General features: G+C 41.6%; 1 pseudogene; it reads right to left on the reverse strand.

Annotated features, from left to right (window-relative positions):
• Positions 1-14697: 14697 nt before the first annotated feature.
• On the reverse strand, positions 14698-92166 carry LOC117504433 (annotated as a pseudogene).
• Positions 92167-144179: the final 52013 nt, after the last annotated feature.

The following is a 144179-nucleotide window of genomic DNA, read 5'->3' on the forward strand; positions in this document are numbered from 1 at the left end:
TATATATATATATATATATATATATATATATATATATATAAGGCAAACAGAATTAAAGGAGAAATGCCGCTTTTAATAACCTGGACCTCATTTCTGGCATAAAATACAGTCGTTTACTCACTAATATAACTTTTGTGTCATTATTAGTCCATAGTTCAAATGAAGTGTTCAGGTGTGGTACACAGCACCAACTACTGGACAGGAGGAACGTAGCAGTCAATATGACTCCCTGATTTCAAAATGCAGCTCTTTTCAACCAGATGTGCAGTGCCGTGACATGTCAATCATTTGTGTCCAATCAGATTTCAGGGAGTGCGGTGCAACCCTGGCCTCCACTCTAGCTCCACCCATGCCAGGAAGTGTTCAACATTTTTGACATTTCTTGTTTCACTGTGGACACAAAATTTGGCACTTCCTGCTTCACTGTGAACTTGCCAATGACTTCCCGCAAGATTCCATGAGAACTCACCTGTCAATCCAGAAAGTGTTTGACATTTCTTGTTTCACTGTGGACTCAAAATTTGGCACTTCCTATTTGGGAATCCCTGTACCATAGAGTGAGCTTTGCTTTTAATATGTATAAGTCGTGGACATGACGAGCAAAGCTCTTCAGCATGTCATTTAGGTCCTTCAGATATTTTTTTGAGTAAATGCTTCAGTGGAGCATGAGCATGGCTAAAATCATGTACAGTACAGTAAACGTTGGTTTGTGGCTTTTTACGACAACGGTTTGTGGCTTTTTCCCCACTGCGGAGATTTTTGTGCCATTTCCAGTTTGGGCCTCCGTCTACCATAGAGCGAGCCTCGTGGCGCTCCGCTTGTATTGTTTTAGATCTTATAGCTAAAAACACAGACTGTACACTAAAATGAATGAAATACTATTATATTCTGTACACAGGTGCAGTGTTACTATTACTTCTTTTTAGCAACTTTTTATAATAACTGTAATAATAATAATAATAATGTGATTCTCCTGACATTCAATACAAACTGTGAGCCTTAAAATCTCAGGCACTCACACCAAATGAATAAATATTAGCCACAGCACTGGCTTGGCAAAGTGAAAATGTCCTTGCAGCTCATCTATAAAAGACCTGAACACTTAGACATTTTATGTGCAGCTGACATCTTCTGACAACACCACACCAATGTTTGATTTCCCAATCTTGTCACCTAGCAACAGGCCCTTTGGTTTTTTGACAACAAAACAATCACAGCGAGCTGACAGCCAAGGCGTAAATGATGTGGAGTGGAAAACACATCTGAAAATTACATACTGCTCTCAAAAGCTTCAAGCATGTAAGACTGAATGTCGACAAAAAGGTGGAAGTTGAACTGAACAATCCAGTGAGATGAGACATAAGTGGTTCTTCTGTTGGCCACTGTGATGCTGATTTTTTTTCCACTTTTGTGGAACATGTCAAACCCAAATCCATGACTGACTGCAAACATAAGACCGTGATTTTACTGCCCTTTCTGTCAGTTTTTAAATCATGTTCGCATGTGTAATGGAGGCCAGTAGAAGTTGCTGTGCATGTGGTACTCAATAGGCCTCACTCCCCGACGGTTAAACGATTCTCTGGCCCGGGTTTTAGCTGACTGGCAGAGAGACCACCTCCCATGCCGGAGTTCATGAGGGGAGTGAGTGGGAGGAGTCAAAAACACAAGGAAAAGCAAGCAGCTATACATGCGTGTGAGAAATTAAATTAAGATGAATATATGTTCTCAGAAAATCCCTCTATGCAATTTTTTACAATGTCATTTCCGCACAATATTTTTATTTAAAGTGAAGGTGATAAAAAATTATCCACGAATGTTTCAAAAGAATTTGGTTACAAATGAACCTCCGTTAAGTCCACAAGCAACAATCTCATTCTGAGTCACCAATGGTTAGATTTTCTTTCCATATCGACATAGAGTTAATAATTGGATATTGGGATGTACTGTATTTCATATATTCCCATTTCTTTTATGGGAGGAGAGAAGCCCATCAGGCTGGTGCTTATCCCCAGATACTGAATCAGAATAGCATTTACTGGGCAAGTATCTACAAGAATATAAGGAGTCAAATTCCTTGTATTCTTGTAGATACTGTAGCATGAAGCGGGCAAGGACAGAAGAAATGTGTGGAAAAAAAATGTGAGAAAAACATCAGACGTTCAGAGACTAAAGTCACAAATTTCAAAGAAGAACTTGGAAACATTGGGTTTTATCATCAGTGAATAACCACATCACTTCATTTTGCAAGTTTGGATCAACCTCAGCTCACCGCAGACACCACCAGTAAACAAGAGATGCCCCAGGCACACGGTACTGAGGAGGTAAATGAGTATTTTATGAATATGCTGAGAAACTGACCCAAGGTCACTCTGACTTATGGTTAGCTACAGGTTTTTTTCCCACACAAAAACATAATACATATAAAACTTATGAGGCCAAACATGCAGCATAATTTAATTTTCACCCTAAAGCCGGTATGATTCAAAAGCCACATTTGATCAAAATATGCTGAAACATTTTGTTTAAAACTAGCATAGTCAGCTAATGACTTCTGCTGCTCTGGAAGGTTCACTAGTCCCAAGATTCAGTAGTCCAAAGGTTCACTAGTCCCAAGATTCAGTAGTCCAAAGGTTCACTAGTCCCAAGATTCAGTAGACCAAAGGTTCACTAGTCCCAAGATTCAGTAGTCTGTGTATTTACTCCAAATTAAGCCAAACGACACAATTCACAGACTCACCCATGAAGGTTGGATAATTGGAACTTGAATTAAATTCCAAAGTCTTAATTACGTAATACTGTATGACATTTACACTGTATGGTGCATCTTTATAACCAGCGACGTTTCAAACAAAGCAATGTGATTTTTTTTTTCATTCATCACAGATGAATGAAAAGTCTTTTTAACAGAAACGAAAATCAGATTTAAGTACACAGCTAGTAGTGCAGCCTACTGAAACTTGGCATCAAAATACATTCATTTACTGACCTGAAACTTTTCCAAGCTGCTCGTATGGTTAGCTGCTAATGTTAGTGTAATAGTGTTCCATGATGCATAACACAAAAATGGCTGACGCACATCCAAAATGTCCTTGTAACTATCTGATCTTAACCTAACTGCTTTTCAAAATGGCTGATGCGCAAAATGTCCTTGTATTTGGTCAAACTATCTCATCTTTTTACAACTGTCTAATTGATAAAACCATCTGGTCTTTTTATAGATGTTTAATTGATAAAACCAATCAGGATGACGGAACACTGTTTTATTGCGTGACACTACATTATAAACATTTCATTTCATTCATTTTATTTCATTCAGTTCCAACCACACAACCAAAAATCATTCCAAAAGAAAACATAACAAACGTAACAATACACCTGAATAAAAGGGGGTAGAAAGAAGCAAACTTATATTATCTACCCCTTTTTACAGAAGATTAACTTCCAAATTAAATAATAATCACATTATTAACATTACAATCAGAATATCTAAAAAAGGAAAAGAAAAATAAACAGTAAAAATATACATGTGGTTTCATTATTACATCAGGTCATATTTCTGAATCATATTAATTTTAACTGCCTTTTTAAATATATTGCTTGATTTAGCTTCTTTAATTTCCTTGTTCAGATTATTCCATAAACTGACTCCTTTGATAGAAATGCAACATTCCTTCAATTTAGTTCTGAATCTTGGTTTGTTAAATATCTCTGTTCCTTTTAAGTTGTACTGGCTTTCTCTTTTTTCAAATTTGTTCTGGATGTTAGTTGGTAGTATTTTTTTGTGAGCCTTAAACATTGTCTGAAGAATAGTGTAATCAACCAGGTCATGGAATTTCAACAAATGTAACTGCAGGAATATTGGACTCGTGTGTTCTCTCTAATGCCTCCGACTAATTATCCATATTGCTCTTTTCTGTAAAATGAAAAGTGAATGTGTGAATGTTTTGCAGGCATTTCCCCATATTTCAATACAGTAGGACAGATGTGGAACAATCATAGAACAGTATAATATATATAGTCCTTTCTCATCTAACATCTCTTTTACTTTGTGTAGTAGAGCAATCATTTTTAATAATTTATTCTTTGTATAGTTAATATGTGATTTCCAACTCAGGTTCTCATCAATCATGACACCCAGAAATTTTGTTTCCATCACTCTTTTAATTTCTACACCATCTATAATAATTGGGGTATTCATACTTGTATCTCTATTACTAAATATCATAAAATTAGTTTTGTCAAAGTTAAGCGATAATTTATTAATGTCAAGCCAAGTTTTTATTCCCATGAATTCTTTTTTGACTACTCTCAACACGTAAATTTTTACCAGAATAGAAAAATGTGGTATCATCAGCAAACATAACAGATACATTAACAATATCATTGACATACAGTGTAAAAAGTTTTGGTACAAGGACTGATCCCTGAGGTACCCCACAGGTAACACTTAATAATCCAGATCTTACCTCGTTTACCTGTACAAACTGTTTTCTGTTGACTAGATAGCTTGATACCCATTTGTGAGCAACCCCTCTGATTCAATCAATCAATCAATCAACTTTTTTCTTGTATAGCGCCAAATCACAACAACAGTTGCCCCAAGGCGCTCCACATTGCAAGGCAAGGCCATACAATAATTATGAAACACAGTCTACGTCTAAAGCAACATAACCAAGGGATGGTCCAGGGTCACCCGATCCAGCCCTAACTATAAGCCTTAGCGAAAAGGAAAGTTTTAAGCCTAATCTTAAAAGTAGAGAGGGTATCTGTCTCCCTGATCTGAATTGGGAGCTGGTTCCACAGGAGAGGAGCCTGAAAGCTGAAGGCTCTGCCTCCCATTCTACTCTTACAAACCCTAGGAACTACAAGTAAGCCCGCAGTCTGAGAGCGAAGCGCTCTAATGGGGTAATATGGTACTACGAGGTCCCTAAGATAAGATGGATAGTCCAGCCTAGAGGAAATAAATGCATGAATTAGTTTTTCAGCATCACTCTGAGAGACCTTTCTAATTTTAGAGAAATTGCACAAATGCAAAAAAGCAGTCCTACATATTTGTTTAATATGCGCTTTGAATGACATACCCTGATCAAAAATGACTCCAAGATTTCACAGTATTACTAGAGGTCAGGTAATGCCATCCAGAGTAAGGATCTGGTTAGACACCATGTTTCTAAGATTTGTGGGGCCAAGTACAATAACTTCAGTTTTATCTGAGTTTAAAAGCAGGAAATTAGAGGTCATCCATGTCTTTATGTCTGTAAGACAATCCTGCAGTTTAGCTAATTGGTGTGTGTCCTCTGGCTTCATGGATAGATAAAGCTGGGTATCATCTGCGTAACAGTGACAATTTAAGCAATGCCGTCTAATAATACTGCCTAAGGGAAGCATGTATAAAGTGAATAAAATTGTTCCTAGCACAGAACCTTGTGGAACTCCATAATTAACTTTAGTCTGTGAAGAAGATTCCCCATTTACATGAACAAATTGTAATCTATTAGACAAATGATTCAAACCACCGCAACGCAGTGCCTTTAATACCTATGGCATGCTCTAATCTCTGTAATAAAATTTTATGGTCAACAGTATCAAAGCAGCACTGAGGTCTAACAGAACAAGCACAGAGATGAGTCCACTGTCCGAGGCCATAAGAAGATCATTTGTAACCTTCACTAATGCTGTTTCTGTACTATGATGAATTCTAAAACCTGACTGAAACTCTTCAAATAGACCATTCCTCTGCAGATGATCAGTTAGCTGTTTTACAACACCCTTCAAGAATTTTTGAGAGAAAATGAAGGTTGGAGATTGGCCTATAATTAGCTAAGATAGCTGGGTCAAGTGATGGCTTTTTAAGTAATGGTTTAATTACTGCCACCTTAAAAGCATGTGGTACATAGCCAACTAATAAAGACAACTGATCATATTGAAGATTGAAGCATTAAATAATGGTAGGGCTTCCTTGAGCAGCCTGGTAGGAATGGGGTCTAATAGACATGTTGATGGTTTGGATGAAGTAACTAATGAAAATAACTCAGACAACAATCTGAGAGAAAGAGTCAAATACCGGCATCACTGAAAGCAGCCAAATAACGATACGTCTTTGGGATGGTTATGAGTAATTTTTTCTCTAATAGTTAAAATTTTATTAGCAAAGAAAGTCATGAAGTCATTACTAGTTAAAGTTAAAGGAATACTCGGCTCAATAGAGCTCTGACTCTTTGTCAGCCTGGCTACAGTGCTGAAAAGAAACCTGGGGTTGTTCTTACTTTCTTCAATTAGTGATGAGTAGAAAGAGTCCTAGCTTTACGGAGGGCGTTTTTATAGAGCAACAGACTCTTTTTCCAGGCTAAGTGAAGATCTTCTAAATTAGTGAGACGCCATTTCCTCTCCAACTTACGGGTTATCTGCTTTAAGCTGCGAGTTGTGAGTTATACCACGGAGTCAGGCACTTCTGATTTAAAGCTCTCTTTTTCAGAGGAGCTACAGCATCCAAAGTTGTCTTCAATGAGGATGTAAAACTACTGACGAGATACTCTATCTCACTTACAGAGTTTAGGTAGCTACTCTGCACTGTGTTGGTATATGGCATTAGAGAACATAAAGAAGGAATCATATCCTTAAACCTAGTTACAGTGCTTTCTGAAAGACTTCTAGTGTAATGAAACTTATTCCCCACTGCTGGGTAGTCCATCAGAGTAAATGTAAATGTCTTCAATTTCCATACCATAAGTCAGAACAAGATCTAAGATATGATTAAAGTGGTGGGTGCTCATTTACATTTTGAGCAAAGCCAATTGAGTCTAATAATAGATTAAATGCAGTGTTGAGGCTGTCATTCTCAGCATCTGTGTGGATGTTAAAGTCGCCCACTATAATTATCTTATCTGAGCTAAGCACTAAGTCAGACAAAAGGTCTGAAAATTCACAGAGAAACTCACAGTAACGACCAGGTGGACGATAGATAATAACAAATAAAACTGTTTTTTGGGACTTCCAATTTGGATGGACAAGACTAAGAGTCAAGCTTTCAAATGATTTAAAGCTCTGTCTGGGTTTTTGATTAATTAATAAGGTGGAATGGAAGATTGCTGCTAATCCTCCGCCTCGGCCCGTGCTACGAGCATTCTGGCAGTTAGTGTGACTCGGGGGTGTTGACTCATTTAAACTAACATATTCATCCTGCTGTAACCAGGTTTCTGTAAGGCAGAATAAATCAATATGTTGATCAATTATTATATCATTTACTAACAAGGACTTAGAAGAGAGAGACCTAATGTTTAATAGACCACATTTAACTGTTTTAGTCTGTGGTGCAGTTGAAGGTGCTATATTATTTTTTTTTTTGAATTTTTATGCTTAAATAGATTTTTGCTGGTTATTGGTGGTCTGGGAGCAGGCACCGTCTCTACGGGGATGGGGTAATGAGGGGATGGCAGGGGAGAGAAGCTGCAGAGAGGTGTGTAAGACTACAACTCTGCTTCCTGGTCCCAACCCTGGATAGTCTGGTAGAGGATAAGAAAATTGGCCAGATTTCTAGAAATGAGAGCTGCTCCATCCAAAGTGGGATGGATGCCGTCTCTCCTAACAACCAGGTTTTCCCCAGAAGCTTTGCCAATTATCTATGAAGCCCACCTCATTTTTTGGACACCACTCAGACAGCCAGCAATTCAAGGGGAACATGCGGCTAAACATGTCACTCCCGGTCTGATTGGGGAGGGGCCCAGAGAAAACTACAGAGTCCGACATTGTTTTTGCAAAGTTATACACGATTTAATGATAATTTTAGTGACCTCCGATTGGCGTAACCGGGTGTCATTACTGCCGACGTGAATTACAATCTTACCAAATTTACGCTTAGCCTTAGCCAGCAGTTTCAAATTTCCTTCAATGTCGCCTGCTCTGGCCCCTGGAAGACAATTGACTATGGTTGCTGGTGTCGCTAACTTCACATTTCTCAAAACAGAGTCGCCAATAACCAGAGTTTGATCCTCGGCGGGTGTGTCGCAGAGTGGGGAAAAACAGTTAGAGATGTGAATGGGTTGGGGGTGTACACGGGGCTTCTGTTTAGAACTATGCTTCCTCCTCACAGTCACCCAGTCGGCCTGCTTTCCTGGCTGATCGGGATCTGCCAGAGGGAAACTAACGGCGGCTAAGCTACCTTGGTCCGCACCGACTACAGGGGCCTGGCTAGCTGTAGAATTTTCCACGGTGAGGAGCCGAGTCTCCAATTTGCCCAGCCTGGCCTCCAAAGCTACGAATAAGCTACACTTATTACAAGTACCATTACTGCTAAAGGAGGCCGAGGAATAACTAAACATTTCACACCCAGAGCAGAAAAGTGCAGGAGAGACAGGAGAAGCCGCCATGCTAAACCGACTAGTAGAGCTAGTAGCTGCGCTAAGCTAGCGGATTCCTAAAAACACACAAAGTGAATAATGTGTAAATAATTTAGAGGTGATTCAGCAGAAGGAGTGCTTTAGTTAAGGCACGTGAAGATTACACTGTGAAACAAATCGTTATCTAGTTAACTAGATCAATCTAACTGCACAGATTAAACAGCTAACAGATACAGAAAAACACCCTGTGCTCCGGAACAGGAAGTGATACAATACCGCAGTGAGAGCCAACCACCAGTAGAGGCAAGCAAGAGCTGATCCCAAGGTCAGAGCTGATCAGTATTTCCTGTTTAAGTGCCAACTGTGCTCTGAATTTACACAAGATCTCTTTCTCCTTTTAATTTTTTTTTCAAATAGAGACAACACAAAGTTACACAAAAAATCTCACAGAAGATAAATATAGCAGAGCACAAAACGACATAATGAAAAACAGGTAAATATCTCTGCTGTAGCTCCAGGAAGTGTTCAACATTTGACATTTCCTGTTTCACTGTGGACTCAAAATTTGGTACTTCCTGCTTGGGGCTCCCTGTACCATGAGCGAGCTTTGCGTCGCTTATGCATTGCCATCCGTGTTTTAAAAATGTAATGATGGATTACTGTACATTTCAAGTATGGACAAATCATTTTTAATTTAAGTGCAACTTCAATTGGACTAAGAGCTTAAAGAAGATGGAACTGAAACAACAACTGTAAATGCATTTTAGACAAATGAGACATTCTTTGTTGAGTGAAGACACGCTGGCTGATTTATTTTTCCTCCACTGTGGAATTAGAATTCTGAATAAATGGTTTCACAGAGTATGTGCAGCGACTGCTGAACTCACCGATCATAATCCATCACGATAACAGAGAGACTGACTTGCTCCACGTTCTCCGGTGGGATGTCAAATGATGGCCTCGTTATAAACTGGATTAAGAGTGCTTTTTTTGGTGGTGGTTTTTCGCTTCTTTAATCTCCGTCCATCACATATCAAGTACACCTTCACATATGGGTCTGTGAAATACAGATTCACTGTCATTTTAGATTCTGTTTATTTGTAGAAATCTCTGAATATACACACAAAATGATGATATTAAGTGTGCAGAACACTAACATTTCATCCACTATTTCACCTTTACAGGTGAAAAGGTCATTCTTGATTTAAAACTACAGTCTGTAGGATTTAGCATCATCTAGTGGTGAGGTTTCAGATTGCACTGTGACATTACCAGTCACGGTTTTGTTTCATGCTCTCTTCCATTTCACAAAAATTAGTGTTCTCAAATTTGCTAGCCTGCATTAGCACCCAACAGAGACTATGTAGGGAAGCAACCACTGAACCTTCTTTTGCTTTTTTTCAGTCTTCCAGAAGTGCTGCAAAATGAGAAAAGTGGAGTAAGTATGTGCCTTTTGGGCTGCTGTGTCAACATGGCACCCTCCATGAAGGCGCCCGCTCCAATGTAGGAATGAACGCTGATTCTAAACTTATGGAAATAAAATAATTTATTGTTGCAGGTAATTATAGACTAATGAACAGATGGTTAAGAATGCTGTATTCCATTGATACTAATTAATACTCCTAAATCCTGCACACTGTACATCACCGCATCCTGGCACAGGAGTGGTTCTGGATAACTGAGGTGAGTTATCTTCAAAGTGACTAATCTTCAAAGTGACTACACCAGTCCATTTGTAGATTTAGAAATCACAGGATGTCTGGAGACTTTCAGTTAACCAAGCTAATGTTTAATTTCTAAGTGTCCAATATCAACGTCAAGTCAAGGGTCAGACCATGCACTGCTGCAGCACATCAATGCAACCAATACACTTTGGAATCACCTTGGGTGTGCTACAGCATCACCACCTCTCAAAACTAGAATTCTTCAAACTATATTTGGATTAACCATGGAACTGATCAGCTGGTCTCTGAATGCTACAATGAAATCAGGGCTGGGGGACCCTGCGTGCCCAGATGGAACCTACCCTGCGGGCTATGTTCTCGACGCCTGGGAGAAGTGGCGCGTTGCGTGCTTGGTACCACTCTCTGTGGAGGATGTTGAAGACTTATTTATTTGGTTTTATAGTGGGAGAGCTGGTGCTTACTGGTTTATGTGCTGCTCTGACCTACCAGAGAATTCGCAAGACAGCTGCTACCAGAACCATGACCCCTCACCTGTCCATCATGATTAATGAGTTGGGCAAGGCGATACAGTCTCAGACTGCGTTAACCCTTGAACTCAGACATAAGTTGGAAAACATCGAAGAGCAAATGTACGCCTTGCAAAGGAAGATGTCGGAGACCAGGAAATACTATAAATTGGATTTGGTCAGTCAGAGGAGCTGTAAATGTTATTTCTCTGCTTAACCCTAAACATGGCAGGGCTTATCAGCCTCTGGAGGTCAAAATGCCCCACTGTTTCCTTCAGGAAGAATCTCTAACGGCCTTGGTGAACCATTCAGCTGCCCCTCTTATCTTTCTGCCCTCCGCTACAGGTCTGATGTTGTCAAGGCAAACTCCAGACATTATGCACACACTGACAGAAAACTGATACAAACTCATCTCATCTGCTCACATGATGCACATCCCCTTCCCCCCACCCCTACCACCCCCCCACCTCCACCGTGCCACTCCTCCCCCCCTCCGGAGGCTGCATGGCTCTGAGCTGCAGCAGCCTTCACCTCCCCCAAGCGGTATGCTGCTGCGGCCACCTATACCCTCATTGCCTCAATTCGGACGACGGACTGTTTCAAAGTTTCGCATACACAAACAATCAAATGTATATGTGGGGTTGTTTTAACCTTTTAAATCCTAGAGTCCCCAAATTTGGGGTACTTACCCTGTTTTGGAATATTTGAACACTCATAACTAACCAATGCTGACACCAACATACACTTATTATACATCAAATGTCAAGTGGAAGTGTCCTCTACAAAAGTATCCACTTCAATCAAATATCAACTAACCACAGCTGAAACGCCAAGCAAATAAGACATAACTCGGAATTCATTTTGGGTGGAAAAAAAACTCTCATTTACTCCTACCAAGTATTATTTACTTTCATTTTTTGCATCTACAACATCACCTAGGACCTGTCTTTTAGCTGATCCAAACGTTTGCATTTTTGACCTTGTACAAGCTGAGAAATAAATCATAATGTAGGGTATGTGATTTTGGTGAAATAGGCTCTAGGACTTAAGGGGTTAATTCTGATGTGTGCCATTATTACGTTCAACTAGTATCTTGAATCTATCTGCCGCAGCCAGGTGATACATGGCACCCCTTGACATTTACCAATTGCATGGGGGCCCTCAACACTGAAGCAACTGCAACCTGCATTGCTATCTGCTTCCTTTAATATACGGCACAATTTCTTACATCCACCAACAAGGTTGAGGGATCTCTCACATCTGTTTGTGGTTTGATTATCAAGAGTTCACAAAAACTAATGTACTAGATAGAATGAGGCTTATTGGAAGGGGTGCAACCTGAGGATACTGACTTTGATCTATATTTAAGTGATGGACCATGAAGGATTAAAGTTCAGCTCCACACTATCAAAATTACTAAGGTCAAAATTACTCTTAAAAGTAAGCATTAAGGATCAAGATAAACCACCATTGTCAAAGGCCAAGATTAAGATCAAAGATCATCATAAGATCAAAGTTCAATCACTATCAAAGGTCAGGATTAGGATTAAATACCAGCACTAAGGATCAAAGATCAGTGAGTCACTTTCAGAGGTCATGATTATTGTCAAAGGTTACCATTAGGGTCAAGGTTTAGCAGCCACTCTTTAAGAGTCCAGGATTAGGCAGTGGTGGGCACAGCTAACCAAAAAGGTCACTTCGATAACAGCTCATCATCTTACTGAAAAGTTATCTTTTATACAAGATATCCAATAAACCACCCAAAATTATCGGAGGCTACAGCTAACCAATAACAATAACTTTCAGTATTGCTTCCGGTACACTTGCAACTACTAACAAGCTTTGAGTTTTAACAACACAATCGCTTCTGGTAGTATCAAAGGTGACCACAGACTCAAACAATGAGTCAGCAGTTCTGTCTTTGTGTGCCCTGCCCGCTGCTGGAAGCTCCTGTTTACTACATATTTTACAGCACGTGAAGCCATTGAGAGGAGGCCAAACTCTCTCACACACACACACACACACACACACACACACACCACACCCACACACACACACACCACACACACACACACACACACACACACACACACACACACACACACAAAGTCAATATTGCCTTAACAGAATACAGCCATGCCACCGTGAGGCCAGAGGTCTTGGAGAATAAAGCAGTTTTGACTACTGGTTTTGATATAAAATCATCAAATTAATCTTGATAGAATAACTCCATAATGTCAATTCTGTCATTTGTTAAAGTTCAAATATAATACATCTTTTAATTTTAAATAAATGGACTAATTCTGAAGTTTTGTAACAAACACAGACAGATGCCAAAGGGATTATGGGTAAATGAGCCTCCGCTAACACTGATTGGTTGACTCATTCATTCTATGTAAAAACCAACATGTTAATGTGAGGTGTTTGTTGGTCTTAACATATAATATGCTTTTGTAAAATATGCCTTTTTTATTTGTAAAAAAAAAAAAAGCCATTTGCAAAAGCCAAAAAATCAAGTTGTGATTACACAACCGTCTGATATACCGGGGTCAACCGGGGGCAGTAGAGACATGAACACTTGCCAAACAAATATTCCAGATAATCTGTGTCTGCTACGTTTAAGATGCATGGAATTTAATAAACACAAACTGAATTTCAGACATCTTATACATATTACTCTGGAACAAAGGCGACAGACAGTGTTTGACATAAGCAGGACCTTAAAGAGCAAACACGAAGCGACTGCAGCTCACAATGATTCCAATTGAAAATAATGGAGAAGCAACCTGGGCTTCTTCTGGCATTTTTACATAAAACAAACACAATAACAACGTCTATAAACCCAGAGAATCTATTCACGAGAGTTTTAGGCCCAATATACAAAGGGTTTAATGCTGTTGTCCGTGTGGAGCCTGACCAGAGCGTCTCAAATGCATTTCTCCTGTCGTAAATGTACTGAGATTACCCATAATGCCCTGGACACAGCATGTCCACATTAAACCTTCAAAATTAGTGCATTAGTTTAAAACTAAAACATATATCTGATATTTTCACTTTATAAAACTTCACATGTGACGTTTAATTTAAATAACTTGTCCAAAATTAGTTTGGCTAAAATTTTAACCATAAGTTAAAAATGTATGCCTCTGGATGACTTGGGTGATATTGCCAGTGCATCAGTATGGGTCAAAAGAAATGATCTTTTTTCTTGTGGTTTTTGTTTCTTTTCTTTTCTTTTTCTTTTTCTTTTTGTTTCTGTGGACCAGTCCTCCTTTGCTTGCAGAGGATAGAGTGATTTGTCCTGGAACAACTCTCCTCTGTTTGCAGAGGATAGAACTGTACATCTACTACAAAACATTTGACAGGTAGGTATTCAAATCTTTGATTTCAGACTTCAAAAATGTTTGTAAGTGTTAAGCTTTGTTCACCATGCTGCAAAAATATGTTAGCAGTCTAAAATTTATCGGACAAAAAAATTTATCGGAAGATAATTAGTCCGCTGATGGTTTTCAAAGTTATCTGTAAAGCTAATCTGATAATGAAAACATTAGCGCTGATAATTAGCGGTTAGCGGATTAGCGGAACTGTGCCCTCCACTGGGATTAGGTTCAATGGTTAGCATTAAGGATCAAAGTTCAGATACCGCTATCAGTTGTCGGGACTGGAATTAAAGGTTATCCTTATGGGTCAAAGATCAGTGATCACTATCAAAGGTCAGGATTAGGATCAAAGGATAACCATTAAGGTTCAACATTCAGCAACCAGCTTTCAAACAGCAGTCAGCATCAAAACAGCAAATAGCATCAAAGTGTATGTTCAGGATACCACAATTGTCCATCCATAGATGCATTTTGGTCCAGATCTGTATAATGATCCAGATCTGATGTACAGAAACATATTATTGGAGATGGTGTGTTTCACTCAAGTGAATAAAAGACTGGAATTTGTTCTGGTGCTCAGCTGACATTAAAGGGGACTGTGAGGCCTTGGCGGAGTTGTGCACTCTAAGAATGCCCTCCTCTATCTTTTTTTTAATGTGCCATGTGATGTTTTGTGCTTGCCTGAGGAGCCTGTGATGTCCATGGCTTTCAGATTTCTGCATTTGATGACGGTTTAATGTCATTCTACCCGCTGTGGGCAGTAGCACAAGGAGTACATGATTTCTCCCAGTCAACGCTCCTCCTGTAGACAGAAAAACAGCAGAATACTACAAGTTGTATAGCAGAACATCAAAGAAGAAGAAAAAGGATGGTTCTATTACACGATCATCAAAGGCCATTTACTTGCAGTTTGATCTCAAAATCTGGGACTGAGTAAAATATAGGGGGCAGATATGTGCTTGATATCAGTGGATAGGGGTACTGTTATTGTTTGTTCAGTCATCTCCCACCTAGTTAAAAGGGCTATTTTGATCAGGAGTGTGTCACAGATGTTCAGTATCTTGGAGGTTTTTTCACTGCTAGAAAAGAGAACAGCATGTACTCACCAAGTTTTGTCCATGTTTCACACAAAAACAAACTTTTTAGGTTCTTACCTTTAAAATACAAAATAATACATTAGGGGTGCTAATTGGAATTTTGGGAAATTATTAGGTGCTCGAGTAGGACTATTGTAATGTGCTGTTTATTATTATTATTATTAATTATTGATTATTTATTATTATTCCACCTTTTCAAGCCATAATTCGGCCTTTTCCCATGCTCAAAAACTCACCAAACTTTGCAAAGTCATCTGGCCGGATCCGAAATGTGATATTTAGGGTTTGCGCACATAAATGGTGCCCCATACAAATTTTCAAAAAACTCTCCCCATTGTTTTTTTGTTTGTTTGTTTGTTTGTTTGTTTGTTTTGTCAGAGCCTCACAAAATTCGGTACACATATTTACCATGCTGGGCATGCACAAAAAAGTCTCTTACCGTCATGGTGAATGTCGACAGGAGTCGGCCATTTTGATTTTAAGTTTAGATTTTGAGGTAATTTTTTTGCCATTTTAGCCATTTCCAGTACTTACATTTGACAAACTCGTCCTAGGGATTCATCCAGTGTCTTCAAATTTGTCCACATCATCATGACCCCAATGCTAATCAAAGTATCAAAAGAATTCTGGAGGTTAAAAGGCGTGGCTGCTAGGGTTTGTCAAACTTTGGTGAGCGCTTCAGAGCAACGCCATTTCACTTCAAATGGCTGTCACACCCACATACTTCATTATAGATCCTTCAACTTGCTGGACATGATGAGGGCTCCGCCCTGAAGATCACCATATATTGACTTCCCACCTAAGTCATTACGCCCCCCGGTGGTAAAAGGAAATGTCCTATTCATACTTTAACAGGTCCTGATGTCAAATAGTTAACCAATCAACTTCATTCTACTTCTAAAACATGCAGAACAAGTTGGTGAATGTAGGCGACGATCGCCATGAAACTACGAGTAATGGCGTCCATGTGGTGGTGTGCCAAATACTGACCCTCACCATGAAATTACATTCTTCCATTTGATGGCTTTAATTTTGTCATATCATCATGAAAATTAATACACAGGTCAAGCATGACAACTTCTTACAGGTCAGAGTCTCTTGCACCATTGGCCATTTTGAATTTTCTTGTCATATTGGCGTGATTTCCACATGTATTTGAGTGAACTTTTCCTAGGGATTTTGTCCAAAGCACTTCAAATGTTCTTTCACTTCACCCAGAGACTATACTCTGCCGCCATGTTTGACCTTTCGCCAATGGAACATCAAGTCATGATAACTCCTTCATTCTTTGTCTGATTGACTTCACATGTGTGATGAGGGTCAGCCCCTGAGCACACATGGCCCCTCTGTTTGTGCTCTCAGCGCCTCCAAAAGGATGAACCGCCAGCTTGTGATAACTCCTTCATGCTTTGTCTGATTGACTTGAAACTTCACATGTGTGATGAGGGTCGGCCCCTGAACACACTTGACCCCTCAGTTTGTGCTCTGAGCACCCCCAAAGGATGAACCACCAACTTGTGATAACTCCATGCATTGTCTGATTTGCTTTGAAACTTGAACTGTGTGATGACTGTCTGTCCCTGTACGCCCCTGCCCACATCTGGTCACAAGGGGATGCACTGGCCCAGGGAGGTGGTGGCACGGACACGAGGACCAGTATATGATTGCTTGCAGTCCTAGTTTATAATTAGTTTCCATCATCCCTATCCTGAACCCTAACCCCAACCCCTCGTGGCTTCTCACTCGGTCTCTGACCTTACAGCTTGGGACCAAACCCAAGGAGATGGTAACTGAGCCCTTTCCAATTCTAAAGATCAGCTGCTGATTAGCTGACAGTTCTGACATCATCAGTGCAATAGAGTTGCTGCAAAGAATAGCAGCAAGAATTCATCATCATACAGTGCCTCTCCGGGAATCATCACTTATTGTGGGTAGAGAGGTTTGTGTGCTGCTATGAACCTGAGAGCTGTGTTGTCTGGAGCCTTTGTGTCCCTGGTAGGGACTCCCATGGCAAATTGGTCTCAGGCAAGAAGCCAGACTAAGAGTGGTTCACAAGACACCCATGACAAAATGAGGCAGAGGAAATGTGACCCGGCCCAGAGGAATCCCAGGGCCCCCATCTGGAGCCAGGCCTGAATGTAGGGCCCATCAGTGAGCACCTGGTGGCTGGGCTTTTCACAGAGCCCAGTCGGACACAGCATGAAAAGGCAACATGGACCTTCCATCTCCACCCTGTGGGCTCACTACCCACAGGGGGAACCGCTGGTGTTGGCTGCACGGTCGCATGGGTGGCAGTGAAAGTCAAGGGCCTCAGTAAACCAGATCCAGGCAGCAGGGGCTAGCTCTGGGGGTGTGGAACATCACCTTGCTGTGGGAGAAGGAGCCAGAGCTTGTGCTGGAGGTGGAGCGATACCAGTTAGATCTGGTGGGCCTTGCCTCCATGCACAGCCTCAGCTCCAGAACCACTCTCCTTGATAGGGGTTGGACCTTATTCTTCTCTGGAGTTGCCCAGGGTGTGAGGCACCGGGGAGGGAGTGTGGGGATACTCATGAGTCCCTGGCTGAGCGCCGCTATGTTGGAGTTTACCCCGGTAGATGAGAGTCCCTGAATGGACTCCTGTATGGGGCTCCAGTAGGGAATGCCATTGTTCTGCTGGGGGACTTCAATGCACATATGGGCAATGACAGAGACACATGGAGAGGCGTAATTGGGAGGAACGTCTCCACAATCTAAACCTGAATGGTTGTTGCTATTGGACTTCTGTGCTAGTCGCGGACTGTTCATAAGTGTACATGGTACCAGAGCACCCTAGGCCAAAGATCGATCATCAATTTTGTGATCATACCATCTGATCTGAGGGCCGCATGTTCTGGACACTCGGGTGAAGGAGGGCTAGAGCTGTTAACTGATCACCATCTGGTGGTGAGTTGGATCAGAGGGTGGGGGGGGACTATGGACAGACCTGGTAAGCCCAAATGGATACTTGCAACACATTTCAAAAAAGTTGGGACGGGGCAACAAAACACTGGGAAGTTGATGAATGTTCAGAACACCTAATTGGAAACAGGTGAGTGTCATGATTGGGTGTAAAGGACCATCCCCAAAGGCTCAGCCATTCACAAGCAAAGATGGGGTGAGGATCACCACTTTGTGAACAACTGCAATGAAAAATAGTCCAACAGTTTAAGAACAATGTTTCTCAACGTTCAATTGCAAGGAATTTAGGATTCCATCATCTACAGTCCATAATATAATCAGAAGATTCAGACAATCTGGAGAACTTTCTACACATAAGTGGCAAAGCCAAAAACCAACACTGGATGCCTGTGACCTTCGATCCCTCAGGTGGCACTGCATTAAAAACTGACATCATTGTGTAAAGGATCTTACCACGTGGGCTCAGGAACACTCAGAAAACCATTGTCAGTTAACACAGTTCGTCGCTACATCTACAAGTGCAAGTTAAAACTCTACCATGTAAAGCGAAAGCCATACATCAACAACATCCAGAAACGCCACCGCCTTCTCTGGGCCCGAGCTCATTTGAAATGGACAGACGCAAAGTAGAAAGTGTGCTGTGGTCTGATGAGTCCACATTTCAAATTGTTTTTGGAAATCATGGATGTCGTGTCCTCTGGACGCAAGAGGAAAAAGACCATCCAGATTGTTACCAGCGCAAAGTCAAAAGCCAGCATCTGTGATGGTTATGGGGGTGTGTTAGTGCCCATGGCATGGACAACTTACACATCTGTGATGCCACCATCAATGCTGAAAGGTACATCCAGGTTTTGGAGCAACACATGCTGCCATCCAAGCAACGTCTTTTTCAGGGATGTCCCAGCTTATTTCAGCAAGACAATGCCAAGCCACATTCTGCACGTGTTACAACATCTGGCTTCGTAGTAAAAGAGTGCGGGTACTAGACTGGCCTGCCTGCAGTCCAGACCTGCGCCCATTGAAAATGTGTGGCACATTATGAAGCACAAAATACAAAAACGGAGACCCCGGACTGTTGAACAACTGAAGTCGTACATCAAGCAAGAATGGGAAAGAATTCCACCTACAAAGCTTCAACAATTAGTGTCCTCAGTTCCCAAACGCTTATTGAGTGTTGTTAGAAGGAAAGGTGATGTAACACAGTGGTAAACATACCACTGTCCCAGCTTTTTGGAAACGTGTTGCAGGCATCCATTTCAAAATGAGCAATATGTACACAAAAACAAAACAATAAAGTTATCAGTTTGAACATTAAATATCTTGTCTTTGTGGTGTATTCAATTGAATATAGGTTGAAGAGGGTTTGAAAATCATTGTATTCTGGTTTTATTTACATTTTTCACAAGATCCTAACTTCACTGGAATTGGGGTTGTACATAGGGAGACAGCTAGGTGCCATCCTCATCAGATGCCCAAACCATCTCAGGTGGCTCCTTCTGATGTGAAGAAGCAGTGGCTCTACTCAGAATCACTCTCAAATTTTCAAGCTTTCACTGTGTCCCTGAGTGGAAGCCCAGATACCCAACGGAGGAACCTCATTTCAGCTGCTTGTATCCGTAACCATGTTTCATTCAAAGTTCATGACCATCGGTGAGGATAGAAGCATAAATCAACTGGTAAATTGAGATTCTCGCCTTCCGACTCAACTCCTTCCTCACCATGATACCGTACTGTTTCTTGATATTGTTCAGGTATCCATCTGCTGACTCATCTAAAGAAAACTGCCTGCAAAAGTGATAATTTGTATTCAAAATAATACCTAAAGTTTGTCCCACATACAGTACATGAAGATTTAGCTGTGACTGACTCACTCACCGTAGTTGCTGTGTTAATGTCCTTCCACACCACCACTTCTCTGGAAAGGTCAGATAGCTCAAAGAGGTTATCCACCACCACCTCGCCAATCATATCATGACTGGTGAAGCGGTCAAAGTCGTTAGACACTGAAGTGCAGTTTGCGGGTTGCAGAGCTCATCGTAGGCTACAGGGAAACAGAAGGTCTCATCAAACATAGGGTTCAAATTCTTGCGCTGCACTCGTGTCTGGAACTTCTTCTTCCTCTCTGGTAGCAGGTAGATCTTCACGTATGGGTCAGATGTGCCCCGTGAAGTCTTTGGCAGGAAGGTCCAAGGCCTTGAGGATTCTCACCACCAAGGCGTGATCCTCATAGTTGTAACACAGAGAGAAGCTGAGCTTTCCACAAGTCTCTACGAGCTGGCCAGCCTCATCTGCCATGTCCACAGACTTCTGCTTGTAGAGTTCAGGTTTTATTCTTCCAATGCTTGCTGTAGAAGACTGGCGAAGAGGTACTGCATCCATGCTGAAGTCAACGCTGGTGAATTCATCTGACGAGGCAGGTGGCGTCGGAATGAATTATGCCTGTTGAGTACACAGACCATCTTTTGTCAAGTGTGTTCCTTCAGTGACTTTCTTACAGTCGACTCACACCCAACAGGCCAACAGGCATAATACTGTGATGCTCAGGGAACATATTTGTTTTTTGTTTTCTTTTTCCCCTGTCTGCATATATAGTAATGGTAAATGCCAACTGGCAGGAACATTTATATACATAAATACACATACATGCAATTTGTTCTTGCAAGACAGATAGTATTTGGTGCATGAGTGAATGTGGTGTGCGTGTGTGACTTTCATCTTCCTTTCCTGATCAGACGATAACATTTTATTTAAAGCTAACAGATAACTTCTATCAGGAAGGGCCGACCACCAAAGTAACATGAAAACAGACAAAAATGAAAGACAAGTGGTGACAGGAATATCTGTGAAGTGATGAAAAGTGAGACTCCAAGGAGATGGGACCCCAACAATACAACATAGCAGGACAAACAACCACACATGAACAAGCAGTGACAGCAACAGTCTGTTGTCTAGTTAGTGAGCATCCATTCTCTAATCTAGGACCCCAGAGTCTTGATCCCCTTGGGAACACCCAAAATGGAATCGTGGTGACGGCCACAAAACACTTAACCATCCCACCCAGAGAGACCCAGATCACAGCTAAATATCCGATCACTACTGTGGCTGGTGTGCTGGGCAAAAGACAAAAGCACAGAACCTTACTGTATGATGTGCACCACTCCAGCATGCCAGGAGCCATAAGGGTGATTGCATGCAATAATGGAAAGGGGTTTAGGATGAATAGGGCTGGGTATCAATCAAAATTTTCAATACCAGTACCAATTTTGATACCGGTCCCTGAACAATATTTTTTTTTTCCAATTTTATAAGAGCACTTCTAACAAAAAGAAAATTACATTACACATAGTACAAATCTTGAGTTTTATTTTTCAGCACTGGTAATTTTCCAATCCAAGCAGTTTTCTTACAGAAAAAATAAGCAACAAATAATTTTCCAGTGCAAAAGAACACTTGAAAACACTCTGTGCAGTTTTTGTCAAAAGCATTTCCTTCAGACATTTTGGCATGAATATCTCTCCATAGAATCTGAGCTGAGCTCAGCTGCTGCATGTCAGTGCAGAACATGTCATTTTGGGAGGAAAAACTTTTGATCAATTGCAATTTATTTTTTATATACAACATTTGGAAAGAGGTGTCATTTGATTTAAATGGCAATTCGCTTTGAAGTTATTAATTCCAACCAGACTTTATCTTTCTAACGTGGCTTGCTCGGCAGAGAGCTGCGCAGCGTTTTGAGCCGTTTGAATGGAATGTGTCTTTTTCACAACAAGACAGGAGTCCCAGTTAGTGACTTTACTCTGCACAAAGTGACTCACAATTGACATATTTTAATGCCTCTGAGAAGGGTTAAGAAGTGGATTTGACACTTCTGAAATGCAGCAAAGCAAAGAACTGAAGCAGTGAGTTGGAACAGTGCTTCGTTGCTTCAAAACAACGCACGTATTAAGTTGCAGTTGAAGCACAGTCTAGTGGTGGACATTTTGAATCGGGCTGCTCATGTTCTATAATGGCCAGTCACACGGCACATGACGATTCCTGAACGAAGGAAAAAAGTAAAAAAACATTACAATTCATGAGAAAGGTGGACAAAAGAGCTTTTATCACCGAACAGTCTGCGAAGCAAGAGTGCAAAAGGGAACTTTACAAAACCGAAGCTCACGATCTCAACGAAACGCACCTGGAGCCACTGCACTTGGCGCTGGAACGGAGCTCATAGCGCCTGAGTCCTGGAGCAGAGCGTGTCTGCTCCAGGACTCGGCGCTGGAACGGAGCTCATAGCGCCTGCGTCCTGGAGAAACTGCAAAACAGAATCTGTGGAGGTGTCGATGGACCACCTGCTCTGGTTCCTTGTCCAGAACAAAAGAGGGATAATCTCCATCATCATTAGAATCCACACCGTTCTGTCGACACGATGCGTGCTCCATCGTGCTCCAATTAAAAAAAAAAAAAAAGTGTTCTGTGGTCACTGCTGTATCACTGTATTATGTTCTAAGCCATATATATTGCTGCAACCTGAATCTGCAGCAGAAGAGAGAAGAGTTAGTAGATCAACAATAAAAGAAAACAAGTCATAATCTAATATTAATACGGTACATTAACAGGTGCAAGAGAGGCATTCCCTAACAGGCAGAAATAAGACCTCCAATCCAATTCAATTTAATGAGTTGATAAATAAGGATGGTCATTAAATTGTGGTAACTGGTTTCTTAATGAAGCGGATATTTTTTCCATTGATATATATTCGAAAAGGAGTTTTGACTAGTGGTTGATATTGGTCAAACATATACATATTCTTTGGTCTCAAATCACTCCTGGCACCTTTCTCCACCCACTCTACTTTCACCACTTCTACTCCTTGTAACCTCACTATTCCAACTGGGCTCCCTCTCATTCACACACATGGACTCAGTCTTGCTCCTAACAACTTTCATTCCCCTTCTCTCCAGAGCATATCTCCTCATCTCAACCTAGACTCAACCTGCTCTCTACTCTACTCGGGGAGGTGAAGGTCTAGTGGTTAAAGCGTTGGGCTTGAGACCACAGGATCCTCGGTTCAAATCCCAGCCTGACTGGAAAATCACTAAGAACCCTTGAGCAAGGTCCTGAAACCCCTAGTTGCTAACGGTGTGTAGTGAGTACCTTGTCTGGCAGCACCCTGACATTAGGGTGAATGTGAGGCATTATTGGAAAGCGCTTTGAGCATCTGATGCAGATGGGAAAGCGCTATATAAATGCAGTCCATTACCATTTACTCTCACCACAGCTCATAATGTCATTTGCAAACATGATAGTCCATGGAGGACTCCAATCTGATCTAATCAGTCAACCTGTCATCACCATTGGGAATAAGAAAGGACTCAGTGCTGATGCTTGGTGTAATCCCACTTACACCCTGAATGAGTTTGAACAATTGTAACAAATGCAACAATTGCATAGATTTTTTTTAAAGTTATTTCAAGTTAAACTAAAGTTATTTCAACTTAACTAGAGGACCTATTGTGGCATTAACTCAGTTGAAAGTTGAAATAACCAAGCTGAATAACTTCAAAAAATCTATGCAATTGTGACATCAATTTTGAGAACAGCAGTTGCTTTTTAGAGTATACTGCACATCTATGTACTTCTCCTGCTCTACCCTCACATACATTTCTGCCACTCCAGACTTCCTCATACAATACCACAACTCTTCTCTTGGCACACTGTTATAACTTTTCCCAAATTCCACAAATATACAGTGCAACTCCTTCTGGCCTTTTCTATTACTTCTCCATCAGTATTCTCAGAGCAAACATTTGCATCTGAGGTGCTCTTTCTTGGCATGAAACCATATTGCTGCTCACACATATTCACCTGTTTCTAAGCCTAGCTTCTACTACTCTTTCTCATAACTTCATGCTATGGCTGATTAACTTTATGCCTCTGTAGTTACTGCAGCTCTGCACATCACCTTCTTAAAAATAGGGAACCAGCACATTTAGTCTCCACTCCTCAGGCATCCTCTCACTTTCCAAGATTTTATTGAACAATTGGCCTAAAACTCCACTGCCATCTCTTCTAGACTTTCCTTCCACTTGATCTCTGCACACACAATAGTTTTTCTAGTTTTCTCCTCTCCATCATGTCAGCCAGCTCTCTACCCTTATCAGTCATACTGCCAACATTCAAAGTCCCGACTCTCACCTTCTACCATTCTAGTTTTTCTTTTCTCCCGCTGTTTGTTGGGACACATTTTCTCCTTTTCTTCTTCTTCTTCTTCACCCAGAAGTAGTCCAATTGTGGGCCAGCACCCTGTTGGGCAAGAGCACAGGTGGCGGATGTTGTTAACTTGGGTCTCGACCGATCTGGTATGTAAATTTGATTTTTAGTCTGCATGGTTGGGGTTGGCTTGTTTTACGCTGGATGCCCTTCCTGACGCAATCCTACTCATATATCCGGGCTTGGGGATGGCACTCAGAATGTACTGGCTGCACACATTTTATTATTATTAATATGTATATGTCGCAGACATGAACGAGCGAAGCTCTTTAGCATCTCACCATGGTCATTTAGGTCCTTCAGACTGTTTTTTTGAGTAAATGCTTCAGTTGAGTATTAGCATGGCTAAAACCGTTCACCTCTGGGGGGGGGGGGGGGGGGCTCCGCCCCTCCCAAACCCCCTGCTTTTTAAACATTTTTCTTTTTTGCCTTTAAGATTCTGTGGGGGCTCCGCTCACCCCCAGACACCCCTAATTACAGCCCTCTTAACCTCCTGCCACTAAGTATTTTTTAAATGTAGATGTACAACCCAGTTCCAATGAAGTTGGAACGTTGTGTAAATGTAAATAAAAACAGAATACAATGATTTGCAAATCCTCTTCAACCTATATTCAATTGAATACACCACAAAGACAAGTATTTAATGAACTGATAACTTATTGTTTTTGTGCAAATATTTGCTCATTTGAAATGGATGCCTGCAACATGTTTCAAAAAGCTGGGACAGTGGTATGTTTACCACTGTGTACATCACATTTTCAATGGGCGACAGGTCTGGACTGCAGGCAGGCCAGTCTAGTACCCGCACACTTTTACTACGAAGCCACGCTGTTATAACACGTGCAGACTGTGGCTTGGCATTGTCTTGCTGAAATAAGCAGGGACTGTTATGTGGGCGCTGAAGAGGAGGTACTGCTGGCCCACCACCACCAGAGGGCGCCCTGCTTGGAGTGCGGGCTCCAGCACGAGAGGGCGCCAGACCCAGAGGAAGTGACAGCTGTCACTCATACACAGCTGCACTCTTCTACACCACTATTAAGCCGGACTGCAACTCCACCTCCCCGCCGAGAAATCGACTACCATTACAAAGGTAATTTCTCTGCTGAATGACGCTTGTGTGTTTAACCTGAACTTCTGTTACAGCCGTTTTTCCTGGAGTGTTTCCTTGTCGAGGGATTGGCGTTTGGTGTGACAGCGACGGCTTCGCTACATCCAACCCAGATAAGTGGTTTGAACCAGGAGCTGTACGAGTGTGTGATGGAGGTGGAGGTGCTCACTCCTAACTGTGTATGGACTGTGAATTACTGAGTGTGCGGACTCACACTCATACATCTATCTCTGCTTTCTGCCAGCAGTACCAGGGTCGACAGCCGAAGACAGAGGCCACTGGGGACTCGGGACTTGGCGGCTCCGGTGTCTTCAGACCGTTAGTGGTGGAAAGCCGTGTGGGACGCAGCTTCTCTCTCGTCAGGGGTCTTCTATCTTCGAGCCTGCCCACACGTCACCTGGTGTTTATTGACTGTGCAAATTTCTGTACATTTAGTTGTGTATTATCACAACATTAAATTGTTACTTTGTGGCTTACTCATTGTCCGTTCATTTGCGCCCCCTGTTGTGGGTCCGTGCTACGACACCTTCCCAGCAGGGACGTCCCTGAAAAAGACATTGCTTGGATGGCAGCATGTGTTGCTCCAACACCTGGATGTACCTTTCAGCATTGATGGTGCCATCACAGATGTGTAAGTTGTCCATGCCATGCACGCTAACACACCCCCATACCATCACAGATGCTGGCTTTTGAACTTGCACTGGTAACAATCTGGATGGTCTTTTTCCTCTTTTGTCCGGAGGACACGACGTCCATGATTTCCAAAAACAATTTGAAATGTGGACTTATCAGACCACAGCACACTTTTCCACTTTGTGTCTGTCCATTTCAAATGAGCTCGGGCCAGAGAAGGCGGCGGCATTTCTGGATGTTGTTGATGTTTGGCTTTCACTTTGCATGGTAGAGTTTTAACTTGCACTTGTAGATGCAGCGATGAACTGTGTTAACTGACAATGGTTTTCTGAATTGTTCCTGAGCCCACGTGGTAAGATCCTTTACACCAGGGGTGGCCAAGTTCGGTCCTCAAGAGCCACCTTCCTGGACACTCTTAGTTGTCTCCCTGCTCCAACACACCTGAATCCAATGAAAGACTCCTTAGCAGACTTTTAATGAGCCTTTCATTGGATTCAGGTGTGTTGGAGCAGGGAGACAACTAAGAGTGTCAGGAAGGTGGCTCTCGAGGACCGAACTTGGCCACCCCTGCTTTACACAATGATGTAGGTTTTAATGCAGTGCCGCCTGAGGGATCGAAGGTCACGGGCATTCAATGTTGGTTTTTGGCCTTGTCACTTACATGTAGAAAGTTCTTCAGATCCTCTGAATCTTCTGATTATACGAGGTCTGTTAGAAAAGTAACGGACCCTTTTTATTTTTTTCAAAAACTATATGGATTTGATTCATATGTTTTTACGTCAGCCAAGCTTGAACCTTTGTGCGCATGCGTGAGTTTTTCCACGCCTGTCAGCTGCGTCATTCGCCTGTGGGCAGGTTTTGAGTGAGCACTGCTCCACCCCTCTCGTCATTGTTTCATTGCGAGGAAATGGCGGAATGATTTGGGCTTTTTTTTCCATCAGAATTTTTTCAGAAACTGTTAGAGACAGGCAGCTGGAAACCATTCGAAAAATTTATCTGGCTTTCAGTGAAAATTTTACGGGCTTCACAGAGAATAAGGACTTTTACTACAGCTTTAAGGACACCCCACAATGGCGCATGGCGCGCCGCGCTCAGAGGCGCCATCGAGAGGCAGAAACCACTACATCATTTCTAAATGGATGGCTGTGTGGAGCCGGGACCATCGTGTGAAATTTCTCTGGTTATCACAAGAGCTGGACATCAGCCATTTTCTGGCAGATTTTACTTTTAACAAGAGATTTTGTCATGGAAAGCCGCGCGGAGGCTTCGCCCGTCACGACGATTCGCTGATGAAGCGAGACAAAGGAACACCTCCGTTTCGGAGTGCCAGAGGACAAGCCCAGCTCTCCACAATTTCTCTTATACTCACTCGATGGTAAGCACTGAAAGCCGAGATAGGCATGTCCCAACTTGTCCTCTGTTTTGTTTTGTTACTTTTTACTTTGGCCTTTCACTCGTTCTAGTTTTCAGTCATTGTTTAGTTATCTCGTTCTTCTTGGTTATAATATTTGTTGTACTGTTATGTCAGGATTTGTTTGGTTATTGTTTGTTCACTGCTTCTTCTTATGGTTGGTATTACTGCCTAGTTTTCTTTAGTCAGTTTTTTGTTTAATGTCATTTTAGTATTTTTGCTCCGTCTTGTATTCTAGTCCATGTTGCCAGTTCTTGTTTAGTTAGTCCATGTTCCTGTTTGACTCTTATTCAGTTTGTAGCTCTGTTTTGTTTTTGCCTCTTGTTCCTACTTCACATCCTGCACCTGCTTTCATGTCCTTGTCTCACGCCCAGTTATTTATGTTCACTTCACATCCTGCACCTGTCCTGTTTTTTCTCTCACTTTAACTGTCTGCTTTGTCTTCTTTCACTCACGCTCTGTGTACCTGTTCACATATCTTTGTCTTTTCTTCACTCCACCTTAAGTTGTCCTCCCTCACTGTATTGCACAATGAAGTATCTTCGTTCACTAGCCACGCCTCCTTCTTGATTGTTCCTCACGTGCACCTAGTTAACTCCTGTCCTATTTAGTCTCCACCCAGCCACCACACCCTTGCTCGTTTGTTGTCTTTGTACACTCACCAGCGCTTTGTCTAGTCCTGTTTTTGCCGTGTATCCAGATCCTGCCTTGTGTTTTTTGACTGCGCCTTTTGCCTTGCCCATGATGTCTGTGTCTGCTCGTGCCTTTGAACCCTGCTTGCCCATGACTGCGTTTTTGCCTGACCCTGTTTGTGCTTCTGCCTTGCCAACTGATCACCTGTGTACCGAACCAGAGCCTGAATTAAAGACCATGAGTACTTCTACATCCAGTAGTCTGAGAGTTTGCATTTGGGTCCAAACACTTCAGGTGCCTGGCACCTGCCGGGCATGACAATATAGTTTTTGAAAAAAATAAAAGGTCCGTTACTTTTCTAACAGACCTCATATTATAGACTGTAGATGATGAAATCCCTGAATTCCTTCCAACTGAACATGAGAAACATTGTTCTTAAACTGTTGGACTATTTTTTTTTCATGCAGTCGTTCACAAAGTGGTGATCCTCACCCCATCTTTGCTTGTGAACGGCTGAGCCTTTTGAGGATGCTCCTTTTGTACCCAATCATGACACTCGCCTGTTTCCAGTTAGGTGTCCTTTGACCATTCATCAACTTTCCCAGTCTTTTGTTGCCCTGTCCCAACTTTTTTTGTAACGTTGTTGCAGGCATCCATTTTCAAAATGAGCAAATATTTGCACAAAAACAATAAAGTTTATCAGTTTGAACATTAAATATCTTGTCTTTGTGGTGTAATGAAACTGAATATAGGATGAAGAGGATTTGCAAATCCTTGTATTCTGTTTTTATTTACATTTCACACACGCAACACTTTGGTTTTGCTTCCCATTTTGTATGAGATGAACTCAAAGATCTAAAACTTTTTCCACATACACAATATCACCATTTCCCTCAAATATTGTTCACAAACCAGTCTAAATCTGTGATAGTGAGCACTTCTCCTTTGCTGAGATAATCCATCCCACCTCACAGGTGTGCCATATCAAGATGCTGATTAGACACCATGATTAGTGCACAGGTGTGCCTTAGACTGCCCACAATAAAAGGCCACTCTGAAAGGTGCAGTTTTATCACACAGCATAATGCCACAGATGTTGCAAGATTTGAGGGAGCGTGCAATTGGCATGCTGACAGCAGGAATGTCAACCAGAGCTGTTGCTCGTGTATTGAATGTTCATTCTCTACCATAAGCCGTCTCCAAAGGCGTTTCAGAGAATTTGGCAGTACATCCAACCAGCCTCACAACCGCAGACCACGTGTAACCACACCAGCCCAGGACCTCCACATCCAGCATGTTCACCTCCAAGATCGTCTGAGACCAGCCACTCGAACAGCTGCTGAAACAATTGGTTTGCATAACCAAAGAATTTCTGCACAAACTGTCAGAAACCGTCTCAGGGAAGCTCATCTGCATGCTCGTCGTCCTCGTCGGGGTCTCGACCTGACTCCAGTTCATTGTCGTAACCGACTTGAGTGGGCAAATGCTCACATTCGCTGGCGTTTGGCACGTTGGAGAGGTGTTCTTTTCACGGATGAATCCCGGTTCACACTGTCCAGGGCAGATGGCAGATAGCGTGTGTGGCGTCGTGTGGGTGAGCGAGCGGTTTTCTGATGTCAATGTTGTGGATCGAGTGGCCCATGGTGACGGTGGGGTTATGGTATGGGCAGGCGTCTGTTATGGACGAAGAACACAGGTGCATTTTATTGATGGCATTTGAATGCACAGAGATACTGTGACGAGATCCTGAGGCCCATTGTTGTGCCATACATCCAAGAACATCACCTCATGTTGCAGCAGGATAATGCACGGCCCCATGTTGCAAAGATCTGTACACAATTCTTGGAAGCTGAAAATGTCCCAGTTCTTGCATGGCCGGCATACTCACCGGACATGTCACCCATTGAGCATGTTTGGGATGCTCTGGGACCGGCGTATACGACAGCGTGTACCAGTTCCTGCCAATGTCCAGCAACTTCGCAAAGCCATTGAAGAGGAGTGGACCAACATTCCACAGGCCACAATTGACAACCTGATCAACTCTATGCAAAGGAGATGTGTTGCACTGCATGAGGCAAATGGTGGTCACACCAGATACTGACTGGTATCCCCCCCAATAAAACAAAACTGCACTTTTCAGAGTGGCCTTTTATTGTGGGCAGTCTAAGCACACCTGTGCACTAATCATGGTGTCTAATCAGCATCTTGATATGGCACACCTGTGAGGTGGGATGGATTATCTCAGCAAAGGAGAAGTGCTCACTATCACAGATTTAGACTGGTTTGTGAACAATATTTGAGGGAAATGGTGATATTGTGTATGTGGAAAAGTTTTAGATCTTTAAGTTCATCTCATACAAAATGGGAGCAAAACCAAAAGTGTTGCGTTTATATTTTTGTTGAGTGTAATATTTAAAGTTATCAGCTAATTGACAGTAGGGCTGTACAATATGGCCAAATTATCTTATCTCAATATTGTCACATCAATATGATATACGATATGACTATGATTTCACACAAAGTGCAGCAACAGAGAAATTAAAGTTCTGAAACAAATCTCATCCTAAGGTTAGGATTCAGTGTCCTCCAAAAGTATTTGAACACTTGGTATATCAAACATTTTCATTTGTTTATGCCATTTAAAATACAAGAAATAGAAAAAATAGAAAGAATAAAAATTTCTAAAATTATCTTCTTCAAACTCAGACTGAAGCAAAGCTTGTAAACTTGATAATACCTGTAAATAATAATCAGTTTATTGCCAGTTAGTTTTCTTCAGACAAGTCAGGGGTTGGAAACAGGAACATTTCCAAGTCACTAAATAGTCTTGGACTTTATTTACATCAGTTATGAAGAAATACAAAAGTTTCTTTCACCAAAACATCAAATCTCGGCTTTCATCTCAAATGTACTTTCTGGCAAATTGTAGCTGAACTACAGGTCTTCATTCATTCATCTTCAACTGCTTATCTGGGTTCAGGTCACGGAGGCAACAGCTCCAGCAGGGGACCCCAGACTTCCCTTTCCCAGGCCACATTGACCACCTCTGACTGGGGGATATGAGGCAATTCACAGACCACCTCTGACTGGGGATTATGAGGCATTCACAGACCAACCTAATCCTGGGTCTTCCCCGGGGTCTTCTCCCAGATGGACATGCCTGGAACACCTCCCTAGGGAGGCGCCCAGGGGGCATCCTTACCAGATGCCCGAACCACCTCAGCTGGCTCCTCTCAATGCGAAGGAGCAGCAGCTCTGCTCCGAGCTCCCCACGGATGGCCGAGCTTCTCACCTTATCTCTAAGGGAGACACCAGCCACCCTCCTGAGGAAGCCCATTTCGGCCACTTGTACTCGCGATGTAGTTCTTTCGGTCATGACCCAACCCTCATGACCATAGGTGAGAGTAAGAACGAAGATTGACCAGTAGATCGAGAGCTTTGCCTTTTGGCTGAGCTCCCTTTTCATCACAACAGTACGGTGGAGAGAATGCAACACCGCCCCTGCTGCACTGATTCTATGGCCCATCTCAACACCAAACTGGAAAGCCTTCTCTCATCAACTATGCCTTGATATCCTGTTCATAAATATCACAAACATGAATGGTGACAAGGCACAGCACTGGCGGAGGCCAACCCCCACGGAAACGAGTCTGACTTACTGCCGAGCACCCGAACACAGCTCTCACTTTGTGACCACAGAGACTGGTTGGCCCTGAGAAGGGACCCCCTCACTCCATACTCCCGCAGCACCCCCCACAGTATCTCCTGGGGTACCCGATCATATGCGTTCTCCAAGTCCACAAAACACATGTAGACTGGATGGGCATACTCCCAGGCACTCTCCAGGATCCTTGTGAGAGTGAAGAGCTGGTCGGTTGTTCCACGACCAGGACGGAACCCGCGTTGTTCCTCTTCAATAAGAGGTTTGACTATCGGCCGAACCCTCCTTTCCAGCACCCTGGAGTAGACTTTACCAGGGAAGCTGAGTAGTGTGATGCTCCTATAATTCACACACCCTCTGTGGTTCCCTCTACACCACTTCGTCAGGAAGCTGGATTTTATATTTTTAATTAATTTATATCAAGTTGTAGAGATTTGCTTTCAGTTTGATTTTAAGGAAGATAACTTCTGATTTAGTAGAGAGGCTTGAGTCTTCAACTGGACTGGGTTGCTTGACGCAAGGACGTTTCGCTTCAGATCGCAGAAGCTTCCTCAGCTAAATTCTTGCTCTGGTGGTCTGACTTCTGTCTTGACTCTTGTAGAGAAGACAAGTCTTTAGATTTATATATCTAAATTAGTGTAACTGGTGTCACTCAGACAGCAAAATTAAGAGGTTATTTAATCAACAGCTGCCTGCTCATTTAAAAAAAAAATAAAAAAATCACTGGAGACACACGTATTTTATATATATATATATATATATATATATATATATATATATATATATATATATATATATATATAAGGCAAACAGAATTAAAGGAGAAATGCCGCTTTTAATAACCTGGACCTCATTTCTGGCATAAAATACAGTCGTTTACTCACTAATATAACTTTTGTGTCATTATTAGTCCATAGTTCAAATGAAGTGTTCAGGTGTGGTACACAGCACCAACTACTGGACAGGAGGAACGTAGCAGTCAATATGACTCCCTGATTTCAAAATGCAGCTCTTTTCAACCAGATGTGCAGTGCCGTGACATGTCAATCATTTGTGTCCAATCAGATTTCAGGGAGTGCGGTGCAACCCTGGCCTCCACTCTAGCTCCACCCATGCCAGGAAGTGTTCAACATTTTTGACATTTCTTGTTTCACTGTGGACACAAAATTTGGCACTTCCTGCTTCACTGTGAACTTGCCAATGACTTCCCGCAAGATTCCATGAGAACTCACCTGTCAATCCAGAAAGTGTTTGACATTTCTTGTTTCACTGTGGACTCAAAATTTGGCACTTCCTATTTGGGAATCCCTGTACCATAGAGTGAGCTTTGCTTTTAATATGTATAAGTCGTGGACATGACGAGCAAAGCTCTTCAGCATGTCATTTAGGTCCTTCAGATATTTTTTTGAGTAAATGCTTCAGTGGAGCATGAGCATGGCTAAAATCATGTACAGTACAGTAAACGTTGGTTTGTGGCTTTTTACGACAACGGTTTGTGGCTTTTTCCCCACTGCGGAGATTTTTTGTGCCATTTCCAGTTTGGGCCTCCGTCTACCATAGAGCGAGCCTCGTGGCGCTCCGCTTGTATTGTTTTAGATCTTATAGCTAAAAACACAGACTGTACACTAAAATGAATGAAATACTATTATATTCTGTACACAGGTGCAGTGTTACTATTACTTCTTTTTAGCAACTTTTTATAATAACTGTAATAATAATAATAATAATGTGATTCTCCTGACATTCAATACAAACTGTGAGCCTTAAAATCTCAGGCACTCACACCAAATGAATAAATATTAGCCACAGCACTGGCTTGGCAAAGTGAAAATGTCCTTGCAGCTCATCTATAAAAGACCTGAACACTTAGACATTTTATGTGCAGCTGACATCTTCTGACAACACCACACCAATGTTTGATTTCCCAATCTTGTCACCTAGCAACAGGCCCTTTGGTTTTTTGACAACAAAACAATCACAGCGAGCTGACAGCCAAGGCGTAAATGATGTGGAGTGGAAAACACATCTGAAAATTACATACTGCTCTCAAAAGCTTCAAGCATGTAAGACTGAATGTCGACAAAAAGGTGGAAGTTGAACTGAACAATCCAGTGAGATGAGACATAAGTGGTTCTTCTGTTGGCCACTGTGATGCTGATTTTTTTTCCACTTTTGTGGAACATGTCAAACCCAAATCCATGACTGACTGCAAACATAAGACCGTGATTTTACTGCCCTTTCTGTCAGTTTTTAAATCATGTTCGCATGTGTAATGGAGGCCAGTAGAAGTTGCTGTGCATGTGGTACTCAATAGGCCTCACTCCCCGACGGTTAAACGATTCTCTGGCCCGGGTTTTAGCTGACTGGCAGAGAGACCGCCTCCCATGCCGGAGTTCATGAGGGGAGTGAGTGGGAGGAGTCAAAAACACAAGGAAAAGCAAGCAGCTATACATGCGTGTGAGAAATTAAATTAAGATGAATATATGTTCTCAGAAAATCCCTCTATGCAATTTTTTACAATGTCATTTCCGCACAATATTTTTATTTAAAGTGAAGGTGATAAAAAATTATCCACGAATGTTTCAAAAGAATTTGGTTACAAATGAACCTCCGTTAAGTCCACAAGCAACAATCTCATTCTGAGTCACCAAATGGTTAGATTTTCTTTCCATATCGACATAGAGTTAATAATTGGATATTGGGATGTACTGTATTTCATATATTCCCATTTCTTTTATGGGGAGGAGAGAAGCCCATCAGGCTGGTGCTTATCCCCAGATACTGAATCAGAATAGCATTTACTGGGCAAGTATCTACAAGAATATAAGGAGTCAAATTCCTTGTATTCTTGTAGATACTGTAGCATGAAGCGGGCAAGGACAGAAGAAATGTGTGGAAAAAAAATGTGAGAAAAACATCAGACGTTCAGAGACTAAAGTCACAAATTTCAAAGAAGAACTTGGAAACATTGGGTTTTATCATCAGTGAATAACCACATCACTTCATTTTGCAAGTTTGGATCAACCTCAGCTCACCGCAGACACCACCAGTAAACAAGAGATGCCCCAGGCACACGGTACTGAGGAGGTAAATGAGTATTTTTATGAATATGCTGAGAAACTGACCCAAGGTCACTCTGACTTATGGTTAGCTACAGGTTTTTTTTCCACACAAAAACATAATACATATAAAACTTATGAGGCCAAACATGCAGCATAATTTAATTTTCACCCTAAAGCCGGTATGATTCAAAAGCCACATTTGATCAAAATATGCTGAAACATTTTGTTTAAAACTAGCATAGTCAGCTAATGACTTCTGCTGCTCTGGAAGGTTCACTAGTCCCAAGATTCAGTAGTCCAAAGGTTCACTAGTCCCAAGATTCAGTAGTCCAAAGGTTCACTAGTCCCAAGATTCAGTAGACCAAAGGTTCACTAGTCCCAAGATTCAGTAGTCTGTGTATTTACTCCAAATTAAGCCAAACGACACAATTCACAGACTCACCCATGAAGGTTGGATAATTGGAACTTGAATTAAATTCCAAAGTCTTAATTACGTAATACTGTATGACATTTACACTGTATGGTGCATCTTTATAACCAGCGACGTTTCAAACAAAGCAATGTGATTTTTTTTTTCATTCATCACAGATGAATGAAAAGTCTTTTTAACAGAAACGAAAATCAGATTTAAGTACACAGCTAGTAGTGCAGCCTACTGAAACTTGGCATCAAAATACATTCATTTACTGACCTGAAACTTTTCCAAGCTGCTCGTATGGTTAGCTGCTAATGTTAGTGTAATAGTGTTCCATGATGCATAACACAAAAATGGCTGACGCACATCCAAAATGTCCTTGTAACTATCTGATCTTAACCTAACTGCTTTTCAAAATGGCTGATGCGCAAAATGTCCTTGTATTTGGTCAAACTATCTCATCTTTTTACAACTGTCTAATTGATAAAACCATCTGGTCTTTTTTATAGATGTTTAATTGATAAAACCAATCAGGATGACGGAACACTGTTTTATTGCGTGACACTACATTATAAACATTTCATTTCATTCATTTTATTTCATTCAGTTCCAACCACACAACCAAAAATCATTCCAAAAGAAAACATAACAAACGTAACAATACACCTGAATAAAAGGGGGTAGAAAGAAGCAAACTTATATTATCTACCCCTTTTTACAGAAGATTAACTTCCAAATTAAATAATAATCACATTATTAACATTACAATCAGAATATCTAAAAAAGGAAAAGAAAAATAAACAGTAAAAATATACATGTGGTTTCATTATTACATCAGGTCATATTTCTGAATCATATTAATTTTAACTGCCTTTTTAAATATATTGCTTGATTTAGCTTCTTTAATTTCCTTGTTCAGATTATTCCATAAACTGACTCCTTTGATAGAAATGCAACATTCCTTCAATTTAGTTCTGAATCTTGGTTTGTTAAATATCTCTGTTCCTTTTAAGTTGTACTGGCTTTCTCTTTTTTCAAATTTGTTCTGGATGTTAGTTGGTAGTATTTTTTTGTGAGCCTTAAACATTGTCTGAAGAATAGTGTAATCAACCAGGTCATGGAATTTCAACAAATGTAACTGCAGGAATATTGGACTCGTGTGTTCTCTCTAATGCCTCCGACTAATTATCCATATTGCTCTTTTCTGTAAAATGAAAAGTGAATGTGTGAATGTTTTGCAGGCATTTCCCCATATTTCAATACAGTAGGACAGATGTGGAACAATCATAGAACAGTATAATATATATAGTCCTTTCTCATCTAACATCTCTTTTACTTTGTGTAGTAGAGCAATCATTTTTAATAATTTATTCTTTGTATAGTTAATATGTGATTTCCAACTCAGGTTCTCATCAATCATGACACCCAGAAATTTTGTTTCCATCACTCTTTTAATTTCTACACCATCTATAATAATTGGGGTATTCATACTTGTATCTCTATTACTAAATATCATAAAATTAGTTTTGTCAAAGTTAAGCGATAATTTATTAATGTCAAGCCAAGTTTTTATTCCCATGAATTCTTTTTGACTACTCTCAACACGTAAATTTTTACCAGAATAGAAAAATGTGGTATCATCAGCAAACATAACAGATACATTAACAATATCATTGACATACAGTGTAAAAAGTTTGGTACAAGGACTGATCCCTGAGGTACCCCACAGGTAACACTTAATAATCCAGATCTTACCTCGTTTACCTGTACAAACTGTTTTCTGTTGACTAGATAGCTTGATACCCATTTGTGAGCAACCCCTCTGATTCAATCAATCAATCAATCAACTTTTTTCTTGTATAGCGCCAAATCACAACAAACAGTTGCCCCAAGGCGCTCCACATTGCAAGGCAAGGCCATACAATAATTATGAAACACAGTCTACGTCTAAAGCAACATAACCAAGGGATGGTCCAGGGTCACCCGATCCAGCCCTAACTATAAGCCTTAGCGAAAAGGAAAGTTTTAAGCCTAATCTTAAAAGTAGAGAGGGTATCTGTCTCCCTGATCTGAATTGGGAGCTGGTTCCACAGGAGAGGAGCCTGAAAGCTGAAGGCTCTGCCTCCCATTCTACTCTTACAAACCCTAGGAACTACAAGTAAGCCCGCAGTCTGAGAGCGAAGCGCTCTAATGGGGTAATATGGTACTACGAGGTCCCTAAGATAAGATGGGACCTGATTATTCAAAACCTTATAAGTAAGAAGAAGAATTTTAAATTCTATTCTAGCATTAACAGGAAGCCAATGAAGGGAGGCCAACACGGGTGAGATATGCTCTCTCCTGCTAGTCCCCGTCAGTACTCTAGCTGCAGCATTCTGAACCAACTGAAGGCTTTTTAGGGAACTTTAGGACAACCTGATAATAATGAATTACAATAGTCCAGCCTAGAGGAAACAAATGCATGAATTAGTTTTTCAGCATCACTCTGAGACAAGACCTTTCTGATTTTAGAGATATTGCGTAAATGCAAAAAGGCAGTCCTACATATTTGTTTAATATGTGCTTTGAATGACATATCCTGATCAAAATAACTCCAAGATTTCTCACAGTATTACTAGAGATCAGGGTAATGCCATCCAGAGTAACGATCTGGTTAGACACCATGCTTCTAAGATTTGTGGGGCCAAGTACAATAACTTCAGTTTTATCTGAGTTTAAAAGCAGGAAATTAGAGGTCATCCATGTCTTTATGTCTGTAAGACAATCCTGCAGTTTAGCTAATTGGTGCGTATCCTCTGGCTTCATGGATAGATAAAGCTGGGTATCATCTGCGTAACAATGAAAATTTAAGCAATACCGTCTAATAATACTGCCCAAGGGAAGCATGTATAAAGTGAATAAAATTGGTCCTAGCACAGAACCTTGTGGAACTCCATAATTAACTTTAGTCTGTGAAGAAGATTCCCCATTTACATGAACAAACTGTAATCTATTAGACAAATATGATTCAAACCACCGCAGCGCAATGCCTTTAATACCTATGACATGCTCTAATCTCTGTAATAAAATTTTATGGTCAACAGTATCAAAAGCAGCACTGAGGTCCAACAGAACAAGCACAGAGATAAGTCCACTGTCCGAAGCCATAAGAAGATCATTTGTAACCTTCACTAATGCTGTTTCTGTACTATGATGAATTCTAAAACCTGACTGAAACTCTTCAAATAGACCATTCCTCTGCAGGTGATCAGTTAGCTGTTTTACAACTACCCTTTCAAGAATTTTTGAGAGAAAAGGAAGGTTGGAGATTGGCCTATAATTAGCTAAGATAGCTGGGTCAAGTGATGGCTTTTTAAGTAATGGTTTAATTACTGCCACCTTAAAGGCCTGTGGTACATAACCAACTAACAAAGATAGATTGATCATATTTAAGATTGAAGCATTAAATAATGGTAGGACTTCCTTGAGCAGCCTGGCAGGAATGGGGTCTAATAAGCATGTTGATGGTTTGGATGAAGTAACTAATGAAAATAACTCAGACAGAACAATCGGAGAGAAAGAGTCTAACCAAATACCGGCATCACTGAAAGCAGCCAAAGATAACGATACATCTTTGGGATGGTTATGAGTAATTTTTTCTCTAATAGTCAAAATTTTGTTAGCAAAGAAAGTCATGAAGTCATTACTAGTTAAAGTTAATGGAATACTCAGCTCAATAGAGCTCTGACTCTTTGTCAGCCTGGCTACAGTGCTGAAAAGAAACCTGGGGTTGTTCTTATTTTCTTCAATTAGTGATGAGTAGAAAGATGTCCTAGCTTCACGAAGGGCTTTCTTATAGAGCAACAAACTCTTTTTCCAGGCTAAGTGAAGATCTTCTAAATTAGTGAGACGCCATTTCCTCTCCAACTTACGGGTTATCTGCTTTAAGCTACGAGTTTGTGAGTTATACCACGGAGTCAGACACTTCTGATTTAAAGCTCTCTTTTTCAGAGGAGCTACAGCATCCAAAGTTGTCTTCAATGAGGATGTAAAACTATGACAAGATACTCTAACTCCCTTACAGAGTTTAGGTAGCTACTCTGCTCTGTGTTGGTATATGACATTAGAGAACATAAAGAAGGAATCATATCCTAAACCTAGTTACAGCGCTTTCTGAAAGACTTCTAGTGTAATGAACTTATTCCCCACTGCAGGGTAGTCCATCAGGGTAAATGTAAATGTTATTAAAAAATGATCAGACAAAAGGGAGTTTTCAGGGAATACTGTTAAGTCTTCTATTTCCATACCATAAGTCAGAACAAGATCTAAAATATGATTAAAGTGGTGGGTGGACTCATTTACTTTTTGAGCAAAGCCGATAGAGTCTAATAATAGATTAAATGCAGTGTTGAGGCTGTCATTCTCAGCATCTGTGTGGATGTTAAAATCGCCCACTATAATTATCTTATCTGAGCTAAGCACTAAGTCAGACAAAAGGTCTGAAAATTCACAGAGAAACTCACAGTAACGACCAGGTGGACGATAGATAATAACAAATAAAACTGGTTTTTGGGACTTCCAATTTGGATGGACAAGACTAAGAGACAAGCTTTCAAATGAATTAAAGCTCTGTCTAGGTTTTTGATTAATTAATAAGCTGGAATGGAAGATTGCTGCTAATCCTCCGCCCCGGCCCGTGCTACGAGCATTCTGACAGTTAGTGTGACTCGGGGGTGTTGACTCATTTAAACTAACATATTCATCCTGCTGTAACCAAGTTTCTGTTAGGCAGAATAAATCAATACGTTGATCAATTATTATATCATTTACCAACAGGGACTTAGAAGAAAGAGACCTAATGTTTAATAGACCACATTTAACTGTTTTAGTCTGTGGTGCAATTGAAGGTGCTATATTATTTTTTCTTTTTGAATTTTTATGCTTAAATAGATTTTTGCTAGTTATTGGTGGTCTGGGAGCAGGCACCGTCTCTACGGGGATGGGGTAATAGGGGGATGGCAGGGGGAGAGAAGCTGCAGAGAGGTGTATAAGACCACAGCTCTGCCTCCTGGTCCCAACGCTAGACAGTCACAGTTTGGAGGATCCCAAAAAATTGGCCAGATTTCTAGAAATGAGAGCTGCTCCCTCTAAAGTGGGATGGATGCCGTCTCTCCTAACAAGACCAGGTTTTCCCCAGAAGCTTTGCCAATTATCAATGAAGCCCACCTCATTTTTTGGACACCACTCAGACAGCCAGCAATTCAAGGAGAACATGCGGCTAAACATGTCACTCCCGGTCTGATTGGGGAGGGGCCCAGAGAAAACAACAGAGTCCGACATTGTTTTTGCAAAGTTACACACCGATTCAATGTTAATTTTAGTGACCTCCGATTGGCGTAACCGAGTGTCATTACTGCCGACGTGAATTACAATCTTACCAAATTTACGCTTAGCCTTAGCCAGCAATTTCAAATGTCCTTCGATGTCGCCTGCTCTGGCCCCCGGAAGACAATTGACAATGGTTGCTGGTGTCGCTAACTTCACATTTCTCAAAACAGAGTCGCCAATAACCAGAGTTTGATCCTCGGCGAGTGTATCGTCGAGTGGGGAAAAACGGTTAGAGATGTGAACGGGTTGACGGTGTACACGGGGCTTCTGTTTAGGGCTACGCTTCCTCCTCACAGTCACCCAGTCAGCCTGCCTTCCCGACTGCACGGGGTCTGCCAGGGGGGAACTAACGGCGGCTAAGCTACCTTGGTCCGCACCGACTACAGGGGCCTGGCTAGCTGTAGAATTTTCCACGGTGCGGAGCCGAGCCTCCAATTCGCCCAGCCTGGCCTCCAAAGCTACGAATAAGCTGCACTTATTACATGTACCGTTACTGCTAAAAGAGGCCGAGGAATAACTAAACATTTCACACCCAGAGCAGAAAAGTACGGGAGAGACAGGAGAAGCCGCCATGCTAAAACGGCTAAGAGCTAGTAGCTACGCTAAGCTAGCGGATTCCCAAACAGGGAATCCGACACTAGACAGGCTGTGGAGCAGCACAGGTAACGCACGACAACAGCGCTAAATAAAAATCCACTGGACAGGCTGTGGAGCAGCACAGGTAACGCACGACAACAGTGCTAAAAAATAAAATAAAAATCCACTGGACAGGCTGTGGAGCAGCACAGGTAACGCACGACAACAGCGCTAAAAAAATAAAAATAAATAAATAAATGAAATAAAATAATAAAATAAAAATCCACTGGACAGGCTGCGGAGCAGCACAGGTAACACACGACAACAGTGGTAAAAAATAAATAAAAATCCACTAGACAGGCTGTGGAGCAGCACAGGTAACGCACAACAACAGTGCTAAAAAATAAAATAAAATAAAAATAAAAATTCTCTGGACAGGCTGTGGAGCAGCACAGGTAACGCACAACAACAGTGCTAAAACAAAATAAAAATCCACTAGACAGGCTGTGGAGCAGCACAGGTAACGCACAACAACAGTGCTAAAACAAAATAAAAATCCACTAGACAGGCTGTGGAGCAGCACAGGTAACGCACAACAACAGTGCTAAAAAATAAAATAAAATAAAAATAAAAATCCACTGGACAGGCTGTGGAGCAGCACAGGTAACGCACAACAACAGTGCTAAAACAAAATAAAAATCCACTGGACAGGCTGTGGAGCAGCACAGGTAACGCACAACAACAGTGCTAAAAAATAAAATAAAATAAAAATAAAAATCCACTGGACAGGCTGTGGAGCAGCACAGGTAACGCACGACAACAGTGCTAAAAAAAAAAAATAATAATAATAATAAAATAAAAATCCACTGGACAGGCTGCGGAGCAGCACAGGCAACGCACGACAACAGCGCCAAAAAATACAATAAAAATCCACTGAACAGGCTGTGGAGCAGCACGACAACAGTGCTAAAAAATAAAATAAAAATAAAAACGAAAGCGTTAGCAAGCTAGTTAGCTTGCCAACGCTGATGAAGGTTAGCTGATAAAAGAGCTCCGTCGCGATGCTTCGACCGTTAGAGGTCTTCTTTAGGCGTTGGAGCACGGTGAAAAAGTAAAAAAAGTAAAAAAGTCTTGAAAAAGACTGTTAATTCAAAGAACTCAAACAGCTCAGTTCAAACAGCTAACAGATACAGCAGAACACCGCTGTGCTCCGGAACCAGAAAAAAGTCCACCCTCCACCACAATAAGGTGGAGGGTGATCAATAATTGATCAACATATTGATTTATTCTGCCATACAGAAACCTGGTTACAGCAGGATGAATATGTTAGTTTAAATGAGTCAACACCCCCGAGTCACACTAACTGCCAGAACGCTCGTAGCACGAGCCGAGGGGAGGGGGGGATTAGCAGCAATCTTCCACTCCAGCTTATTAATTAATCAAAAACCCAGACGGAGCTTTAATTCATTTGAAAGCTTGACTCTTAGTCTTGTCCATCCAAATTGGAAGTCCCAAAAACCAGTTTTATTTGTTATTATCTATCGTCCACCTGGTCGTTACTGTGAGTTTCTTTGTGATTTTTATGACCTTTTGTCTAACTTAGTGCTTAGCTCAGTTAAGATAATTATAGTGGGTGATTTTAACATCCACATAGATGCTGAGAATGACAGCCTCAACACTGCATTTAATCTATTATTAGACTCAGTTGGCTTCGCTCAAAATGTAAATGAGCCCACCCACCACCTTAGCCACACTTTAGATCTTGTTCTGACATATGGCATAGAAACTGAAGACTTAACAGTATTCCCTGAAAACCCCCTTCTGTCTGATCATTTCTTAATAACATTTACATTTACTTTAATGGACTACCCAGCAGTGGGGAATAAGTTTCATTACAGTATAAGTCTTTCTGAAAGCGCTGTAAATAGGTTTAAGGATATGATTCCTTCTTTATGTTCTTCAATGCCATGTATCAACACAGTGCAGAGTAGCTACCTAAACTCTGTGAGTGAGATAGATTATCTCGTCAATAGCTTTACATCCTCATTGAGCACAACTTTGGATGCTGTAGCTCCTCTGAAAAAGAGAGCCTTAAATCAGAAGTGCCTGACTCCGTGGTATAACACAAACTCGCAGCTTAAAGCAGATATCCAGTAAGTTGGAGAGGAAATGGCATCTCACTAATTTAGAAGATCTTCATTTAGCCTGGAAAAAGAGTCTGTTGCTCTATAAAAAAGTCCTCCGTAAAGCTAGGACATCTTACTATTCATCACTAATTGAAGAAAATAAGAACAACTCCAGGTTTCTTTTCAGCACTGTAGCCAGGCTGACAAAGAGTCACAGCTCTATTGAGCCGAGTTGTTATGTGGGCCGCTGAAGAGGAGGTACTGCTGGCCCACCACCACCAGAGTGCGCCCTGCTTGGAGTGCGGGCTCCAAGCACGAGAGGGCGCCAGACCCAGAAGAAGTGACAGCTGTCATTCATCCCCTGCACCAGCTGTCACTCGTTCATCATCATCACCATCATAAAAGCCGGACTGCAACTCCACCTCCTCGCCGAGAAATCGACTACCATTAAAAAGGTAATTTCTCTGCTGACAGACACTTTGTGTGTTTAACCTGAACTTCTGTTACAGCCGTTTTCCTGGAGTGTTTCCTTATCTGAGGGATTGGCGTTTGGTGTGACAGCGACGGCTTCGCCTCACATCCCAACCCAGATAAGTGGTTAAACCAGGAGCTGTACGAGTGTGTGATTGGAGGTGGAGGAGCTCCCTCCTAACTGTGTATGGACTGTGAATTACTGAGTGTGCGGACTCACACTCATACATCATATCTCTGCTTTCTGCCAGCAGTACCAGGGTCGACAGCCAAAGACAGAGGCCACCTGGGGACTCAGGACTTGGTGGCTCCGGTGTTCTTCAGACCATTGGTGGTGGAAGCCGTGTGGGACGCGGCTTCTCTCTCGTCAGGGGTCTTCTATCTTCGAGCCTGCCCACACGTCACCTGGTGTTTATTGACTGTGCAAATTTCTGTACATTTGGTTGTGTATTATCACAACATTAAATTGTTACCTTTTGGCTTACTCATTGTCCGTTCATTTGCGCCCCCTGTTGTGGGTCCTTGCTACGACACCTTCCCAACAGGATTTCTCGGCCATCATCATGGATTCCGAGGGGCGTCAACCCGAGCTTGAACGGCCAATGGAAGAGCCAGGAGCGCAGGCGTAAGCGGGAAGCGTGTTGAGTGAGCTGCAGCAGATCTTAACCGCCTTCACGGCTCGGTTAGATTTAGTGACCGAGCAGAATGTCCTCCTTAATCGAAGGGTGGAGGCTCCCACCGCCAGGGTGGAAGCACACGATCAGGGCGCTGCTGCAGCCACTCCTCTGGCTGGTCCTGGGCCTGTATCAGACGTTCCACTGGTCGTTCAACGAACCCCCCCACCGTCCCCTGAAGCATACATAAGCCCTCCGGAACCGTACGGGGGCTGTGTTGAGACGTGCGCAGACTTCCTCATGCAGTGTTCGCTCGTCTTTTCACAGCGCCCTGTCATGTACGCGTCAGACGCCAGCCGGGTGGCTTATGTTATTAATCTGCTTCGAGGAGAGGCACGCGCCTGGGCTATGGCGCTTTGGGAGCAGAATTCACGGCTCCTAACGTCTTATACTGGGTTTGTACGGGAGTTCAAACAAGTGATTGACCATCCCAACAGAGGCGAGACCGCTTCGAACGTGCTGCTGTCTATGAGACAGGGGCGCCGTAGCGCAGCCGAGTATGCAGTCGACTTCCGCATTGCGGCAGTGAGGTCCGGCTGGAATAACGTTGCGCTCTGCGCCGCCTTTGTAAATGGACTGTCCCCGGTCCTTAAGGAGCACCTACTGGCTAAGGAGGAACCGCGGGATTTTGACGGGCTTGTCGATTTAGTTATACGCTTAGACAACCGTTTAAACGAGCATCGTCGGGAGCAGGCCGGGGGGCGTGACCGGGCACGAGCCATCCCTCCCCCTTCCGGTTCCGAAAAGGTGACGTCGTCCCCACGCTTCACTGCCAGAGAGCTCCGTGTGGCTACAGCTCCCCCTGCTGAGGAGGCTATGGACACGAGCAGGGCCAAAGTGAAAACAAACATTAGACAAAGGAGGCTGGCCCGCGGGGAGTGTTTTATCTGCGGCTCTTGTGAGCACCGGCAGAAGGACTGCCCCAAACGGTCAAACTACAACGCCCGTCCTTAGAAACTGGGCTAAGGGTGGGCCATAACACGCACGCGGGGAAACCCCGCAAATCTGCATGAATCCCAGTAACAATCCTTTGTGGGGATTTAACCCTTCACGCCCCAGCACTGGTAGACACGGGGTCGGAAGGGAATCTGCTGGATAGCAGATGGGCAAAGGAAGTAGGGCTCCCCCTGGTGGCTCTGCCGGCACCATTGCAGGTGCGAGCACTAGATGGCACCCTGCTTCCATTAATCACACATCAGACACAACCAGTGACTTTGGTTGTGTCTGAGAATCACAGGGAGGAGATCGTGTTCCATGTAACACCATCTACCTCCCGAGTGATTTTGGGCTTTCCATGGATGGTGAAGCACAATCCCCGGATTGATTGGCCGTCCGGGGTTGTGACGCAGTGGAGTGAAACCTGCCACCGGGAGTGTTTAGGATCCTCGGTTCCTCCCGGCACTACGGCTAATGAGGAGGTCAAAGTCCCACCCAATCTATCGGCGGTGCCAAAGGAGTACCATGATCTTGCTGACGTTTTCAGCAAAGATCTGGCGCTCACTCTTCCCCCGCACCGACCGTACGATTGTGCCATCGATTTGGTCCCGGGCGCTGAGTACCCGTCCAGTAGGTTGTACAACCTCTCACGTCCGGAACGCGAATCAATGGAGACCTACATCCGGGAGTCCTTAGCTGCCGGGCTGATCCGGAACTCCACCTCCCCGATGGGTGCTGGTTTCTTTTTTGTGTGTAAAAAAGACGGCGGACTCCGTCCATGCATTGATTACAGAGGGCTGAACGAGATCACGGTTCGCAACCGATACCCGTTACCTCTGTTGGATTCAGTGTTCACGCCCCTGCATGCAGCCCAAATTTTCACGAAATTGGATCTTAGAAACGCGTACCACCTGGTTCGGATCCGGAAGGGAGACGAATGGAAGACGGCATTCAACACCCCGTTAGGTCATTTTGAGTACCTGGTCATGCCGTTCGGCCTCACTAACGCCCCCGCGTCGTTCCAAGCTTTGGTAAATGACGTCTTGCGGGACTTCCCGCATCGGTTCGTCTTTGTATATCAATCAATCAATCAATCAATTTTTTTTATATAGCGCCAAATCACAACAAACAGTTGCCCCAAGGCGCTTTATATTGTAAGGCAAGGCCATACAATAATTATGTAAAACCCCAACGGTCAAAACGACCCCCTGTGAGCAAGCACTTGGCTACAGTGGGAAGGAAAAACTCCCTTTTAACAGGAAGAAACCTCCAGCAGAACCAGACAGAGGCCACCTGGGGACTCGGGACGTGGCGGCTCCGGTGTTCTTCAGACCGTTGGTGGTGGAAGCCGTGTGGGACGCGGCTTCTCTCTCGTCAGGGGTCTTCTATCTTCGAGCCTGCCCACACGTCACCTGGTGTTTATTGACTGTGCAAATTTCTGTACATTTGGTTGTGTATTATCACAACATTAAATTGTTACCTTTTGGCTTACTCATTGTCCATTCATTTGCGCCCCGTTGTGGGTCCGTGCTACGGCACCTTCCCAACACGAGTATTCCTTTAACTTTAACTAGTAATGACTTCATGACTTTCTTTGCTAATAAAATTTTAACTATTAGAGAAAAAATTACTCATAACCATCCCAAAGACATATCGTTATCTTTGGCTGCTTTCAGTGATGCCGGTATTTGGTTAGACTCTTTCTCTCCGATTGTTCTGTCTGAGTTATTTTCATTAGTTCCTTCCTCCAAACCATCAACATGTCTATTAGACCCCATTCCTACCAGGCTGCTCAAGGAAGCCCTACCATTAATTAATGCTTCGATCTTAAATATGATCAATCTATCTTTATTAGTTGGCTATGTACCACAGGCTTTTAAAGTGGCAGTAATTAAACCATTACTTAAAAAGCCATCACTTGACCCAGCTATCTTAGCTAATTATAGGCCAATCTCCAACCTTCTTTTTCTCTCAGACAGTGGACTCATCTCTGTGCTTGTTCTGTTAGACCTCAGTGCTGCTTTTGATACTGTTGACCATAAAATTTTATTACAGAGATTAGAGCATGCCATAGGTATTAAAGGCACTGCGCTGCAGTGGTTTGAATCATATTTATCTAATAGATTACAATTTGTTCATGTAAATGGGGAGTCTTCTTCACGGACTAAGGTTAATTATGGAGTTCCACAAGGTTCTGTGCTAGGACCAATTTTATTCACTTTATACATCCTTCCCTTAGGCAGTATTATTAGACAGCATTGCTTAAATTTTCATTGTTACGCAGATGATACCCAGCTTTATCTATCCATGAAGCCAGAGGACACACACCAATTAGTTAAACTGCAGGAATGTCTTACAGACATAAAGACATGGATGACCTCTAATTTCCTGTTTTAAAATTCAGATAAAACTGAAGTTATTGTACTTGGCCCCACAAATCTTAGAAACATGGTGTCTAACCAGGTCCTTACTCTGGATGGCATTACCCTGACCTCTAGTAATACTGTGAGAAATCTTGGAGTCATTTTTGATTAGGATATGTCCTTCAATGCTCATATTAAGCAAATATGTAGGACTGCTTTTTTACATTTGCGCAATATCTCTAAAATTAGAAAGGTCTTGTCTTAGATTGATGCTGAAAAACTAATTCATGCATTTATTTCCTCTAGGCTGGACTATTGTAATTCATTATTATCAGGTTGTCCTAAAAGTTCCCTGAAAAGCCTTCAGTTAATTCAAAATGCTGCAGCTAGAGTACTGACAGGGACTAGAAAGAGAGCATATTTCACCCATATTGGCCTCTCTTCATTGGCTTCCTGTTAATTCTAGAATAGAATTTAAAATTCTTCTTCTTACTTATAAGGTTTTGAATAATCAGGTCCCATCTGAGGAACATGGCTGCCATGGGTGCTATCCTGCCACCAGAGGATACAAGAAGGGATAAAACAAGATGTTTAAATTTAGAAGAACAGATTCGGAGACTCACACAGGAACTCAAACGAAAGGATGAATTACTTTCCCAACTGTTTGATGTAAAAAATCACCAAATAGCAACTCTCAACAACACTCTGCTGGACACAGTTGTTTGGGACTCACAAACCTGTCCCTTAAGTCCTGCCTCCTGTTCAACCCCTCACCAGGTATCAAAAACAGTGACTCTTTCAAACCGCTTTTCTGTTTTGTCATTGAACTCACCCGCTCCAGATGCCCTGGTTCAGCGTTCATCTCCACCCGTTCCTTTGGAACCACTGAACCTCCGCTCCGAACATGTTACAACCAATTCACTGACTGTTCCTCTTTGTTCCGTTCCGACTCTGTTTTCCGAGTCCACTGGTAAACTTCAAACGGATACCGGGCACTCCACAAAATCTTCCACCAGGCGAAAAATTTTGAGAGAGGCTGTCAGACGAAGGTCCAGCGGGGATCCGGGCCTGTCTCCTCCTCAGCCACCGGTCTCATCGCTGCTTGTGCCTCCTCCCCCGCCAGCCGCATGGCGGCTAAACACCGCGGCGCGGCCTGCGGTCCTGTGGCTTTCGGGTGCGCGGCGGCTTGTTCGGGCCGCAGGCGGTGGCACAGCCACAACGGGTGAGACGCTTGATAAGGTTTTCTCCTCAGTGAAGCCCACCACATGTGATTTAGATCCGATCCCGACAAAGTTTTTAAAATTATTTTATGGACCTTTTAGAGATGAGCTTTTAAGCATCATGAATTGCTGTCTTCAAACGGGAGTCTTTCCTGCTGCATTTAAAGGGGCGGTGGTGAGGCCCCTGCTGAAGAAGAGCAATTTAGACTCCAGTGATTTTAACAATTTTAGACCGGTGTCCAATTTACCATTTTTAAGTAAAATTTTAGAAAAACTAGTGTTTATTCAGCTTAGTGATTTTATTAATTCCCACAATGTCCTAGAGCAATTTCAGTCAGGATTTAGGGTGAACCACAGCACTGAGACAGCCCTTTTAAAGGTATTCTCTTTCTTTCTTTTCTTTAATATTTATTTCATTCATTTAAAAGAAAAAAAAACAAAACAGAAAAGCAGAAATAAAGCATCACAAATCACCTGAATGAAAAGGAGCAGAGAGAAGAACAAGTCATGTTTTCTGCCCCTTTTTACAATACAATCTTTCAATATCCAGCGTCATTATTCGACATTATTTAACAAATTGCATTTCTTTGACTTTCCTTGACATACCACTGACTTATTTCAGAATTATGACCATTATTTAGTAGATTACATCTCTGACAGGTTACATTTTAAACTTAAAACATTTTAAACATTAATAACAGATTAAATGTTTTGGCTTTCTCACAGCCCACTGACTTATTTCATAGTTTCATACTTACTTAATGCATCTAGTTTAATACGTTTTTTAAATAACTTAAGCAACCTTAATTCTTTGATTTCTTTGTTGAGATTGTTCCATAATTTTACACCATTTACTGCAATACTCCGTTCCTTTACTTTGGTTCTGTATCTTGGTTTTTTAAAGACTTCTATTCCTTTCAATTTATAACTACTTACTCTTTTTTCAAACATATTTTTAATGTTTGTTGGTATTTTTATTAGCTTGGTGCATTGTTTGTAATATTTTCAAATTGACTAAATCATGAAATTTAAGTACCCTATACTTAATGAACAATGGATTAGATGGATCTCTAAAACCACTGTTGCTAATCACTTTTAAAGCTCTTTTCTGCAGAATAAATAAAGGTTGTATATAAGTTGTATATGTTGATCCCCAGATTTCTGCACAGTAAGTTAAATATGGAACAATCAATGAATTGTACAATGTTAATAAACCATAACTATTTAATGAATATTTTACTTTATGCAAAACAGCAATGGCTTTCGCTATTTTCCCTTTTATGTAATTTATGTGTGACTTCCATGTAAGATCTTCATCAGTCATGACTCCTAAAAATTTCGTTTCTTTTACCCCTTGTATATCCATTCCATCTATTTGTAATGACACATTATTTTTTTTCACTCTGTCATTAAACAATATGAAATTTGTCTTATTAATATTTAGTGACAATCTGTTTATATCAAACCAATATTTAACTTTTTTCAACTCTGTATTTATCACTTGTGCTACTTCCTGTATATCTGATCCAGAGTAAAACAGCGTTGTATCATCAGCAAATAAAATGCTGCCAAGCACATTAGATACATTCACAAAATCATTAATATACAAAATAAACAGTTTGGGTCCAAGTACCGATCCTTGTGGTACGCCATAAATAATGTTACACAATTCTGATTTGGTATTATTTATCTAAACAAACTGTTTTCTATTTTCTAAGTAGCTTTTTACCCACTGTGCAATCCCTCTTATTCCATATTGTTGTAACTTGTAAAGCAATCTTGAGTGGTCGATAACATCAAAAGCCTTTTTCAGCTCGATAAAAATACTTACAAGATAATCCTTATTTTCTATTGTTGTTGATATTTTCTCTATTAGTTCCATAATTGCCATAGCTGTCGAATGTTTTGTTCTGAATCCATACTGAGCATTATTTAAAATATGATGTTATCAATGAATTTATCCAACCTTGTCACAAAAAATTTTTCCATAATTTTAGAAAACTGTGGAAGCAATGATACTGGCCTGTAATTAGAAAAATTATGTTTGTCTCCATTTTTATACAATGGGACTACCTTGGCAATTTTCATTTCGTCTGGAAAAATCCCTGTTGACAGAGACAGATTACAAATATAAGTAAATGGTTCAATAACAGTTTCTATTATACTTTTTACAGTCATCATGTCTAAATCTTCATGGTCAGTTGATCTTTTGCTTACACAGTTTTTTTAAATATTTCTTATTTCATCTTTTTCCACACTGTCCAGGAAAATACTATTGACCGTATTTACAAGTGTATGTAATTTATCTTCTACTATTGGTTTATTTCCCACCAGACTTGATCCTACATTTGAAAAATAATCATTAAACCCATTTGCAACTTCTTTTATGTCATATATTTCTTTATTTCCTTGACAAAGTAATTTGGAAAAGTTGCTTTCGCTCCATCACTTTCAATCACACTTTTTATAATTCCCCATGTTGCCCTCATATTATCTTTACTCTTATTTAATTGTTCACTATAATAATCTTTTTTTTTGTGTCCTAATTATTGTCAATAGTTTAATTTTATATTTTTTGTATCTGTTCTGTTTCCTTTGTTTGCATTTTTAAAAAGCACCTGTATAAATAGTTTTTCTTTGCACAAGCATTATTTACAAAAGAGTAAATAAACCATGGCTGACAAAGGGAATAAAAATCCCTTTGTCAGCCATGGTTTATTTACTCTTTTCTTACTAATTTCTATTAATTTACAATTTTTATTACATTATTTCATCAATATTTTCATAAATGAATTATATGCTACATTAACATCACTGACATAAACGTCTTCCCAATTTTGATTTTTAAGGTCATATTTTAATGCCTCTAAGGCTTTTACTGACTTATCTCTTTTAAAGTTTATAACAGTTTTTTTCTTGTACCTATTTTTATATTTAAATATTGAAAAGACTGGTAAATGATCACTAACATCTGTCATCAAGATCCCATTCTTGATCATTTCATCTGTTCTATTTGTAAATATATTGTCGATTACAGTTGCACTTTGCGATGTAATTCTGGTTGGTTTTGTTATCAAGGGGAATTGTTATGTGTCGATGCGGGTTGAGGAGCGGACCTGCGTCAGACGGAACACAGCGCTACAAATAACCAGAAAAGCGGTTCCAAAAACAATATATTTATTTCACCCGCTGTGCTTAAAAGGTGTAAAAACAAAAATAGCGTCCTTCTGGTGGAGTGACTGTTGGCACGCTCTCCAGCACCCGCAAGGATCAAAGCCCGGCGCTCCTGGACCCACTACCACCGCCAAACACCCCCCAGGTGGACACGACAAACTGACTCTCTGTGAAGCAAAGAAGAGGTGAGGTAAGTCAGCAGTTACAACAATAACTTTCAAAAGACACACGCTATCAGCAACACATTCAGGTCTGTATCTTTTTAACTTTATGCAAATGAGCAGCTTCTCACAACAGGTGGAGGATCACTTATCCGCATGCCACAGCAGTGAGAAGCAAGCTGCACAATTCTCATCACAATTCTATACTGTGTAACAAAACACCAAGTTACTATCAACAATTAGTCAAACACTTAATCACCTTTAATGTGTGCTGACAGCATGTGTCCTCACCCTTCCTTGCTTCACGGGCTCGATGTGTCAAACCCAGGCGCGGTCCTCAGTGTCTCACAAACGAACATCACAAGGTCGAGTTCCCGGCAGTTCTGCTTGAATCACACATGCCTTAAATGCAGAACGCCATCCAATTATCTGCTTCAGCTGAAAGTCTTTAAGGTTGCATGTGAGCACCAGTCACAGGTGCTACACATGATGTTGATGAGGGTGAGGATTCTTCAGCCAGCACCTTCTCCACAGAAGAATCAGTTTCCATGCCACCTGAAGAGCAAAGAAAAGAAAAGAACACCAAAACATCCAGCCACACCCCCCAACACACAACAGTACCCCCCCATCAACGGGAAGCCTCCCGGCGACCGAACAGACCAGGCCCGAGAACAGCACCTCCCTCCGGGGTCCACGTCAGGAAGCAGACAGCACCACGCTCCTAAGGTCCACCACAGACAGCAGGACAGGCACCGCAGCTGGAAGGCCGGCTGGCATCAACAAAAGCCCCAAAACATTCCCCAGTACAATTCAACACACAGAAAAACATAAAACCCACCCAAAACCTCCCCAGGGGACCGTCCCATCAAACCCCGGGAAGAAAAGAAAAACTCCCAAACGCAAAAACCCAACACAGCCCCACAAACACAATACAAACGTAAATGCATAAAAGAAAAATAACAAACAACCCCCCCAGAATGACCTGCAGAGCCCAAACCCCCCCCCCCCCCCCCCAGAAGGCCTTCATCGCCAGTTCCAGGAGGAACAGCCAGAACCATAATCCCACAAAGGTCCCCAGGTGTACATGGAGCAAACGGCGCCCCCCAGAGGACCGTACCATCAACCCCAGGAGGTACCCTCCCCACAACCCTGGAACCCCAGACCCGGTCACACTTGGCTAGTTGGCCCCAAGCCAATTCCCCCCCAGAGGACCGTCCCATCAACCCTGGAGGTGGAACCCGGAAGGAAACAGAACAAAATCAAAAATCAACCCCCGGAGGACTACCAAAAACAACCCCGGAGGGATATAAAACGACCATAAACCCTGTTACTCTCCCCGGCACCCCGAAAGACCCCAGGTCCCTCCCAGAGCCCTTCGGCGGCTCAATTTTGGCGAACGGCTCAAAATATTAAGCCGGAGAAGGGAACAGGAAAAAACTAACCCAGCTCCAACCCCAAGGCGCAGCAGAGAACCGGAAATGCGTCTGGTGCCCCAACTCGACCATACCGCAGCCTCTCGGGAGGGGTGGAACTACCGAAATGGCGAACGGCAACAGATCGGCCCACCCCTCCGACCGAGGTAAGTCTCCGCTGCACCACACCCCGGCAACACCAATGACGAACGGTACAAAGGCTCACCGAGGCTGGAGTGGAACCGGGCCCTAACCAAACCAAAAAAAACGCCTCTAACACCCCCCCCAGGTGCAGAGGTCTTCTGAGAATGCTCAGCGTGACCAACCTGCACCACCCCACAACCCACAAGACAAACGGTCTTGGAGCAAGTGAGGTTGGGGTTAGGGATGTAGAGAAATAAAAAACAACAAAATAAAACGACCCAACAACCCAAACAGAAAATACCTAAAAACACATAAAAAATTAACGATTAAGTGAGCCCAGGCGGACTTCTAACCGCATAACAATCACTCCACCAGATACGCCTCTGACTCCCCATACAATTATAACCCCTATTTAAAGAAAACAAAACATTTACTCGTGCTAGATTTTTTTTTTTTTTTTTATGTGTGTTATTTTGCCTGTCCCAGAACACCTGGAGATACGTCACCATTATTTCTCTTGACGCTTACGTGTCGGGGCAATACAGGAATCTCTGCTCGTCCGAGCTGCATGGGCTCGTCAACAGGAGGAGCCAGAGGTCCCGTCGGAGGAGCCTCAGTGGGGCGAAGAAGAGGCGGCCCAGATTTGTGTCGGGGAAAGCCCCGAGACGAAAAAACCCGCTCTGATGGGCTCCTCTCTCGCGTCCACGCTCCTTCATCCGATCATCTAGATGAATCACCAACGATATTAGCTCATCTAAATCGTTTGGCTCGTCACGGACTGCCGGCTCGTCTTTTAATGACTCATTTAACCCATCTACAAACATTCCTCGTAAAGCTGCGGCACTCCAACCTGACTGAGCAGAAACCAGAGAACATTGCATCACCGCACAAGGCTCCGGACGACAAACAATCGGTTCGGACGCCGTATCTCTGGGTGACGGAGTTATCTGCACTAGTATCGATGATGCCGCAGCTGGAGCAGCAGGAAGCAGAACGGCTTGCGCTGCAAGCTCCGTAACACGGGCGTCTGTTTGTTTAATTTGGTTTGCGAGATGCTGTAATTGCTCCCATATTTTCTCCAAGTGTTCTTGAACTTTTTCGGCAAAAGGAACCGCCTCTGCCGCTGGGTCCATTATGGAATGGCCGGGAACTACTGTTATGTGTCGACGCGGGTTGAGGAGCGGACCTGCGTCAGACGGAACCCAGCGCTAAAAATAACCAGAAAAGCGGTTCCAAAAAACAATATATTTATTTCACCCGCTGTGCTTAAAAGGTGTAAAAACAAAAATAGCATCCTTCTGGTGGAGTGACTGTTGGTACGCTCTCCAGCGCCCGCAAGGATCAAAGCCCGGCGCTCCTGGACCCACTACCACCGCCAAACACCCCCCAGGTGGACACGACAAACTGACTCTCTGTGAAGCAAAGAAGAGGTGAGGTAAGTCAGCAGTTACAACAATAACTTTCAAAAGACACACGCTATCAGCAACACATTCAGGTCTGTATCTTTTTAACTTTATGCAAATGAGCAGCTTCTCACAACAGGTGGAGGATCACTTATCCGCATGCCACAGCAGTGAGAAGCAAGCTGCACAATTCTCATCACAATTCAAGTATACTGTGTAACAAAACACCAAGTTACTATCAACAATTAGTCAAACACTTAATCACCTTTGATGTGTGCTGACAGCATGTGTCCTCACCCTTCCTTGCTTCACGGGCTCGATGTGTCAAACCCAGGCGCGGTCCTCAGCGTCTCACAAACGAACATCACAAGGTCGAGTTCCCGGCAGTTCTGCTTGAATCACACATGCCTTAAATGCAGAACGCCATCCAATTATCTGCTTCAGCTGAAAGTCTTTAAGGTTGCATGTGAGCACCAGTCACAGGTGCTTCACATGATGTTGATGAGGGTGAGGATTCTTCAGCCAGCACCTTCTCCACTGACAAATCAGTTTCCATGCCACCTGAAGAGCAAAGAAAAGAAAAGACCACCAAAACATCCAGCCACACCCCCCAACACACAACAGGAATAAACCCAAACTATACATGAGTTCACAAAATCACTTATTCTTTGGCAGCTGGAGCTTTCTATGTTAATGTTAAAGTCTCCACACATATAAAGCATTTTGTTTTTAATTTGATGGAATAACTATTATTTTATCTGTAAATTTCACAACACATGAGTCAGGTGCTCTGTATACACAACTAATTAGAATATTCTTAGATGTTTCATGTATAAGTTCCACTGTTACAATTTCTATGACATCATCCATACTTGTCATTTCTTCTACAATTGTACATATCAGATCTGTTTTTATGTACAGAGCAATACCTACGCCTTTTTTATCTCTTCTGTTTACAAAATACAGCTCATATCCCTCCATTTGAACATCAGCCATGAGATCATCATTAAGCCAAGACTCAGTGATTGCAACAATACTAAATTTATTTTTAAACTGATTTAAATAATCTTTTATTTGTGACATTTTACAATACAAGCTTCGACTGTTTATATGTAAGAGTGACAGGGTATCTTCTGCAATTTTTTCCACTATTTAGCTGTTCTTCCGTATAATACTCGCAACCAATCGTTTTTAAGTCATATATACTTTCATCAATATTAGTGTCTATGTCATATATTTTATCATCTGTTTCCATGTTTAATCTGATTTTTTGTTGGTCAAATTACCAACAGATGTCATATTTGATTGTCTATTCAGGTCTGTATTTTGTAAGGTCCTCCATGTTTTTGATTTGTATACCATTTTTTCCTTCTTTCACTCTAATCCACACCCTACAATTCCAGACCCATGTAGCAACAAAGTGTTTCTGTTTTTTTAGTAGTCTTGCTTCCCTGGCAATATCTGCATTTTTTTCGTTAGATGCTCATTCATATAGACACTCGTTCCTTTCAAATTCTTTGCCTGTCTTAATAATTCATTTTTACATTTCTGCTTGTAAATCGTATAACAATGTTAGTTTATTTTTATATTAAATGATTTTAGATTAAATTTTGATTCTAAGAAGTTGACAGTGTTGGTTCTACTGGATCTGAGCGCAGCTTTTGATACAGTGGACCACACTGTCCTTTTAGCTCGTTTGAAGAACATTGGCCTCTCTGGTACTGTGCACAAATGGTTTACTTCGTATCTTACAGACAGGACTTTTATGGTAAGTCTCAATACCTGCTCTTCTCATGTTCATGAAGTCACATGTGGTGTGCCCCAGGGTTCGATTTTGGGACCAGTCCTTTTTAACCTGTATATGCTCCTGCTTGGTGGTGTCATCAGGAGACATGGAGTTAGCTTTCACAGCTACGCAGATGATACACAGCTGTATGTCTCTGTGTTTCTGATGACACAAGACCAGTGGACACACTTTTTAACTGTATCTTAGATATCGAATCCTGGATGGCAGAAAACGTTCTCCATCTCAACCAGGACAAAACCGAAGTTTTAGTTATTGGTCCTGAGGCCCTGAGAATGAAACTTTTACCAAAACTTCAGTCTGTTTCTTTTAATTCATCTCCACAAGTGAGAAACATGGGTGTAATTTTAGACTCTGAGCTGACTTTTATTCCACACATTAAACATATCACTAAAATAGGTTTTTACCATCTTAAGAACATTGCCAGAGTCCGCCCCATTCTCTCGAGCCAACACGGAGACGCTGATGCATGCTTTTGTCACTAGTCGTATTGACTATTGTAATGCCGTGCTTTCTGGTCTTCCTAAGAAGAATATATCTGGCCTCCAACTCTTGCAAAATTCTGCAGCTCATGTTCTGACAAGGACTACAAAGCGGGAGCATATTACACCTGTTTTAAAATCGCTGCATTGGCTCCCCGTGTCGTTTAGGATTGATTTTAAGGTTCTTTTAATGGTTTTTAAATGTCTTAATGGTCTTGGCCCTTCTTATTTTTCAGAATTGCTTTTACCATATGAACCCTCACGCACTCTGCGCTCCTCTGGCAGCAGACTGTTAGTCATTCCTAAAGTTAGAACACACACTCATGACGAGGCGTCTTTTCAGTTTTACGATCCTCGTCTTTGGAATAGTCTGCCGGAGGGGCTCAGGGCTGCAGAGAATGTTCAGGTTTTTAAAAATAGGCTCAAGACCCATCTTTTTAGTTTAGCTTTTAATTAATGTTTATTTTTATTATCTTGTTTAAATTGTTATTGCCTTTTATTTTCTTATTCTTTTAATGTGCGTGTGTGTGTGGTGAGCGGTGGTGTGTACGAAGTGAATTTTTGTGGGTTGATGTTTTTATGTGGGTCGATAGTTCAATGGTACTGTTTTTACTTTGTGAAGCACTCTGTGTTGCATTTAATTGTATGAAAAGTGCTCTATAAATAAAGTTTGATTGATTGATCTTATCTTAGGGACCTCATAGTACCATATCACCCCAATATAGTGCTTCGCTCTCAGACTGCAGGCTTACTTGTAGTTCCTAATGTTTATAAGAGTAGAATGGGAGGCAGAGCCTTCAGCTTTCAGGCTCCTCTCCTGTGGAACCAGCTCCCAATTCAGATCAGGGAGACAGACACCCTCTCTACTTTTAAGATTAGGCTTAAAACTTTCCTTTTTGCTAAAGCTTATAGTTAGGGCTGGATCAGGTGACCCTGAACCATCCCTTAGTTATGCTGCTATAGACGTAGACTGCTGGGGGGTTCCCATGATGCACTGTTTCTTTCTCTTTTTGCTCTGTATGCACCACTCTGCATTTAATCATTAGTGATCGATCTCTGCTCCCCTCCACAGCATGTCTTTTTCCTGGTTCTCTCCCTCAGCCCCAACCAGTCCCAGCAGAAGACTGCCCCTCCCTGAGCCTGGTTCTGCTGGAGGTTTCTTCCTGTTTAAAGAGAGTTTTTCCTTCCCACTGTCACCAAGTGCTTGCTCACAGGGGTCGTTTTTGACCGTTGGGGTTTTCTGTAATTATTGTATGGCCTTGCCTTACAATATAAAGCGCCTTGGGGCAACTGTTTGTTGTGATTTGGCGCTATATAAATAAAATTGATTTGATTTTGGTGTTCCCTTCAGTCGGATCATTACTTTGCAGTTTCTTGTCCACGTTGCTTGAATTTTGTTCACTTTTCTCAGTAACCTTGCCTGTCTGGCAATTTCAGCATTCTTTTTTTGTTAGACGTTCATTTATGTACACACCAGTTCATTTCAGATATTTTGCTTGTCTCAGCAGGTCAATTTTATGCTTTCGATTCACAAAACGAACCACAATTACTGGTTTTGTCTTGGTGTTCTGGCGAGGAAGTGTATGGCATGCTGCAACACTGTTTTGGATGAATTCTTATGTCTTTGCTTTCAAGAAATTGCATTACTTGCCATTCCAGTGTTTGCAGCTCCTCTGATGGTGCGTCCTCCCCGTCCTTGCACTTGCCAGCTGTAATACTGGCGTAACTCCGATGAGTAGTGTCTAAACCATTTATAACACACACACTACATGGTGCAGTTCTACACGGCCATCATCGAGTCCATCCTCTGCTCCTCCATCACGGTGTGGTACGCCGGGGCCACAGCCAGGGACAGACAGACTGCAGCGCATTGTGGCCTCTGCTGAGAAGGTGATCGGCTGTAGCCTTCCATCTCTCCACGACCTGCACGTCTCCAGGACTCTGGGCCAAGCAGGTCGGATCACAGCCGACCCTTCTCACCCTGCACACGGTCTGTTCAAACCACTCCCCTCTGGCAGGAGGCTACGGTCCATCCGGACCAGAACCTCCCGCCATAAGAACAGTTTCTTCCCCTCTGCCGTTAGACTCATGAACTCCTCATAACTCAGTCACCTTAAGCTTAACTCTGTCACTTTATCATTTTATCACGGGTCACTTTGGTTTTTAATTGCACTCCTCCCACTGCACTGTTTTTCTGTTTCTCTGATTTTCTGTTGCACACAAACTTTCATATTTCATATTTTTTTTAATCTTAGATTTTATCTTATTTTGACACATATGTTGTATTTTATCTTAGCATTTTATCTCTTCTTAATGTTGCACCATTGTACCGAAGCAAATTCCTAGTCTGTGAATCCTGTTCACTGGCAATGGCAATAAATTCTTCTGATTCTGATTCTATAATTACATCATCCATTCTTGTGTACTGCTCCAAATCTTCAATCCTTCTTTCCAGGTCATTGATTTTATTGTCCTTTTCCTTTATTATGTTCCTCAGCTGCTTGATTTCACCCATCAAATCAAATCAAATCAATTTTATTTATATAGCGCCAAATCACAACAAACAGTTGCCCCAAGGCGCTTTATATTGTAAGGCAAAAGCTATACAATAATTACAGAAAAACCCCAACGGTCAAAACGACCCCCTGTGAGCAAGCACTTGGCAACAGTGGGAAGGAAAAACTCCCTTTTAACAGGAAGAAACCTCCAGCAGAACCAGGCTCAGGGAGGGGCAGTCTTCTGCTGGGACTGGTTGGGGCTGAGGGAGAGAACCGGGAAAAAGACATGCTGTGGAGGGGAGCAGAGATCGATCACTAGTGATTAAATGCAGAGTGGTGCATACAGAGCAAAAAGAGAAAGAAACACTCAGTTCATCATGGGAACCCCCCAGCAGTCTAAGTCTATAGCAGCATAACTAAGGGATGGTTCAGGGTCACCTGATCCAGCCCTAACTATAAGCTTTAGCAAAAAGGAAAGTTTTAAGCCTAATCTTAAAAGTAGAGAGGGTGTCTGTCTCCCTGATCCAAATTGGGAGCTGGTTCCACAGGAGAGGAGCCTGAAAGCTGAAGGCTCTGCCTCCCATTCTACTCTTACAAACCCTAGGAACTACAAGTAAGCCTGCAGTCTGAGAGCGAAGCGCTCTATTGGGGTGATATGGTACTATGAGGTCCCTAAGATAAGATGGGACCTGATTATTCAAAACCTTATAAGTAAGAAGAAGAATTTTAAATTCTATTCTAGAATTAACAGGAAGCCAATGAAGAGAGGCCAATATGGGTGAGATATGCTCTCTCCTTCTAGTCCCCGTCAGTACTCTAGCTGCAGCATTTTGAATTAACTGAAGGCTTTTCAGGGAACTTTAAGGACAACCTGATAATAATGAATTACAATACTCCAGCCTAGAGGAAATAAATGCATGAATTAGCTTTTCAGCATCACTCTGAGACAAGACCTTTCTAATTTTAGAGATATTGCGCAAATGTAAAAAAGCAGTCCTACATATTTGTTTAATATGCGCATTGAATGACATATCCTGATCAAAAATGACTCCAAGATTTCTCACAGTATTACTAGAGGTCAGGGTAATGCCATCCAGAGTAAGGATCTGGTTAGACACCATGTTTCTAAGATTTGTGGGGCCAAGTACAATAACTTCAGTTTTATCTGAATTTAAAAGCAGGAAATTAGAGGTCATCCATGTCTTTATGTCTGCAAGACATTCCTGCAGTTTAACTAATTGGTGTGTGTCCTCTGGCTTCATGGATAGATAAAGCTGGGTATCATCTGCGTAACAATGAAAATTTAAGCAATGCTTTCTAATACTGCCTAAGGGAAACATGTATAAAGTGAATAAAATTGGTCCTAGCACAGAACCTTGTGGAACTCCATAATTAACCTTAGTCTGTGAAGAAGACTCCCCATTTACATGAACAAATTGTAATCTATTAGATAAATATGATTCAAACCACCGCAGCGCAGTGCCTTTAATACCTATGGCATGCTCTAATCTCTGTAATAAAATTTTATGGTCAACAGTATCAAAAGCAGCACTGAGGTCTAACAGAACAAGCACAGAGATGAGTCCACTGTCTGAGGCCATAAGAAGATCATTTGTAACCTTCACTAATGCTGTTTCTGTACTATGATGAATTCTAAAACCTGACTGAAACTCTTCAAATAGACCATTCCTCTGCAGATGATCAGTTAGCTGTTTTACAACTACCCATTCAAGAATTTTTGAGAGAAAAGGAAGGTTGGAGATTGGCCTATAATTAGCTAAGATAGCTGGGTCAAGTGATGGCTTTTTAAGTAATGGTTTAATTACTGCCACCTTAAAAGCCTGTGGTACATAGCCAACTAATAAAGATAGATTGATCATATTTAAGATCGAAGCATTAAATAATGGTAGGGCTTCCTTGAGCAGCCTGGTAGGAATGGTGTCTAATAGACATGTTGATGGTTTGGATGAAGTAACTAATGAAAATAACTCAGACAGAACAATCTGAGAGAAAGAGTCTAACCAAATACTGGCATCACTGAAAGCAGCCAAAGATAACGATACGTCTTTGGGATGGTTATGAGTAATTTTTTCTCTAATAGTTAAAATTTTATTAGCAAAGAAAGTCATGAAGTCATTACTAGTTAAAGTTAAAGGAATACTCGGCTCAATAGAGCTCTGAGTCTTTGTCAGCCTGGCTACAGTGCTGAAAAGAAACCTGGGGTTGTTCTTATTTTCTTCAATTAGTGATGAGTAGTAAGATGTCCTAGCTTTACGGAGGGCTTTTTTATAGAGCAACAGACTCTTTTTCCAGGCTAACTGAAGATCTTCGAAATTAGTGAGACGCCATTTCCTCTCCAACTTACGGGTTATCTGCTTTAAGCTGAGAGTTTGTGAGTTATACCACAGAGTCAGGCACTTCTGATTTAAGGAAATCAAGCAACATTTGCTGTTTAGCCACTTTACCCAGCTCATCTGACATGAAGTTTAGTGATTTCTTGATTTCATCTAATTCTTCTTCAAGTGTGGCCATATTTTTCTTTGGTCCCATGATGTAGCAGGTTGTTGTTAGATCCTGGCCTGTGATTTGAGGCCCGCCTCAGTCCGGTGCTGGCTGCCGCTGTAGGCCCGACTCAGCCCGCTGTTGGCTGCCGATGGAGGCCCGTCTCGGCCCGCTGTTGGCCGTCGATGGAGGCCTGCCTCAGCCCGATGCTAGCCGCCACTGTAGGCCCGACTCAGCCCGCTGTTGGCCGCCGCTATAGGCCGCCACTGTAGGCCCGACTCAGCCCGCTGTTGGCCGCCACTGTAGGCCCGACTCAGCCCGATGCTAGCCACCGCTAGCTGATATTCCTGTGTTGACGGTGCTGCTGCTCTTTATTTTCTGCCTGGTTAAAGAAAGAGCCCACTTTCCTTCTTAGCTAGCGTGACGTCGCTGGCTCGTTCCCTTGGTGAACATAAACACACTATAGGATTTTTACATAACAACCTTGAATGCAATGCCAACAGATGCCCGCCTATTTCACCTCACTTTGGAGCCAAGTCACATAGACACTGATTCAAGACAGGCTAAAGACCACCCACATGGAGTGGCTTAGGCACAGGAATAAAAGTTAGAGGACAAAGGAAGTTGAGGTTCTTTGTTCCTGGTGTTTGCATGTGACCTGGTCAAGATCCCAGCACTGAGATGATTCTCTGTATCAGTGTAACAACTCTTTACAATACAACATCTAAACCTTAATGTCCATTTCTTGTCCAATTCTTTGAAGATCACTCACCGTGATAAAATAATCTAACATTAGCATTACTGAGGTGGGTTCTTGAGCCATATTTGAGGAAAATGCAACTATTTTCAATACCAAGCATTCAAATACACAGCTTAAGTCTGCGATATGGCATCACTTGTCAAATGACCTGAAAAGTGTCTGGTGACCATCCAAGGATAGCAGCTGTAAAATGGTAAATGGACTACATTTATATAGCGCTTTTCCATCTGCATCAGACACTCAAAGCGCTTTACACACTAATGCCTCACATTCACCCCAATGTGAGGGTGCTGCCATACAAGGCGCTCGCTACACACCGGGAGCAACTAGCAGCTCTAGCCTTGTTACACAGGTGTCAGCGTGTAAAAATGTTCCAATCATATTGACAACTATACCACATTATTTGTCTGGTCTTAAAGATTCCATAAAAGAATGGGATAAAAACTGCAAAATTGGTGACAAAGGTCAATTTCAGTTTGTACATGGGTCAAAAGTTAAAAAGTGGTGCAAATTATCAGCAAGTCCCTTTGGCTGCTCTCTTGTTTGCACTCAGGGTCACCACGACAAATCTGAGGCAGGTCTGCATGTTGAATTTCTTGAACCGAGAACCTCACGCACTGAAACCAAACACACTAACCACTTGGCCACCACCCCTGGTGCAAATTACTGGTTGAGCTAATAGGATGAATAAATGGAATAGTTTTAACTGTGTTGAATGTTTGGTCTTCAAGTAACGTCAAACAAGGTTGTCGTCCATTGGATTCCATGTTACACTATAACGTGATCATTAAGCCTAACAGATGGTGCTAACTATTGCTTTTTAGACCCTTTTTAGAATTTGTGTCACCTTTTAGCAAAATTGGAGCAACTTAAATTTTTTACTCCTGTACAAACTGAAACTGACCTTTGTTGCCATTTTTGTTTTTAACCCCATAACATTCAGTCAGCCAGATAGTCCAAACTATACCTTTTTACAATCTTTACAATCAGACAAATAATGAGATATAGTTTTCAATAGGGATGGGTATCGAGAACCGGTTCCTTTCGGGTATCGTTAAGAAATGATTCGATCCACCGACATCAATAAGCTTTGTGCTTAACGATTCTGTTATCGGTCCTTCAGAGTGGCCGTTGTTTTGGGGGGTGTTTGTCAGGAAAATGATCATTTCTCTACATTGATTACAGACCCTGCAGCGGGTCCATAATCAACTTTTCTGCAGCGCGGCTTTGCTTTGAACCTTGAACCAATCGAAGCAGTGGTTCGCAGATTGAAGCAATGCTTTGATCTATTGCTTCGTTTATTCTTTCTTTCTTTTGCTTAATTCTCCCCCGCTAAAACCCTAAAGAACATACGTGTGTGAGTATTATTTACCTTTTCTATATTAAACCGACCTGTTATGGTCTTCTGAAACAGTTGATAGATGTATTTTATAACTTAAAAACGGGAGCAATGCTAACGCGTTAGCATGTCTATGGTATTTTCAATGTTAAAAGTTAGCATTAAGCCGTTGCAGCTGTCATCACGTTCGGGTGCATTTGTTTTCAAATTGTAATATTTCTTAAATTTATTTTTGTTTATTAATAATCTAATGATTATTATATACAATATATACTTATTATATACAGTTTTAGAGAAAGAGACAAAAAGAACCTGAATAGAAACATAACAGAAAATATATAATAGCAATTAACAATGAACATAAATAAATACATACAGAAATAAATAAATGTTTCCTGTGAACACCTAGTGACTCTCACACTCCATTTCATCCCTGTCTTATTTAAGTTTAATGACAGTTTGTTTCGGTCAAACCATATTTTCAGTTTGTTAATTTCTTCAGTGATTTCCTCCAGAACTATCTGCCAAGTTAGAAAACTGCTGCATCCTAGTAAGAGCAGAATACTACTGTAATGAATTTGAATAAGGAAAGTTGTATTTTTTTTTTCTCACTAAATGGATGCTGCACTCACTGCAGTTTATCATCTGGAATAGTCCCAGATTGCATTTCAGAGCTTCTAGAATTCAAACATTTTCCTGCAGGTGGTGTTGGGGGGTAATTTTGGGTTTCAGCTTTTTTTGTTTTTCACCTCTTTCATCCCTGAATATGTCAATCGTGAGTCACTTTTGTGCAGATTAAAGTTACTAACTGGGACTCCTGTCTTGTTGGGAGAAAGAAACGAGAATCATCCTCCGTTCTGTTCACACAGCTCCAAACGTTGCGCGGCTCTCTGACGAGTCAAGTTAGAATGATAGAGTCCAGTCAGAATTAATAACTTCAAAGTGAAACATTGTTTTGTTTATTTTTATTTATGTCCAGAGATCAAGGATACAGTGACTAATTTCATATTTATTTACTTTAAGACTCAATGAAATACATAGAAAACCTGTAAAGCCTACTTTTAATACAAAATTCACAAGAGGTATTGATAAGGGAATCGATAATGGCATTGATATCGATAAAATCTTATCAATACCGATCCCTAGTTTTCAATATGACTGAAGCATTTTAAATGTTGACCCCTATCTTGTTATCACTACCACTTTAAAATGGCTATAATATTAACTGGAGATGTGTACCTGGTAAATTATGGTTGGTAAGTTTTTCCACCCTAGGTGATAGACATGTTCACTTTCAGAGGTCTGTTCTGAGGCCTATATGAAATAGCTTCAGAGGATTTGGAGTCATGACAACCTGTATAACCCATTATTATCACTTACTGAGGCGTTGCTGGGCCGGTAGCATAGATTTACATTTACGCTACCTGGCTGTACCTGCCCGCAGTAGTGGGCGGGTATCCCAATAAAATGTATAAAGTGATGATGTCATAATGCACGCAACCCAAGAACTGTCCACAGAGGAAAATATGGATATTACAGATGATTTTCTCATGGATAGTACAACAATGAACAGCAGCCAAAGCAGCCAGCTTGATGAGGACGCACTGGCGAATTTGGAGAGCAGCGCGCGCCAACTGACATGAGAAATGTTAAAGTGAGCCAACTTTTTATGTACGCGCATTTGCTGGGTGTCGTGCATTTTGAAATGACATTAAATATTGTTAATGTGATTCCATGTGTTGTGTATCTCAGTAAGTGATAATAATGCAAATAACATGCTGTTGTTGTGTGGTATGTATTAACTCGGGCAAATATCTGTCATTTTGGGAGACTGGGCGTGAACGTCGGGCCTCTAAAAATGCATACTGCCCTCCAAAAGCATGTTATTGTATTATTATTTTATTGAGTGTATTAGGTGCTATGGTTTTATTTTTCAGGGTTTCTGAAAGAAATACTCATTCAGGAAACACTAGCAAAGGTAGGCAAAATGGTCAACATTGTCAGTGGTACAACCTTTAACAGTCTTCTTCCCTTGTGGGTGTGTAATTCAACCTGGGTTCAATATTAATTAATGGAAAACCAGCGGAAAGTGTCAATTTTTTGGTTTATTGGGGGGGGGGGGGGGGACCTTGATAAACAGCTTGCCAATAGTAACAGACATTCCTCCCTGACAGCTTTTTACCACTCAGCAATGCTAATTATAGATCTCCTGGTTTAAATTCAGTATTGCAGAAAAAAGACAAACCAGCCCTGATTGTTTAATAGCTGCAGTCGATTGCCGATGTTACCATAGCAGCTTCAGTCACACGTTGCAGAAAGCTCAGCCTTGAGTGATTATGAGATGTGAAGTGAAACGAGGAGATATTTTGCAACTCTCACTGAAGAGCCTCAAGGAGATGTTTCTTTTTTTGGGAGCAGTCCTTGCTAAAACACCAAACTCAGCTTCAGTGACACCATTTGAAGGTCACAGACAAATCTCTGATGCACATAAGACGGGCCAAACACCTGAAGGAGAGGCCAGAACTTGTAAAAACTGTCAGAACAGCTTTTGCATTATGAAAACATTAAATAGAGCCTTTCAGTAGACAGGAGAACAAACCAAAGTTGGAGCAAAAATGTCCTTGCATTTATTTATTTAACCTGTGAATTATAGAATTTTAACTCTGGCTAGAATGTGACTTGTGTTATGGTGTCGTTTTTCATAGTTCATTAACTCAGGCAACATATGAAAACATGAAACATTAAAAAAAATGAAAGCAGATGCTCTCTGACTTTAAATAATGGATCTTATATAAAGTGCTGAGCTGTTTAATGTTGCATTGGTATTGGATCTCCAAAGAACCACCAGATTTTCTTATACTCTCTCAGAAACTGTTATTTCTATTACTGCCTTGCAGTTTTATCTACACTGCTTTGTTGGTGCATGTGGACGGCAAACGTCTGGTTTCTACATTCCTTCGTGCCTTCCAAATTTCCTACCAATCAAGATTAGAGACCTCGAGCCTCATTTTCTGATATTTTTCCAGTGACTGAGTTTGGACAAATTAGAGATATTCTCAAAATGACTGTGTTACTGCAGGATGCCAAGCGTGTGTAGACACAACAAGCTGATTCTGAACTGAGTCTGTTGTATGCGAACATCACACATCAGAAATACAGTAGTGTTCAGAATAATAGTAGTGCTATGTGACTAAAAAGATTAATCCAGGTTTTGCGTATATTTCTTATTGTTACATGAGAAACAAGGAACCAGTAGATTCAGTAGATTCTCACAAATCCAACAAGACCAAGCATTCATGATATGCACACTCTTAAGGCTATGAAATTGGGCTATTAGTAAAAAAAAAAGTAGAAAAGGGGGTGTTCACAATAATAGTAGTTTGGCATTCAGTCAGTGAGTTTGTCAGTTTTGTGGAACAAACAGGTGTGAATCAGGTGTCCCCTATTTAAGGATGAAGCCAGCACCTGTTGAACATGCTTTTCTCTTTGAAAGCCTGAGGAAAATGGGACGTTCAAGACATTGTTCAGAAGAACAGCATAGTTTGATTAAAAAGTTGATTGGAGAGGGGAAAACGTATACGCAGGTGCAAAACATTATAGGCTGTTCATCTACAATGATCTCCAACGCTTTAAAATGGACAAAAAAAAAAAAAACAGAGACGTGGAAGAAAACGGAAAACCACCATCAAAATGGATAGAAGAATAACCAGAATGGTACATTGATCAGCTCCAGGATGATCAAAGACAGTCTGCAGTAGGGATGGGCGATATGGCCAAAAATCCATATCACGATACACACTGCAACCTCTTGCGATAACGATATTATCACGATACATAAATTATATAATAAATCATTTCAGAACAGGTTACATAGACCCTGAGGAAAGCCAAATGGCTAAATACGTATATTGAAAGAAAGATAGAACATAGAATGTAGGCATACAACATTTATTATGCCCCCACTGTAATAATACAGAAAGCTGTAGACATAATGTTGATATAAATAAAAACAAAAATAAAAGAGGTGTCTTTTTAAAGAACAGACACTGTACTGAAAATCCTTTCAACATAGTTACATTTTGTTACCTGAACTGGTACTGTGAAGTAAGTTAATACTTCCAGTATTAGGCATAGCCTTTTTAAATGTATCAGTGTAGTGCACATATACTTCAAATGAAACCATTAAAGTGCAAAATGAAAACACAATTGGAATACTTACAGTATAAGGCACATATGTAAAGTAAACAGCATTTTTTCAAGTATAAAGGTTTCTTTGCAGTAGTGCCATACCATAAACAGCAAAAAAGTGCAAACAGTATAGAAGGCATAAAGTGGCAAAGAACAGAAAATTTGGTGTCTTCTCTGTATAAAAAAAAAAAAAAAAAACATACTGAAATCCTTAAGACCATTTGCATAATATAAGTTTCACACCACCTTTAAAACTTTTGATCTCAGCTGTTGTATAGTAAGCAGAGGTGTCAAGTAACGAAGTACAAATACTTCGTTACTGTACTTAAGTACACTTTTTAGGTATCTATACTTTACTCCATTACTTATTTTTCTGCCTACTTCTGACTTCTACTCATTACATTTTCACACAAGTATCTGTACTTTCTATTCCTTACATTTTTAAAACAAACAGCCTCGTTACTCTTGGCTTCAGTTTAATGTTTATATATATATTTCACGTCATGTGCGCCTGTAATCAACTTTTCTGCAGTGCGGCTTTGCTTTGAACTGTGAACCAATCAAGCAGTGGTTCGCAGATTGAAGCAATGCTTCGACCTATTGCTTCGTTTATTCTTTCTTTCTTTCGCTTAATTTTCCCCCGCTAAAACCCTAAAGAGCATACTTCTGTGAGTATTATTTACCTTTTCTATGTTAAACCGATCTGTTATGGTCTTCTGAAACAGTTGATAGATGTATTTTATAACTTAAAAACGGGAGCGACGCTAACGCGTTAGCATGTCTATGGGATTTTCAATGTTAAAAGTTAGCATTAAGCAGCTCTCGTCAGGTTCGGGTGCATTTGTGTTCAAATTCTAATATTTGTTAAATTTATTTTTGTTTATATATTAATAATCTAATGATTATTATATACAATTTTAGAGAAAGAGGCAAAAAGAACCTGAATAGAAACACAACAGAAAATATAAAAGCAACTAACAATGAACATAAATAAATAAATGTTTCCTGTAAACACATAGTGACTCTTACACCTCCACTTCATCCCTGTCTTATTTAATGACAGTTTGTTTCGGTCAAACCATATTTTCAATGTGTTAATTTCTTTAGTTATTTCCTCCAGAACTATCTGCCAAACTAGAAAACTGCTGCATCCTAGTAAGAGCAGAATACTACTGGAATGAATTTGAATAAGTTGTTTTTTTTTTTCTCACTAAATGGATGCTGCACTCACTCCAGTTTATTGTCTGGAATAGTCCCAGATTGCATTTCAGAGCTTCTAGAATTGAAACATTTTTGTGCAGGTGGTGTTGGGGGTAATTTTGGGTTTTGGGTCTTGGGCCACATGTAGAACGAATCAGTTTTTAAATTAAGCTTTCAATTCATATAGTGGCATCTACTTTTTTCTTTTTTTTTTAAAGGTTACTTTATACTTTTATACTTTAAGTAGGTTTTGGAGCACATACTTTTTCACTTTTACTTGAGTAAAGAGGTCAAGTTGATACTTCAACTTTTACCAGAGTGTTTTTAAACTGCAGTATCTATACTTCTACTTAAGTAACAAATGTGTGTACTTTTGACACCACTGATAGTAAGATACAACATAACACAACATAAATGTTAAAGCCGGGAACTCACTGAGACTTGTTTACATCATTTGACATTTGTTACGCTCTAAAGATTATTTGCCAGAAATACAAGCTTGTCTACAGTCTCTGGCTTCAACAGAGATCGGTGGCATGTAACTATGTTGCCCCCTGTGCTAAATGCCCTTTCAGAAGGGGCACTTGTGGCCGGGATACAGACATATTTCTGGGCCAGTCTTGCCACCCTGGGAAAATGAACTTGGTGCAGCCACCACCAGCCCAGGGGGTCAGTCTCTCCATCAACCGACATGGTCCTCAGGTAACGTTTTAGCTCCCCTTCGATGGCCTCTCTGTCAGCGAGAGCACCTGTGCCATCAGAGACCTTTTTGAAAAAGCTTCCCAGGCTCCGTTTGACTTTCTTCGATTCTGTCTCAACAGCAACTTCAGCAGCTTCAACATCAGCAGCTGCAGCTTCTATGCTTGTGTGTGGCTCTGTGACCATTACAGCTTTCACCGCCAACAGTGACTGAATTTCTGCTACTGCTCTGGTCCAGATCCTTACTCTGGATGGCATTACCCTGAGCTCTAGTAATACTGTGAGAAATCTTGGAGTCATTTTTGATCAGGATATGTCATTCAAAGCGCATATTAAACAAATATGTAGGACTGCTTTTTTAAAGCTTATAGTTAGGGCTGGATCAGGTGACCCTGAACCATCCCTTAGTTATGCTGCTATAGACTTAGACTGCTGGGGGGTTCCCATGATGCACTGTTTCTTTCTCTTTTTGCTCTGTATGCACCACTCTGCATTTAATCATTAGTGATCGATCTCTGCTCCCCTCCACAGCATGTCTTTTTCCTGGTTCTCTCCCTCAGCCCCAACCAGTCCCAGCAGAAGACTGCCCCTCCCTGAGCCTGGTTCTGCTGGAGGTTTCTTCCTGTTAAAAGGGAGTTTTTCCTTCCCACTGTAGCCAAGTGCTTGCTCACAGGGGGTCGTTTTGACCGTTGGGGTTTTACATAATTATTGTATGGCCTTGCCTTACAATATAAAGCGCCTTGGGGCAACTGTTTGTTGTGATTTGGCGCTATATAAAAAAAAATGATTGATTGATTGATTGATGAACATCTTGTGGTCATCAGCTATATATGTATCTTTAAACCGTGGGTCAACCAGTGAGGCCATATCGAGCAGGTCAACAGTTTCTGGGTCTGAGTACTTCTCATTTAAGTACTCTAGGATGATCCTTTTCATGTCCTTGGTCAGATCTGCATCATTATCAGCTGCAGTAAGAACAGTGTTATTGAAAAGGTGGAGAACGGGTTTAATGTATGACACGCTGACATACTGTTCCTCAGACAGCGCGTCTGTGAACTCAAGCAGTGGGCCAAGGGTCTTGCTCATGCATTCCAGGACATCTGTATCTTGCCATGTGGGTACCAGGTGTCTGGTTTTCTTGTCTGCTTTCAGTACCTGTGATAGGGCCTTCTCTTGCTCAAGTGGCTCAAGGTGACCCCCACCTTGTGGGCGTTTCTGTGATGAGACGCTGTAAGGGAAGATTGTGCTCAACCTGGGCTTTCTTCAGTGCTTTTCTTCTTTTCCAAGAGTGGGAAAAGGAACTTACAATCTTCTTGCATAAGGCAACAGCACGGTCGATTCGGGGGTCCTTCACACTTTTTTCTGTTGATAAGATATTATTTGTTAATTAAATCTCATTCTCCATCTCTCTCATGCATGCACACACGCACATACCTACACACACACACACACACACACACACTTCACTTCACTTAACACAAATATAAAGCATTTGCTATATACTACATCTCTAAACACAAATGCAACATTACTATGCCGTATTACATGCACATTTGACTCTTTTACGACAACAAACGCTTGACAGCTGCAACTGTTTATTGCTAACATTAACATTGAAAATGCCATAGACATGCTAACATGTTAGCATCGGTCCCGTTTTTAAGTTATAAAATACATCTATTAACTGTTTCAGAAGACCATAACAGGTCACTTTAACATAAAAAGGTAAATAATACTCACAGCCATATGCTCTTTAGGGTTTTAGTGGGGGAAAACGAAAGAAAAAAATTAATCAACGAAGCAATGATCGAAGCACTGGTTCGATCTGCAAATTACTGCTTCGATTGGTTCAAGGTTCAAAGCAAAGCCGCGCTGCAGAAAAGTTGATTACAGACCCGCTGCAGGGTCTGTAATCAATGTAGAGAAATTATAATTTTCCTGACAAACACCCCCAAAAACAACGGACACTCTGAAGGACCGATAAGGGAATCATTAAGTAAAAAGGTTATTGATGTTGGTGGATCGAATCATTTCTTAACGATACCCGAAAGGAACCGGTTCTCGATACCCATCCCTACTACAGCAGGATGTTAAAATATTATAACATTATGCACTAAATACTTAACCTACCGATGGCGAGGTGCAGCCTATGTCCAAAGCACTGCAGCCTGGTCCAGTCATTCAGAGACGCTGCTTTGACCACGTTCGCTCCATTATCAGTGGTGATGCACACTTGGCTTTCTTCCTTAAAACCCCATGACTCGAGCGCATCTTTGAGTCCTTGTGCTATCTCCTCGGCCGTATGTTCAGTAGGGAAGTACGACGTCTGCAAACACCGGCTCCCAAGATTCCAATTGTCCGTTATATAGTGAATGGTCAGGCTGAGGAAAGGGTCCATGGTTCGGCTTGACCAAAGGTCCGCTGTAGTGGCAAAGTACTTCAAACCACAAAGCTCTCTTTCAACCTTTTCGCGAAGCTCGGAATATAATCTTGGCATCTGTGTTTCTGTAAAGTATTTGCGGCTTGGCAGCTCGTATCGTGGCTCAATAGCTCCGATCATGGTTTTAAAGCCGCGTCTCTCTACGGTTTGAAAGGGTACCATGTCCTTACACAAGTAAACAGTTATAGCCCTCGTAATGTCGTTCCATCGTGGGCTTTTCCGATTGTAAGGAGTACCTTTTGAAAATGATTGTTCAATGGAGGACTGGTTCAGTCTCTGTTGTTTCTGTCCCATGTTCTTGTGACTGTAGCTTGGGGCCGCCTGCATTCGCTGGCACTCTTGGTATTCAATGGCGTGTTTTGCTTTGGGGTGGTAGAACAGATTAGTTGTATTGCCGGTCTTAGCTAAAACTGTTGCCCCACACATTCTGCAGAGTATTGTTTTCTGCTCTTCGTCGGACGGTTTAAATCCAAACCAATTCCAAATAATGGAAGTTGCACTGGTCTTTTTCACGAGTTCTTGTCGCTCTGTTTCGCCTTCCGCCATGTTGTTTGATGCATGCAGCAACGGGTCGCGGGTAGTTGACGTCATCAACATGCGTTACCGCAATACAGCATGTAATTAAAATCTCTATCATAGACATTTTTATATCATTTATATCGTATATCGTTTATATCGCGCATTACTAGTCTGGAGTTACCTGTAAGTGCTGTGACAGTTAGAAGACACCTGTGTGAAGCTAATTTATTTGCAAGAATCCCCCGCAAAGTCCCTCTGTTAAATAAAAGACGTGCAGAAGAGGTTACAATTTGCCAAAGAACACATCAACTGGCCTAAAGAGAAATGGAGGAATATTTTGTGGACTGATGAGAGTAAAATAGTTATTTTTGGGTCCAAGGGCCACAGACAGTTTGTGAGACAACCCCCAAACTCTGAATTCAAGCCACAGTTCACAGTGAAGACAGTGAAGCATGGTGGTGCAAGCATCATGATATGGGCATGTTTCTCCTACTATGGTGTTGGGCCTATATATCGCATACCAGGTATCATGGATCAGTTTGGATATGTCAAAATACTTGAAGAGGTCATGTTGCCTCATGCTGAAGAGGACATGCCCTTGAAATGGGTGTTTCAACAAGACAATGACCCCAAGCACACTAGTAAACCAGCAAAATCTTGGTTCCAAACCAACAAAATTAATGCCTCGCAGATGTGAAGAAATCATGAAAAACTGTGGTTATACAACTAAATACTAGTTTAGTGATTCACAGGATTGCTAAAAAGCAGTTTGAACATAATAGTTTTGAGTTTGTAGCGTCAACAGCAGATGCTACTTTTATTGTGAACACCCCCTTTTCTACTTTTTTTACTAACAGCCCAATTTCATAGCCTTAAGAGTGTGCATATCATGAATGCTTGGTCTTGTTGGATTTGTGAGAATCTACTGAATCTACTGGAATTGCATCCCTAATGCAAGACCCCCGTCCCCAAGTGTTCTACAGTGAGAAGCCTGAATGACTACCGACCTATAGCTCTAACTCCGGTATTTATGAAGTGCTTTGAGAGGTTGGTCATGACCCATAGCAAAGACTCCATTGATGTCACTGTAGATCCTCACCAGTTTGCCTACAAGAGGAACCACTCCACTGATGATGCCATTTCAGCGTTGATTCATTCAGCCCTCACCCATTTGGAGAGCAGGAATTCATATGTCCGCCTGCTCTTTTTGGGCTTTTCCTCCGCTTTTAATACCATCATCCCACAGACCCTGGTGCAGAAGCTCTGCTCCCTTGGTCTGAGCTCCACACTGGGGAACTGGGTTTTGGACTTCCTGACCAACCATCCACAGACTGTAAGGATCCACAATACCATCTCCTCTTCCATCACCCTCAGCACTGGCTCACCTCAGGGCTGTGTGCTGAGTCCTCTTCTGTTCACTCTGCTAACATATGACTGCTCAGCAAGACATCCTAGCTGTCATATAGTGAAGTCTGCGGATGACACAGCAGTAGTGGGACGCATCAAGGATGATGATGAGTCCATATACAGAGAGGAGGTGGAACATCTGGTGCAGTAGTGCAGAGATAACAATCTCTGCATCAATGTGAAGAAGACCAAGGATATGGTAGTGGATTTTAGGAGGAACAAGTGCCATCCCCCTCCCTTGTATATTGGAGGAGCAGCTGTGGAAGTGGTTTCCAGCTTTAGGTACCTGGGTGTGCACATATCTAGTGATCTCACCTGGGGTGCCAATACCTCCCGTTTGGTCAGGAAAACCCAACAACACCTCTATTTCCTTAGGAAGCTGCAGAGAGCTGGACTTGGGAGCTCCATTCTGATGAGCTTCTATCACTGTGCATTGGAGAGCATCCTCTGCACCTGTATTACTGTGTGGCACGGCAGTTGTACAGCTATTGAGAAGGGGGCTCTGCAGAGGGTGGTAAAGGCTGCACAGAGGATTGTAGGGGGCAGCCTTCCCACCACCTTGGATCTCTACTTATCACAGTGCAGGGGAAGGGCTCTCCGCATTCTGAAGGACTCCTCCTATCCAGCACACAGTCTGTTTCAGCTCCTTCCCTCAGGCAGGCGGTTTAGGAGCATTCAGAGTAGAACTACTAGGCTCAGAAACAGCTTCTTCCCTGAGGCTGTCAGACTGTTGAACTCGAGCCGTTCTCCATAAGAATTTACATCATCATACATAGACTGCACTAAACCACTTTAATTGTTCATATGCAAAAACTTTCTGTGTGCAATATATGTGCAATATTGGTTTTATTAATCCCCAGTGCAATATCATAGTTATGCATCTATATTTGATATTAAATGTCGTAATATTGGTTACTATTTTGATTCATTTTAATAGGTGATATGTAATTATTATTTATGTTTTTAAATAACTGGGACCTGAGTGCAAATTTCGTACCGCTAACATGGAAATGTGAGTTGGTAAGACAATAAAGTTCCTTGAACCTTGAACCTTGTTTCCCATGTAACAGTAAGAAATATACTCAAAACCTGGATTAATCTTTTTAGTCACATAGCACTACTATTACTCTGAACACTACTGTATGTCACACTGAGTGACAGAGTGGGACTGCTGGAATTTGATTGGCCACCCCAACACCGATGGTTTCTACCTTATGGGAGGTGATGATCTAGTGGTTAAGTGTTGGGCTTGAGACCAGAGGAGCCTTAGTTCGAATCCCAGTCTGCCTGGAAAATCACTAAGGGCCCTTGGGCAAAGTCCTTAATCCCCTAGTTGCTCCTGGTGTGTAGTGAGTGCCTTGTATGGCAGCACCCTGACATCAGAGTGAATGTGAGGCATTATTGTGAAGTGCTTTGAGCGTCTCATGCAGATGGAAAATCGCGATATGAATGCAGTCCATTTACCATAATAAGTGCCAGATGTTTGAGCAGTAATTTTATCTCAACCTTCATTCCGCTGAAAAGATATCAGCATCACCAAACACCTCTGTCCAGTGACCTCATGACTCTGTAAGCAGTTTAATGGAATTTTTTGTGGGCTATATACTGTTCAAATAAGGGCCTCTGACAAAATGTCACAATTTGATACCTCAAAATGCATTCTAGCATTCACCAACCTACACAGATTGCCACCCACATGCAACACTGGGCCCCCTTTGTTCACTACATATATAGAGTTGCAGATCGTCCCTTGTAGGCTGCACTGGTGTCTGGGTACCTGGAGGAGGATGTGGGTTCAGTGGTCTGACGCTGAATCTTTGCTTGTTTGCTCATCTTCTCTTTCAGGGTCGTCTGAACCTCAGCAGGGATGTCTGGAGATGTTTGGCTGATCTTCATGGCTGCCTCTATGAGCTTCACAGAGTTCTGTCCATTTGCTTTTATGTCCAGTGGGTACTTCTTGTCCATTTCCATTGGTTTAAATTCTGGAACATATGGGGAGTTGAGTGGGGTTGCCTCAGGGAAGCCCACGTGGAGGCGATTTCCATTGTGGGCTGACAGTGCCTTGTTCCTCAAAATGGGCCAGCACAGCTTCCAAAAGACAAAGAGAGATACAACCAACAGGGCGAGGCCACAGAAACCCACGACCACAGCAAGAAGACTAATAGAAATGTCTACATGTAACCATGAAGAAAACGAAGGAAAACACAGATTGAGCAAGCACACAATGAAACATGATGGACAAGGGAGAAAGAGAAAAACAGAGAAAGCAAGTGGTAAGAAATGGAGTAGAACCTGTTTGACAAAGCAAGACAATTTAAAGACCATCAAATGGTCATCTATCATCATATTAAATATTTGGTCTGTGTGTGTATATATATTTATATATATATATATATATATATATATATATATATATATATATATATACACACACACACACACATATATACACACATATATATACACACATATATTACTCAGCAAAAATATAAACGCAACACTTTTGGTTTTGCTCCCATTTTGTATGAGATGAACTCAAAGATCTAAAACTTTTTCCACATACACAATATCACCATTTCCCTCAAATATTGTTCACAAACCAGTCTAAATCTGTGATAGTGAGCACTTCTCCTTTGCTGAGATAATCCATCCCACCTCACAGGTGTGCCATATCAAGATGCTGATTAGACACCATGATTAGTGCACAGGTGTGCCTTAAACTGCCCACAATAAAAGGCCACTCTGAAAGGTGCAGTTTTATCACACAGCACAATGCCACAGATGTCGCAAGATTTGAGGGAGCGTGCAATTGGCATGTTGACAGCAGGAATGTCAACCAGACCTGTTGCTCATGTATTGAATGTTCATTTCTCTACCATAAGCCGTCTCCAAAGGCGTTTCAGAGAATTTGGCAGTACATCCAACCAGCCTCACAACCGCAGACCACGTGTAACCACACCAGCCCAGGACCTCCACATCCAGCATGTTCACCTCCAAGATCATCTGAGACCAGCCACTCGGACAGCTGCTGAAACAATCGGTTTGCATAACCACAGAATTTCTGCACAAACTGTCAGAAACCGTCTCAGGGAAGCTCATCTGCATGCTCGGCGTCCTCATCGGGGTCTCGACCTGACTCCAGTTCGTCGTCGCAACGTCGCACAGCCATTGAAGAGGAGTGGACCAACATTCCACAGGCCACAATTGACAACCTGATCAACTCTATGCGAAGGAGATGTGTTGCACTGCATGAGGCAAATGGTGGTCACACCAGATACTGACTGCTATCCCCCCCCCCCAATAAAACAAAACTGCACCTTTCAGAGTGGCCTTTTATTGTGGGCAGTCTAAGGCACACCTGTGCACTAATCATGGTGTCTAATCAGCATCTTGATATGGCACACCTGTGAGGTGGGATGGATTATCTCAGCAAAGGAGAAGTGCTCACTATCACAGATTTAGACTGGTTTGTGAACAATATTTGAGGGAAATGGTGATATTGTGTATGTGGAAAAGGTTTTAGATCTTTGAGTTCATCTCATACAAAATGGGAGCAAAACCAAAAGTGTTGCGTTTATATTTTTGTTGAGTATATATAAAACATATGAGGATATCCTCACAACAGAGGATGTACTTTTTTTGGCAGCTGAGGAAGTTCAACCTGCCAAAAACAATGATTTTGAACTTCTCCACTGCCATCCTCTTCCATCACCATCTGGTACACTGCTGCCACTGCTAAAGGCCCCTTCACACATAGTACAAATGTGGTTGAGAATTGTATGCAGTACGCGTAAAATCGTAGCTGCCTCTAACGCCTCGTACACCTGTTGCTACAACTATTTGCACACACCAGCGGCTGAAAGACAGCGTGTACTGTGAGACCCCATCAAACCCTCTCGCGGCAGGTGTCAGCCAAATTCCAGGTGACACACACGAGCATCTAACACTGCTCGTTTGGGACTAAGAAAATGTGCGGCCATTCGCACTATTAACACAACAGTCAGCAGACGATCACTGTCGAGCTGGATGTGAAATTTGTCTAAGTACCCCCACGAGTGTGGCTTTGCAAACAGACACAGTGACAGGTTGGTGTGTGCACTGAAATGACAGGAGGTGTGTCCGCCGATAGGAGCAGCTGTGGAGATTAGGGCTGCAGCTATCGATTATTTTAGTAATCGAGTATTATTCTGGCGATTAATCGAGTAATCGGATAAAAAGTACTTTTGCGTTTTAAAACATTAACTGTCCAAGGCTCTCCCTAACCCTATAATGCCAACTGTATCATATTTGATACAGGATTTTCTGAGATGTCTGCTTCATCAGTGATATTTTCTCCCAAAAAAAACCCATTGTATACAATGAGATACTTGTAGTGCACAGACAAACCACCAGATGTCAGTATCTTATGTATCAGAGGGCCTTCAGATGAGACATTCATAATGGCTGCCTGAAACAAGTGAGCCACAGTAATTTCACTAAGAAAATGCAGCATTTTATAGGTTTGAAATGTTATGTTTGCTCTGGATTTAAAATGGATATTTTTATGCTAGAACGCCCAATGTAGCAAATATGATACAAATAAAAACTCATATATGCAAAAGATTTTTGTTTTTTGTTGTTGTTTTTTTGTTTGTTTGTTTTTTTTTGGTGGGTTTGTTAAAAGGTCCAATAAAGACTCTTTTTTCAAAAAATTTGAATTTTCTGACAATTATTTCACAGGGTGGGCTTTATAGGGATAAGTAATGGCACAATGTCACTGCGTCATCATGGAGATTGTCAAATTTAGTGTATCCCTTTCTGTTTTCCTGGGTAATTATTTATTTTTTCACATCTTTACAAGTTTTGGATCTTTCCCGGTGTCAGGAGCTCAGCCAAAGTCGGGCCAAAGTCTTGATATTTTGCTGAAATGGCGATGGGTTGTGGCTTTCTGTTGTTTTCCCCAACTTGTAAAATTTAACAATTTTATTTATTTATTAAGGTGATGGACTGGGTCCCTGCATGAATTTCTTTTTAACACTCTCTGCGATTCAGCCAATGCATTTCATTTTCAGCTGGAGGCTGAACATGCAGCCTCGCAGTTACTAGCTTATTATTATTGTTATTATTTTATTTGAGTTACCATGTTTGTGAAGCATTGTGTGTTGCCCAAAAAAGCGAAAATTAAAAAGCAAAACGCTCATTGCGAGTCACACAGAAGGAAAAAGTGGACTTCTTCCAGAGACTGTCTGTGGCCGGGACGGAGCTGTGTGAGGGCAGAGCTGAGCCGCTCACACCGGGCAGAGAGAGGCAGTTAGTCATGGCAATTAGGAAGCCTCATGAACCAATGAGCCACTGCAACACAACTGGCTGAAAATCGACACACTGCTTCGACGCGTTTGATACAGTTTGAAGGGTGACATCTGCTGGATTTCTTCGAGAATGACCTTGAGCGAGTGTCCTGACAAATGTTTGCACTGATGTGTGGTTTGTTCTTGAAAAATAATAATAAAAAAATGTCATATGTATTATTGTGTCTTTCTTAATGTAATAATTAGTCCCTCCAGATGCACACATAATGGTTCTGAAAGCCTTTATTGTAGACTATATGTAGATTTGTGTTATCATTCCTCAAACTACATTTGGATAAAATGTGACAGGAAAAGTGAGAAAGACATGTGCTTCTGCAACTGGTGCTCATGTTACTGTAATTAGTAGAATAGAGGGGATAGGAGACGATGATTGTGCAACTTTCAACAATTTTTATTCAAAAAAAGAATAATTTCAACGGTGCTGGACTTTAATCGGCTCCTCTTCTGCCTCACCACCTCTCCAGCTTTGGAGAAGACCCGCTCACAAGGCACTGATGTTGCTGCATCGACAAATATTTATTTGCCATTCTCTGCAAATTGGGATAGACTGCGACTCGTGTGGCCCAGTATTTGAGCGGGTCTTCTCCTCTGGAGGTGGGCATATGTTGGGTCAAACCTTTGTAGTAAAGCCCTGAAGTCTTCGCTCTCCACTATTTTGAACGGTTGTGCATCTTCCACAACATAGTCCACCAGTGCCTCATCCAATCAGCTCGTCTGCCTTTAATGGAAACAGTCTGACATGCTGAGCTGTTTTTATGTTTTAATCTTAGATAAAGAATAAAATACAGCTTACATGGCCTGATTCCTGCTTCAGGAGCAACAGCCACTGATGTCTCGGGATGTTTGGACCTCAGGTGTCATTGAAGACGTTTTGTTACTGTACCTCAACTCTTGAGCACAAATCAAGCACTTGACCTTTTTGGGGCTTATTAGATCAAAGTGCTCCCAAGAGATTGATTGAGCTCTTTTTGGAACTGGCTCCTCCATGTCCCTTCCTCACCACGACTCACTCTCTCTCTCACACACACACACTCACTCACTCTCCTTTCTCACACCTTTCACTTCAACTAAATCACAGCTCTTCAGTCACTCAGCTCAGTCTCTGATCTACCTATAATATATAGTCGAACCTATAACCTGTGTTGATGTACTGTGTGAATAAATGTTGTATATGTTGTGTTTGGTGTGTGTCTGTCTATGTTAGATCCTATGTGTATGTAGCTAACTAGACTAAATGAACTCTAAACTAGACCTAAATAGAAACTAATGCTTTCCTTGGCTCAGATTCACGTGCTAATTGGTACAAACAGTGTCGCCGGCAATCTCCTCCTCTCACAAGCCCACGGTTTGAGCTGTGATTCAGATCTCATTTAAATACTTGGCGGGTCGTATTGACACGCCCACATTATTCAGATTTTCCGCGAAGCTCGACACATGGTGTGACGTAACGAGGTCTCGCTCGCAGTGGTCACGTGATGGGGGGCGTGCTCGAAATGCTGCTCACTGACACTTGTGGTTCAAAAAGCTCGATGCTGTGTCGAGCAGACTGACTCCAGCTTAACATCACTAGAGGCAGCAGCCGGCCGCCACGCGTAGAGCGGCCATCGGACGAAACTGTGTTTTTTAAAAAAACAAACACACTGCTTTGCTTTAAATGCACAGTAAGCTATTTCAGATGATCAGCTTGGACCGTCTTTTTCCCAAAAGGCTTTATTTCCCTTTGTTTGTCGTGTTGGAAAGCTGTAGCTTTTGAGCTAATTTGATTAGCGCTTGCTCTAGTCTTTTTCTGTTTGGTTTTCTGGGGACATTACAGCTAGTAATGCGCGATATAAACGATATACGATATAAACGATATAAAAATGGTCTATGATAGAGATTTTAATTACATGCACTATCGCAGTAACGCATGTTGATGACGTCAACTACCTGCGACCCGCTGCTGCATGCATCAAACAACATGGCGGAAGGCGAAACAGAGCGACAAGAACTCGTGAAAAAGACCAGTGCAACTTCCATTATTTGGAATTGGTTTGGATTTAAACCGTCCGACGAAGAGCAGAAAACGATACTCTGCAGAATGTGTGGGGCAACAGTTTTAGCTAAGACCGGCAATACAACTAATCTGTTCTACCACCTCAAATAAAAACACGCCATTGAATACCAAGAGTGCCAGCGAATGCAGGCGGCCCCAAGCTACAGTCACAAGAACATGGGACAGAAACAACAGAGACTGAACCAGTCCTCCATTGAACAATCATTTTCAAAAGGTACTCCTTACAATCGGAAAAGCCCACGATGGAACGACATTACGAGGGCTATAACTGTTTACTTGTGTAAGGACATGGTACCCTTTCAAACCGTAGAGAGACGCGGCTTTAAAACCATGATTGGAGCTATTGAGCCACGATATGAGCTGCCAAGCCGCAAATACTTTACAGAAACACAGATGCCAAGATTATATTCCGAGCTTCGCGAAAAGGTTGAAAGAGAGCTTTGTGGTTTGAAGTACTTTGCCACTACAGCGGACCTTTGGTCAAGCCGAACCATGGACCCTTTCCTCAGCCTGACCATTCACTATATAACGGACAATTGGAATCTTGGGAGCCGGTGTTTGCAGACGTCGTACTTCCCTACTGAACATACGGCTGAGGAGATAGCACAAGTACTCAAAGATGCGCTCGAGTCATGGGGTTTTAAGGAAGAAAGCCAAGTGTGCATCACCACTGATAATGGAGCGAACGTGGTCAAAGCAGCGTCTCTGAATGACTGGACCAGGCTGCAGTGCTTTGGACATAGGCTGCACCTCGCCATCGGTAGGTTAAGTATTTAGTGCATAATGTTATAATATTTTAACATCCTGCTGTAGTAGGGATGGGTATCGAGAACCGGTTCCTTTCGGGTATCGTTAAGAAATGATTCGATCCACCAACATCAATAACCTTTTTACTTAATGATTCCCTTATCGGTCCTTCAGAGTGTCCGTTGTTTTTGGGGGTGTTTGTCAGGAAAATTATAATTTCTCTACATTGATTACAGACCCTGCAGCGGGTCTGTAATCAACTTTTCTGCAGCGCGGCTTTGCTTTGAACCTTGAACCAATCGAAGCAGTGATTCGCAGATCGAACCAGTGCTTCGATCATTGCTTCGTTGATTAATTTTTTTCTTTCGTTTTCCCCCACTAAAACCCTAAAGAGCATATGGCTGTGAGTATTATTTACCTTTTTATGTTAAAGTGACCTGTTATGGTCTTCTGAAACAGTTAATAGATGTATTTTATAACTTAAAAACGGGACCGATGCTAACATGTTAGCATGTCTATGGCATTTTCAATGTTAATGTTAGCAATAAACAGTTGCAGCTGTCAAGCGTTTGTTGTCGTAAGAGTCAAATGTGCATGTAATACGGCATAGTAATGTTGCATTTGTGTTTAGAGATGTAGTATATAGCAAATGCTTTATATTTGTGTTAAGTGAAGTGAAGTGTGTGTGTGTGTGTGTGTGTGTAGGTATGTGCGTGTGTGCATGCATGAGAGAGATGGAGAATGAGATTTAATTAACAAATAATATCTTATCAACAGAAAAAAGTGTGAAGGACCCCCGAATCGACCGTGCTGTTGCCTTATGCAAGAAGATTGTAAGTTCCTTTTCCCACTCTTGGAAAAGAAGAAAAGCACTGAAGAAAGCCCAGGTTGAGCACAATCTTCCCTTACAGCGTCTCATCACAGAAACGCCCACAAGGTGGGGGTCACCTTGAGCCACTTGAGCAAGAGAAGGCCCTATCACAGGTACTGAAAGCAGACAAGAAAACCAGACACCTGGTACCCACATGGCAAGATACAGATGTCCTGGAATGCATGAGCAAGACCCTTGGCCCACTGCTTGAGTTCACAGACGCGCTGTCTGAGGAACAGTATGTCAGCGTGTCATACATTAAACCCGTTCTCCACCTTTTCAATAACACTGTTCTTACTGCAGCTAATGATGATGCAGAGCTGACCAAGGACATGAAAAGGATCATCCTAGAGAACTTAAATGAGAAGTACTCAGACCCAGAAACTTTTGACCTGCTTGATATGGCCTCACTGGTTGACCCACGGTTTAAAGATACATATATAGCTGATGACCGCAAGATGTTCATCAAGACCAGAGCAGTAGCAGAAATTCAGTCACTGTTGGCGGTGAAAGCTGTAATGGTCACAGAGCCACACACAAGCATAGAAGCTGCAGCTGCTGATGTTGAAGCTGCTGAAGTTGCTGTTGAGACAGAATCAAAGAAAGTCAAACGGAGCCTTTTTCAAAAAGGTCTCTGATGGCACAGGTGCTCTCGCTGACAGAGAGGCCATCGAAGGGGAGCTAAAAAGTTACCTGAGGACCATGCCGGTTGATGGAGAGACTGACCCCCTGGGCTGGTGGCGGCTGCACCAAGTTCATTTTCCCAGGGTGGCAAGACTGGCCCAGAAATATGTCTGCATCCCGGCCACAAGTGCCCCTTCTGAAAGGGCATTTAGCACAGGGGGCAACATAGTTACATGCCACCGATCTCTGTTGAAGCCAGAGACTGTAGACAAGCTTGTATTTCTGGCAAATAATCTTTAGAGCGTAACAAATGTCACATGATGTAAACAAGTCTCAGTGAGTTCCCAGCTTTAACATTTATGTTGTGTTATGTTGTATCTTACTATACAACAGCTGAGATCAAAAGTTTTAAAGGTGGTGTGAAACTTATATTATGCAAATGGTCTTAAGGATTTCAGTATGTTTTTTTTTTTTTTTTTTTATACAGAGAAGACACCAAATTTTCTGTTCTTTGCCACTTTATGCCTTCTATACTGTTTGCACTTTTTGCTGTTTATGGTATGGCACTACTGCAAAGAAACCTTTATACTTGAAAAAATGCTGTTTACTTTACATACGTGCCTTATACTGTAAGTATTCCAATTGTGTTTTCATTTTGCACTTTAATGGTTTCATTTGAAGTATATGTGCACTACACTGATACATTTAAAAAGGCTATTCCTAATACTGGAAGTATTAACTTACTTCACAGTACCACTTCAGGTAACAAAATTTAACTATGTTGAAAGGATTTTCAGTACAGTGTCTGTTCTTTAAAAAGACACCTCTTTTGTTTTTGTTTTTATTTATATCAACATTATGTCTACAGCTTTCTGTATTATTACAGTGGGGGCATAATAAATGTTGTATGCCTACATTCTATGTTCTATCTTTCTTTCAATATACGTATTTAGCCATTTGGCTTTCCTCAGGGTCTATGTAACCTGTTCTGAAATGATTTATTATATAATTTATGTATAGTGATAATATCGTTATCGCAAGAGGTTGCAGTGTGTATCGTGATATGGCTTTTTGGCCATATCGCCCATCCCTAATTACAGTGCTACACACAGGCCTGGCATATGTACTACAACATTAAACGAAGCTTCGAGGCACAGAATTTGCCTTGAACATTTTTTTTAATCGAATTATTCGAATTACTCGACTAATCGTTTCAGCTGTAGTGGAGATCTTTCCTTTTCCTGTGTTCAAACAGAAAAGGGAAAGAAAGCTTTCAGTTTTGCATCCCCCTTTTCTTGGAATGCCCTCCAAATTGAACTGAAACTGCCTGGGCTGGTTTCACTGGCAGCTTTCCGATTGATATTAGAAAAATGACATCTTTTGGACAATGTGTATGTCTTAAACCTTGTCTTAGACCATGAGCTTTATTGTGCTAGAGCTTGCATTGTTATTTAAAATAATTATTGTGTCCACTGGTTAAGCCTCGGTCCCACCGAGTGAAGAAGGAGCCACACACCCTGTTTTTTTTTTTGTTGTTGTTTCGTGAGCTATCATGGTAGTATAGTGGCTCAGAGTGGCTCTTACAGGCATTATCTTCAGTTAACGAGGCTCCTCTCTGAGCGTGGCGCTAATTTCAAGATGTTCAAAATTTAGCAACAACAGCGTGGCGCAGTTTGTGTTACTGCGACAGCTTAGAGGCATTTGCGTGGTGCTTACGAGTCTGCAAAAAGTCCATTATCCGTACGCCTGGCACCTTTGCAGGACCTGAGAGGCTATTTTTGGAGCGGCTCTCCTCTTTGCGCACCAAATTCCACCTGCTCTGTGCGCTGGACTCTATATAAAATAATTATTTTGTAGCAGATTAATCATTTTCTGTCAAACCTTGGATGCCGAAAATACCTGTAATCACTTCTGGAATTAATGTATCACATGAGCTCTGCTGTGTGCGCGCACTGAGGCAGTGACTCATCATCACTCTTCAAATGAGCATTTAGGCAGAACGCCAGCTCACAAAAGAATGATATTTCAGTCAATATTGGACAAACACAAACTTAAAATTTGGGTGACTGCGTGAAAGTGGATGTGTGTTTAAAGCCATGAAAGATAATAACTCCAGTGGAGCAGCTAAGAGCAGGAGCTGTGCGGCAACACAGGTGGAGAGCGCACAAAAGAGCGATTTTGAAGACATAACACAAAGTTAAAAGTTGTATCATGGTGACTTGTAAGCTGTGGAAGAAATAAATATATATATATATATATATATATATATACACACAAGGTCTGTCAATAAAGTATAGGTCCTTTTTATTTTTTTCAAAAACTATATGGATTTCATTCATATGTTTTTACGTCAGACATGCTTGAACCCTTGTGCGCATGCATGAGTTTTTCCACGCCTGTCGGTGACGTCATTCGCCTGTGAGCACTCCTTGTGGGAGGAGTCGTCCAGCCCCTCGTCTGAATTCCTTTGTCTGAGAAGTTGCTGAGAGACTGGCGCTTTGTTTGATCAAAATTTTTTCTAAACCTGTGAGACACATCGAAGTGGACACGGTTTGAAAAATTAAGCTGGTTTTCGGTGAAAATTTTAACGGCTGATGAGAGATTTTGAGGTGATACTGTCACTTTAAGGACTTCCCACGGTGCGAGACGTCGTGCAGCGCTCTCAGGCGCCGTCGTCAGCCTGTTTCAAGCTGAAAACCTCCACATTTCAGGCTCTATTGATCCAGGACGTCGTGAGAGAACAGAGAAGTTTCAGAAGAAGTCGGTTTCAGCATTTTATCCGGATATTCCACTGTTAAAGGAGATTTTTTTAATGAAAGACGTGCAGACGGGTCCGCGGTGCGGCGGCACAGGAAAAACACCTCCGTGTTGATAACCATTTGTAAAATCCAGGCGGCTTTTGATGGCTTTCAGTGGAGTGAGTATATGAGAAATTGTTTAACAGCAGGACATGTTCCAACTTGTCCTTAAGGCCAACGGAGGTGTTTTTCCTGTGGCGGAGCGTCGCGGCGGCTGTGAACTCACGCATGCGCACGAGGGTTCAAGCATGTCTGACGTAAAAACATATGAATGAAATCCATATAGTTTTTGAAAAAAATAAAAAGGACCTATACTTTATTGACAGACCTTGTATACATAAAAAATGATCCACAGGTGTATATAATAAAACGGCCACCTCATTCTGTATGCAGAACGGCACCGCGTGCAAAAGAGCGCTTTTGCAGAAATAAACGGACGAACACAAAGTCAAAAGTGGATTCACGTTGTAAAAATGATTGTGTTTAAAGCCAGGGAAAAAATAAAGCCAGCAAACCATGGATGGAAAGGAAGCCACATAGAAAGAGCAGAGAGGCGGCTGTCCATGAAAGGACAACAGCAGCGCGCGCTCAAAAGAACGATTTTGTAGAAATAAACGGACAAACATTAAGTTTTGTGTGTTTAAAGCTGCAAAAAAAAAAAAAAAAAAAAAAAAGCCAGAGAGCCGCGGAGCCAGCGAGGAGCACAGAGGCGGCTCTCCAGGAACCGTGGTTCGGGTCTAGCTGGTCTGGTGCATTACAGGTGGACAGCAGCCTGGCGCACAGCGCACAACTGTGGAACTGTGATGGAGTATCTATTTTTGGACTGCGTAAAAAAAAAAAAAAAAAAAAAAAAGGGACATCTTTAAATGCTGCTGTGAATCTGTGAATTGAAAACTCACACTTTGAAGGGACCAGGTGTGGGAGGGCTGGAGGTTTGGACCAAACTCATGCCTAAACATGCGCCAACATGGCGTTATCATGGCGCTATCATGGCACTACGTGGCTTAGTGTGGCTGATGCGAGCCATTCAAGACTGTAATGACAGGTGGTCATGGCTCACTAGAGGCTGCTACGCGGCACATGCGGGGTACAGAGAGGCACACAGTGGCACCTTCATAGTGGATACGTGTTAAGATGAAAACGTGGTCATTCTTGAAATAATCACCCCACACCCATGCGTGGCTCCTTCTTCAGCCTTCATTATTCGGTGGGGCCGAGGCTTTAGCTGTTTGTGTTTGCGTTTTATGGCAGATGTGTTGTTTTATTATTGCTTTGGTGTGTGCTGTTGCCTTCTTGGCCAGATCCCTCCTGCAAAAAAGGTCTTGATCTCAGTGGGTTTTCTTATCTGGGTAAATAAAAATGAAAAAAAAAAAAAAAAAAAAACTTTGGACACCACTATCCTACAGGCTTCCAAATATCATTACACCAACTATATTCTATTTTGAGAAAGAAATAGTTCACAGCTCAATAAATCTTATGAGAAACATTGTAGAAAAACAAAGAACACTAGTTTCTAACCTCAGGAAGGTAAACAAGGAGCTACAACTTTATTTTTATCCTTATGAGCCGTCCTCTGAGCTGCAAAAATAACACTGGTCTGAAGAAGCAGGCGGCTGAGAAAGTGTAGTGTAGGGACCGTCTACAAAGTGCAAAAATAAGAAGAGACACCAGAAAAATATTCAATAAATTCATTGTTATAAGGTGCGGTATCACCTGCTGGTTATATTACAGCAGGAGATCATTGATGTGTGCTGTGGAGTGTTGCGGTATACCAGCAGTCGCTTAGGGCCTCCACGCCACTAGGGGGCCCCGAGAGCACCGAGATGTTGTGATAAAAAAGTAAATATATACATGAAATTAAAATAATATTGAATAATTTAAACGAAATTGTATTACACCCGAAAAAAATAAATTAATTTTGACAAAATACCAATACTAGGTTAATTGATGCCTCCTGTTGGCTGCTGCCACCGTTGGGCAAATTTAGATGCACCGCTTGTGTCAGGTGGTCGATGACTAATCGTGAGGAAAGAAGTGTGTAAATCATGTCTCAGAAAATAAATTATCCCTCTGGAGCGGAGAAAAGAAAGAAGAAGTTGGAAGACGAGAAAAAACAACAAGACAAAGGTAGGTTTGCATGTCCAATATTACAATTTTTGTTGTCATTATTTGCGAAATGCTCCGTTCGTTTAGTGTAAAGTGCTTTAGGTGTCTTAAAGTTAGAGGCGATTGCTCTAAGACTCTAAGCTCAGCTTCCCCTAAAATGTAAAAAAAAATAAGTGATCAAATATATACTGTTGTGTGTACGTGTCATTGACTAAATATGCGCTATAACGCGCTCAACTATTGTTCAGAATCAGCTTCTTATCACTGGTAACGACGCGGCTTTCCTCTCACTCAAACCCGCAGCTTCACAGCGCTTTAAACAGACTTCAATAGCGACACAAAGCATGCAGCGAAACGAGACGAGTCATTGGATAAATGATGGGCTTTGTCCCGCCCATCGGACGCTCAGCGTGTCTGGGGGTCTATGGGGCAGTGGGCGGGCCTCGGCTGGCCTGGATGCTCAGCTTCTGCATGATGATTGGATGATGTGTCTGAGGCTGAATCCCTTTTTGATTGACAGCAAAATGAGCGAATCAGTGATCATTTGGTGTAAACATCCGTGGGAGCATTTTTTAATTTTCATTCTGTTCTGAGTTGAACTGGCAAATAGGATGGGTTAAATGCAGTAGCCACATTTCATTGTGCAGGGAAGATGTTCTTCTGTTCTGTGCATATGACAATAAAATTTCTTTGAATCTTTGAATCTTTGAACCGGAGACTTTCTTAATCCTCTTAGGGGCATTTTCTTTGTTAAAAACGACTAGCGACAAATCAAGCTTCTATTTCTGGTGTTTTTTTTTATAGCTGCTTGTGTTTGCAGACTGACTTCTATCACTCTTTCTGACTTCTATCTCAGTTTCTGTCCCTACCGAGCAGCGGGTGCTGCTGAGCTCCTCCACCGTCACAAAGCGCTCACAGGCGGACAAACTTCACACGAGCCTCGCGCCAGTCCCAGCTAGCGAGCTAGCTAGGTAACAAGCTGCACATAATGGCAGACAATTTGAATGTTGGACCGGATTTTGGCGAAGCCATTTGATAGTCTTCCTTAGGAAGAAAAACATAGAGTTAAACAGCAGGACAGATCAACTCCTCAGATTAATTTGGTGCAAAAGGAAAAGTAGCTCAGCTCTCAAAGGTTTGCAGGCCAAAGTTAAAGAAATAGCCCCCAGGTCAATGTTTGTGCATTGCTCTGCACACACACAGATTGCTGTTATGTTGTGGATTTCTATGTTCATTTTGGAGATTATTTAAGTATTTAATTTTGATTACAACTTTATTTTTCTGTAAGATAATGTGAATGTCATTTTATATTTTGTATTTGGATATTGAACATTTTGCACACCATTGCACAAGAAATTAAACTATTTAACGTGTTTCCTATAAATGCAGTCTCCTGCCTGCTGATGTTACTTTCAAATAGTTAAATTAATGAGCCATACTTATACATCACTCTGTATGTAGAAGTTAATTAAAACATATTTATGAGTTTGCTACCCCTTTAAGGTTAAAAACAAGAATGACACCTGTATGATGTAAGATAATTACAAATAATGCTAATGATTGTGGGTACGTTACACACATAACAGTGTAGCCTATGGAATAATGAGGCATCTGGTGCTGAGGTGATGGTAGGGGGGCCCCCAAATTAAATTCTGCTTAAGGCCCCATAAAGGCTTGGGCCGGCCCTGGGCAGGAGATCATTGATGTGTGCTGTGGAGTGTTGCAGTATAACCGGCAGGAGATTATTGATGTGTTCATTGAATCTGGTGATACCACACCTTAAAATAGGGGAGAGTAATCATGTGCCATTAAGGGCTGAGACACTGCAGGTTATCCTTACAACCAATCACCTCAGCAGGTGATTTCTCAAAGGAGAAGCTCACCAGCAGCCCACCTGCTGAGGTGATTGGTTGTAAGGAAAACCTGCAGGGTTTCGGCCCTGCTGCCCACTCATGCCTTAGAACAATGAATTCATTTAATATTTTTCTAGTGTCTCTTTTCATGTTTGCACTTTGTAGACGGTCCCTAAGCTTCCGTTTCTCAGCCGCCTGCTCGTTCAGACCAGTGTTATTTTTCCGGCTCTGAGGACGTCATATGGATAAAATAAGGTTGTAGCTCGTTGTTTACCTTCCTGAGGTTAGAAACTAGTGTTTGCCTTTCTACAATGTTTCTCTTAAGATTTACTGCGCCATGAACTTCGAAGCTGTGCATCTCTTTCTAACTTTACCGGGGGGTGCTACCTGTTGCTGCTTCACGGATTTTGACAACGTGCGGGTTTTCTCGGGAACAGGTGATTTCAGATTCATAAAACATGCATACAAAAGAACAAAAGTTTAAGCTCTGCTCGAACACTTGTCTGGTGTTGAAGCAGAGCACAAGCATTAACTCGAGGAGAGAGACATCCGTTTTACCTGCGTGTTCTTTAGTTAGTACGCTGCTCTTCAGCGGCAGGATATCCGAACATTTCTCGCGGTCCACGTGCCCCGCAAAGCAAAGTTCCGCCACGATTTGGAGAGCCCTTTGGCACAAGTTGACGCTGCCCTCCATGCGGACACTCGTGTCTCTCCTGTTAAGCCATTGCACGTTGGAGGAGGCAGGATGACGGCGGTTCATTTGAGCAGCCTTTTACGCGCGGCTGTGCGTAACAGCCTGTCGGCGGCAGACAGATGCGTCCTGATCCATATCCAGCGCGCAACGAGCAGCGACTGGCCAGACACGCGCCCTGCGGCTGGGTGCTGCTGTCCAGCCCCCACTCCGACCAATAGCGCTGCGCTTTGCCATATAGGAAGGTGCTGGTTGGCTGTTTGGAGTAACGGGATTCCTTCTTATAGTAACGTCTGGAGAATTTGCGCGGATTCGGGTCGCGTGGTCACGTGTCAGTTACATGTTAGATTTTTATTAGGACATCAAAAAACAAAACAAAAATTCAGGCCTTGTATATTAGAATTTCCAAAATCATGCTCTTTAAGCTCACAGTGAAAGGTAATCGCTACATCATGAATTAAAAAACAAAAATCTAAAAGCCAAAATGATGGTGTGAATAAGTAAATGCCCCCTTTAGTATAGCACATGTAAACCATCACTTTTATACAGAGTTTTCTTCAGACAAGTCAGGGGATGGATACATGAACATTCCCAAGACAGTGACTATGTCTTGGACATTATTTACATGAATTATGAAGAAATACAAACAATATAGCACTCTATGGTAAACCTGTGTGGAGTAGCTAGTTCTCAAAAACTGAGTGACTGTATAATAAGGCAAAGAGTGAGGAAAGCCACCAAGACAACCCTGAAGAAGTTCTAGATTTCTGTGGCTGTGATTGAAGAAATTGTGCAAAGTGCAGGTTTTGAGTGTTGCATCACCTGTTAGACAGCTTCATGATGAAGTAGTATAGAGAAGGTTTCCATTTCAATTTATTTTCCTTTATATAGCGCCAAATCACAACAAAGTTGCCTCAAAGCGCTTCACACAGGTAAGGTCTAACCTTACCAATCCTCAGAGCAAAAGTGGTAAAGAAAAACTCCCTCTGAGGAAGAAACCTCAAGCAGACCAGACTGAAAGGGGTGACCCTCTGCTTGGGCCATGATACAGACATAAATTACAGAACAATTCACACAACAATTCACGGACGAATATACAAGAATTGCTGTTGGTGCACAGGACAGGAGGATCTCCAGTACAAATACCACACCCATCTCTGGATGGAGCTGCACCTTAAACAGAGAAAAAACAGAATCAGGCATCAGAAAGACAAGAAATATACTGTATAATTTGTCAGCATTAAACAACAAGAAAAACAGAGAAATACTAAGGTGATCGCCGGCCACTAGCCCTAAACTTCACTAAAAGACCCAGAATTTAGGTAAAGTTGAGGCCGCGGCACGCTCCAATTACTAATAAATGAATTAAAAGAGTAAAAAACGTAAAATAAAACTGTACCAGTATGCTGCCATATGAAAGGGAAAATAAGTGCGTCTTAAGTCTGGACTTGAAAATCTCCACAGAATCTGACTGTTTTATTGACGCAGGGAGATCATTCCACAGAACAGGGACACGATAAGAGAAAGCTCTGTGACCCACAGACTTCTTATTCACCTTAGGGACACAAAGTAGTCCTGCACCCTGAGAACGTAAAGCCCGGGCCGGTACGTAAGGTTTAATTAGGTCAGCTAGGTAGGGAGGTGTCAGTCCATGAATAATTTTATAGGTTAGTAGCAGAACCTTAAAATCTGATCTCACTGGGACAGGAAGCCAGTGAAGAGATGCCAAAATGGGTGTAATGTGGTCGAACTTTCTGCTTCATGTCAAAAGTCTGGCTGCAGCATTTTGAACCAATTAGAGACCCCTAATGCTAGACTGCAGTAAACCAGAACATAGAACATTGCAGTAGTTCAATCTAGAAGAGATAAATGCATTGAATGAAAAAAAAAAAAAAACACTTGAAAGTTCAGCTACAGTTTGCCAGAAGGCACATTGGAGATTCAAGCATAGATTTGATGTTTTGTTGAAATAAAATTATTCTCTGTGCAACTCCACTATGAAGGCAGGAGTGGTGATACAAAATGCAAAACTTGCACTATGCACAATGTCTTCAATCACAGCCACAGAGGTCTATAGCTTCTTCAGGGTTGTCCTGGTGTCTTGGTGGCTTTCCTCACTCTTCGCCTTCTTATACAGTCACTCAGTTTTTGAGAACTAGCTACTCCACACAGGTTTACCATAGAGTGCTATACTGTTTGTATTTCTTCATAATTCATGTAAATAATGTCCAAGACATAGTCAGTGTCTTGGGAATGTTCACGTATCCATCCCCTGACTTGTCTGAAGAAAACTCTATGTAAAAGTGATGGATTACATGTGCTATACTAAAGGTGGCACTTACTTATTCACACCATCATTTTGGCTTTTAGATTTTTGTTTCTTTTAATTCATGATGTAGCGATTACCTTTCACTGTGAGCTTAAAGAGCATGATTTTGGAAATTCTAATATACAAGGCCTGAATTTTTGTTTTGTTTTTTTGATGTCCTAATAAAAATCTAACATGTAAAGGGTCAAGGGCCAAACACTTTTTCACAGCACTGTATATGTCCAACTAAAAAGGCTTTCATACATTCAAATAAAAAGCTGAAAAGGCTAGAGCTACATTCTTACACCCAGCAAACACACTAAATGCTCCAGTAACAAGGTGAAGTCCAGATTGAAAAGATGGAGAAATCCCACTTGGCTGAGCTGATAGAACCTTGGTCTCAAGTACAAGCAACCTGGTGTTCAAACCCCTCCATGGCCACAAACATATGTCATTTCCCTTGGTTGAGGTTTATGTAGCCACAGTCATTCTGTTCAGTTTGCTGCAGTGTTAAAGAGGAGCAAAAGTTGACAGCCATTTCTTTTATTTGAGAGGTAAGATGAAGCACAGGTGAAGAAGACAGGCATGAGTAATCAAACATAGCTGTATTGCACACTGTGAAAGTGTCATGTGTGATTTGACTGCAGTCTGTGTGAGTCCGTGCAGTAAACAAACTAGTGACCAGTGTAATGAAGGATGATGAATTCATAGTCTTAGTCATCCTATGCAACACTGTGGCAACATCTGTAAGCTCTATGAACTTACGTTGCAGCAAGGTAAAATCTTAACACTGTCACAATATCTTTTCTCCCTTATGTAATATTTGTTGATCAGTAACCTTGGACATTTTATTAAAAGTTCTGATTATACAAAATTGGCTCATTTGCATGCATTTCTGAAGATATTCAAACTTATGTATTTGAGGCCAATCTCTCCTGTTTGTGTGGAGAGAAATAACATGTTGCACTACAAGTAAATATCCTGAAAATCAACTTCACTTTATAATCCATTTGAATGGATTTCTAATTGGTACACTTTAAAGACAGAACATGGGATGATTAAAGATTTGTGGGTCATTATATTAATGTCTGGACACATTTGTATGCTTGCACTCTTAGTATTTTCAACTAGAGCCCATATTTAACATGAAACTGCAGAGTGAACCAAAGACACTACATGTTTATCTTGTTGATTTGCAGTTTTATATCACATTTTCAATAATCATTGATCACTGTCTTAAAGCATGTCCATGCAAGACCTCAGTGGGACAAGAACTCAGAACACCAATATTTAAACTTGGATTTGATTCCTGGTCTTGCTACCTGTCTGCCTCCTTGGACAAGACACTTCAAGTGCATCATCCCCATCCACCCATCTGTAAATTGATACCATCCCTGACTGGGGAAGTAACCTATGTTAGACTGGCATCCAGTCCAGGGAAAATCTATTCTATTTGCGCTCAGTAGCGGATTTGGGGCAAACTGGGCAGCCGCCCAGGGATAGAATTTATGGAAGGGCGGCAGCCACAACACCGTGGGCACAAGCACTTTTAAAATAAAATAAAATCACCTGCACTGCAAAGAGATTTTCTTGTCACTGTGTGGAATTGGTGAAGTGGCTCCCACTGCAGCTGCACAGGCATCCTTGCTTGCTGAGAAGGACGGTACACAGAAGCAGTGTGAGAAAGGGGAGGGGTGCGCAGAGGGCAGGTCACCTTTGGGTTACTCTAATGGAAGGGGCAAAGGAGGGAGGTTAGTTGGCTAAAGTCAGTTTACAGTACACCTCAAATTTCTTCCAATAATGCGCACCTCATTCATAATATTATAAATACAGGTCTGATTCCTGCACATATTTCTGAATTTTTGTGATACAAAATGATTATGTGGTCATCCAGGTGAATTGGTTTAGTACTGACTTCTGGTTGAGAGTGAGGTGGTGGTGGTGGTGGTGGGGGGGGCAGAAAACTGTCAAAGCTGTCAGGTGCCCCATTTAGGAAAAAAGAAAAGAAGAAGAGGAGGAGAAAGGAGCAAAGGATAAAGGTATGTAACTGTGTATGGTTGCGATATCCATGTCATGAAAGAAGGGTTCATATTAATTGGTGATGTAACACATTTGTTAGCCTTCTTGCTATGATGTTTGCTAAGTTGGTATGCTTATCCAACAACTAGCTGTTCAAAGCACGGGTAATAGATATAAATTTTATCCATATACACACACACACTTCTTTGTGGTTTTACTGTGTTAAAGACAGTTCATTGTTTGATGCTTTTATTATTTAAAGTACTTCCGGTGTTATGGACCTCTGCAACTTGACATCTTCACGGAACAAAGCTCCTATTGTGGAAATTAAGCACCTGGTTAGAATCGGAACAATTTCTTAAGGTGTTTCTGAAGAAACAACAGCAAAGCGAATTAGGTTCAAATAATGCAGAAGGGGCTTTGTGGCCAGCACCACATCCAAGTTCCTCTGGGACACTGGAGTCAGGGGGCAGGCTCATAGACAGGCCATTAAAGAGCTGGCCAATTCATTGGCTGTGGCTAAAGAGGAACGACACCATCTGGGCTGCTAAGGCTAACAGCTAACCACGGACACACACCCAGTCTTGGTCATCCTGTGGTGGGCCTGCCTCAGCAGAGGGTGTCTTGTGATAATTGGCCGAAACACCCAGTGATGCTGAGGTACACAACTGACGATGTGTCCCACTCGTAATGCCTTGTACAGCCATCCCTGAAGTAAGAAGGTTCAGAAGCGGTGAAAAAAAGAGGGCTATAGAACAGCTAGTCCTTTCAAATGATTCTGAAAGGTGAACATAATTAATGGCTTCTGGATACATCAGTATGCTTCACCATTGTCTGGCCAGGGTTTAGCTGCAGTACACCTTAACTTGCACTTAGCTTTATATATTAGATAATTCAATCTTTCCCCAACAAACACGAGATCTAATTTCACCATAATAATTTCCTTCAGGATAAATAAAGTTGATCTTACTCAAAACAGTCAGAAATTGTCAGGCTTTTTAAAATTATTATTGTACACACTGTTAAATGGCATAAACTGGACTTTGTCTGAGGGATGTCCAACCCCAATTCCAGTGAAGTTGGGACGTTGTGTAAAATGTAAATTAAAACAGAATACAGCTTTTTCAATTTAATTAACTTATAATGCACCTAACCCTAACAAAAGCTGTCTTGTATTTGATGCCAATTTCAAATGCAATTTCAGGGGCACTTTTAAAATATTGAAAATAATAATAAAATAATAACAAAAATGGCTGTTTGTGCAAAATTTTGTGCTTTTTTGGATGGGGGTGCACTCAGAAGGGTCTTGCCAAGGGAGTAATTCAGTGTAGACCCACCACTGTTTCCGCCACAGAATCATGGGATAAACACAGGCACCTATGGGCCTCAGAGACTACATAAGACCCACTCACTCGCTCATTCCACCAGCTTATCTGGGATCGGGTCACGCTGGCCACAGCTCCAGCAGGGGACCCTAAACTTCCCTTTCTTGGGCCACATCAACCACCTCTGAGTGAGGGATCAATAAGGCGTTCCCAGGCCAGTGTGGAGATATAATCCATCCACCTAGTCGTGGGTCTTCCCCCAGGGTCTCCTCCGATCTGGACGTGCCTAGAACACCTCCCTAAGGAGGCATCCAGGGGGCATTCTTACCAGATGCCTGAACCACCTCAGCTGGCTCCTTTCAACGCAAAGGAGCAGCGGCTGTACTCTGAGCTCCTCACAGATGACTGAACTTCTCACCTTATCTCTAAGGGAGACTCCAGCCACCCTCCTGAGGAAGTCCATTTCAGCCGCTTGTACCCGTGATCTACATCTTTCGGTTATGACCCAACCCTCATGACCATAGGTGAGAGTAGGAATGAAGATTGACCAGTAGGTCACGAGCTTCGCCTTTTGGCTTAGCTCCCTTTTCATCACAACAGTACAGTAGAGCAAATGCAATGCCACCCTTGCTGCGCTGATTCTCCAGCCAATCTCATGCTCCATTGTCCCCTCACTCATGAACAAGATACAGAGGAACGTCACTTGGGGCAAGACCTCATTCCCTACCCAGAGTAGACAATCCATGTGTTTCCCGCTGAGAACCATGGCCTCAGATTTAGAGGTGCTGATCCTCATCCCAGCCACTTCACACTCGGCTTAGAACCGATCTAGTGAGTGTTGGAGGTCACAGGCTGATGAAGCCAACAGAACCACATCGTCTCCAAAAGCAGTGATGAGACCCTGAGCTAACCAAACTGAAGACCCTCCACCCCTCAACCGCGCCTCGATATCCTGTGCATGAATATCACAAACAGGATTAGTGACAATGCACAGCCCTGGCGGAGACCAACCCCCACCGGAAATGAGTCCTACTTACTGCTGAGCACCCAAACATGACAAGCTGGGAGGATGCACAGCACCAGAAGTGGGTAGACTCACAATGCAGACTCCCTGACCAGGCATAGGAGTAAAATAAGTAATTGTTTTTATTTTGGGCCAAGGCACAGTACAAAGGTTATCAGTCAGTGGAGCAACGGTACAGACAGGGCTAGGCAAAAGTGTAGTCATAATGAAGCAGGGTCCAAAGGCACGAGCAAACACAGATATCAGGGCTGAGGCAAAAAGGGCGTGGTCAAAAATACAGAGCAGGATTCGGAAACACGGCAAGACAAAACAGGACTGATACAAGAGCTGGTAATTGTACAAAGAACAAACTGGCGAGGGGGTGGTGTCTGAGAACTGTTTAAATAAGCAGGTGTGTAATTGGATAACAAGGTGCATGTACAAGGTGCACGTGCGGGAGAACATTCTAGACAGGGGGCGTGGCCGAAGGACAAAGACAGTGCAAGGTGCACGCTAGTGAGGTGGAGAAACACAAAGTGGAGTGATGTAAGACACAAAGACACGTGAGCAAGTGCAAAGAGTGTGAGTGGATGGAAACACTAAGCAGAAAGAATCACAGTGAGAAACGAAGACAAGAGCAGGTGCAGAGGCATGGAGTGACAACAAACAAATGGAATGAAGAAGAATGAAAACGAGATAAAATCACAAACTGAAGGCAGAACAAAATACTAATAAGAAAAGGAACGAACTATGCAAACACATATGAACTGAAAAGGAGTCATCAGAAAATACTAAAACAAAACTAGAAAGGAATTGATCATGACTAAGAAAACAAAATGGCTAAATAAACTATAACTAAAACAGAGACAAAGTGATAAACTGAAAACAAAACCTGATATTACAGCATAACAAATAATTCCACATAGGAAAAGAACAGACTAATGATAAACAATGAAAACACAGACTGGCTGGACAAAATAAGAATGGGACTGAATCATGGCTAAAGTATGAGAAGTAATAAAGATGCAATGGGGCAAAGCAAAACAGGACAAAGAAAAATGCGTGACAAAAATAAAACAACTAATAAATCAAAGCCGGGACAGATGGTGGGCTAGGGTTAGGGTTAAAGAAAGGGGGAAAAAAATGGTATCAAAACCCAGAACAGGGCTGAAACCTGACAAAACACAGCTCTCGCTTTGTGAGTACAGAGATTGGTTGGCTCTGACAAGGGATCCCCTCACTCTATACTCCCACAGCACCTCCCACATTATCTCCTGGGGTACCCGATCATACGCTGTCTCCAAGTCCACAAAACACATGTAGACTGGATGGGCATACTCCCAGGCCCCCTCTAGGATCCCTGTGAGAGTGAAGAGCTGGTCGGTTGTTCCACGACCAAGACGGAACCTGCATTGTTCCTCTTCAATCTAAGGTTTGACTATCGGCCGAAGACTTTAAAGATAACAATCAGCCTTGCCAGACTACAAAAACAGTAAGCAGTGAACATTGTTTTTTTTTTAACAATAACTACAAGAAATTTATGTGAAATAATGAATACATTTGCACAAGATGTTCGACAATATTGCACATAACTCTGAATGACTTGGTTTGTTATGTATTCATCCTACAGAAGGGCAGAAATAATACAGTCTGATTGCCACAGTTAGTAAAAACCTGTGGCATTCTGTGATTCACCTCAGTCATCTCAGTCTATGGCTGAAGGTGACAGGACATCAGTGTGGCATGCAGGGAGTGGGAGGTGTTGTCCAGCATGCTGAGCAGTTTCCTCTCTGACACCTCCATCACAGACTACAGTTCCACCCTCAGGACAGAGCCAGCTCTACTGACAAGCTTGTTGAGTCTGTTTATGTCAGCTGCCTTCAGCCTGCTGCCTCAGCACACTACAGTGTACAAGATGATGCTGGAGACCACCGAATGATAAAGCATCTGCAACATATTTCTGCAGACATTGAAAGATCTGAGCCTCCTGAGGAAGGACGGTCAGCTCTGACCTTTCTTATACACAGCATCTGTGTTTACAGTCCAGTACTTGTAGTAGTACACAATGTCCACCTCTATTCCATTGATGATAACTGGCTTTGGACTGGTTTTTCATCTTCTGAAGTCCACCACCAGCTCCTTTGTCTTAGATACGTTGACCTGTAGATGGTTGAGTCCACACCACTCCACAAACCTGTCCACCACACTCCTGTACTCAGCCTGCTGGTCACTGCCAACGCAGCCCACAATGGTAGAGTTGTCTGAAAACTTCTCCTTCTGGCAGGACTGTGACCAGAACCTGAAGTCTGAGGTGTAGAGTGTGAACAGGAAGGGAGACAGGGCCGTCCCCTTTGGTGCCCTTGTGCCCCTCCTGACGCTGTCGGATGTAATGTCCTGAAGCCTCACATACTGTGGGCAGCCTGTGAGGTAGCTGATAATCTAGGGCACCAGTGGAGCCTCCACCTTCATGTGAAGTAGCTTATCTCCGAGCAGGTCAGGCCAGAAGGTGTCGAACGCACTGGAGAAGTCAAAGAAAATGAGTCTCACGGTGCTATCAGGGAGGCTGAGTAGTGTGATGCTCCTGTAATTTGTACACTGCCCCCCTCCCCTTTTAAATATGGGGACCACCACCCCAGTTTGCCACTCCTTTGGCACTGTCCCAGACCTCAATGTAATGTTGAAAAGACGTCTCATCCAGGGCAGTCTTGCCACTCCCAGAACCTGGATGGATCTCATCAAAATCTTGTGAAATCTTAGAAACAGTTAAAACAGACAAACACATCAATACATGTGGTGGTCATATGACAGCTATAAGAATAGTAATTACTAATCATTCAGGTTTGTTTTTTTTATACAAGGCTGTGATCAATTTTCATTAAAGCTAGTGTGGAGGATTTAGTCTCATCTAGTGGCAAAGCTGCAGATTGCATTGTGCCATGGCCGGTCACAATTTCGTTTCCCTTCATGTTTTCGTCCAGTTCCCTTGTCTTCTTTTGTGATGAGCAAGACTTATGATACTCTGTTTCACAAACATGAAAGTTGTCAAGCTTGTTAGCTTGCGTTAGCAACTAGTAGACAGTGCATATCGGGAGCAACCAGTGACTCCTCTTCTTTTTCAGTTGTTCAACCACACTACAAAATGCAAAAGTCAGCCTAAGTATGTCCCTTTTGGGCTACTGTATCAACATAACAGTGCAGCATGGTGGCCTCCATGAGGGGGCCTGCCCCCCATGAACTTATGAAAGATTCATTCTAAATACATGAAAACATGTCGATTCATTGTTACAATACACTAGTGAACAAATTGTTATGAATACTATATATTACCTTAATCCTGGGTATGGTAGTTTAAACCAACGATCTACTTTTTTGTGTTTACCCAAAAAAGACAGTTCCTGGAAAAGTACATGAATGAAGGAATGTAAACACGATCGCTTTGGCTGTTAACGGTTTCATGGCAGTAGTTAGTAAATGTCATTGTAAATGTCATTGGGTTGGCCACCAAGACAGCAACGTGTCTCTCACAGGTACAAAATGTTCTCTTGCTTTTATTTGTACAACAGTACAGTGGAAGCGAATACTTCAAATCAGAATTACTCTTTGACGTCAAGCATTCGAACGCCTGCAGAGGGTGGTTTTTTCTCCTCCTTTGGGCAGAGGTTAGTGTCTTCATGAAACTGAAAGCAGAGGAGGCTCGTAGCAGCAGACATGCTTTCGATCACGGTCTGCTGCGTGTGCCGGCGAGGAACGATGTGACCATCATGCAGACAGCTTCGAGCATGATATGCTGCAGCCTTAAACAAAACCCATCCAGCACCGTTCTGAAATTACAGGTATAAATGTGCACATTGGAGACAGTGGGAAGATCAGAAATCTAGTTTCACTGGCACATTATGGTGAAGAGAGCGAGCAGAAGCCCTCATGTAGGACCTCAGTGTGTTTGTGTACTGGGTAAAAGTGGCTTTTTCTTCATGTCTTTCAGTTTGAAGTGTGGTGCTTGTTGGCAGCAGACATGCCTCCGTTCCTCAGCCACAGAGGTGCAATGTGTTATGCTCCATCAATTTGTTACAAAACAGTTTACTGGCACCTTGGCTGCCCCCATAAAAGCCTCTGGCTTTATGGTAATTATTCTCACAAGTCGTGAAGACACCAGTCTGGGATTTGTTCCCACCGAGTGCCATTTGGCAGACTTAAGATGTAACAGCAGAACAGAGACTGTTTTCCTCTGTTTCCACAACCAAGAGAATATTTATTTTTAGAACAAAACACTCTGCTGTTTCAAAGAAAACCTAGAACAGTACTCAGTGAAGCCAATACCTGCACCAACACACACAGGCCTTCAACCACAACCGCAATGTTGACCAGAGAAGTTTCCCAGAGTTTCTCCTGGATCCAGAGGAGCACTAATACCTAACGGGTTCTTCACTGTGATATACCCCACCCATCCACCAAGGACAAGCCTGGTCTATGAGGATGCACTGGTGCTACATCAAGCAGACTACAAAACTGCATTGGCTCCTGGATGGCAACCACTCCTGTAAGTAATCAATCCATCTTCACCTCTTGAAAGTAACCATCTTGCTACCAAGAATCCACCAAAGAGCACTCAAGAGATCTGGGCCCCAATCCATGAAGCAACTCAAAGTCCTCTTAAAGAGCTCCTAACTCTGTGTTGTGTGTTGGGGGGGGTTGGCTGGACATTTTGGTGTTCTTTTCTTTTCTTTGCTCTCCAGGTGGTATGCAAACTGATTTATTGTCTGTGGAGAAGGTGCTGGCAGAAGAGTCCTTCACCCTCATCAACGTGATATGCAGCACCTGTGGATGGTGCTCACGTGCAACCTTAAAGACTTTCAGCTGAAGCAGATAATGAGATGGCGTTCTGCATTTAAGCCATGTGTGATTCAAGCAGAATTGCCGGGAACTCGACCTTGTGATGTTCGTTTGTGAGACGCTGAGGACCGCACCTGGGTTTGACACATCGTGCCTGTGAAGGAGGACGGGTGAGGGACACATGCTGTCAGCACACATCAGAGGTGATTGATTGTCTGAATAAATGTTAATAGTAATGTGGTATTTTGTTACGCAGTATATTTGAACATTGATGAGAATTGTGCAGCTCGCTTCTCACTGCCGTGGCGTGCGGACTGATGATCCTCCACCTGTTGTGAGAAGCTGCTCATTTACATAAAGCTTAAATTCAGACCTGAATGTGTTGCTGATAGTGTGTGCCTTTTGAAGGATATTAGTTGTAGCTGCTGACTTACCTCACCTTTTCTATCCTTCACAGAATCGGTTTGTCGTGTCCACCTGGGGGGTGTTTGGCGGTGAACGTGAGTCCAGAAGCGCCGGGCTTCGATCCCTTTGGGCGCTGGAGAGCGCGCTGTCCTTCACTCCACCAGATAAACGCACTTTTATGTTTGTACACAGAGTATTGCACAAAAGGGGGAAAATAAAATTGTTTTGTTTTTTCTGGAACCGCTTTCTGGTTATTTAGCGCTGGGTTCAGTCAGACGCAGGTCCGCTCCTCAACCCGCGTCGGCACATAACACTCTGCCTAAAATAAAATAAAAAAAAGAGTGAGCTAGCAAGTCACCCGCTCAGAGTACCGCTCTCGTTGGAGCGACATCTCTGCTGTTTTAGCATTGTGGGATATCTCGCGCCCACAGATTGAGCTTGCTGGACTACTTTCTCCATCCTGCTCAGTTTGCTGCTCTCGTTGGACCAACAACACACAGAATGTGTCTCTTTGTCCCAGATTGATCTGTTTCAATGCAACTTCTTGTTCTGACTTTAACACCACGTTAACACCCAAGTCTGTCATCTCCAACTGTAAATGGTCATCAAAACATTCCAATCGTATCTTTCTGAACTTTTCCGCATCAAACTCCATCGTGTCAATGTTTACAATGTGCTTGAACAATAACAGGTGAAGTTGCTCATGAACTTTAAGTTTCTTAAATATTTATTACAACCACTCTTAAAACTTCAGTTATCTTTATAATTTTATTACTGGTAAATTTTAGAATTAATGTAGATGAGATATCTCATTATCAATTAACTGGGAACTACTTTTTGCGCAGGAATTCATCAAGCATGCTGGCTGCGGGCGCGTACTAACAGAATACCCAAAAACTGGACAGTTGTTTGGCCATAATGAGAGCGTCCACTTTTAGCTCGCCATAAGCTAAGCTAGTGGCGCTCGTGAGAGTGTGCCAGCAGGTGTCTGAGAGCAAGTTTGAGCAAGGAGGGGAGAGAAACTCCTATCTTTGTGAAGAGGTGGGGTTGACTTCGTTGCTAGGTAGGACACAGTCCTCTAAGAGCTGTGATTGGTTATCACTGAAAGGGGAGGAGAAATAAAAAAAAAACAAATGCGCTCCACCCTCCTAGTTATGAATGGACAGTGAAATTGTGAGGATAACTTTATGATTATGAAACCCATCAAAATGAAATGACTTGATACACAGCTTGAAAATGTTTGAAAGAATGTCATTCACATGCAGAATATCTATAAAGCCTATGTGCATGTGTTTATTTAGTACGTTCACTGTGAGTACATAATATAATTGTAAATACGTTAAAAATACATGCATACATACATCAAATCAAATCAATTTTATTTATATAGCGCCAAATCACAACAAACAGTCGCCCCAAGGCGCTTTATATTGTAAGGCAAAAGCCATACAATAATTACAGAAAAACCCCAACGGTCAAAACGACCCCCTGTGAGCAAGCACTTGGTGACAGTGGGAAGGAAAAACTCCCTTTTAACAGGAAGAAACCTCCAGCAGAACCAGGCTCAGGGAGGGGCAGTCTTCTGCTGGGACTGGTTGGGGCTGAGGGAGAGAACCAGGAAAAAGACATGCTGTGGAAGAGAGCAGAGATCAGTCACTAATGATTAAATGCAGAGTGGTGCATACAGAGCAAAAAGAGAAAGAAACACTCAGTGCATCATGGGAACCCCCCAGCAGTCTAAGTCTATAGCAGCATAACTAAGGGATGGTTCAGGGTCACCTGATCCAGCCCTAACTATAAGCTTTAGCAAAAAGGAAAGTTTTAAGCCTAATCTTAAAAGTAGAGAGGGTGTCTGTCTCCCTGATCTGAATTGGGAGCTGGTTCCACAGGAGAGGAGCCTGAAAGCTGAAGGCTCTGCCTCCCATTCTACTCTTACAAACCCTAGGAACTACAAGTAAGCCTGCAGTCTGAGAGCGAAGCGCTCTATTGGGGTGATATGGTACTATGAGGTCCCTAAGATAAGATGGGACCTGATTATTCAAAACCTTATAAGTAAGAAGAAGAATTTTAAATTCTATTCTAGAATTAACAGGAAGCCAATGAAGAGAGGCCAATATGGGTGAGATATGCTCTCTCCTTCTAGTCCCTGTCAGTACTCTAGCTGCAGCATTTTGAATTAACTGAAGGCTTTTCAGGGAACTTTTAGGACAACCTGATAATAATGAATTACAATAGTCCAGCCTAGAAGAAATAAATGCATCAATTAGCTTTTCAGCATCACTCTGAGACAAGACCTTTCTAATTTTAGAGATATTGCGCAAATGTAAAAAAGCAGTCCTACATATTTGCTTAATATGCGCTTTGAATGACATATCCTGATCAAAAATGACTCCAAGATTTCTCACAGTATTACTAGAGGTCAGGGTAATGCCATCCAGAGTAAGGATCTGGTTAGACACCATGTTTCTAAGATTTGTGGGGCCAAGTACAATAACTTCAGATTTATCTGAATTTAAAAGCAGGAAATTAGAGGTCATCCATGTCTTTATGTCTGTAAGACAATCCAGCAGTTTAGCTAATTGGTGTGTGTCCTCTGGCTTCATGGATAGATACAGCTGGGTATCATCTGCGTAACAATGAAAATTTAAGCAATGCTGTCTAATAATACTGCCTAAGGGAAATATGTATAAAGTGAATAAAATTGGTCCTAGCACAGAACCTTGTGGAACTCCATAATTAACCTTAGTCTGTGAAGAAGATTCCCAATTTACATGAACAAATTGTAATCTATTAGATAAATATGATTCAAACCACTGCAGCGCAGTGCCTTTAATACCTATAACATGCTCTAATCTCTGTAATAAAATGTTATGGTCAACAGTATCAAAAGCAGCACTGAGGTCTAACAGGACAAGCACAGAGATGAGTCCACTGTCTGAGGCCATAAGAAGATCATTTGTAACCTTCACTAATGCTGTTTCTGTACTATGATGAATTCTAAAACCTGACTGAAACTCTTCAAATAGACCATTCCTCTGCAGATGATCAGTTAGCTGTTTTACAACTACCCTTTCAAGAATTTTTGAGAGAAAAGGAAGGTTGGAGATTGGCCTATAATTAGCTAAGATAGCTGGGTCAAGTGATGGCTTTTTAAGTAATGGTTTAATTACTGCCACCTTAAAAGCCTGTGGTACATAGCTAACTAATAAAGATAGAGTGATCATATTTAAGATCGAAGCATTAATTAATGGTAGGGCTTCCTTGAGCAGCCTGGTAGGAATGGGGTCTAATAGACATGTTGATGGTTTGGAGGAAGTAACTAATGAAAATAACTCAGACAGAACAATCGGAGAGAAAGAGTCTAACCAAATACCGGCATCACTGAAAGCAGCCAAAGATAACAATATGTCTTTGGGATGGTTATGAGTATTTTTTTCTCTAATAGTTAAAATTTTATTAGCAAAGAAAGTCATGAAGTCATTACTAGTTAAAGTTAAAGGAATACTCGGCTCAATAGAGCTCTGACTCTTTGTCAGCCTGGCTACAGTGCTGAAAAGAAACCTGGGGTTGTTCTTATTTTCTTCAATTAGTGATGAGTAGTAAGATGTCCTAGCTTTACGGAGGGCTTTTTTATAGAGCAACAGACTCTTTTTCCAGGCTAAATGAAGATCTTCTAAATTAGTGAGACGCCATTTCCTCTCCAACTAACTGGTTATCTGCTTTAAGCTGCGAGTTTGTGAGTTATACCACGGAGTCAGGCACGTCTGATTTAAAGCTCTCTTTTTCAGAGGAGCTACAGCATCCAAAGTTGTGCTCAATGAGGATGTAAAACTATTGACGAGATAATCTATCTCACTCATGACACATGAAAGTGAGAACACTTCCTTCCATTGTGGTTTGTTTAAAATCTATATAAATATCTCTCCTTCCTCTGTCTTTTCTGTTATCTCCGCTGCTTAAGACACTCTTAGGCCTCTCAAAAGTCCTCCTCCCTCCTCTTACCGATTTGGCACCTTAGGACCTCTCTTAAGGCCTAAGGTGCTTTGCGGACAACTTTCATCTTACCAAGGGAAAATTCTAAGAAACGTCTATGAATTTGAGGAATTGTAACATTTTTCTAAGAATAATGTCACTAGGAGCTGTTTTTAGCCTTAGGCTGCTTCATGGATATGGGCCCAGGTCTTTGCCGTGCCTCTGTGGCTTACACTCACAATAACATGAACATTCTTTTAGTCAATCAGGATTAGTTCCAACAAGACGAAGTGTGGTCCAGCCTTAAGAAGGGCTGCTTTATATTATGTGGGGCTCAATTAAAGTGAAGGAACATTGTAATCATGAAGCAATCTTCAAAAAACAAAGCCTCATTTCTGCTAAACTGGCTGAAAAGTCATCATTCTTCTCATGGAGCAGCTCAGATTTAATCACCGATTTCTTAATGGCTCTATGGTTTAATTAGAAATTATAAAGGTTAACTGCCAGATTTGCACTCACGTCCATGGTGGGTGCCTTTCTTCCCCAGCTCCCAGCTATGCCTCAGCAACCCCCCCCCCCCACCCCCACCACCACCACCACACACACACACACAAAAGGAAAAAGAAATCCAGATATGATTCTTATTTTGCCCCCACCTCAGCATTTTATCAGTGTGAGTTCAAGTTACATCTTCCATATTAATCCTTCCATCTTTGCTCTCCTGCTTTTATATCAAAACTCAGTGTCCTGCAGTTAGAACTGAAATACAACATTTTTGACAAAACCCACAGTGCAAATAGTCACAGTAGACTTTTAATGTTCATATTAGGGGAGGTGATGGTCTAGTGGTTAAGGTGTTGGGTTTGAGTCCAGAAGATCATGTGTTCAAATCCCCGCCTGACTGGAAAATCACTAAGGGCCCTTGGGCAAGGCCTTTAATCCCCTATTGCTCCCGGTGTGTAGTGAGCACCTTGTATGGCAGCACCCTGACATCGGGGTGAATGTGAGGCATAATTGTAAAGCGCTTTGAGCGTCTGATGCAGATGGAAAAGTGCCATATAAATGCAGTCCATTTAGTCCATATTTCAGACATTGACATAAAATAGAAAAAAATGCCCAAGGAACCACAGTGTTTTTGACTAATTCTAGATGACAAGTCTATCTAAGTCTTGAGGAATAATGTGGTATCTGGAGCATTCTATGACTGCAGTAACGAGGGTTTCTTGCAGTATATAAGGTTGTGGCTGCTGCAGCCACAGTGTAGAAGTAGGTAGAAAGCAAGGAGACAAGACGGTTGTTCTTTAATTTGGTGTCATAGTTCCAGTGCTACTTCATCAGTTCTTCAGGCTTACGGTGGTACACAACAGAAACTGGTGACAAGGATGGGACTTAAGCTTTGAAGAAGAGTTTTATGTCGGCGACTGAGATGAGGCAAGCACATGGAGAATATGGCGACTACATTTGACGGAGGAGAAGACGTTTGCCATGAAGAATTGTTCGAGCCATTCCATTCTGTATAGACATCACATTCTTCCTCTGAATCAAACACACTGAAGTATGGTGGCGAAAAGTCAAAAGCAGTGTTTTTGACGGTCATTGGAAAACAGAACCACGGCCTGCTGAGGGACTTATGTGTGCCATTGAAACCGTCTGAATGTAAGTTGATTGAATTAAGTCTCTTGCACACCCTTTGTGTCAAAAATGAATTTCATAGCTAAAAAATACAAGTTTAACACCTGAAGACAAAGAGAAGATGAGTCCATTAGTGAGTTCAGGAAGATGGCTTCAACATGCAAATTTGAAGCATTTTTAGACAATGCACTAAGACATGCATTGGTTTGTGGTGTGCACAGCCAGGAGCTTCGGGACCGCATGTTAAGTGCTGCACACATGAAGGACTTGACGCTGATGGCAGCTTATGACACGGGCTTGGCACACAAAGTCGCAACACAAACTGCAAAGCAGTGGTCACTTAAGTTCCTGAAAACAAACATAGTTTTCCAAAAAGCTGTTCCCAAGAAGGAGGAAAGTGGGAAATCATGCTACAGGTGAAGAGGTCACAATGCAGACAACTGCCGGTTCAAGGAGGTGGAGTCCCGCAGCTGAAAAAAAGGGCACACCTCCAGACCGTGTCATGAGTGACCAGGAGAGGTGGATCGCGCACAGCAAGAACAGAAGAGTGCCAGACAGCAAAGGTGGACCATCTGATAACAGCAAAGCAGTATGATGATCAGAATCGGGAGGAGTCATGTGAGACATTGGACACAACGCTCAGCACCCCATAGCTTCAAGAGAGGAGGCAGGCGGTCAGTTAAACACAAGTGTTTGGAAATGTTGGAATTAGAAACTGATGGTGTGATTAATCCTTATTCTGTTAATCTGCAAGTGAATGTAAACAAATGAAAATGGAGGCTGATACAGGTGCAGTCAAATCTGTAATATCTAGAGCACTGAATTATGAATTATGGCTTTTTTTGACATTCCATCTGAGTTGCCTTGAGTCTTGCAATATGTGATGGGGCCCTCAAAGTTGAGTTACAAGCTATACTGTTTGAATTTTGTCCTAGAGGACATAAAATCCTTCCCAAAATGGATTATACATCCAAAGAAGCACCTGGAATTAACAGGAGCTGCAGGCAGACCCAGAACACAGTGAGACCGACAACAGAAATAGGCTCCACACAGACTGGTGTCGCCAGCCAACCGGTCCCCCCCCCCCAAAAATCGGTCCACCCCGCCTTCACTGCTCATGTTTCATTTCTGAGCGTCGCAGCAATTCACAGATTATCACCTCATTTCTGCTTCAAACTGCATTCCAGTCATCGGTCTCAGCCACAGATAACTAAAGCTTTTGTACAACAATTGTTTGCACATCAATTCAGCATTATTTCATCGTAAAAGACAAGGGAGCGATCACAGCGCCACAGCAGCAAGTCAGACTCCGACGTGCTGCTGTGGCGCCTTCGTCATTTCAGAGCGTCAGTAGCAATTTACCAATTATCACCTCGTTTCTGATTTATGACTAACAGATGGGACAGCTATATAACAAAGGTTAGCTATATAACAAAGGAACTAACCCTAACCCCAGTCATTCTAGGGTTAGGGTTAGTTCTAGGGTTAGGGTTCTCTAGAATGACTGCCGTTGTCAGTCATTCTAGAGAGACTCTAGAATGATTCTAGAGAACCCTAACCCTAATGATTCTAGAGAATCAACCCTAACCTTAGAATGACTGACAACAGTCATTGTAGGGTTAGGGTTAGTTCTAGGGTTAGGGTTCTCTAGAGAACCGCTCACTGCAATGTTTTATTTGCTATATCGATGTAAACAAAAAGTACCAACATACATTATACACTAACCAACAGTTTAATAGTATCATCACCTGTGTGTGTTTGATAGAATGTTGGTTTGCAGACACTCCTGGCTGATGGCTTTGGTCTCCTTACAGCCACGTCCTGAACCGAGTTTACATGAATCCCCTGGGAATGATATTAACTAGCAGCCACGAGTGTAATAGTGTCCTGCATCAACATCAAGTTTGGAAAAAATCTAATAGCCCAAAGTCTATTTTTACTTGCATGTGGGCCTGTACACAAATTGTTTTATAAACTGGTTATTGATTAATTTGCTGATTTTTTTTTTTAAACCTCCCTGTCAATGATGTTGGATACTGATTTTAAAAACAGTAATTAATGCATCAAACACAGAGATGTGCATATACTGTAGCTACACTTATACTGTACTATGGATAGTTTATTCAAGGAAAAAAGGGACTGTCTTAACTAGCCACTAACTAGTGTTAGCTGTTGCTAGCATAGTTCATTACACAACAGGCTACAAATTAAGTCAACTCATTCTTATTTAAAAAGTGGATAAACTGTTTAGTTAGGGTTAACGTTTCCCTCGACTGCACACATAACATTAACAGTGTTTATATCTAAGTTGATGCTAAGTTGGCTAGCTACTAACCTTCATAGTTACAGATGAAGACCTCAAAATAAACTATATCATTTGTCCAGTTGGGGACGGGCTGTGGGAGAGAGTGTCTCTCTGTTAATTGGTACACATCTTGAAATGTCACTCTTGGAAGCTCTAAGAGAGATTCAACCTGGTCTCACGGCAAGTCATGATTCAGCAGCACGAAATATACATTAATCTAATGGTTCATGATATTGTGATGAAAAGTGCCTCATTTACAGCAGCACAAATATATTCTAATTCATTCCGTGATGGCTGCACGAAATTAAAAGTGAAGTGTGTGTGTGTGGGGTGGGGGGGGGGGAGTTATGGTTACGGTGGGGGGAAAGAGTAAGATTAGGTTATGGTTAAGGTTAGGGTCCTGGTTGGATTAGGGTTAGGAATAGTGAGTTTAAAAAAAAACCCGTCATAAAAATTTGACTCATTTCATCACAGGAGCACGAAAAAAAAAACAAAAAAAAACGTGAGACTAGGCTGGAGAAATTCTGTAAAAAGAGTAAACCTTCTGCAACACTTAGAGTGACTTGCCATTGTACCAGAAGCATCTATGCACCCTGCTCAGAGTGCTGCTCTCACATCTCTGCTATTTCGGAACTGTGGGATAGCTCGCGTCCACAGATTGAACTCGCTGGACTACCTTTGCCACACTCTCACGAGCGCCACTACCTTAGCTTGTGCTCTTCTGCATCAAACTCCATCGTGTCAGTGTTTACAATGTGCTGGAGCAATAATAGGTGAAGTTGCTCATAAAGTTTAAGTTTCTTAAATATTTTACGGCCACTCTTAAAACTTCAGTTATCTTTATAATTTTATTACTGGTAAATTTTAGAATTGATTTAGATGAGATATACTCATTATCTCACAGGAATATATCACAATTATCTGGGAACTACTGTTTGCGCAGGAATTCGTCAAGCATGTCGGCCGCGGGTGTGTACTAACAACCTTAAGCCTCCCCAGAAACTGGACATTTTGTTCGGCCATAACAAGAGCGTCCACTTTTAGCTTGTCATAAGCTAAGCTAGTGGTGTTCCATGCCACAAGACTAACCTGCCATAGGTTAGTGTTGTGGCATGGACAGTTCACCGTTTCTTTGCATGAACCCTTGCACCCACATTTCACTAGCTCCAGTACAGCACGTGGAGTTGGGATTTCAAAGCATTGTACTGGAACAAGGTTCCCATCCTCATTCGTCTTCCATCCATTGCCCTCTGGGATCGAATTGTTCGGCTTTGGTTCTCTTATTTCACTTGGACATGAAATTGGCACTCTACATGGTTTGAGAGTGCCTAGTGTTGAAGGATGTTTTTCCCCTTCCAAATTCTTAACCTTGAAAATCTCCCATCAGAGTTCAGAAAGTGTGACACATGAAATTCAGTCGACATAAGCTCCACAAACTAAACCCTCAATACAGATAAAGCTACCTCAGTAAAAGTATCTGTACATCCAAACATTTGAAATGTTCTATTGACTTCACTGCATTGAGGAAGCTGCAAAAACTTGATGATCCATTTTTATTTGATATGTTGAAGAACTTCCCACCCCCCACCCCCAGTCAGTCAAGTGAAATTATGGAGACCAATCCAAAACCTTTGTCTTCTCCAGTCCAATGGCATGGTGCCTTTCTTTTATGTCAATTGTGTACCAGTTACCATCTTGGATGGATGACAGTTTCTTGCTGGACAAACATGTGAGTCACTTGACAAGGACTCACTGAACCTTTTCTCAGCTCTCTGCAGCACACCTTTATGGACTATAACTTTGTAACATTCTTTGTGATACTGCACTTTTGTCAGTTCAGAGGATGTAATATTTGAAAGTATTTCAGCAAGTGCTGCACACTTTGTCTCACCATAGTTTGCCCATTTCTGAACAAAGTCCTTAAGGTTGGTAACTGAATCTGAAGACAGGTTCTTCACCAAACACTGTGCCTTCTGATCACCTTTGTCACAAATGATACAAGTCTGTGTTTTGTCCATTCTCACTGGTTTGTTGTCTCACCATGCCACAATACAAAATGATTCAGCTTCAACCCCTTTAGTGCCATGTGGACTCCTTCTAAAACAAGAAAAGACTGCATTTAAGTCATCACTACCATTGGGTTAGCAACATCCTTACCTTCCACGGTCCAAAGCTGTGAAAATATCCATTCAGTTAATGCCTGAATATGGTAAAATATAAGCAAATAACCTAAAACATGATAAATACCTGTTTTTTTTATTCATGTCCTAATAATTTATCCATTCCCACCCCGTACACCCAACGTAATCCCACCAACCACATCAATTGTTCCTCACCCTAAAATCAATGTACATGTAGTTGAAAGACGAATGTTCTCACTTCACATATTACCATAGCAGCCCAAAGTGCCAAGTTTTCAAATTTATGTACAGTACATGTCTTGGGGTAAAAGATGAGATGAACAAACTTAAGATATGGACTGATAAAAAAATATACACAAATGCATTTGAAACCATTCTGGTGAATATCATGCCTCCAAAGGTGAGATGGGCTGAATTGGTCATGAACACTGGATTCAAGCCCTCCAGTTTTAGTAAACAAAATTTCAGCGTTTTGAATTATTTATTGAATATTCCACATATGGATATAAACTTCCATGGGAAAAACACCCAACATTTATAAAGTGTTTCTTGCAGATATGTCCTGAAGTATGAATTATATCCCAAGAAACAGTTTCATTTCTGATGTCAAAGTGTTGACATCAGAAATGAAATTGGTATCATGTATTCTGGCATAAAAACACAAATTTGCAAAAATAAAATTGCCACCCAGTCCCCCCCCCCCCCCCCCTTTTTTAGTGACACCCTATTGATGCTATTTAAGTAATAAAAAAAATCACTTTTGGCATGCAGTTCCCACAGAATGTCATGGTGATCTGGACTGTAAAGCATAATATTCCAATGTTAGCTTTGATTTCTGAGGAAGTCTCACACTGTTGTCAGTCATCAGATCATCATTTTATGGATGTGAATAGTTTAGTTTGACGGTGCTGTTGTGGCTCACTACACATTAAGAATGTGTTAATTCAAGTCGTATTAATGTTTGTCATGATTTGGAGCCAGGAACTAATTAAAGTAACACCCCAATATGCAGAACACCCAAAATAAAGATATGTTCCAAAACAAGCCAAAGTTTCATATACAGTCAGTGAGAAAAAAAAATACAACAACAGGTGCGGGAAAGGTTTCAACAAAAATATAGTCTATATCCAATTCAGGTTGTGGTATCCAAAACACAGCAGAAGTGGGGAAGGTTTCAACCAAAATACAAACTAACCCTGAACACAAAGTTAGTGGAAACAACCAGTGAAACGGAGTGCAAACAAATAGACTGAAATACTTAAAGCCCCTGGGAATAAACTGAGCTCATAAACTAACATGTAAACATAAAGAATTCCACCAATCTGTAATATAAAATATACATACCACCAACACATGAGAAGTACAAACAACAATGGACTCGCAAAGACTAACACAAAAGAGTGACCTTAAAGAACCAGCTTAGACACGGGTGTATTGATTAGATGGCAAGAAACATGACCTAACCAAAAGGGAACACAAGGGGGCAGCAAATAATAAGACATACCCTAGTGACAGAAAATGCAGCTGGTCTGCTCTGTGGAAGCCTGATCCTGTCAGATCTCAGAAGCTAAGCAGTGCAGGATCTGGTTAGTACTTGGATGGGAGACCTCTTTGGAACACCAACAGCTGTGTGTGTTTCTCATAATGAAACTGGAGTTGCATCAGGAAGGGCATTCAGCATAAACCTGTGCCAAATACCTATGCTATCCACTGTGGTGACCCCAAGCAAAACGGGAGCAGTCGAATGGACAACAACAACAACAACCCAATTGACAGAGCATAACTCGAGACCATGACACATAACCAAAAGTACACCAAAGAAATAAATGCAAACACAGAGATATTCAACATAGAATAATCAAAGAAACCAAGGACACTGCAAAAGACACACAAAGCATACTGATATAACAGAAAGTACAAGAGGTACAAGAGATGGGAGAATACAAGCGAAGAGGACAGTGGACATGAGACACAAGAGGCTGGGTGGAGAGACTGAAGACAAAACCAGATTACTAGGTGAGCATGCAGGGGTGGAACAGACCGGATAAAATACACACAATTTTGTGGAACCTCTTCTGTTTGAACTTCTTGAGTGTGTGAAGTTCTTATTCCAGAGTGTGCCATGGGAATGATTTGTCAGGATGTAGCACATCGCTAAACACGAGCTGGCGTGAGCGTGCGTGAAGGGATAAATAGTGTGGTGTTTCACTGTAAAGAATTAAAAGCATTAAGAGGACTGCATTTATATAGCGCTTTTCCATCTCCATAAGACACTCAAAGTGCTTTACACATCAATGCCTCATATTCACCCTGATGTCAGGCTGCTGCCATGTAAGGCGCCCACTACACACTGGGAGTGACTAGGGGATTAGGGACCTTGCCCAAGGGCCCTTAGTGATTTTCTGGGCAGGCTGGGATTTGAACTGAGGATCCTCTGGTCTCAAGCCCAATGCTTAACCACTAGACCATCACCTCCCTGTTCTGTTTACCTTCCATATGCACACAGAATTTGAAGCATTGGATGAGACTGGGCTCTCTCAACAAATGTATCAATCAGAATCAGAATCAGTTAACAGATTTGCGTTAAGACCCGCTGAGTTGACATTACTGCATATTACATTGTACAAGTAGAAATTCAGAGCACTGGTGCTGCTGTAAAGGTTAGTGTCAAGCTTAAACCAAACAAACTTAATTTATACTCACGGAGATGGTTTGTGATTGTGTTCATTAACGTTTCAATGAAGGGGGAGCAAGAAAAAAACACCTCTGGTTATTTCCATGCTTTGATCTAGACAACTACAATTCAGCCACGCTGGTCTTTGATTAAACTGTTGTCATAGTTACCTGGATGTTCAGTAGACACCAGGCTGGACCAGTGAGTCTCTCCCTACATCTCACTGAGCTATAATTAAACACAGTTTAAAATGAACCACAGCAGTTGGTGCTGCTGCAGAAACTGGATTGAAGCACAGGGTGCATACTGTCCAACTTGCCAAACTGGAAAATCTAATCTAAAGCCATAAGAAACAATGACAAATGGCACCTGCTCATCAGCACAAACTGTGTCACTAACAAAAATGTTTCACTGTCCCATTTCTACTAATGAGGTGTCTGATCTGTGTGCGAGGAGACATCTGGCATCAAACTGAAAGAAACATTCATCAACTTGGTAAAAAACGCTCTGGGGTCCCACAGCTTTCATACAGCATTGTTAAAAACTTGATTTCATGTCTTGAAACTAAGACTGCATTATTTAATATTTGATGCCGTATTCGTCACATGGAACGCGAGTCATTGCAAACTGTGGAAGACGTTTCTCATCAGACGTGAAATTTAGTCACACAGCAACCAAACCAAACATGATCTCCGTCAAAGTGGAAAATCTCACTTGGACCTGAGCTCATTTGAAATGGACAGACACAAAGTGGAAAAGTGTGCTGTGGTCTGATGAGTCCACATTTCAAATTGTTTTTAGAAATCATGGACATTGTGTCCTCCAGACAAAAGAGGAAAAAGACCATCCAGATTGTTACCAGCACAAAGTTCAAAAGCCATCTGTGATGGTATGGGGGTGTGTTAGTGCCCATGGCATGGACAACTTACACATCTGTGATGGTATGGGGGTGTGTTAGTGCCCATGGCATGGACAACTTACACATCTGTGATGGCACCATCAATGCTGAAAGGTACATCCAGGTTTTGGAGCAACACATGCTGCCATCCAAGCAACGTCTTTTTCAGGGACGTCCCTGCTTATTTCAGCAAGACAATGCCAAGCCACATTCTGCACGTGTTACAACATCTGGCTTCGTAGTAAAAGAGTGCGGGTACTAGACTGGCCTGCCTGCAGTCCAGACCTGTCGCCCAGTGAAAATGTGTGGCGCATTATGAAGCACAAAATACGACAACGGAGCCCGCGGACTGTTGAACAACTGAAGTCGTACAACAAGCAAGAATGGGAAAGAATTCCACCTACAAAGCTTCAACAATTAGTGTCCTCAGTTCCCAAACGCTTATTGAGTGTTGTTAGAAGGAAAGGTGATGTAACACAGTGGGAAACATACCACTGTTGTTGTGAAAGTGTAGGAACACGGACCCACAACAGGGGGCGCAAATGAACGGACAATGGAGAAAGTCAAATAACAAAGCTTTACTGTTGTGAATACGCACAACAAACACAACAGATTACAATTGTGGTTATAACCAATTCCAATGGTGTCGTGTGGGCAGGCTCGACGATAGGAGACGTCTGTCCGAGTGGAACTGGAAACACCCAATCTCCTCTGCCACCGAACCCCGGGAATACTGGAGCCGCCAAGTCCCGAACTCCCAGGTGGCCACTGCCTCCGCTTGTCGGATCCGGTACTGCTGGCGAGGAACAGAAACAGTCAGATGTGGGTGCGGCTGCACCCAGCAACACATAGGGTGGAAACACCACCTCCACCTCTAATCAACAACAACACTGTAGTGCAGGAATGCGAGTACTTATCCCAAAATACAGTCTCCTGCTGTTTTTCTCTCTTTCTGTGCAAAGGTAAAAGTATTCAATAGTCAGAAGACAATTCGTTGGGCTGGATACGTTACCTCCTTGGTAGAGCGATATCTCGGCAATGAGGTGGAGATGCCGTCCAGCTGATATACCCCTCTGCTGATGGATGTCAGCTGTCTCGGTTGATAGGTGACAGCTGTCACCTTGGCTGCTCCTGTGAGGCGGCAGCGCCCTCTGGTGCCTGGAGCCCGCACTCCAGGCAGGGCGCCCTCTGGTGGTGGTGGGCCAGCAGTACCTCCTCTTCAGCGGCCCACACAACAACTGTACCAGCTTTTTTGAAACATGTTGCAGGCATCCATTTCAAAATGAGCAAATATTTGCAGAAAAACAATAAAGTTTATCAGTTTGAACATTAAATATCTTGTCTTTGTGGTGTATTCAACTGAGTATAGGTTGAAGAGAATTTGCAAATCATTGTATTGTTTTTTTTTTTACATTTTACACAACGTCCCAACTTCACTGGAATTGGGGTTGTACAAACAATACGCTATAATGACAATGTGAAAAAGTTTTTTTGCGATTTTTGCAAATTTATTAAAGATAAAAAAAAACAAGAAATCACATGTACATAAGTATTCTTTGCCATGAAGCTTTAAACTGAGCTCAGGTGCCTCCTGTTTCCACTGATCATCCTTGAGATGTTTCTACAGCTTCACTGGAGTCCACCTGGGGTACGATTTAGAAAGACACACACCTGTCTACATATAAGGTCCCACAGTTGACAGTCAGAGCACAAACCAAGCATGAAGTCAAAAGAATTGTCTGTAGACCTCTGAGACAGGATTGTCTGGAGGCCCAAATCTGGGGAAGGGAACAGAAACATTTCTGCTGCTTTGAAGGTCCCAATGAGCACAGTGGCCTCCATCAAATTGAAGAAGTTCAGATCCACAAAGGACTCGTCCTGGAGCTGGCCACCGGTCTAAACTGAGTGATCAGGGGAGAAGGACCTTAGTCAGGCAGGTGACCAAGAACCTACCTGATGGTCACTCTGTCAGAGCTCCAGCATTCATTTGTGGAAAGAGGAGAACCTTCCAGAAGGACAACCATCTCTGCAGCAATCCACCAATCAGGCCTGTATGGTAGAGTGGCCAGACGGAAGCCACTCCTTAGTAAAATGCACATGGCAGCCCACCTGGAGTTTGACAAAAGGCACCTGAAGGACTCTCAGACCAGGAGAAACAAAATTCTCTGGTCTGATGAGACAAAGGTTGAACTCTTTGGCGTCATGTTTGGAGGAAAACAGGCACCATCCCTACAGTGAAGCATGGTGGTGGCAGCATCATGCTGTGGGGATGTTTTTCAGTAGCAGGAACTGAGAGACTAGTCAGGAATGAGGGAAAGATGAATGCAGCAATGTACAGAGACATCCTGGATGAAAACCTGCTCCAGAGCGCTCTGGACCTCAGACTGGGGCGACGGTTCATCTTTCAGCAGGACAGTGACCCTAAACACACATCCAAGATATCAAAGGAGTGGCTTCAGGACAACTCTGTGAATGTCCTTGAGTGGTCCAGCCAGAGCCCAGACCTGAATCTGACTGAACATCTCTGGAGAGATCTGAAAATGTCTGTGCACCGACGCTCCCCATCCAACCTGATGGAGTTTGAGAGGTGCTGCAAAGAGGAATGGACCAAACTGCCCAAAGATAGCTACACCAAGCTTGTGGCATCATATTCAAGATGACCTGAGGCTGGAATTGCTGCCAAAGGAGCATCAACAAAGTATTGAACAAAGACTGTGAATACTTATGGACATGTGATTTCTTAGTTTCTTTTTTTTTTTCATAAATTTGGAAAAAAAAATTCATGTTGTCATTAGGGGGTGTTGTGTGTAGAATTTTGGGGGGAAAAATGAATTTCATCCATTTTGGAATAAGGCTGTAAGATAACAAAATTTAGATAAAGTGAAGCGCTGTGAAAACTTTCCAGATGCTCCGTGTGTACTCCTAATGATAAATCTCCTGAGTGGCCCACATGAGACAGAAACACATCCCCCATAAAGTCAGACAACCTGGTCTCACGGCAAGTCGTGATTCAGCAGCATGAAATATACATTAATCTATTGGTTTGTTGAGAAATTCATTCTCATTCATTTCTTGATGGCTCCACGAAATTAAAAGTGAAGTGGGGGGGGGGGGGTGTATGGTTAGGGTTAGGGTTAGGAATAGAGTTAAAATAAAAAACCCTGTCATGAAAATTTGACTCATTTCATCATGGGAGCACAAAAAAAAAAAAAAAAAAAAAAAAAAAAAAACACGTGACACTGGGCTGAGTCAGAAGTTCTTGGCAATTTTATTGGAATCCTGAGGAATACTTGAAGAAGAAAAACAGACAGTGCAGACACCCCAACAGTGATGGAGCCGAGTCTGCTAAGCCACTGGCTCTCCTTTGTCTCTGCACTGACAGCCTTGATGTTTACTGGATGACCCGTTCTTAATTCTTCTCCCACGCACCCCGAACGACCTTCATTTGTAGGATTATTCTCTGCCATCAACCACTGAATATGCTTCCCCAAGGTATTCAGTGATCCAGTAAGGTAAAACACATCCAGAAACCACTGGCTGATTGGTTCTTAATAAAAGCCAAAGTGAAGTACCCCTGTTCTGTGGAATGATCTCCTTGCGTCAATAAAAAAAAGTCAGATTCTGTGGAGACTTTCAAGTCCAGACTTAAGACGCACTTATTTTCCCTTTTGTATGGCAGCATACTGACATAGTATAGTTCTAGTCTGTTTGTACCGCTTCCATCAGGCAAGTGGTACAGAAATATAAGGGTTACTACAAATAGACTGAGAGACAGTTTTTTTCCTAGGGCTGTCAGAGCTATTAGCCCTTGCCCCCCTCCCTTATAGTTTTTTCATATACACTCCATCATTCTGTAGTTATCGACACATAGACACATATGCACACACACACACACACACACACACACACACACCTTTTTAGCGACTGTAATCATGCATTCAGTATATCTGGACTGTTTTATTTATTTATTTATTTATTTACAGGGTCTGCAACTCCTGGCACATTGCACTTTGTTTATAGAACTGTCATGCACACAGCACTTTTATCTATAGAGCTGCTATGCGTACAGCACTTTTTGATATTCCCTGCTGCATTTCTTTGCCTACTGTATTCTCTGTGTATATAGTTGAATGTGTATTTTTGTCCTTTGTCTTAAATTGTTGTATGAGGTTTTATGTTAGACAAAGTGAAGCTGCAATTTAAATTTTGTTGAATTTTATTCAATGACAATAAAAGGCATTTTATCTGATCGTATCTTCTACGCTTTTCACTCTTTTAAATTCATTTTATTAGTAATTGGAGTGGGCCGCGGCCTCAACTTTATCTAAACTGCAGGATTGTCTTTCAGACTAAAAGACATGGATGACCTCTAATTTCCTGCTTTTAAACTCAGATAAAACTGAAGTTATTGTACTTGGCCCCACAAATCTTAGAAACATGGTGTCTAACCAGATCCTTACTCTGGATGGCATTACCCTGACCTCTAGTAATACTGTGAGAAATCTTGGAGTCATTTTTGATCAGGATATGTCCTTCAATGCACGTATTAAACAAACATGTAGGACTGCTTTTTTACATTTGTGCAATATCTCTAAAATTAGAAAGGTCTTGTCTCAGAGTGATGCTGAAAAACTAATTCATGCATTTATTTCCTCTAGGCTGGACTATTGTAATTCATTATTATCAGGTTGTCCTAAAAGTTCCCTGAAAAGCCTTCAGTTAATTCAAAATGCTGCAGCTAGAGTACTGACGGGGACTGGAAGGAGAGAGCATATTTAATTTGTAAGAGTAGAATGGGAGGCAGAGCCTTCAGCTTTCAGGCTCCTCTCCTGTGGAACCAGCTCCCAATTCAGATCAGGGAGACAGACACCCTCTCTACTTTTAAGATTAGGCTTAAAACTTTCCTTTTTGCTAAAGCTTATAGTTAGGACTGGATCAGGTGACCCTGAACCATCCCTTAGTTATGCTGCTATAGACTTAGACTGCTGGGGGGTTCCCATGATGCACTGAGTGTTTCTTTCTCTTTTTGCTCTGTATGCACCACTCTGCATTTAATCATTAGTGATTGATCTCTGCTCCCCTCCACAGCATGTCTTTTTCCTGGTTCTCTCCCTCAGCCCCAACCAGTCCCAGCAGAAGACTGCCCCTCCCTGAGCCTGGTTCTGCTGGAGGTTTCTTCCTGTTAAAAGGGAGTTTTTCTTTCCCACTGTCGCCAAGTGCTTGCTCACATGGGGTCGTTTTGACCGTTGGGGTTTTTCTGTAATTATTGTATGGCTTTGCCTTACAATATAAAGAGCCTTGGGGCAACTGTTTGTTGTGATTTGGCGCTATATAAATAAAATTGATTTGATTTGATTTGATTTAAAGTCTGGGTGTTTTAGTGAAGCTTATGGCTAGTGGCCTGCGATCACCTTAGTATTTCTTCTGTTTTTCTTGTTGTTTAATGCTTACAAATCTTGTTGTTTAATGCTTACAAATTACAAGGTCTGTTAGAAAAGTATCCAACCTTTTCCCTGATGAAGTCTCACAGGACATGTTGTAACATGCCCAGCTCGTCAACCATTCGGAAGATTCAGACGGCTTTCGGTGGCTTTTCAGTTGTGTGACTGTCCGAGAAATTGTGGACAAGCTGGACATGTCTGGGCATGTCACAACATGTCCTGTGAGGCTTCATCATGGAGGCGCTGTTGCTGCACCATCAGCTTTGTGCCGATGAATTTCGCCGCCACTGTTTTCATGGCCAAATCTTCTTTCACAGTGGAATGTGCCGAAAAAATCCTGATGTCCACCTCTTCCGCAATTTCTCGGATAATCACACGACGGTCCTACATCATCACAGCGTTCACTTTGGAAATGATCTGGTCATTTCAGCGTGTTGATGCCGCCCGGAGCACGGCTCGCTCTCCACCGTTGTGCGGCCGTCTTTAAACCGGTTGTACCGCTCCTTAATCTGTGTGATGCCCAGAGGATTGTCACCAAAAGCCGTCTGAATAATCCGAATGGTTTCCACCTGGCTGTCGCTCAGTTTCTGGCAAAATTTGATGCAGTCGCGCTGCTCCAGTCGTTCCGCCATTTTCCTTGCAAAGAAAAAAACGACGAGAGACTCCACCCATCCTCACACAAAGGCTGCTTACAAGCAAATGACGCAACCGACAGGCGTGAAAAAAATCACGCATGCGCACGAAGGTTCAAGGTTTGCTCATGCAAGCACATGTGATTCAAATCCATCAGGTTTTTGAAAAAAATAAAAAGGTTGGATACTTTTCTAACAGACCTCGTATACTGTATTTCTTGTCTTTCTGATGCCTGATTCTGTTTTTTCTCTCTGTTTGAGGTGCAGCTCCATCCAGAGATGGGTGTGGTATCTGTTTCTGTAACCCTCCTGTCCTGTGCACCGGCAACATTTCCTGTATATTTGTTTTGTAATTTGTGTCTGTATCATGGCCCAAACAGAAGGTCACCCCTTTGAGTCTGGTCTTCTTGAGGTTTCTTCCTCAAATCATCAGAGGGAGTTTTTTTTTCTTATCACTGTTGTCTGTGTTCTTGCTCTGGGGGTTGGTAAGGTTAGAGCTTACTTGTGTGAAATGCCTTGAGGCAACTTTGTTGTGATTTGGCGCTATATAAATGAAAATAAACTGAAAGTCAAAGTGAAGATGCCCCACTACAAAGGAGCAGATGTGTTTTGTAACACCTGCAGTGATTGACACAAATGATATAAGAATCCTTCATGTGTTTCCAAACCACACAGATTCAACCTTGGATGTCTGAACACAGGTTTAAACCTTATTTTTGCCTCCAGCTTGACTTTTTCTTGCCTCAAACACAAAACAACCCTTTAAAACATCGTACACAGATAAAACCCAATTTACAGCAGACGCAGACCTCTCACTCAGAGCCGACACGGTGATGCTATCTTGTTACCTAGGTGAGCTGCAGAGATCGCCTGCCTGTATGTTCAGGCAGCTCATCAGCCCATCAGGCCAAAAGGTAAAAAGAAACACTGTTGTGTAATCACAGCCAACACTGATTCAGTCTGAGTTTTGTATAGGCCTGGATAATCTGGATTATTTTGGGATTATGGTTTGGGGGAAATAAAAGGAGTAGGGATGTTTTTGATTTAGGCTGTCAAGCTCCACTTTATTTCACTGAATGCTCTGATTTGAGAAATTAAGTTAAATAAAAAAAAAACTGTCACAGCAGGCAATTTTTTTTTTCTAGATATGAATAAATTATATGAAATATTTGAAATTTCTTGGTTTAATCCTGGAAATTCAGGTTTTATCTTAAACAGTCTTTGGTACATGACCGCTGCAGAAAATCCCAAGATAGCACTTGAATGACTTAGATGAGTACTTACTTTGTGCTGGAGTGTTCATTATTACACCATAGCCATGGCTCCAGTATGTAGGTGCCTTGGTGCTGAGAATCCCAGTAAGAAAGCCAAGAGGATGCCCACATGTCCATCACTTGGCTGCAGCAGATAGTAGCTAATTTCAGGAGATGGGGATCAGTCATTGGCCTACCTTGGTCATCGCCAAATGGGACATTGGTTCCACAGTGGTGGATGCGGCAACATGCAGACTTGCACCAGTGCATGCTCATGACATGGTTTTCGGAATAGAACAGGACTTTATTTAAATCCTGCTCAAAAGGAAAGTGTTCTACTGCAGCAACAATTTAAGATTCTGTTGTTCTTTAGGGCCCCTTCACACATAACACGAAAGACGCAGAAACCGGAAGAAAACCCATGAACCAAACACGAAATGGGGAACTGCGAACCATCATGCGCATGCATGAACACAGCAGCTGGAACGTGTTGCACCTGCAATTTACAAAAGCTCAGATTAACAGATGGAAACTTTACTACATGCGCTACAATCACCGTCTTATAACAGGAGCATAAAATGGCTAAAATCAACAAGGAGATACATGTTTTTTTTTAAAAAAGAGAAAAAGCAATAACTGACAAAACGGCATTGCTACGGCGTATTTTCGGTGATTTGTGACTGAAAGCGGGCTATTTGTGGCGCTGTTGGCTTGTCATATTGTCATAGTCCTGTAGGGCGTGTTCTGCCAGACACACGTATCGGGCCAGACAGGCGTGACATTCAGATCACCTGCTGCGTGATCTGACAGTCCATTTCACATGGAACAGCCTATCAACATGCACAGTGTGCAGCTGCTGCAGCACGGCTGTGTGCGCTCAGACGTGGTTGTCCGGCCCCCAAGTGATCATGTCTGTGAATACATATCAGCATGTTATGTAAGTGTGCTCTCCCTCCCAACGCCACGTGTGGGGAGGGCGCGTGGGGGGGGGGGGGGGCGCAAAACACACGCGTGCCATGTGTGTTGCTTTGCAACGCCACAATCGTGGGGGCACTCAGACAGATTTCAATGCCAGCTCAAAAGTGATCGTCTGCTCACTGTTTTCATACTGTCAGCACAAACGGCACCACATTTTCTACGTGAGTGAGCGGTGTTGGATGTTCGTGTGTGACACCTGGAATTTGGCTGACACCTGCTGCAAGAGGGATTGAATGGGCTCTCACAGAGCACTCTGTCTTTCAGGTACTGGTGTGCGCGAATCGTTGTTGCGACAGGTGTACAAAGCGTTGGAGGCAGCTCCAATTTTTCTCGACTGGCATGTAATTCCTCCTTCATGCGCTAGTTGGCTTCAATCATGTTATGTGTGAAGTGGCCCTTAATTAAGGCAGAGTCTTGTGCCATGAAGGGCTAAGCCAGTACAGGTTTTCTTTGCAACCAATTGCCTCAGCTGTTGATTTTATTGACGAGCTTCTCCCCTCAACTTTAAGTTCTGATGATCTGTGAAATCCTACTGAGGTGATACGTACCAAGGAAAACCTGCATCGTCCATGTCCATCCCTGACTCGTACAAACATGTTCATCCATGTTGCAGAAGTCTCCATCATAACTTGTAAATTCTCGTACTTGTGATCCATTTTTCATTGTTGTTGTGCATCCATGCAAAAAATAATACTCTAGAAGAGCGCCAAACGAGTTTAAAAAAAAAATGAAAACGAACAAGACATAAAGCTGATGTAGTGTTAGAAAGCCACACAACAATTGCAAACTTCTGATATGATTACAACTCAAATCAGTAAATGTTAATGTCACAATGTTTCAAATCTAATGTACAGTGTCCTGGTCCTGAGCTGAAACGCAGCCATTAAAAGGGACAAAACAACATTTACAATCCAGCCTACACAAAAATGTATGGTCGCCACCTCAGGCTGGCAACTATAGCCACGTAGGGGGTCAATGACGGATTACATCACATTTTACAAATGCTCCAATCATATTACAAATTATACCACATTATTTACGTGATCAGAAAAAATCCAAAAAGGTATAGTTAGAACTATCTATGATAGAGTGTTATGGTAGTTAATGGGGTAAAAACAAAACAAAACAAAAAAAACAGTAAACATAGAAACAAAGGTCAATTTAAGTACCTGGCTATGGCTGCCAGCCTGGGGTAGCCACAATATATTTTTGTGTGCACCATATTACACTGAGGCTGGATTGTAAGTGTCAGTTATTCCCCTTTTGGCCCTTGGACTGTATTCACCAGCCACTTTATTAGGTACACCTTGTATAAGGTTGGACCCCCTTTTGCCTTCAGAACTGCCTTCGTTCTTGGTGGCATAGATTCAACAAGGTGTTGGAAACATTCCTCAGAGATGTTGGTCCATACTGACATAATGACATCACACACCAGTCTGACCATCATCCTCTGAACTCTGACATCAACAAGGCATTTTTATCCACACAGCTGCCACTCACTGGATATCTTCTCTTCTTCAGTTCATTCTCTGTAAACCCTAGAAATGGTTGTGGACCAGCAGTTTCTGAAATACTCAGACCAGCCTGTCTGTCACCAGCAACCACGACCGTGTTCAAAGTCACTTAAATCCCCTTTCTTCTCTATTCTGATGTTCAGATTGAACTGGCGCATGCTTCAGTCCATGTGTAAGTCAGTTTATTGTCCTTTATTGTCCTATTGGGTTGAGATAAGAATGGAGCCTCACCAAGGCCTGAATAAATTCCTCTGGAGGTAAACAGTGGGCAATTGACCTGGAGCTTAGATAAGCCTGGAGTGTTGTAGCTGAGCAGTGAAAAACACTTTTAACAGTTCCACTTGAACAGCCAAATCCCAATTATGAATTTAGAATATTCCCAATTATGAATTAAGAATATTCACCAGCCTCCGAAACCTTCAGCTTCAACTGCAAGGCACGTACCAGCTCCAAGGTGTCATCCAGTTTGCGTCTGAGTTCAAGAGTCAACGCAGTCTGAGAATGCACTGCCTTGCCAACCTCGTTAATCATGACGGACAAGCGAGAGCCCGTGGTTCTTGATGCCGCCTTCTTGCCAATTTTCCGGTAGATCAGGGCAGCACATAAGCCAAAAGGTACCAGCCCTGCTACCATAAGACCAACAATGAATAAATCCTCGACATCCTCAACGGAGAAAGGCGCCAAGCAGGTTTACAGTTTTCTCTGCCACCCTCTGATGAACTGATTCCATCTATTCAAAGTGATGTTAATCAGTGAAATCGCCTGGTCTGGTGGAAAACCTGCACCCTCTGGAATCAGTTGAAGACCTCCGGTATATGATCACTGTTTCTCTTTCCAAGCAATTTATTTTTCTTAAATCATGTTGACAGCCATCTCAGTTTAGAATATTTATTTTCTTATGTGTGTACAAAAAGAGGAACAATCTGGTGGAATTCTGCTCATTTGCTAACTGATTAAAAAAAAGTCATTGTTCCTTTGAGCTTCCTGTTGAAAATAAACACTTTAATCTACTTTTAAAAAGTAAGTTGGGTTACAGTCTTTTTTTGATCACAAGCACATTGTTGTTTGCTGTTTATAAATCTCTGGTTGGTTTATGTACACAAACACACTCATACACACAGGAATGTGCATGGAATGTGCCGGAAAAAGTGCTGATGTCCACATCTTCTGCCTTTTTGTGAAAGTCAGACGAGGTCCCGGATCAACAAAGCTTTCACGTTGGAAATGATCTGGTTGTTCCAGCGGGGTGTCAGCCTATATATATATATATATATATATATATATATATATATATATATATATATATATATATATATATATATATATATATATATATATATATATATATATATATGTCACTTCAGCAAAGTGCTACTCACCCAAACCACAAGTGCACATTGATGTGTTTCTATGCCAGTGATTTTCAACCTTTTTTGAGCCGCGGCACCCTTTTTATATTTACAAAATCCTGCGGCACACCACTGTCATGTGTCACATGTCACGCACTACTAACTCGACTGTCTCTACACGGTGCGTTAGCAACACGTGCGGTACAGATATGACGTAACATAGTATACTATAGTCATGGAGCTGTATATAAGAACTAGAGAGCGCAGTCCCAATGCTGCACACTAAACGAAAACATCCCTTCATGGACAGTGACATGACGTCTCCTAACCGGGCAAAATATTGACGAAGTACTCGGATGTTAATGCATTTTCAATGGAGATCCGCGACTGGACACACTCAGAAAAATGCTCGCAAAATACGTGTTAAAATGCCATTTTGTCCTGGATATCGAGCCAGTAAAATTAAATTACATTAAATTATGTCAGGAAAGTATTAAACTTACTCTGACACACACACACATTCACAAATATTAGTGTTGAAAGTTACACAAATCTGCGCTGTTAAGCTACGCTGCTCGGCTGAGCTGCAGCTGTTCAACGCAGCGCGGCTCCTAAAACCATTACAATACATTTATATATATTATATTTTTACACAATTATCCTTTATTGACCGAGTTTCATTCATGAAGTCAGCGGTGTGTGTGTGTGTGGCAGCACAGCGCGGGTCATTAATCTCATTATTTTAAGGTGCAAAAAAAAAAAAAACTCCCCAGTCTTGTCGAACAATTTTTAGTCACTAACGACTAGAATTTTAACTAGACATTGGTCTAGCAGTGGAAAATATCAAGTAGACATAAGTGAAATTAATGATCCGTGTCATCGGGCGACACAGGTACGGCAGGAGACATACAGCTGTTTATCATCCAAATATCACGGTCAAAATGACAACAATAACCAAAATCACTTACTTATGGAAGGAAATATTGTCTCCCTTGTTCCTCCGTTTGTGACTTTGCCAACATGCGCAGCTTTCCGGCATATTCCACCTGTTTCTTGACGAGACTAAGTGAACTTCTATGCACACAAATCACTAACTTGCACGGAATTAAAATGGCGATCATGCCTCCTTGTCGGTACACGGCTCAGCGCTACTGTGCTCTTTGCTGCCATCTACTGGAATAAAAGAGCATTACACCATCTGCCACACTATTACAGCACATAACACCCGATAATGGTGATATTTGATAATTGCCCATGGCACCCCTGACGATCGATCACAGCACCCTAGGGTGCCGCGGCACCCCGGTTGAGAATCACTGTTCTATGCAGTATGAAAAACATGATGGACTGAAAAGAGTGATTTGTTTTGTTTTTTCTTGCCTTGTGCATACGATCAAATAGAAAAAGCTTTTAGAGAGCAGCATCACTTTAAAATAAAGTGCATGTGAGACACTCCTGTTAGCAAAGTACATATGCATCCACTAGTCTTTTCTATGTAATATTTTGCTGCAGCCTTTGGTGACGATCCATGATGATCGAGACGTTTGCTTACTTTATTATAACCCAAAATCAGAAAGGCTTGGACGATGTGGAAGATGCAATGAAATGCAGTAACCCACACATTTAATTTGTGTTCCGTTTCATGGCAGACACAATGAAACCAAGATATTTCATGGTTTGTGTGGGCAACTTCATTTCATTTGTTTGCTGACGCCTCCTCCCTACTGGAGAAGGCGTCGCCATCTTGTCTGCAAACGTAGATAGAGCTCTACAGGGAGGGTAACATTAGGAATCTACAGCAGGCCACGGAGCAGGTAATTAGAGACCCTGCAAGGCTTATGACAAATGTGGGTGTGGAATCCATTAGCTTAGCGGGGAAATTAGTGCAGAAAATCCACTATGGTGATGGTGCAGTTTATCTGCCAGGGAGGGAAATTCAACAAGTTGAGACTGTGGCCTGCTTCCATAGACGTGTCCATAAAAATCATAAAGAGATATGCTTTGCAAACTTAATACCTGTTACTACATCGGATGATGGTGAAATTGAGGATGGCCCAATGGTTATTCCAGCAATATTAAATATTTTGTGTCTGCTACCTACAACTCATGTGGAATGTCTCAAACCTAAACCTACTTCCAGACATCTTATATATGCTGCTCTGGAACCACCCCTAAACCCAAACAGTCCAACTGCCAACCCCACTTAGGTCCTTAGTCTGGGTCTCACTAACATAAGATCACTGTCCTCAAAATCATTGTTGATTAAAGGGTCCCTGCCACGCCATGACATTTTTACATATTCTTGAAGAATAAAAAAAGCTTTTTCCACATGTTGTCTTTGTTTTTTTTACCATAAAATTACACTGAACAAGGATTTAGACATTTCGTTACCCATCTGAGAATGTGTATTTTCCACCTCCGAGTTGACCTACTTTATCGCTGTGACAGATGTGACGTCATGCGAGTAAATATGTCGAAGCAATGCTCTGTTTACCAATACGGCAGACACAGACAGTGAAGGCATAGTGAGTGATTATAGCAAAGATTTAAGTGACATATCGATTGTTTTTGAAGAAGAAGAGGAAGTTTCTGATGAACAAAGCGATGGTGAAATAATGAGGGGCTCCAACCATATATGTTCGAGCCGTACATGACAGAAGACGAGGATGAAGCGCAGCTGTCAGGGGATGACAACAACAACAACATCACTTATTAGGATTACAGTTTCGCTGCTGTGTTTAGTGGAACAACAATCTCATTTATCACTGCGGTGATGCATCAACTCCTCAACTACGACTGAATTTGAAGCTAGACTGCCTGATATCTTAGCTTCACATTTGGAAAATGCCCAATCAGTAGACAGTCTTGTGGATAGTTTAAACTCAGTGCTCAAAACTACACTCGACATGACTGCGCCACCTGTGTTAAAACCACGCTCCCCCAAAACACAGTCACCTTGGTTCAATAATTACCTGTGTGACCTCAAGCATAAGGCAAGAGGTCTAGAACGGAAATGGCATAGTTCAAAATTAGAAGTATTCCACCTTGCGTGGCGTGATGCTATCTTAGACTATAAGCATGCATTATTGGCTACAAAGTGGACCTATTACTCTGATTTGATCAACAAAAACAAACATAACTCAAAGTTCTTGTTCGACACAGTGGCAACACTTATTCATGGACAACCACCTGTAGTTCGCTCTCCTTTTACAGCACAAGATTTCTTGGATTACTTCAAGAAGAAAATAGAAGACATTAGGTTAAACATCTCCCAGCATGCCTTTATCCAGCCACTACACCCTGCTATTGAGGTGGGCGCCACTACTGAGGTACTACCTAGATTTACAGAATTTGATAGTATCTCACTAGGCGCGCTGACGAAACTTGTAACATCTACAAAAAGCACAACCTGCTTATTTGCTCCCATACCAACAAAACTGTTTAGGGACCTGTGGCCCACTCATGGGCCGACTGTGCTGGAAATGATTAATCTCTCATTAACTTCTGGATCTGTTCCTAAATGTTTCAAATCTGCAGTGATTAAACCATTACTTAAGAAACCTAATCTTGACACTAGTGTATTGAAAAACCATCGGCTGATATCAAATCTATCATTTTGCTCTAAAATTCTGGAAGAAGTGGTTTCACGGCAGCTTGTGGACTATCTTACTGAGAATAATCTCTTTGAGCCACTGCAGTCTGCTTTGAGAAAATATCATTCCACAGAGACAGCTTTCACTAAAGTGGTGAATGACCTTCTGCTTGCAATGGACTCTGACACCACTACAATTTTGGTACTGTTAGATCTCAGTGCTGCGTATGATACCGTGGATCATCATATTCTACTCGATAGGCTGGAGAATCATTTTGGGATTACTGGGAGTGCCCTTGAGTGGTTGACGTCATACTTGACCAGTCGTTCTCACTGTTTTGCACAATAACACTACCTCTAACCTTAGTGACATGAAATTTGGGGTTCCACAGGGGTCCGTCTTAGGCCCCCTGCCTTTTTCCCTTTATATAGCACCACTTGGGCACATATTGCTGCGTTTTGGTTTTACCTTTCACCGCTATGCTGATGATATTCAGTTATACATAGTTAGGCATTAAATATAAGGACTATAAAAATAAATTAACAAATATTATGTGGAACTGTAAAAAAAACATACTCTGAAGAAATACTAAATGATAATAAAAACACTATAAAGGAAACATGGAAAATACTGAACAGTATTATATGAAATAAACCCAAATCTTAAAACTACCAGACATACTTTACTTATAACAACAAAGATGAATATAACATGAGCCAAGTAGTGAATAGTTTCAATAATTTTTTTGAACATGTTGGGCCAGATCTGGCAGCTGAAATTCCACACAGCCCATGGGGAAATCATCAATTTATTGACAGAAATCCACATAAATTTATAGAATGACACAACTTGCTTGATGAACGTCAATATGGTTTTAGCGCGAAAAGGTACACTGCACTGGCATTGCTTGAATCAATAGAAGAGATCAATAAACATGTGGACCAAAGGGAAAAAGTAATAGGTTTATTAATTGACCTAAGAAAGGCTTTTGACACAATTGATCACAACATATTATTTCAAAGGATGGAGCTGTACGGGATCAGAGGGGTGGCTCTGAACTGGATTAAAAGTTACTTACAAAACCGGAAACAGTTTGTTAAACTCAGGGACTACTGTTCTTCATATCTAGACATTGTTTGTGGGCTTCCCCAGGGTTCTGTGTTGGGACCAAAGTTATTTATTTTATACATCAATGAGTTATGTAAAGTTTCTGATGTGTTAAAAGCAGTGTTCTTTGCAGATGACACAAACCTGTTTTGTTCAGGAGAAAATCTGCAACAATTATTATCTGATTTAGGAACTGAAATGATAAAGTTAAAGACATGGTTTGATATTAGCAAATTATCATTAAATTTGTCTAAAAGTAAAATCATTTTATTTGTAAATGATAAAAAAGACATACGAATACAGTTAAATATTCAAGGGGTAAATATAGAACGTGTCAAAGAGAATTTGTTAGGTGTCATTACTGATGACAGAATTAATTGGAAAGCTCATATTCAACATATTCAAAAGAAAGTATCGAAAAGTATTGCAGTATTAAATAAGGCAAAGCATGTTCTTGATTGTAAAGCACTACATACTCTGTATTGTTCATTGGTTGCACCCTACCCGACTTACTGTGCCGAAGTCTGGGGCAACAACTATAAAACTACATTGCAACCATTATTCATCCTTCAAAAAAGAGCATTAAGAACAATTCATAATGCAGGGTATCGAGACCACACCAATCCATTGTTCATTAAATCTAAAATATTAAAACTCTATGATGTGATTTTGTTGAAGACTGTTCAATTAATGTACAAAGTAAAAAATAAGCAACTGCCCTTTAGAATTCAATATTTTGTTATGGGGAGAGAAGGAATATACCTTTTAGGGGCTTATATCATTTTAAAATTGCTGGTGCTCAGACGACCAGGAAAGGTTCCTGTGTCTCCATTTGTGGCCCAAAAAAATAATCTAATTGAGGAACTCAAACGATGTCCAAATGAATGGAAGCTTGAATATATATTGATTGGAAACGTAAATATATTGAATGAAACTTGAATATATATTGAATGGAAACTGATTGGTAACTTAAATATATATTGAATGGAAACTTGAATATATTGATTGGAAATTCAGATATATTGAATGGAAGCTTGAATATTTGAATTTGAATGAATGAATATTGAATGAACTTTGAGAATTCAATGGTATTCCGTTTACCATTGTTGGTATCAGATCATTACTGTTATGCTGTTACCCTAGTGGTATTTCCTTTTTTTTTTCTTTTTTTACTTGTCATCATGTGTGTGTATGTGCATGTACATGTAGATATGTATGCATGTATATGTCTATGTATGTGTGTGTACCATGTGTGTGTAGATATGTATTTATGAAATTGTGTGTATGGTTGCATGCGTGTATAAATGTGTGTATATATTTCTTATTTTTAGAATAAGGGGTGGGCATTTGTAAGCTTTGCTTCTGCCCTCACCTTTCAGCCACACGGGATCACTGTAAAGTTGTTTTGTTATGAGTTTTTTTAATTGTGTGCCGAATAAATTCATTCAATCATTCATTCATAGATTGGACTACTGTATGTTCTATTTTCTGGTTTACCACAGTCCAGCATTAGGGGTCTCAATTGGTTCAAAAGGCCACTGCCAGACTTCTGACAGGAAGCAGAAAGTTCGACCACATTACACCCATTTTGGCGTCTCTTCACTGGCTTCCTGTCTCAGTGAGATCAGATTTTAAGGTTCTGCTACTAGTCTATAAAATAGTTCACAGACTGGCACCTACCTACCTAGCTGACCTACTTAAACCTTATGTACCGGCCCGGGCTCTGTCTTCTCAGGGTGCAGGACTTCTTTGTGTTCCTAGGCTGAATAAGAAGTCAGCGGGTCACAGAACTTTCTCTTATCATGCCCCTGTTCTATGGAATGATCTCCCTGCGTCAATAAAACAGTCAGATTCTGTGGAGACTTTCAATTCCAGACTTAAGATGCACTTATTTTCCCTTTCGTATGGCTAGCATACTGGCATAGTATAGTTCTATGCTTTTTACTCTTTTAAATTCATTTTATCAGTAAACGGAGCGCACCGCGGCCTCAACTTTACCTAAACTCTGGGTCTTTTGTGAACCTTAGGGCTAGTGGCCGGCAATGGTGGGCACAGTTCCAATAATCCGATAATTATCAAAGATAAAGTTCTCATTATCGGATTATCTTTTCAGATAACTTTGAAAACCATTATCAGACTAATTATCTTCCGATACATTTTTGTACGATCATTTTTAGACCATTAACGTGGTAAACAAGGTGAACAGATGTGTAGTTCTACCCTCTGCAAACAGAAGAGAGCTGTTCTAGAAGAAACCGCTCTGTCCTCTGCAGACAAAGGAGAACTGGTCACAAAAAACTCATTTCTTTTAACCCCATACTGATACGTGGCCAATATCACCCAAGTCATCCAGAGGCATACATTTTTAACTTATTTTGGACAAGTTATTCAAATTAACGTCACATCTGAAGTTATATAAAGTGAAAATATCAGGTATATGTTTTAGTTTTAAAGTAATGTGGTAATTTTTAAGGTTTTAGTGTGCACATGCTGTGTCCAGGTGCATTATGGGTAATCTCAGTACGTTCACGACAGGAGAAATGATTTGAGATGCTCTGATCAGGGTCCACAGACAACAGCATTAAACTCTAGCGCCTAAAACTCTTGTGAATATATTCTCTGGGTTTATAGACGTTGTTATTGTGTTTGCGTTTTTTAAATTCCACGCATCTTAAACGTAGCAAGTAACAACAGATTATCTGGAATTTTGTTTTGGCAAGTTGTCAAGGTCATTACTGCCATCTACTGGCCAGTAGTGTCCATGGCAGTATTCAAACTGAAGCTGGGCTGATATTTTCAATCACTGTACTCGGTTCCAGCTCAGCTGTACAACAGAAATGCACAGTGTAAAAGTTCAGAGCACATGATTTATGTTCTCACACACATTGTACATTCAAAAATCACACGTTGGACTCGTGTTTCCAGAAGCAAAACGTAAACAGAAGCTTTTTTTTTTAAACTTAATTTCCAAAAACTCTCTATGGGAGACATCAAAGTTTAAAAACAAAACAAAACAAAAGAAAAAAACCATTACAAGACAGGTCTGCGGTGTTTGCACAGGCACAGTGCAAGACTTTGGATGCTTGTAGCTCTTCAGCAGCGGGATACCCTCACGATGGCCCAACAGAACAAATAAACCGACCATACAATCGCCAATCAGGAGGTGGTCGTGAGATGTTAAACGCAGCTCGTTACTCCATGTATACTAAACGATGCAGGACGCGTGATTAACCTGAAACTCTGTGCGATCCAAAAAATTCTCGCACAAATGAAAAAATCAGCTGAAAAAGGGCCAAAACTCGCACTGGCACCAGTAGATAATGGCAGTGTTCTATTTATTTTGACAACGGTTATATCAGACGGTTATCAATTACAACTTGGCTTTTTTTTAATGCCTTTTTTTACAAATAAAAAATGGCATATTTTACAAAAGCGCATTCATCTGTAAACACCAACACATGACACACGTCACATTAATGTGTTGGTTAATATAGAATGTATCAACCAATCAGTGTTTAGCCGAGGCACATTTTACCCAGAATGCCATCTGTCTGTGTTTGTTACAAAACGTCAGAATTAGTGCATTATTCAACATTAAAAAATGTATGTTATATTTTAACTTTGTACAAATGACAGAATTGACATTAATGGAGTTATTCTATCAGTATTCATTTTATTTATACACCAAACCATAACTCAGCATTGCTTTATTTTCCAAGACCTCGGCCTGACGGCAGCACTGTGAGTGAGTCGAGTTGAGCTTCATAGCTCCTCTCAGCTTGCGTCTGTGCTGGAAGACGTAGTAAACTGAAGCTTCCAGCAGGGGGCAGGACGCTCAAAGACAGAAGTGCTGACTCATTGTTTGGGTCTGTTGTCGCTTTTGATGCTTTCAAAAGCGATTGTGGTGTTAAACTCAAAATCAGCTTGTTAGTAGTTGCAAGTGTACCAGAGACAATGCTGGAATTTATCGGTTATCTGTAACTTCTGATACATTTTTGGGTGGTTTATCGTTTTAGCTTTATCGAAGATAACTTTTCAGTTATCTGATTATCTGTTATCAAAGTTAATTTTTTGGTTATCTGTGCCCACCACTGGTGGCCGGTGATCTTCTGTTTTCTTGTGTTTAATGCTGACAAATTATATTGTATTTGTTGTCTTTCTGATGCCTGATTCTGTTTTTTCTCTCTGTTTGAGGTGCGGCTCCATCCAGAGATGGGTGTGGTGTCTGTTTCTGTAACCCTCCTGTCCTGTGCAACATTCCTGTATATTCATTTTGTAATTTGTGTCGGTATCATGGAGGGTCAGAGGGTCATGGAGGGTCAGAGGGTCATGGAGGGTCAGAGGGTCGCCCCTTTGAGTCTGGTCTGCTTGAGGTTTCTTCCTCAAATCATCAGGGGGAGATTTTCCTTATCACTGTCGCCTGTGTTCTTGCACTGGGGTTGGTAAAGTTAGACCTTACTTGTGTGAAACGCCTTGAGGCAACTTTGTTGTGATTTGGTGATATATAAATGAAAATAAATTGAAATTTAAAAAGATTTGTTAATACTGGAACTCTTGGCGCAACTATTCTATTCGTATTAATGGTAACTGTGTTCCCCTAATTATTTTGAGCGTGTATATTCACCTTATTCAGCCCCACCCACTTTTACAACAGAAGCATTTCCATTTTGTCTGAGGACTTCTGGTGAGCGGTGTTTTCAATATAGAAAAATGGAAGATATTACATGGGTAGAAACAAAAACCTTTTTGAAAAGCTCAAATAGCAATGACTCTGGCTCACCCATGGGTCATAACAGAGTGGGAAGATGACATGAAAAAGTAGCTCTTGATTATGTATGCTGATATTGTTAACTACTTTGTGTGGACAGTTTGACTATTTGGAACTAATATGTATATGTCGTGGACATGAACGAGCAAAGCTTCTCACCATGTCATTTAGGTCCTTCAGACTTTATTTTAAGTAAATGCTTCAGGGGAGCATTAGCATGGCAAAAACCTTTCAGCTTCTGGGGGGGGCGACTCCCCGCTTTTTTAAGCATTTTCCTTATTTTGCCTTTCATCTTCTGGAGGGGCTCTGCCCCCCAGACTCTCCACCTTTTTAAGCATTTTTCTTTTTTGCTTTTCAGCTGGCCCCCTCCCCCAATTACAGCCCTCTTAACCCCCTGCCACTTTAAGCATTTTTTTAAATGTAGATGTAAATTAATATTCAAAGTTTTCAGCTAGTTGACAGTAGGGCTGTACAATATGGCCACATTATCATATCTCAATATTGTCATATAAATTGTCATGTAAATGTCACTTATATACATGCTGTCCATATTCTTGAGCTGCTTAGAAGCATGGTGTCTAACCAGATCGTTACTCTGGATGGCATTTCCCTGATCTCTAGTAATACTGTGAGAAATCTTGGAGTTATTTTGATCAGGATATGTCATTCAAAGCGCATATTAAACAAATATGTAGGACTGCCTTTTTGCATTTACGCAATATCTCTAAAATCAGAAAGGTCTTGTCTCAGAGTGATGCTGAAAAACTAATTCATGCATTTGTTTCCTCTAGGCTGGACTATTGTAATTCATTATTATCAGGTTGTCCTAAAAGTTCCCTAAAAAAGCCTTCAGTTGGTTCAGAATGCTGCAGCTAGAGTACTGACGGGGACTAGCAGGAGAGAGCATATCTCACCCGTGTTGGCCTCCCTTCATTGGCTTCCTGTTAATGCTAGAATAGAATTTAAAATTCTTCTTCTTACTTATAAGGTTTGAATAATCAGGTCCCATCTTATCTTAGGGACCTCGTAGTACCATATTACCCCATTAGAGCGCTTCGTTCTCAGACTGCGGGCTTACTTGTAGTTCCTAGGGTTTGTAAGAGTAGAATGGGAGGCAGAGCCTTCAGCTTTCAGGCTCCTCTCCTGTGGAACCAGCTCCCAATTCAGATCAGGGAGACAGATACCCTCTCTACTTTAAGATTAGGCTTAAAACTTTCCTTTTCGCTAAGGCTTATAGTTAGGGCTGGATCGGGTGACCCTGGACCATCCCTTGGTTATGTTGCTTTAGACGTAGACTGTGTTTCATAATTATTGTATGGCCTTGCCTTGCAATGTGGAGCGCCTTGGGGCAACTGTTTGTTGTGATTTGGCGCTATACAAGAAAAAAGTTGATTGATTGATTGATAGGGAGAGTTCCCATGGGATAAAAAAGCTTTTCAAACCTACCATCCCTGGTTCTCAAGACCAGGCACCTAAGTGGGGTTTTTTTTTTTTTTTAAGATATTTATGTGTACTTTAGTAAACACTAGTAGAGTTCCACCTTAGATTGGAATGTATAATAGAAGATATACCTTACTGAATTTTCATATCAACATGATATACGATATGACTATGATTTGACACAAAGTGCAGCAACAGTGAAAATTAAACCTTCTTAAACCAAACAGTAATAATCCCACACTCATTTTACACTCATCATAAGGTTAGGATACTGTGTCCTCCAAAAGTATTGGAACACTTGGTATTTCACACATTTTAATTTGTTTATGCCATTTTAAATACAAGAAATACAAAAAAATAAGAATTAAAATTTCTAAAATTATCTTCCTCAAAACTGAAAGCAAATCTCTAAAACTTGATAAAACCTGTAAATATAATCAGTTTTATTGCCAGTTTTCTTTAGACAAGTCAGGGGATGGACTTTATTTACATCAGTTATGAAGAAATACAAAAGTTTCTTTCACCAAAACATCAAATCTCGTCTTTCATCTCAGATGTACTTTCTGTTAAATTGTAGCTGAACTTTCAGGTCTTCTTTGAAGAAAATCCTCCTCTACACCACTTCATCAGGAAGCTGGATTTTAGATTTTTAATTAATTTATATCAAGTTGTAGAGATTTGCTTTCAGTTTGAGTTAAGGAAGATAATTTTAGAAAAAAATGTATTTGAAATGCAATAAACAAGTTAAAAATGTGTGAAATACCAAGTGTTCCAATACTTTTGAGGACAATTGAGAAACAGTGAGGAGCAGCATCTTACATCTCATATATAGTGCAGCAAATAAGAGAATATTTAGAGTGGAATCCTGCAAATGGTGACACAAACATCAAGTTTGGCACAAATAATCCACAGACATGAACTCTTAAAAAAAAAAACTGATTGGCCACTTGAATTTTCAATAGGCAGCCAGGTAGGGGTCAATTGAAGAATTACACAGGGGTCAAAATTAAAAGATGCTCCAATCATATAGAAAACTACACCACATTATTTGCCTGATCGTCAAGATTCCAAAAAGGTATAGTTTAGACAATCTGTGACTGAATGTTCTGGAGTTATGAGGTAAAAGCAGCAAGAACTGAAAATTGAAATTAAATTGAAATTGAACTGAAGAATGGTGACAAAGGTCAGTTTCAGTTTGTACAGGGGTCAAAAGTTAAAGTTGCTCCATTAATTTTGCTCCAGCTGTATTTGTGCTGAATTTTGATGTTTGTATCACCATTTGAAGGATTGGTTTCAGTTATCTGCTGCACTAATAAGCCAACAGAGCATGAACCAGCTGCTGTCTGTTAGCTTAAAATATGTTGTATATAGACCCCCCGAATTAAAGGAGAAATGCTGCTTTTAACAACCTGGACCTCATTTCTGTCGTAAAATACGGTCATTTACTCACCAATATAAGTTTGGTGTCATTAGAAGTTCATAGTTCAAACAACGTGTTCAGTTCAAATTTGAAGCAAACATTTTTCTTCTTCTACTAAGGTGGATTGGAACTTTTTGTGGTACACAGCACCAACTACTAGACAGGAGGAACCTAGCAGTCAATGTGACTCACTGATTTCAAAATGCAGCTCTTTCAACCAGATGTGTGGTGCTGTGACATGTCAATCATCTGTGTCCAATCAGATTTCAGGGTAGTCCAGTGAAACTCCAGCCTCCGCTCTAGCTCCACCCACGCCAGGAAATGTTCAACATTTGACATTTCCTGTTTCACTGTGATTGAAAATTTGGCACTAACTGTTTGAGTGTGAACTTGCCACTGAGTTCCTGGATTGACAGACGAGATTCCATGGGATCTCGTCTGTCAATCCAGGAAGTGTTTGACATTTGAACATTTCCTGTTTTACTGTGGATTTGAAATTTGGTACTTCTTGTTTAGGACGCCCTGTACCACGAGTGAGCTTTGCGCTGCTGTGCACCGCTTTGCTCATATTAAAGCACTGAAGCCTATCAATATTTCCTTGAATCAAGTTAAAATACTACCTGACAAGTAGTACCACTGTAATGCCAAGATTACGTAACGTTAATATATATGGTGTTATTTCATGCAGTGCTTGGTTGTATCAAACCCCAAAAATGAGTAAAATAGATAGCAGCTAACGCTACAAACACAGCTTACCCGTTTGTCTCATCCATCGTGGCTTCTTCAACCGAGCGTTGTAGCCCAGCCATTTCTCTGGGTAAAGATCCAGTAGTGTGGGTTTTTTGTCTACAAAATAAAAAGAACAGACATAGGGATGTTTGGGTGGATTTTTCAAATTCAGTGCCTTCAGACAGCACCCAAGATCCTCGTCTTTCGACGGAGGGGGGAACAAGTTAAATGCTCGTCCACAGCACTCAGATCTCGCCTTTCCATGTTCAAAACATCGTTCTGAAAGTGATAGTTTCCTCTTCTTCCAGCTGTTGTGACACCCAGGACAATTAATACTGCTCATATTTGGACACTTCTAGTGTCTTCTGTGTTCCCATGTAGCTAATCATCAGATGCAGTGGCAAACCGGATGTTGCTTGACAAAATGAAGCTGCCCACCCTGACTTCCTGAATAAGGTGAATAGCATCAGTCCATCTTTTTTTTAGATTAGATAGAACTTTATTAATCCCTCAACTCAACTCAACCTTCATTTCTAAAGCACGTTTAAACCAACAGTCGTTGAGCAAAGTGCTGTATATAATTAAAATGGGCACCAAGTTACCCCCAATTGTAATAAATAATAAAAATAACAATAAAATTACAAGAGCCAATAAAGCACACTGAAAAAGACCATGTTTGAACCAACTTAAAAAGTGTTACAATTTGTAAAAATCTGAATGAATTAAGTTGTTTGAACTTAAGTTTGTAAGTTAGAGTTGAATTACCTTTCAAACGTAAGTTCAAACAACTTAATTCATTCAGGTTTTTAGAAATTGAAAATGCTGTTTTTTTCAGTGCAGATAAAAGACAAAGTAAAATAAAGAGTAAAAATAGTAGGAAATAATTTAATTTAATTAATTTATTTACATAGCACCAAATCACAACAAAGCTGCCTCAGGTGCAACACATAAGTAAAGTCTAATGCGCCTTTCACACTGAATACGTCAGATGCGTCAAAATCGGTCTAAAAAGCATTATTTTTAATGAGACGCTTTGCTTTTTAGATGCGTCAGATGCGTCGCGTCAAAAGCCAAGCTAAACTGACGCATCTGACGGGAGCACGCACTGTCGCTTGTTGGCAGGCTGACGCAGTCAAAGTTCAATCCAATCCAACTTTCGATGCTCTGAGCTGTGACGTACCTTTGCGTTGTCCAATAGGAACAACACGTCGGGCCAAAACACGGAAGACTAGTGGCAGAAACCACTGATCTCTACAAAACATACGTGTCACAGGACTACTCATTTATGGAGCAGTTTTCTGAAGAAAAATCCTTGGAAATGTTTTGTGTTGTTGTTTGTTACCTCAGAATTTCTGATTACTGTTTAAAAAAATTTAGAACACTTGTAATTAAAATAGCTAAATAAATCAGTAAATGGTTCTTTAGAAACCTTTCATCTGTAAATTAAAACCACCTGTTATTTCAGATTAGATAATTTCTTGTTTAACATAAGGAACCTCAGACATTTATTTTTAGACAAAAAACATGGAAATTTGTACATTTTTTAAGTCTGGTGATTTGTGGACATTTTTAATGATCCGTTCATTTATTGTTAAAATATAAAATGAAACAGCTTTTTAAAAAATAAAAAATAGTTGCTGTTGAAAGAGCCTTTATTTAGAAGCAGGTGATGTTCTGCTGGATTCTCTGGACCAGATGGAGGTCTCTTCTGCAGCTTTGACCTCTGGTGGTGTTGCTGAAGAGCAGAGATGTTTTCTTTCGACTGGACTTCGTGGTGTTCAGCTCATCAATGCAAGTTTGGTTGTCTGCACAGCAAATGTTCCTGATTGGGACAAATAAAATATTTCTTTAAAAATAAAGAAACACTAAACAGTTTATATCTAAAAAAAAGGGGAAAAAACGGGAAAAAAAAGATGGAAAAAAAAACGTCCGAAAAAATAAGTTATTTAAAGTTGAGCTTTTGTGGTGTCTGAAAAAAGCTGTAGCTTTATTTGGTAAAAATAAAAAGACAACCATTTACAAATTAAAGTGTTCACTCAGATCAACTGTGCTAAAAGGCTACGCTAACGTTAGCCGATCATTAAACCTTCACAGCAGTTCAGTAAACATCACGTTTTACTTTATTTATTCTCACCTCGATAAAGCTGCAGAACTAAACTCTGTTGGTCAAACTGGGACTTCACATATATCCAAAAAGTGGGAGATTTCGGACTGAGTGTGTTTGCTCCATCACCCCGGCGGCCTGCCTCGGTCTGCCCAGTGATGATCCGTGAATGTTGGCTTCTCTGTGTGGGTCGGCCCGCTGTCGCGGTTTGATCGATATCCCACCAAGTCGTCAGTCCTCCCTCGGTCGGCGTCACTCCGAAAA

Source organism: Thalassophryne amazonica, chromosome 22 (assembly GCF_902500255.1).
Source record: "Thalassophryne amazonica chromosome 22, fThaAma1.1, whole genome shotgun sequence".
Lineage (NCBI taxonomy): Eukaryota > Metazoa > Chordata > Actinopteri > Batrachoidiformes > Batrachoididae > Thalassophryne > Thalassophryne amazonica.